The sequence below is a fragment of the Protopterus annectens genome, chromosome 1.part0, assembly GCF_019279795.1.
Source record: "Protopterus annectens isolate FY-2018-M chromosome 1.part0, PAN1.0, whole genome shotgun sequence".
Taxonomy (NCBI): Eukaryota; Metazoa; Chordata; order Ceratodontiformes; family Protopteridae; genus Protopterus; species Protopterus annectens.
The window spans coordinates 52,464,172-52,608,350 of NC_056725.1; the positions used below are offsets into that span (position 1 = coordinate 52,464,172).

The 144,179-nt window shown below is 37.5% G+C and overlaps 1 pseudogene; it reads right to left on the reverse strand.

Moving 5' to 3' along the window:
• Positions 1–31,403: 31,403 nt before the first annotated feature.
• Positions 31,404–75,666, reverse strand: LOC122801176 (annotated as a pseudogene).
• Positions 75,667–144,179: the final 68,513 nt, after the last annotated feature.

Here is a 144,179-nt window from a genome sequence, read left to right on the forward strand (position 1 = left end):
ACTACCTACTGGAGCCAGACTTATAAGTCATGCATGTATTAAAAAAGAAGATAGTACATTTAATATCAAATTGTCAAAAGGGCACAGAATGTCAAGATTTCTGTGCTCCCTCAAAAATGTCAACAAAAGGATAGCAGTTTGGTCTGTTGTGGCTAAAATACATGGTACTTCTTTATATTAAGAAATACCTGGATGCACAGTAGCAAGCCCTGCCCCCTGCTGTGGCATGCACCCATTTTTGTGTGTCAGACCTATTTTTCAGTTACTTTTCTTAAGAAAATTAGATGTAAAAAAAAGTAATGCCTCCCCCTATACCCACAAATGGATAGCAAGACACTTAAAACATTGTATAGCAGGGGTGTAGGTGGGTGGCAGGGCCCTTGCTGGATGTGCATGTCCGTCTTTAACTGAAATTACATTTGTAATGCCCAGCATTAGAGCTTACATTTTTTATACTGTAACCTTATGCTGTTTAATGTTGAAAAAATTACATAATTAGAATAATAATTTAGAAATGTGCAAAACACTTAACTGACAACCCCATCAGGATGTGAAACAGTAGGCTCCACACACACACTTTTGAGAACTAAAATGGAGTGTTCTTATAAAAATAATCACCAAATACACAGTGCTAAAGATGTTTTGTGTACTACCTTTCTTAACCTATTTCCTGTGATAAAAAATGAATCCTCTATGGATGTGGCAGATTGTCTGCTTGCACATTGAATAGAAAATATTTTGACCACCACGAAAACTTTCTTAGTAAAAATTTACAAATTTTAATGGAGAAGTAAACAATAAATAAAACAGGTAAGCACTTTTGCAGTGCTACACCGCTTCATCAGACTTTGTATAATGAAACATAAAATCTATAATATAATTTATAAAAACAGTTTAAGTACAAAAGAATCAATAAAAACATAAAACAATTATGATTTGACCAGTAGGCACAAACATATAAACACATGCACATTCGATCGTGATGATCCAGTAATTAGGTAGTAAATGTAGACTGATTGCTAAAGAACCAATGAATGCTAAGGCAAAAAATACGTCCTACTGTGTATAATCAATCAAATCACAAATTGACATCAAATGGTCAGCATATAACCAATGAAAGTACAAGAATAAATATTTCATAGTCTTCTGTTGTCCAATAAAATTCACGTCCTTACAAGTATAACACTACAAACATGTCATGGAACAACATCACTTGGTTAATATATAGCCAATGGGCCAAGAGACTAAACACTGAAATGAATATTCAACAGCGTATGCTGACATAATCATTGGTGATGAAATAGCCAGTAAACAGAGAAAGTTATAAACACACCCTTTAGACCTAGCAGATATATTGATAGATCTTAGGCATTTTGCCAGGAATGCATCATTGTCATTGTTGTATTATGATAAAAATCTTCAAGAAACCAAATGTTTTTCTCCTGTTATATATCCTTTCTTAGAAGCATGTGTTAGCTTATGTGAGACTGAGATTTGAAAGTCCTTGAACAGTAGACACAAACAGTCTTTCTTTAACTTGACTAGAGAACAACAAACAGCTCTCAGGGAACTACGCTCAGCCCCACACTTACAGATAAGGGTGGGGCATCGTAGTTATGGATAAACAGCTTTATTTAGATCGTATGACTGAATTACTCAACGATGATGATACATATATGAACTTCACTATACAACAACCGTTGGGACATTAGAAAGCATACATTTTTGATTCATGATTTTTAATGACTGGTTTAATTAACCATTAAATGTTTAAGTATTTCTCAGTTGAATTTCCTATTATTCCAGTCATCTATGTTTTATTAAACGTACATAAGAATGTTCATCAATCACCTATGCGTCCAATTGTATCTAGTAGAGGGTGGGTCACAGAACCATTATCTATACACGTTGAGAAAACATTAAGACAGTTCTCAGAGACACAAAGGATTCTTTGAATAGCCTTTTTCAGTGATCTGAGACATGCTATGTTCTGAATCATATATTTTGTTACTCTAGATGTTATGTCTTTATTTACAGTAATACCGAACACTGTTGGTATAGACAATGTTAAGATGTGCTTATGTAGGAATACAGATTTTACCAATAGTAAGATTGAATTAATTTGTACTTTATTTGACTCATTTTTAGAAAATAATGTTTTTGTAATTGGCAATCAGTTCTTCATACAAAAAGCAGGCATAGCAATGGACACTGCTTGTGCCAACAGCTACACCAATCTAGTTTTAGCCTTTTGGGAATCAGAACAGGTTTTAAATAACCCTTACTGTAAATATATCAGCTTTTACAGGTACATTGTAGATGATGTGTTCCTTGTATGGACAGGAACACTTGAAGTCTTCAATGATTTTGTGGATTTCCCATAGTACACTACAAGTTTCTTGAGGTTTAGTTTTAATGTCTCGGATACCTCTATAGAGTTTTTGGATGTGACTGTTAGTAGAAACATGTTTGGATGGTTTAATATGAAGATATATAAAAAGCCTTGTAGGAAGAATACTCTCCTACATAAAACTAGCATGCACCCAGGACACGTTGCCAAGAACCTGCTGAGAGGGCAGTTTCTCAGAGCTATGAGACTACATAACGAGCAAGGTTACTCTGGTGGAGATATTGAATAGAGCCTCAGGGAGGTTCCTAAATTAAGGGCTACGGAAGGTAGACTGTATTTTTCTAAGAGAGTTGAACATACCATTAATAACAGTTGTCCCAGTAAAAGAGAGAGAATAGGATAGTTTTGACCTATTCGAGTGATATCAATATCTGTTGTGATATAATCAAGAAGAAATGGCCACTTTTAATGGCCGACCCTGAGTTGAAGAAAGTCCTTGGGGAGACACCTAAGTTTAGTTTTAGAAATAATGCAACCCTGCAGAGACAGTTATGTTATAAGAATTATACGAATTTGACTCTATTAAATCAAAAATGGTCAAGACATTTTGCTGTTGTTCTTGTGAAGCATGCTGTTACATCTGGGCACACATCCAAATACAGGTTATAAAGTAGATATTAATTTTTATGCAGACTGCAGAAGTAGAGATTTGATCTACTATGCAAGCTGCAATTCTTTTGTTTATTATATTAAAAAGGCTAACTGTTGTTTGAAAGAAAGGATTTTAGAACAGTGTGAATGACATTAGGAGGAATAAAAGTACAAGTCTGTTTGCTGAACATGTACGTTTGTTGAGCACACAACATTTTTTAAAACGTTTGGTACTTGAATTGCTGTCAAGAGAATTTGAGAGGTGGTAACTTTAGGAACATAACTGAGAAAGTTGAACTGAAATGGATCCTATTGCAAGCGCATGTCACTCCAGGACTTAATGAGCATGTCTCTTTAAAACTTGTCCTCAAGTCTCGTAGCCTTAAAGATTAATATGTAAGAAATCTTATGTTTTATTCAATATATGTTTATTGTTTGGGTGCATAGTAATTGTTCAGTATTGATTTATGAGACATACACAGTATTATGCATCGTTGAGTTGTATGTAAGTTTTGGGAGTTCAAGATGGCCGCCAAGCACTGAACACACACTTTCTGCTGCTCCTGTATCGACCAAATCTATCCGCTCAAAAAACACCTGCATCTGGCACTGAATTGAACAGGAAAGGAATATTTCTTCTAAACCACACTCCATGGGAAAGACCTATAGCAATATTTTGGTGTAAAAAGTAAAATGCTGTCATTTTTCTGCAAGGGCTTACCTCTAGTGACTGACTGAAGGCCGCAACCACATGGTGGCATCATTTTCTCTGAAGGACTGAGTTCTGAGTTCTAAACAAGAAAAGTTAAAGGAGAATTTTTTAAGTCACTCCCTTGTGGCCTGAGCCTACACTTTAATTCAACCAGTGATGGCTAACCAACAAGAATCCATGGATGCTATAACTTCTAAAACCAAACAATCTTTTCTAATGTCACCTGAAAAGGATGTAACAGCTAAGAGGTAGAGAATAAATAAATCAACACAGGATTCAAATAAAGGAGCTGCTAAATCTAAAGGTGAGTCTGTTCTCTCACTAGATGACCTTAAAACAGCATTACAGCCCTTGCATGAAGATTTCAAATTATTCTCAGACAAATTAAATTAATTTGGTTCTAATCTAGGCCAAACTGCATCCAGAATTAATCTTATTGACAAGAAAACTGAGGAGAATTCAAAGCAAATACAAGATTTACAAACCAAGGTAAATACAAATGACAAAATTATTAATGACTTACAGCAAAAAATAATAGACTTAGAAGCACGCAGTAGGAGAAACAACTTTCTAATACGTGGCATTCCAGAAAAGTTTGACCAAGTACAACTACCAGTCATACTAACTGAGATTTTTGAACACATCACTGAAAATAAAATCTTAGCTAAAGAAATCATTATTGAAAGAGCTCATAGAGCATTACGAAGATCACAAGATGAGGGTGTCCCTAGGCAGATTTATGCAAAGCTATTAAATGCTGCACATGTTATCACACTCCTCATGGCTGCAAAAAAGAAAAGTAACATTTCATGGAGAGGTCACAGGATTACAATAGCACAGGATTTACCCCAGCCCATTAAGGCTCAAAGACAACCTCTAGCTCCTTTTTGTGCTTTGCTAATCAAAAAAAAATTACGCTTCCAGATGAAATACCCAGCCATCCTCTCCTTCAGCTATGGGGATCCAAAGTTCCTAATACACTCTGCAGATGAAGCAAAAAAAGTATTTATGCAAGCTTTCAAGGAACTACCTGCTTAAATAGCTATACTGTTAAAGCTAGTAAAATAATATAATCAAGATAATACAGTATATGCTTAAAAGCTATGAATTACTGTTAAGACTAACAAATAGTATAACCAAGATGATTACACCTACAAAAACCTATCTCTGCTGGCTTTATAACACTGCTAACTGATTCTAACTTACCCTGGCATCTTCCCAGCTTATTTTTACCATCATCTGGATGTCCTGGGTTTTTTTGTTTTTATTTTTCTTTCTAGCTCTTCAGCAATATGTTGGCCCATTTGTATCAGTGCACAAGGCTCCCTGTGGCCTGTTGAGGCCTTATTTAGAGCTCCACAAGGGTTCCCTAAGCTCCCAGGGCCGTTTCAACATTACATTACCCAGAATGCAACAGGAACATCAGCCGATGACATCACGAGGTTGGAGGTCGCAACAGAAGAAGAAGAAGCAGTGCATTTCAGGGAATGCTAATATCATGAATTAGAGCTTAGGGTAGAAGAAATGGATCTAAAACACTTTCTGGACACTTCAGGATGGGGGTAATTTAAATGGACTATAAAGGACTCTGGTCAGGGTAATTCAGCAGCCTAATCTTATGTTTAAGTAATGAATTTATTACAATATAGGTTTTTTCTAGCAATACAAATACATCACTTTGTCAGAAGTCTTTCATATCAAAATGTATAGTAGCTGCCATCTGCTGGTCATGTTGCAAAACTACAATGCCATACTTCAGACATGCTTTTCTGTGCCTTTCAGTTTTTCAAAAACAATATTTTATGTGTTCACATTTAGTTTTCTATTTAGTATTTAGGTGTGTGTTTAAGTGTTCATTGTGAAAGTGTTTGTGATACAAACTCAGACTCTGTGAGTAAAATAAAAAGCCTATGCAATTGTCAAAAGTTATTTAAAGACAGCTAAAGACAATTTATTGTTTAGTAATCTATTAGTCTGCTTCACAACTGTGCTACCTTTACTGAAAATATGTCTTCAAGTTTGAAATTTATCTGTTGTTGCATGGTAACACAAATTAGCATTTTGACTACATTCACCATGATTCAATCACGATTCATGAATCATGATGTTTTAATTCTATACTGAAAGTGCAGGATATGGATGGCTTGTTCTTTCTCTCAATGAAGGTGGATCTACAGAGCTAGTGAGCTTGATATGCTGTATGCTTGTGCTTGGTTTAATTAGCCAGCTTGCTAAAACTTGCTTTTTTGCTAAAAAGGCTGGTTAAACTCTGTTTTTTATCAGTTAGTGATGATATGTGAGTTATGTAGTTTATTGTGAACTGCATTTAGTGAAAATCCAATTAACTGCTTAGGTTGTCAATTAATGCTCTTGTTTCTGTCTTTCCTTCTTTAATCCAATTGTTGTGTAAATTTGTGTGTATTGCATATTTAGTAAACCCAGCTAGATATCTAGATAGGTAAAAATGTATTTACATTACTCAGAGCTATTCTGTTTGTTGACATATATATTTAACCTGTAATTTTTTCTTGTTATAATTACTCCCTTCATTAACCTCCCTTTAGAGCAGTATGCTCAGTTAGAGCTTATCTAAGCTGACTGTCCCTTCTCCAGACAGGAGACCAAAACATAGTATTAGGTTATGATGGTACTTACTGCTATACCAGTTATAAATAGAACCTGCGTTACTATCTGCTGTAATGGTTATTAATAGCTCTGGTTATAAATTGTGTTGGTTTCAATTGCTTAGTAACTTTTGTTGTCTGTATTACTCCAACCTCACTTGCCTACTTGCATGGAAATTTTCGAGGTCAATAATCTAAAAAAAAATGCTGTATGTATTATGTTGTTATGGTGGTATTGTTTTATCTCCTTTAACTCCTAACTCGAACGTCACTTTGACTTTAACTGTCCATTCTATGTACATATGTTTTTCAATATTCCTTAACATTTTTGGGAGTGGCATGATGGTGCAGTTGTCCAATGTTTGTTGGCACTTGGACTATTGATGTTAGTTTATATGTCTCCCTGCTCTATTCTTGTATTATTCTTCATAAGGGAAAATATTTAAAAACAGATCACTTGTATCTATCTAAAACTTTTTCAAAAATGACTTAGGGAGACAGGTGGTTAGGCACAGGGTTTATGGTAAGGAGCATGGATGCCAGAATACGATTTACTACCACATTATACTTTCTGTCATATATAAAAAATGTGTTTATTAATTGCATCGTCCCTGGTAGGGCTTTTTTCTTAGTTTATCCTAGCATATATCTACATTTTGAATCTAATTATGATGATTAGTGTGAATTCCTGGAATGTAAATGGGCTTCAAGAAATCAATAAAAAGAATCTAGTTATGCACCTGATTTTTCAGGATAAATCCAACATTGTCTTTTTACAGGAGACCCATATGACAAATGTTCAATGGGATAATATTAAAAAAAGAAGTTGGATTAAACTTGTGATATCAGCAGGGAATAGTCTTGCATCAAAAGGCACTGTAATAATAATTAAAAAATTCTTTCCTGGCGAAGTGCTAAATACTAAATTTGACCCGAATGGTAGATGGTGTTTATTTTCCTGCTCATACCCTCAGGTAAAATACCCTATACTTTTCTTAAACCTATATAGCCCTTGTACAAACCAGCACTTATTCTTCTATGAAATACATAATCTACTACTTCAATTTCCTAATCATCTTTTCATTATTGGTGGTGACTGGAATGCACTCATGGACCCCTTGAATGATAGTTCAAATAAAAACAGGAAACAGCCCTCGCAAGTAACTGCAAATATTCAGGATTTGATAAATAGCTTCAACTTAGTTGACCCTTTTTTAATATTTGACCATGACAGAGAGCTAAATAAGTTTATTCGGCTTTGCATAAAGTCTGGTCCAGAATTGATTATTTTTTGGTCTCTGATATCTTTTCAAACAAAATTACAAACTTTGCCCTTGAGGCTAGATGTATATCCGACCACTCAAATGTCTCACTTTGTATTAATCCCACTCACCACCTGAATCGCAATGGTAGTAGTCCCATTTGGTCATTAAACAGTAACATTCTTAAAAAAGAAGATGTTCTGCAGGAAATTAATGATTATCTGAAACAATTTGATGCAGAATCTTGTTTATCCACCATCCCCTTAGATATCCAATGGGCTATGGCCAAAGCGTCATTAGAGGAATACTCATACAAAAATCATCTTATTATAAAAAAAAGAGAAATTGTACATCATTAACCTCAACAATGAGCAAAAGATGACTGATGCACAACTACAAAAGGATTTTTCTCCTGAACCGGAAAAGAAATTACATGTGATACAAAAAAAATGTACTCATTTCACTTACAAAATCAATCCTTGGTAGAACTCAAACTCCTTCACAGATATTTGGAATGGGCCCAAACCCCCTCCAGAACACTAGCTGGACTCATAAACATCAAAGAGGGACCAAACTATATTAATGAAATAAAATACAAAGGGAAAAACTTATACAGTAATGAAGATATTGTTAACTCTTTTGTAAACATCTTCACTGAACTCTATAATCCCCAAAACCAGACCCCAAATGAAATGCACAAAAAATTCCTAAATGAACTATCTGTTCCAAAATTATCCTTTGCACAAAACACCCTTCTAAACAGCCCCATAACACTGAATTTCATAATGCTAGCTATTAAAAAGCTTAAAACAAATAAGGCGCCAGGTCCTGATGGCTTTACAGGAGAATTTTATAAAACTTTTAGTCGTCACCTTTCTAAAACTCTCCTTGCTATGTATAATTATATCATCTCAAAAAGGATTACTGATAAGTATATGAACAATTCGAAAACAATATTCATCCCAAAACCAAATTCTGACAAGTCCAAACCTCTCTTCTATAGGCCCATCACCCTTATTAACATTGACAACAAAATCTTATCTACCATTTTTGCTAATAGAATTCAGAAAGTTATAGCTACAGTCATTTCTCCTGAACAGTTGGGATTTATGAAACAGAGACAGCTGTGTGACAATACTCTTACCTTAAACACATTAATGTTGTTTCTAAAAAGTGATAACCACCCATGTTATGCACTCACCCTAGATGCTACCAAAGCCTTTGATAACGTTGATCTAAACTTCCTTTACCTAACCATGAAATTCTTTAACTTTCCTGATCTGATTATCAACACTATTAAGATGCTTTATAACAATGCCTCTACTTCCCTGTATATAAATAAAACTTTATTACGCCCTATTAAAATTATCAGTGGCACTAGGCAGGGTTCCCCACTCTCACCTTATCTTTTTAATTTATATCTGGAACCTTTCCTTCTCTGGGTTAAACAAAAGACTTATCACCATATCCCAAAAGTCTTCAACATTGATATAAATTATTCGGCATTTGCAGATGACCTAAACATCTATTTTGAGCTTCCCAACACCGATCTTCATAAAATTCGAAATTCTATTAATCTTTTTGCTGAGGCTGCTAATTATAAATTAAACCCTGCTAAATCATCTATTTTTCCATTAAACCCTGCAAACCATTTAGAATATTACTTCCTCCTGTCTGACATTCCTCTCAAATATACAATTAAATACCTAGGAATAAAGTTCACACACCCTCACCAAGAACTAATAAAAGCAAACCTATATAGAGTCTGGGATCAGATAAATAACGTCTAACTAGATGGAAAAACATCAATCTTTCTTTGCTATCAAAATCTTCTATCATTAAAATGAATATTTTGCCTAGAGTCCTTTTTCATCTTAACTCCATCTTCTTAAACGTTCCAAAAATTTTTTCAGAAAAATGGAAACCACAATCTCAATGTTTTTATGGTTCCCTAAATCAACCAGAATATCATACAGGAATCTAATTACCCCAAAGAACAAAGGCGGTTTAAGTCTCCCAGATTTTAATTTATATTACAACATCATTAATGTTAGCCGTCTAATTCAAATAGCCTGCTATGACCCCTCTGCTGAAATTTGGTACCCAACCTGGATCAAAATGTGGTGCAACTATATATATTCATTAAAACTCAATCCATATGCTGTCCCTTTTCTTGCACCTGATGGTGACTACAAGTTCAAGATCTTGCCTACACTAAAGAACAAAGTTTGCATCTTTCAAACTCTGATGATCTCCTTAAAATTGCACAATGCTATTCCCATTTTCCAACCTATTCACCTAAACCCTAACTTAAAAATCAATAATAAAATGATCGATCTAACAAACTTCCCTATTGTTAAGAAAGCCATAGTTTGGCACTTCTATAACTCTAAAAATGTTGCCGAGGACAAAGCTTTATTTGGTGCTCCTAACAAATATGATCCTATCTTAAGGCAAATTAGCTCACTTATAAAACAAAAATTCTCTAACTATAGAGTGAAGCAAGACATTACAGTACCACAATCCATCATTAAATCACTCTCCCTATGGAACAAAATGATTTCAGACACCTATAAGCTTGTGTCAAGCATTAAGTATAATCATTCACTTCTATTTTCCAAATATTGGGACGGTATACAAGGAGAAATTTCTATGGAGTCTAAGTGCGAAGCAATCAATAATACCCTGAATTTAACCCCCTTCAAAAACCTAATTTACACTCAGCTTATGATAAACAACAATTCCTACTATACCCCAGCAGTCTTACTGAAATTCGGATACAATAAAAACCTAACCTGTCCGTTCTGTTCCCTCCCACATGTAGATATACATCTTTTGGAGCTGTAAGAATATTTGCAAACTTTGGTGTTCTCTCAGAACTCAGTTGGAAAAAATGGGATACGAAAAAAACACATTCTCTTGGCAAACTATGATTTTAAATATTATTCCTAAAATTCTTAAGGGTATCCATCGCCACAGTTGTGTTACAGCCTGTGCCCTTCTCAAATATTTTATAGCCAAGAACTGGGTCAATCCCTCAACAATAGCTTGGGAAAACTTTACATCAATGGCAATCAAATATATATCTGCACATAAGTTATGCAATAATAAAAAGAAAAAAAAATATTTTCAGAATTACTGGTGTAGACTTTTTGACTTAATCCAAACTAAATAATCTTAAAAAAATGTGGGTCTCTAACACTACATTCCAGGAAAACCTCCATCAGTATAATTTCTGGCCCTATAACCATTAGACATTGTTACCATCACACGGTAACTTTTGATTTTACAAAATATTTTGTTATATCATTTTGTTATCCTCTGGCATCCATGGTGTAAATATGTTGTAAATATGGTATAAATAGAAGTACATGGTGTAAATAGTTGTTTTTTATGGTTATACCCTCCTTACCGCTTTTCTTTCTTCTTAAGACAGTCATATATTCTTCCTTCCAAGCCACTTTCCATTTGTATCCCAAGACTTTGACTGTAATAGGTTATTGGGGGTCTTTACTGCTTATATTGGTCTCTAAGATGTAAGCTTCCCTGTAAGATAACTGCTGTGTTCTAAATGCATAGTTTTTGCACTAACTGTTACATATATACCTATATACCTATACTTTACTGCTTCCCACAATGACTTACAGTTTTTCCTTTGTATGTTTGAAAAGTTTGAAAAATTCAATAAAAATATATTTGAAAAAAAAAAGTTTTGGTGTGCCTGACTATAAATTAGCGAGTTAAGCTTGACTATTTCATGTGGTGTCTTTTTTAGTTTTTTCATTTATTGATCATTATCAAGTATATTTGTGTTTCCAACATTTGAGTTCTATTGTGCATTTGCAAAATGTTTTAATATTTTTTTTCTGAGAAGGCATATTTTTTAGTTCTCTCTGTTCACTGGCTGTGTGTTGTACAATGACCGTATCAGTGTGCATTATTTAATACTCATCGTAGGTTTTGTTTTTTGTGCCCATTAGTTATATATTTATCAACCAATGTTGCCGCATGCTCTGGTTTTCGCATTATGATTGACAGGGTGTGCAGTCTGTTTTATTGACTATTTGATAACTGAAGATGATCTATTATTTGATAAGATACACAAATTATAATGTAGTGTTGTTTTTTTATGAGAAATATATATTTTTGCGGTGGGTGATAATGTTAGTTTGTTGAGTTAGCAAATATTGATTCTTATTATTCTTTGGCCATCGCCACGTTTCTGTGTTAGCGGTCTCATTGGGATTACAATATTTTAAATACATTTCTTTCAAGAAGGTGTGTTTTCAACTTTCTCCATCTATGGGTTATTTCACGATCAATGATTGTGTCAATATACACTGTTTAGTTTCTGTGCTCATTGGCTATCTACTAGCCAATTGATATTGTTTTATGACATGATTGTAGCATTATACTTGTAAGGGAGTTCATTTTGTCCTATTGTCCATTGCACACTTGTAGACTATGGAATACTTATTCTTGTATGTTGTCTGGCTATATGTTAATCATTTGCTGGCTACTTGTGTTAAGATTGCAAGACAATACTCGGTAGGGCATATATTTAGCCTTTGTATCTATTGGTTCTTTAACTGAGAGGGTGTGTTTCTAACTTTCTCTGCTTATTGGCTATTTCATCACTAATGATTACGCCAGCATACACTGTTGAATATGCATTTTAGTTTTGAGTCTGTTGGTCCATTGGCTATGTATTAACCAATAGATGTTGTTCCATGACATGTTTGTATTGTTATATTTGTGTGGATGTGAATTTTAATGGACAGGAGAAGACTATGAAATATTTATTTTTGTACGTTCATTGGCTATATTGACCTTTTGATGACTGTTTGTGATTTGACTGTAAGAGTATACTCAGTAGGGCTTAATTTTTGCCTTTGCATTCATTGGTTCTTTAACAATGTCTACATTTACCACCTAATTATTAGATTATCATGATCGAATATGCATGGTTAGAACATTGCATATTTTCTATTAATTGTACTATGGTTGAATGCTCTGATCTATACTCAGCTACTTGGGTATTATATTCCTGCTTGAACATTGGTCAGTTTAATTTCCACTTCTCATCTCTGTCTTTTATTCTGTCAATAACTTCAAGCAACTAGCGTTAGTGTTTGCTTTCTTTAGGATTTGTATATTTCTATACCTGGCAGACATTTATACATATAGATATTTATATATCTATAGCTATATATATATATATATATATATATATATATATATATATATATATATATATATATATATATATATATATATATATATATATATATATATATATATATATAGGTATGTATCTATATGGAGAAAATGAATATGGATAAATCCCCCTTTAGTTGTCATCTGTTTAGTCAACAAAATTTAGTCGACTACACAGATGGTCGGTAAGCATGCGAGATCACATAATTCATGGGGTAGGGAAATATGCCGTTTCCCTGAGATTGTGCAATCTTTGAATTAGTTTATATAATTAGCAGGTTGTGTAGTGGGTGCAAGGAGAGCTAGCCCTCTGCAAAAAATGTTTTTCTCTGTTTTGTTAAACTTTGTTTTGCATACTAGCTGTCAACATTTGCAAAGTTGACATATGTAGTTAGATAGATATCTGTATGTATTTAAAATCACTGCAGTGAAATATCAGCTCATTGTGGTATTGTCATAAACAGCATGAGTTTTGTCATGGGCATAACCTTTCAGCCTGCCTTCAGGAATGCTCTTCTTGTCTCCAGTACCATCAGAGAGTCTAAATATTTATACTTTGGACTAATGCTGGGAAACTCATGTCATGTTATGTTTGTAAGGAATAAATGCATCCAGTGATTAAAGTAGTGCTGCTTACCCATAAACAACAATATCAAAGAAATGGCAGCAGTAATTCTGGGTTTGATAAACCTACATCATAAATGAATAGGTATGCACATGTTTAACTCCTTTGTAGGGAAGTACTGAGCAATTGGGAAATAACACTGGATTATAACTTAGCTCTACATATAGTTTGCCTGCCAGGCAAGTACACCCTACTGACAAGCACACTGAGCAGGTTAGTGACACAGATTCATGAATAGCAAATGTATTGAATAGATTTTCCACATATAAAATCTGTCTGGGAATGGATGGGTCTGTTTATTTGGAAGACAATACTAGACCCCTAAAGTTGAAGTCCCCTTGCAATCACCATTAAGATTATAAGATGATGCTTCTCTTAGATTCAGAACATGCCCTGCGACCTAGAGAGTATGACTCAAGACTAAAGGAGATTAGTAAGCTCTTGATTGCAAAGTGACTGAGATGGCCAAGGTCTACATGACTTAAATCATTACTATTATATAATTTCTACAACTGTGAGAAATGAGAATGAGAAAAGCAACCAGGTTCTCTCACCACGAAACTGTGTAGAATAGCGATGTGTCCAGTATGATCGAAGCTCACAAAAGTAGCAGCGCAAGAAAAACAGGAGCGGCAGAGTTCTGGGCTGATTCAATTGATTCAATATGCAATAAGCTTCACCATATAGTCATTAGTTCAGGCAGGAAAATTCAATTCATAAAATAACAGAAATAAAAATCCAGTATATAAAGACCAAACGCTTATTTTAAAGCGCTTTTCAAAGTGGTCACCACCACGCTCATCAGACAATGCAATTAAAATTCAAACTATTTATACTAATAAATCTGGAAAGGCACCAAATTAAAAACAGACAACTCAGGCAATCTTCCAATTAAAAGTTAGTATTACAAACTTAAAAGAAATTTTCAAAATGCTGCATTTTATAAAACCTAGATACATCAACAATACTGAAATGTTCGACACCATACTGTGACTACTTGTCAGTACATTTTAGACCCTTTAGATTAATGTTAGTAGAGGTGTTTCCTGACGAGTAAAGCCATAAGGACTAGATTAGAAAAGTACCCTGATATAAAAGGATTAGCACATTTTAAAACATTTAAAATGTTTAGATAGTATTTAAAACACATGTAAATACAGAACATAACCTGTTACAGTAACATAGATAAAAACTGGTGTTTGTACTGTATACAGATACTTCTATTACAATGTGATATAATGATAAACGATGAAGATAGATACAAACATATAACATAAAAGATCAAAAAAATAAAAAATAATAAATAAATAAAATAAATGAATAGGTAAGGTAAACAGGAGATGAATATCTATTCGCTGGAAAGCGAACTCTCTATTTATAGGTCAAATAATTTATTTATATTTATTTTAAAATGTTTGAATATGATACTATTTTATTCATTAGATGCAATTGTTGATCAGGATCAATGGTCGAAATTTAAATTATTGATCAAGATCATAAGTGAAGAAATATTAAAAATCAATTAACCTGTAATGTTAAAATCTAGATGAAATAAATATTAAATATTAAATATTAAAAATTGAATCTGTAAATATGTGTATGAAATATAAAAATGTGTTTTGAAGGATATATACATAATTACGCTGTATGTTTATGAAATATAAAATATAATTTAAAAAATATATATGAAAAATATATGTATATATAAATATATAAATAAATGGAAACCTGCTGGCATGGATAAAATGAATAAATGTTGGTTAAAAATGTTGATTAAAAATGGATATCGTGTATGTAGTACTGAAAAGTAACAAGAAAAATAGATATAATCCAACTTATGTTGTTGGATAAAAACATACATGAATGAATACAACCAGTTGGATACACTGTAAAAAAGCCTTTGTATATAAGAAATATTAAACATTTTACATTAAGGACAATAAATATACAAATACATAAATGAATGTATAACAATATTGTATACTATAGAGGAGACCACATGAGGAACTCATGTTGATTTATAAATTGATTTTTAAAAATAGAACCAAGAACAGGTTAATTACATTATGATGTCCAGGGTTTATCTGGATTCCAAAACTGGTTTAATAGAAACTTCCAAAACTGTTTAATAGAATTGGTGAGGTATGTGTGCATATTTAATATCCATCCCTTAACTCCTTATTTTAGAGAAGTAAAGAACTATCCCCACCTCTTTATTGGGAGTAACTATCTCCAATACCTTAAATTCAAAGCTATGGTGGGCTGTTCCAAGATGTGCTTAGCTAAAGCGTTTAGTTCATTTTTCTTCTGAATGTCATAAAGATGACCATAAATTCTGTCTTTCAGACATCTTGGTAAGGCCAATGTAAAACCATGTACAATTTTTACATGTGGCCAAATAAATAAGAGCTAGAACCTAGGAATAAGCATAGAAGCATAGTAGGATGATTGAGAATGTAGGATTTAGGAAATGTGTTTGATCCCTCCTACCATGATTGTACTGCAGGAAGGTACCTTAGCAAGTAGCCTTTCTTACTAGTAAATGGTGATCTTAATTCATCACTACTAACTACATGTTTTATTTTAGCATGTTAGGTGTACTAGGGCTACTGATGTGGTTTGTTAATGTTGTTCCTACTAACACTAACAAATCTATCATAAGTAATTTCCAGTTATTATGAAATTGAAAAACCTGTTTTTGATGATGAAAGAAAATAGAAAATTCAAGATTATAGGTACATAATCTTGTGGATATCTGGAATATCTATTGGTGGTTATCCTGGTTACTTGATATTTAGTGTGTAGTCCTAATTACTATTTCTTGTTTTTTTGTAACTAGATCTGAATCAGCCTCTCTCCCTGAATAATGATTCTAGGTGATCCGCTCAAAATTGTAGCAAGTGTGGATCTTTACAAGTCTTTTAATCTGAAATGATGAATTGGCTCTATGCCAAAAAAAAAAATACCTAGGTGTGCATACTGTCAAAAGATAAGTGTGTTCCTCCATGGTTGGTTTTTGATATGATGGTCGAGGGATTACCCATCATCATTATATTTTAGTGTGACATCCCAAAAATAATGGGATTTATTAGAGCATTCCATAGTAAACCGTAAAAGTGGAGGTGCTCTCAAGATAGTTCAAAATTGTACAAAGTCAGACTCTGTGCCTTCCATACAAAAAAAATCATCATCCACAAACGCTTATAAATTATTATCGGTGGGTAAATAAGTAAAAACAACCAGGTTGGAATAGGTATTTCTGTAGATAATACTCATTTAAAAACATAAATACATTGTTGTTTAATATAATAACACAGTTGGCATGTAAGTAAAACTGTGTGTCATAGAAAAGGATTTATCAAACATTAATATATCTCTTATGGCCTCAATACCCAAATCGTTGAGGTTCTTCACATCCAAGGTAATCAAAATGTAATCATGATGTTGAATATCTAGTTGTATCTCTGACAGGCAAGCTAATAGGTGATAGGTATCTTTTAAAATAGTATCAAAATAATCAACCACTGGTCTACAAAGCAGGAAGCATTGGCAGTGACCTGATACTATAGAGTGGGATGGGGTAGGTGTTCTTGTGAATTTTCGGGAGTCCTTTAATAATAGGTATGGTGGGGTTTTCCATCAAAAGATAACTGTACATATCTTCATTAAGCTGTCTGCAAGATCATACAACATATCATGTACATTCTAATAATAGTCTTCACTCTACACAATTCTAATTTAATATATGTCGTTTCATCAGTAAGCATTAGCATGTTAGTGTTATATTCAGCTCTGTTCAGTACCACAACTCCTCCCTTATCGGCAGGTTTAACAGAGATTTTATCATATTGTTTTAAGTGTTTCAAATTAAATTCATCTAGATTTAAATTAAAGCCAGGTTTTTTTAGTGGAAAATAATTCATAAAAATCTTGCTCACAGATATGTAAAAGCATTCTATACAATGGGGTAACGGGGGCATAAAAGTGCTTCTCCTTTTTAAAACAGTAGGTGTAGCATTTTGTTTAACTTTGAAGAAAACTTTTAAGGCTACTCTGCAAAACAGTCTTAAATTAATTAAAGTAAAAGTAAGTGTGTCAGACACAGAATGATGAAAAAAACCACGATTTAACGATTTAAAGAGAGGAATGTCAGAAGAAGAAAGTCAGAATAAACCAGTCACTTTTTAGTCACTTTTTGTTTGTTATGTGGATTGGATAATTTCTGGCTTTTCCTTTTCCTGGCCTCACCAGGACCGGGGCCCTTGTTTGAAACCTTTGTTTCACGCAGCATGGTAGGAAGTTTTGACGAGGGAGGCTGAGATGTTAGGATCTTTTGGATCTTTGGTCTAGCTCCTGGACAGGTTTGTAACAGCTAATGCTTAGTTGGTTCGGGTTGGTTAGATAGTCAGTCATATTAGGAACCAAAACTATTGGTTAGCCCCCTGATCCAGAACAGACAGACATCATATATCGGCAATATAAATATAGTATTTCACGCAACAGAACAGAAACAGAAGCGCAGAACGTTGTGTGTGTGTTGTGTTCTTTATATTAACATTTGAGCCATCATTCTCATTGTGTATTATTTTTTGCCAAACAAATACCTGTCTTAATTTAAAAATTTAAAGTCCCTTCTAGTTTTTTTCAGTTTTGTTTTTTTGTTGCCTTCGATTTACTTGTAGACATATATTACGTAATTACAATAGGCTAAGATCTTTAAAATTAGCATCAACCTTATCTCTCAGTTCAGTTTCTAAAAAAAAATAATCAAGAAGAAGCCTGATGTACCTGTGTCCGAGGTCAATGTTCAAATCCTGCCATTTTGAGGAGTTCTGGACCCGCATCCCTCGGTACAATGGAGTAATGGAGACAAGCCTCTAGATGTTGCCTTTGCCAGGCATATCTTTGCAATTTGTACATATCATCCTCTAATGCTTTAGATAAAAGGTTGAAGTCAGAGATGTTAAAACCTTCTGTGTTCACGGGAGTAACATGCTCAGTTTGCGAGAAATCCAAGGTCAATAAAGGGTTAGCCTGTACATGTAACAAATCTTCTAGGTGCACTACTGCTTCCCTCGTCCCTGGAGTATAGTCAAGTTCAATGTCAGCGATATCCATCGTGTGCTGGCGGTGAAAATAAAGTGTAGAGAAGGTAATATTCAAAAAAACTCTTCACCGGCAGCTTTTTTTGAATAATTTCTACAACTGATAATTCTTTGGCTATCCTCTGTTCCTCGTGATCAAGGCAATAAAGCCCTTCAAACTCTATACCTACACGATTTAATTCAACATCCTCTTCAGAACTGATTCATATCTGTAAGGAAGAAAGCTCTTCATCTAGAAAGTCGTATTTGCTTAAGTGGAAAAGAATTCTTTGATCGGACAGGGTTGACACTCAAATCCTGCTCAGTTTGAAGATTATTAGATTACAGAAGTCAGTAATGAAACCTGAAAGTGTATTTGTACAGTAAAAACCAAAGCAAGAAAAAAATGCATGAAGAACCCTTTGTGAAAAACATAAATTTTTGTTTAGTGCTTTCATCTTTTAAAATGAACAAAAATTTATTCAGAACAATTATAATAGTCTAAACAGACTTGACTTAGACTTTTCTCAGATTGCTTCTTTCTGCAGTTTCTTCCATCTTTTCTTTCACAAATAAAATCTCCCTATATATTATGGCAAACTTTTCTGAAAATAAATTGTTTTCAAACTGCCTGAATTTGCCTTTACCCAAGTTTCAAATGTAAACTTCCAGAATGAAAAACTGGCGTTTCCATCTTCTTTACATCAGTAAAGTTTCTCTATTGTAAAACATTATTGCTAGTAGCAATAATCTCAGGTAGAATGACTTCTGAACTACAGACCTTAATGGATAACAAGCCCTTGACAGTTTTTCATAGTGGTATGACTCCTGTGAGATCCAACTGTTCTTTCATGCTAAATGTAATTTCTGTTCTTTCTCTGACTGTATCTACACAACTGCCTTATTTTACAAAAAGGAGCTCTACAGAGACAAACTGTTGTAACTTAGCTGTGCAATGGCAATTCAAATAGTAAGTAACAAAAAAGAAACATCAGGGAAAACAAGCTTTACCCGAGAACTAATGACATTACTAAGGTAAATTGTTATTCCCTTATGTTTTGAGAGCTACAGAAATCATAAACAGACATTACTAAGGCCGCAATTCTAAGACATGTTGTCAGTGTAAATGACCACTTAGAATGAGAGCAAGCTGGAAGCAGGTGTTTTGGAATCTGCTCTCCATAGTAAGCCTGTTTATGGCTAGGCCGAAGTAAGCCACTTACACTGAGAGATGGTCTTTCGGAATCTGGCCCCAGATCATATTCTCTTGTAGCTGCTTAATTAAGAATGTCTCTGTTCTGGACGGATGTGATGCTGTGGCTTTGTTGTCCATCTACAGACTGGCTAAACATTATAAATCATATACCTAAATGAGAAGCAAGGTAGCCTTTGCTGCAGGTGATTCTTTCTTATCTGGCTACCATCCTAGATTAGTTTTACTTGTGTGGCTTGGGAATCTGCTTAGATTTTTGTCAAGCTGGTAAAAGAGTTCCCTCTGAAGGAATGTAGCACAGTGTGCAAGCTGCTCAGCATAATAGGAGATCTTACAGAATTTTGCAGTGGTGCTGATATTCCTCCAACATCCCTATTTTATGTGTATCACAATTAAGTTCTATGCTTTTTTCAGGGCCAGATGTCAGTAATTTGGGTACAGTTATTGGTGTGCCTACAGTGTTACAAATAAAGTCATTGTACTGAAATATGACTGTATGTTGCAAATTTCTTACTAGAATAATTTGCATATAGCTATTGCTGTGATTACACTACAGTTGCTATGCTAGGTCTAACTGTCGGTTACAAGGTATAGCTATTGCTGTGACTACACTACAGTTGTTATGCTAGGTCTAACTGTCAGTTACAAGGTATACCTATTGCTGTGATTACACTACAGTTGCTATGCTAGGTCTAACTGTCAGTTACAAGGTATAGCTATTGCTGTGATTACACTACAGTTGCTATGCTAGGTCTAACTGTCAGTTACAAGGTATAGCTATTGCTGTGATTACACTACAGTTGCTATGCTAGGTCTAACTGTCAGTTGCAAGGTATAGCTATTGCTGTGATTACACTACAGTTGCTATGCTAGGTCTAACTGTCAGTTACAAGGTATAGAGATTGCTGTGATTACACTACAGTTGCTATGCTAGGTCTAACTGTCAGTTACAAGGTATAGCTATTGCTGTGATTACACTACAGTTGCTATGCTAGATCTAACTGTCAGTTACAAGGTATAGCTATTGCTGTGATTACACTACAGTTGCTATGCTAGATCTAACTGTCAGTTACAAGGTATAGCTATTGCTGTGATTACACTATAGTTGCTATGTTAGGTCTAACTGTCAGTTACAAGGTATAACTATTGCTGTGATTACACTACAGTTGCTATGCTAGGTCTAACTGTCAGTTACAAGGTATAGCTATTGCTGTGATTACACTACAGTTGCTATGCTAGGTCTAACTGTCAGTTACAATGTATAGCTATTGCTGTGATTACACTACAGTTGCTATGCTAGGTCTGTCAGTTACAAGGTATAGCTATTGCTGTTGCTACACTAAAGTTGTTATGCTAGGTCTAACTGTCAGTTACAAGGTATAGCTATTGCTGTGATTACACTACAGTTGCTATGCTAGGTCTAACTGTCAGTTACAAGGTATAGCTATTGCTGTGATTACACTACAGTTGCTATGCTAGGTCTAACTGTCAGTTACAAGGTATAGCTATTGCTGTGATTACACTACAGTTGCTATGCTAGGTCTAACTGTCAGTTACAAGGTATAGCTATTGCTGTGATTACACTACAGTTGCTATGCTAGGTCTAACTGTCAGTTACAAGGTATAGCTATTGCTGTGATTACACTACAGTTGCTATGCTAGGTCTAACTGTCAGTTACAAGGAATAGCTATTGCTGTGATTACACTACAGTTGCTATGCTAGGTCTAACTGTCAGTTACAAGGTATAGCTATTGCTGTGATTACACTACAGTTGCTATGCTAGGTCTAACTGTCAGTTACAAGGTATAGCTTTTGCTGTGATTACACTACAGTTGCTATGCTAGGTCTAACTGTCAGTTACAAGGTATAGCTATTGCTGTGATTACACTACAGTTGCTATGCTAGGTCTAACTGTCAGTTACAAGGTATAGCTATTGCTGTGATTACACTACAGTTGCTATGCTAGGTCTAACTGTCAGTTACAAGGTATAGCTATTGCTGTGATTACACTACAGTTGCTATGCTAGGTCTAACTGTCAGTTACAAGGTATAGCTATTGCTGTGATTACACTACAGTTGCTATGCTAGGTCTAACTGTCAGTTACAAGGTATACCTATTGCTGTGATTACACTACAGTTGCTATGCTAGGTCTAACTGTCAGTTACAAGGTATAGCTATTGCTGTGATTACACTACAGTTGCTATGCTAGGTCTATCTGTCAGTTACAAGGGCTCCCTTACTTATGCTTGAGGTGAAACTGCTCAGTGTCAGTAGTTCACAGAAAAAAAAAATCAAATTGAATAATGTTGAATGTTTTTTTCCCCTTAGGAAATCATTGCTGGTGCAATTTCTGATTGTGCACCAGCAATGATTCACCTCTTTAGTGAGATTTTTTTCCTTCTTCAAGTTAGTGTGATGACAGAGTTGGTGGTCTATATACATTGGGGGGGGGGGGTGAGGGTAGAAAAAGAAGTTTTTCACCCTTTTAGATTTTGGGCATTTTTTCATTCTTTTGAAACATCGTCTTTCAGGAAGTTGGCAGTTAATAGTAGAACAGTTACAAGTTTCTCACTATAATAAGTCATATATGTTTATTGATGTGCACACAACATTACAGATACAGTTAATATGCTGAAACCAGTTTATAAGTCACACGCTTCTTACTAGAATAATTTGAAAATAGTTATTGGTGTGCCTGTAGTCTTACAGATACAGGAAGTGCACTGAAGTCTGACTGTATGTTACATACTTCTCTGTAGAATAATTTGTACATAGTTACTGGTGTGCCTATATGTTACAGAATTACAGATAAATTGACTATACTAAAGTCTGTAAGTTACACGTTTCACCCTAGAATAATTTGTATATGTTTATTGGTGTGTCTTCAATATTACAAATGTTACAGATACAGTTAATATGCTGAAGCTTGTTTATAAGTCACAAGTTTCTCAATAGAATCATTTGAAAATATTATTGGTGTGCCTATAGTCTTATAGATACAGGCACTGTATAAATGTCTGACTATAAGTTACAAATTTCTCACTAGAAGAATTTGTGAACAGTGTGTCCACAGTGTTAGAGATTCAGGTATTGTGCCTGAAAGTTCATATTTGCCTCATTGAGGGGTATTTTTTCTTGAAAAATGGGTTAAATGATGAAGAACAGCAGTAAATCCAAACTGTTGTATTACTGTAGTGAGAGTGATGTCACCATAGCAAGCTTGTGCTCTAACATGACATGCCCTCCACACTGAGTTTTAAATTAGTTTTATCCTTTATCCTTCATTGTTTCCTCTTAGTTTGGCATTTATTTTCCACATATCCGCTTGCATGGGGGCATAATGTGACCTGTACATCTCATCAGAAGAATTCATGTCATTGCATATAGTTTGATGAATGTTTTTAATATTTGCGTCTATGTTGTGTGATAGAGGTTGTTATTTCATTAACATCTGCTAGTGAATTATATGTATTTTAGACATAGCACTTTAATTTTGTATCATCAATTAAGAGATTAATGAGTTGCAGGTGAATGAATACGTTATTTAAAGATTCAGTTTTACTGGCATATTATTGAAGTCTGAGGAAGCGTTACTACAACGTGAAAGCGCTTACTGTCCTATGCATTGTTTTTAATAAAGAGACTGCTTTTTGGAGCTTGTTGGATTATTTGATTGCTTGGCTATTGGTGTACCCTTGGATTTGTTTATCACTCATCAGAAGAATGCTGTAATCTCATCACTTCTTTGCTGCTTCTTGCATTGTTTATATGTTGATCCCAAGGTGATCTGAGGAGACTTTCTAACATTTGATGCCTAAAGCATAGATACTGCTAAGTTAGTCATATGTCATATGTCATGTCACTCATTTGTCTGACAAATTGTGAGCCAGTATCTGCAGTAGCACTGCCTCTACTACCTGGAATTGGAGCAGAAGGTGAAGCTCTGCTCTAAGTGCCAGTGAGTCAACCCACCCATCCGTATATACACAGAAGTGAACAGCCACTGGCCTGTCTGGCTACTTGGACAATGTTGGCAGCTGAATCTGGTCAGTATCGGGATCAGGAGATGGCCCATCTCACAATGCTAGGCCTTAGTCAGACTACCATGAAACGATTAAAGAAATGGAGAACATAAAATTGTCACACCCTCCTGTTAAGATGTTACTCAGAAATGTCCTGAGGAATTCTGTTTTTACCACTTCTTCACTTTGCTGGAAGTAAAGATAGCTGGGAGAAGTATATACCTTGGCAACCACCTTAGTGGATATGTTTTCTGGAGCAAGTGTAGTCCAACCCAGAGTTACTCAAACTAAGCATGCCAAAACTAAGACAGATCCAGGAGAACAACTGTAGGAGTTACCTATCTGCAGCCTGCAAGCAACACTCAGGGCTAATCTCTCCAGATCCCCACGCTGGGTCTGGCATGTCTAAATGTCCCAGGATGAGGAGAGTTTCCTAGGCTGTCCTATGTTGGGTTCCCATTTCCATTATATGCCCAAGACACAATACAGTGACTCCTGAGACAGAGAGAAGTTAAGTGTGACTTGGAGAAAAATAAATAGATATCCTAAATCCTAACTTAAGATTAAAAATCCTATAATTACTTGAATGTCTTCTACTCAATCTCTATTTAAAGCTGATTCCGTTTGAAAGAAACTAGACTCTTATCAGTCTGATATTAGCTAATATTTTACTGTATTTCTGTTTTAACTGTTATGTTTTCATTAATTGTCATAGCATTGCTATTCCATGTTCGTTTAATTAGTACTATGTGTATGCACATTTACTACTCTATGCATGTACATATATTATTTTTTTAACTGTCATATAATTACTAGTCTATGTATGTATATATGCATTTATAATGTAAATCCTGTATAACTGCCTTCTACTCATTCTGCAGAATGAAGCATTTCTCCCTGGCCTCTGCTGAAAATGGGACTTGTGCCCAGTTGGACTTTCCCAGTAAACAAAAGCAATAAATAAATAAATAAATACAATACTAAGTCCAAAATTGTTGTAGCTCAGAAAACTCTGCCTTTCTGGAATACACAAATCTTAGAGTTAGTATGTGCAAGTAATCGGGGCTATTGGGGATACAGGAGGGATTAGACAACTGCAAAAATGTGTTGGATGTGAGTTTCACATTTTGCTGTTACATAGGTTCATAGGTTCATGGGTAAGTACTAGGCTATCTGCCCATGGGCATTTATAAGCCTAGCCACAGAGTGATGTCTTTTGCCTCCCCATTAGATTAGTAACCTGGGCCTCTGTCAACAGGGCTCCTGAAGTGATCCCAGGGTAGAACTTACGATTATCCATCCACTCATCAAGATTTCTCTTGAAGAGGGTGAGAGAGGAGCTCTGTCGAATATGGATTGGGATTCTATTCCAGAGTGAGGGGAGTCACTGGGACAGGAATCTATCCCTCCAGCATGTCCTGTTTATTGTTGTACATAGGTTCAAGTCGCTAGAACGAGTGGTTCTGAGGGATCTCGTTTTTTTGAGGTGAAGCATGTCCATTAGTTCAGGGTTTGACATGGCCCTATAGGTCAGGCATAGGTCACCTCTGAGCAGACGGTAAGTGACTGAAAAGAGCTGGAGCTTTTTTAGTCGTGCTTCATAGGGTAATTGTTTAAGGCCCTTAATCCTCTTAGTGAGGTACTTCTGTGGTCTTTCTAGTTGTTGCAGGTGTCTAGTGAGGTACATCCCAAATATAGAATCACTCATATTTATTTATTTATTTATTTATTTTTGAGTTTCAGGACCTGCTTGTGTAACCTTGAAATTCAGATAGCATAGACTTCCATTCCTAATTTCATCATCCAGCACACAGACTTCCGACAAATTATCTGAGTTCTGAAGTGACCTGTCCCCATGGTTGCAGGAATGCACACTTAGGGTACATGGTCTGATGCAGCAGTCAGCCCACTGCAGTCCTCTTAATATACTCTCACCACTATGAACAGATGTCCCTCAGTACCAGAGCCCTATTGGCTCAGTTTTCACTCATCACATGCTTGATTTTGTGCATTCTATCAGTACAAGTCTACCTCATCTGGAAATGGGTAGGTATGAGGAATATGTTTAGCCTTGTACTCTATTTGAGAACAAGGAGACCATTACTTTAGAGACAGAAAAGGATATGACACCTTGTCACCTTACAGCTCCTAATAATTTGACCTTTTTGAAGATACCTTAAAGCTGTTGATGTCCAGGAAGCCTGGCCTTTGACCCTGATTCCTTTTCCCCCGGATGTACCATAATGAGCATGTGTGGAAGAAGAGTGAGAACATTTTGGTCATCTGACTGTGGAGCCTGTTAACAAAGATGCTGTATATGCATCTTACAAACACCTGGCTTCTACTCGAGCACCTATTGGGAAACCAGATCGCCTTTAAATGTCCCAATATGAATGAAATGGGGTCCTAACCAGACATGTTTCAGCAGAGTGCTATGTGATCTCTTCAGTCTGTCACAAAACCCAGAGAAGATAACATTTTGCTGCCCATCTGTGTGATGATTCTAAAGCAAAAGATAGCATGGGCAAGGCAAACTTCTCCAGTGCCATTTTGGGGTTAACAGTTGTCTCACCAATATATTGTTCATTGGATTTTGTAATTAGTGATTAGTGCAATTAGTTGTTCAGGTTATAGTCTTCCCTAATGGATAATCCGCTGTGAGTCTAGGAGGAGTGAATCAAGACTCTGAACACAGTTTCAGCATTATGCTACATATAGCCTTGCTGAAGCTTTGGCAAGGCAGGAAGCATCTGATTACACAGAATGGTCTGACTATGACTCTCCCATCTAACATAGGAGTTCAGCAATCAATTCTGGATGATTCATTCTGGAGATGATTTTAGTCACCCTGCCTTAACAGGGGTTTGCGGATGACCGCCAGAAAGGAAGTGAAATCTCATGGGATGAAGACTGTGTCCACTCTTATTTTCTGAGCTTAGCTCTCATCATGGTGGAGGGCCTTTATGAATTCAACAGACCCTCCTTCTTTTACGCTAAGCCACCTACCAAAAAGTAAAAGGCCCCCTCACAGGGCAAATAGTGTACTGAAATATCAGACTTGCTTGTCTCCCATTGATGCCAGTGAGGTTGCCCAAGAAGATAGGTGAACTAACAGATTGGCAGTCCTATTCTTATTATCTAGAATTATCTGTGAACATCAGTCCTCTACATTATTTTCAACTTGGAGATTTGTTGGTTATTCAACATAGAAAACTCTGTTCCTGGGACCCCAAAGTCTGTCCAGACCAGTTGGACAGGATCATACTGTACTTCTCAAAGAGATCTTAGAACCCATCGCTCCTTTTGAACAACACCAAATGTTAACTCCCATTATTTCTTGGTTCTAAAGGAGGTGGAGGGACCTTACCCATCCTAGACCCTAGCAATTTTAATGAACAAATCTGGTGTATCAAAATTTAGATGCTGGTTTACAGACCTTTGTGCTTTTGCTGCTTCAGTATACATTGACATGGATATTTTTTGACATGTCAGAGTCTAGCACCCAACCAAGAAAGTCCTATGGTTTAGTCTGGAGGGGCACAGCTTTCATTATAAAATGTGGCACTTTTTTTTTTTTTCCCTTTTGCACTTAGAGTGCTCGCCAAGGTGTTACCTGTGTTAATAAAGGCATGCCCTCTGCTCAGAGAAGTAATGCAGGTCTGGGAGTGAACCATAGATACAGGCATCATCTCTTAGCACTTCATGTCCCATCTAAAATGTACAGTAATGGGCTTCTTGAAAAAAGTCTTCAGTTTTGTCCAGGAACTGAGAATTCAAGAGTTCTGGCTAGTCTGTGAGTTCCTGTTTTAAGGCACACCAGAAAGCCACCTTTCTGCCACTCATTAGAAATAGAGTCATCTCTTTTTCTGCTCAGTGTATCATGTATCATTGCATGGTGGAAAATAGAGTTCCCTATTAAACCGTCGCAGACGCAGGTTGTCGAATGCGTCTTTGTCGAACAGAAAGAATTAGTTTGGCTACTTTGCCTTTTCGGCACTGTAGTGTGATCTCGGAGTTGATATATTTAAGTAGGGGGGTGTGGGGAGCACAGCTCCCCATGTTGGGGGGGGGTCTGTGGGGGACGAAGCAAGTTAAGTAATGTTTTACTGTTTTTTTTTTTGTTTGTTTGATTTTTTTTTGTTTCAGAACAGTGATTGTTTTCCATTGGAAAATAATCACTTTTCTGAAGTTTTGATGTTGTAAGCTTTCACTTACATGGGGTTGATTATTTGTTGTTCGCTCTCCTGAGCATGCGATATGATAATATAGACCCGAAAATAGCAGTAGATATGCGCTCCATTCTGTAACCCAATAGTGTCATTCATGCACTCCCACCATTCCCCCAGTGATGTGACTAATTACAAAATCCAAGGAACAATATATTGATGGCTGAAAATGGTACAGTTGCAGGCTTTTGGCTCCCTAATAGTTCAGAAATCTCTTCCAGTATACGCTGAACAATCAATATTTCGTCTTGGCTGTCAGAAGTCACTGAAGCTGCCAGGAAACCTTCCACCCAACTTATCTACTCTGCTAGGTAGAAGTGGTTATCTACTTTGGGTGAAATGTATCCTATAACCCCCAGTAAGTCAGTATTGAGGTGCTCTTGACATAATTAAGGCCTCATGTGGTTAAGGCCATAACTGTTCTGAAGCCAAGCAGCTTGTGCAAGAGTTCTGTATCTCTGTTAAAGTTTGAAGAATACCTTGCCGCCTTGGGATTTCAGTTTCAGGAATGACATTGTTTAGCAGCACTGAGATTTGCCTCAAAGAAAGTGCTTTTCTTGCTGGCTATCACCTCAGTCTGCAGGATATCAGACCTTCAGGCTCTTACCTATAGGAAGCCATATATCATCTTTCACAAAAATTGTATTTCCCTTAGGACTAACCCACATTTCCTCCTGAAAGCAGTGTCAAAATTGTCCTGAAACCAATATACCAATTTTCTTTGCAAGAAAACAATCCCAAGGAGAAAGTAACCCTTCTCACCCTGGACACCCATTTTTAGAGTCTACATGAAACAAGTGCATAAGTTTTGGAAATCAGAATAGATGCTCATGTTCTGATATCCTACAGGCTGAGGTGATAGACAACAGGAAAATCATTTGCTGTGAGGCAAACTTCAGTCCTACTGAACAATGTCATTCCTGAAATTCAGGAATATAATATCACAGGGCATTACGCATCACCTTACCCATGCACCTGTTTCATGTAGAACTAAAGCCCTTTCCAAGTGGATTCCACATTGCATTATTTGTTTCCATTATGTAGTGAACCACTCAACCAAGACTGTGAATGTTTTCATTGTTAGGTTCAGAGATGACCCCTTTGCAGGCATTTGTGGTGTGGCCACATGATTATCATGTCACCAAACATCATTATTTAGACCCTGCTTCCTGCAGTCAGGTCCTTATGATAGCTCAGCACTTGATGACTCTGCCTTCTAAGCACTTTCATTTTGCTGTTTATTTTGTTCTACTACTCTGGCATCCTTAAGGCTTCCCCATTGTCAGATATAACAGGATATGTTCTTACCATATCAGTTGCTCTACAGTGGCTATTTCTGGGTGAGGGATAACATTCTCCTGCTTGCTGTGATTGGATGGTCCGCTCCTTCCAGCATTCCCTACATTTTATTTATATGTCCTTGTTAACACTGCTGTTGACAAACATTCATCTTTTTAATAAACTTGCTGAAAGTGGCTGACTGCAGTGTTTGGAAAATGTTTTATGGGCTAGATTTACTCTCATGGGATGTGGCATGTGACATTAAAACATACAGTTGGTATAGAGTATGCACAATTTTATTATAGGACTACCCAGCTGAACAGGGAGGACCCATTAAAACTGTAATGTGAGAAACAACATAAGAATTGAAGAGCAATTAGAAACTCAATAAGGAAAATGCCTATTTTGTATCCAAATGTAATGCCATTTCAGATCACATTGCTTCTATAATTAATGACAACAGAAAATATTTACTATAGGATGAACATTTAATCCAGTGACTGATTTTCATCTCTCTAATTTCTTTTATGAAAGGAAAGAATGTAAGTTAGTTGTTTAATACATTTCATCAGACCGACTGAGAATCCCAATGTAAGTATGGGAACACAAGGTGGCTGGAGTCACTATTATATTTGTCAGTTTATTTGTCCTGTGTTTTCCAAAATTACTTGCATTGCACTGTCAGTGCTGGGATTTTTTTCTTGTAAAACAGTATCAGTAGTTTATGCCCTGACATGTCCCTGTGACTTGTGTTACATTAGCGAAACAATAATGAAGTTTTAGCTTATAATACAGGGACATGTCAAGGAGATTACAAAAACATATGTCTGACAGCCCATTAGTTTCTCATTCTAGTTAAATTCATTATGGCAAAGTAGGTTGTTTAAGTTGCAATACTTTAACAAGTTGTCACTTCTAAAAGGGATGGTATGTCTATAAAAGGTAGATTACCCTGTAAAGAATGTATTTATATTGTGAAATATGGCACATTGAGACCTAAAGGTCTAAATATTGAATGCAGTAGAAAAGCACTGATTGAAGATATTTAATTAATCATTTAATTGCAATATTCAGTTGACTGGCTTCTGCTGTTTTAAACTTCCATTTATAGTTGGTGTTACCTGTTCTATTCTATTTAACTCTTTTGAAGGCTTGTGTGAGGTGCTTACAGAGTATTTTAGAATGGCCTTGGGATATTTTTTTTTTAGTTTTTGTCACTGACCTTAATATTTTTTGAGTTTTTCCTCTTTATTTTTCTTAAGGTCCCTTAAGGTCGTATTACTTGGCATTCAGCTGAGAACTAAAAACAAAAACCTCCAAATGAAAACAATAATGAAGCAGGTAACCAGGCTCCACACAAATATTGAATAAATTAATTTAGTAATGCTTTGCATTTAATTAAAGGTTTGCAGAGCTGACATGTTACATTTGTGACATTAAATGTTCTTAAGTGTAAACATTCAAATAATACATTTTCATACAATATTTAAATTGTGTACATTTCAAAAATAGCATATTAACACCCCTAGTATTGCTGCCAAAATGTATAAATGTGTTTTAATAAAATATTCTGACAGCTTTTACACATTTTACAATATAACATGTCAGATCTGTACCAGCATGGTAAGATCATTACAGTGTACTACTGTATGTGCTACAACGTTGTTTTTAAATTAGATATTTTACATTGGAGACACTATAAAATAAAACAAGACATACATCAAAGCTATAGACTGTCAGGAAAATTGGAATGTTACATGCATTTCAGATGCAGATTTTTAATGCCAAGAAAGATAAGCACCACCTTTAAGGTTGCTGTCGTAGCTTGCTACAGTGTATTCTAGTGTCAGATATGCTGGAACAAGTCAGGTACCACAAAACGTAAGGAATGGTCAGGCAGCCAAAGTAGCGTGAAAGAGCTACACGTTGAAGCAGCAGTGCCTTGTGTGGAAATCCATACCTCACATATTCAGTAATTATAACCCAAGGCCATAATGCAACAAGAAGTCAAAAGAGCGCAAGCACGGTAATGGAGATGATACCTTTTTCACCATTAATGCCATTTACAAACATACACAAGTTCCGGCAAGTAGAAAACGGGAACAGGTTCTCTGTGCTATGGCTGTCACTGGGGTTATCTGGCACTGACATTACCGTGCGTAGTTTTATGATGGGACTGAGAAGAGGAGGAATGGGAACTTTCACTGGAGCTACTGCATGACTCTGTTCTTGTGCTGTTTTTTTCATCTTTCTCCTCTTTGCTAAAGGAGCTTTATCCACATCCTGAAGGTAAAATCCCTCTCTCTTGTGTTTGTTAAATGAGTGAAATGTTGCTTTGATGTATGACTGTACAGAAGCTCCTGAAGTACCCAGTACATCTCGAGTCATCAAAGGATTAGAAGAAAGTTTGCTGCTGCCCTGCAGTCATTCACTGTATCTCAGGCTTGACATTTTAATTCTTTTATTTGGATCCACAGTAGGAAGTCCTTGATTTAATTCCTTAGCTTCTTGCGAAACACTCTTCCAGGCCTCTCCATTAAAAGAAAAATCCCCTTCTATTTTCTTCATTATCTGTTTAGCACTCACTTGTGTAAATACTCTTCTGCGTATATGTTGGAAGGGCACCTGCCCCGAAAGCATTGTATACAGAATGACTCCTAGGCTACACACGTCACAGGACTCATCATAGCCATCATGTTTCAACAGCTCAGGGGCAGCACAATGAAGGGTGAAACAAGGAGTTTTTAGAGGCTGATTATCAGGAGATTTTAATCGAAAACCAAAACCAAAATCAATAACTTTCATTTCTGAATTATCTCCTTCATCTGTGAATAGTAAATTCTCAGATTTAAGGTCTCTGTGAACTACCCCAACATCATGCATATGGCTTACAGCAAAGACAAGTTTCCTCATGATATGCCTGGCCTCTCTCTCTCTGAAATGTTTCTTCTTTCGAATGTGCTCCAGTAACTCCCCACCTTTCAGTACTCCATCACCAGAAATGTATGCAGCTTATGATCCTCAGTATGAATCAGTGTTTATAGAAACAACATTATTTTCAGGTTCTGATAGCAGTATAATTTCAGATTTAAATGACCTGATCGTGATAAACATCATGGAGCTTCACGATATTAGGATGTCCTTCACAGAGTTTTAGTGCTGCAATTTCCCTTTGTGTATTAGCTTCCATTCTTCTGTTGATGATTTTAACTGCAAATTCCTTCTCCAAAGGGAAACTCTTTCATATCCAGCTTGTAATGATGATAACATGGAGAATCCTTCAGCACTACACTCCTGGCAACAGCAATAACTCCTGGTCGATCTACTCCTTCATTTAGCTGAACAGGGTCAGTCATAACTGCATTATGCTTGAATAGAATGGAAGGTGCAATAAGAGTACCCCTGAAATATTATCTCAGAATTCTGAGGCAAGGTGGCAGGAGAATAGGATGGATCCATTTCAGTAAACTCCTCTGCAAAATTACTAACATCCAATTCATCTTGGATTATTGCTTTAAAAGGAGCTTTCAACTTTTTGGCAGCCAAGGCATCCCAGTTTACTTTCTGGAAAAAGGGATAGCTCTTGACTTCTTCACTGTCACTTGGACCACAACCAAGCCTCTTTCTTGGGTCTTTTATCAAAAGGCGCTGAATTATGTCTTTAGCTATGGGTCCTACCTCTGGAGGATAAGGAGGTTCATTTTTAAATATTCGTTTGGAGATCTCAGTCTGAGAATTTTCCTCTCCCTCTACAGTAAAAGGTGATGCCCCTGTTAAAAGTTCATACATTAAAACACCAAGGCTCCATCAGTCACCTGCCCAATCATGTCTGCATCTCCTCCTCTGACACAGCTTCAGCTGTTACAGTAAAATTCACATATTCTTGCATGTTTGCATTATGGATGGTAATCCCAATAATATCTAATCCAAACCATTTATTTACTGCCAAATACTTCCTTTCAAAATTTCTTCTGTCATACATGGGATCACCTTCAAGTGGAAGTCAAGTTTATCTTTTCTCTGTGCTTAAACAATATCTCTTCATTTTCATGTGTCTACAAGTCATTCATGCAATTTCTTACATGTTACTGTTTTTGTAATAATTTTACTTAACACTGGATAAAATCTCTGATGTCTGAATTATATGACATGCTTCTATTTTTTTTCTTACTTATTTGCTTAAACTGGATGTAATATATTAATTCTGTATTGTATACTTGATTTTGTTGGACTTTTTCTCCTCAGGTCTCTGTTGAAATTGACAAATAACCCCAATAACGCAGTCATATTTTCCCAATAAATGAATACAAATCAATAAAAAATTTGCATGGCATACCACTAAACTGTACAGATTTTTGCCTCATATTTTTGATCTATTCCTTATAAAGATTGTGCTTTTTTGACTAATCACTGGGACAATCTAAGGATTAAAGTCACTAAATAATGACATGCATTTGAGTTTCAGACTTCATATCCTTCAGAAAATGCATGCTAATGCAAACCTGTTATTCTAGCAACTTTCTATGTTTATAAAAGGAATATTTTAAATGTGTCCCTATGATTGGGACTTTGTCCCCCCACTTTGTCAGGCTTTGTGCAGATTTCTTGCACTAAGAGGTTGAGAGGTATGTTGCAGGGAGCTGCGTATCCAGTAGTTTGGGATAAACTGGTAAGCTGCAAGGCTACGCTTTCTCTCCTACTGTGACACGTTGCACTACAACATAACAGTTGGTGCAGGGTATGCACATCTTAAACACAGAGGCTTACGATACAAATGCCAGACTGGAGAGGACTACATAATAAATCTAGATGAAAAGCCACAAAGGATGATCCTATCACAGAACAATTGATACTGTAGGAATTTATGTAATATTTTTGGTGAACGTCTCTACTTTACCAGTGCTGTGTATTTTAAATGGCCATATTCAAATATGGTCAGAAAATTGGAGACGCATTATATGACATCACAGGCTCAGTCAGTGCAAGACCAGGATGTGAGATGGAGTATCATGAGAACAGTGCCTCCTCCCACCTAATAAATCAAGAAGGTTGGGCTGTACCTTCATGGACAGCAGCATATAATAGTTCCACATACATACAAATATATATATATATATATATATATATATATATATATATATATATATATATATATATATTATAATCAAAACTTGGAAACTGCATCAGTCAACTGGCATGTGGTCGACCTGCAGTTTTCAAGTCAGCAGAATGTCAAGCCAAAATTGGTTAACTGCATTCCAGCGAATGGGTAGTGTAGTTATAGCATTTGGGTTTGACATTGTGCAGGGAGGTCATGGTTCAGTCAGGAACAGGGAATTAGCCCATTTCCTCACTGTAGTGCAATCTCGGAATTGGTATATTTAATGTGCAGGGGGTGTGGGGGTGCAGGGGCTTAGCCTCCCTGCAAAATAGTACAATTAAGGTACTGTTCACTGTAGAGAGTAATGGCACATTAATGTGCTTAGCATGGGTGAAAGACGGCACCTACTGCTATGTCGAACTCATCAAACCAGGGATTTTGGTTATGTCATTTCCGACATTCTGCCTTTTAGACATTTCAGAATTCAAGATTTCACATTGCCGTTGTGAGCATTCGACTGGCCTATTTTCCAGATTATGATAGTAAACGTATATATAATATGTGTGTGTGTGTGTGTGTGTGTGTGTGTGTGTGTGTGTGTGTGTGTATATATATACATACATATATATATATATATATATATATATATATATATATATATATATATGACATAAAGCTGGCAGAAAAATGGTCTGACATAATACATGTATATAATGTCACAGGGCATCACCTTACATACTCTGGTATTCAACTACAAGTAATGAACCTCTAACACAATAAACAAACAGCTTGTACAAATGGAATGAAAAAAAAAATCAGTCACTGAACTGGAGGGCTAACAGTACAATACCTGGCATACACAGCTACTACTGGAGTTCCATACATTCTGTATATGTCAGTAATGTTGGAAACTACAAAGGTCATCTGTCATACAAGATTACAAAAGTAACCCAAGCAAGCCCCTGCCACTGACCCCAAATTCTACAGGAAATACAGGAAACCAAATCATAATGCCACAATAGCCATGACACAATCAAGGCATGCTGCTGCAGGGTGCTTTACATACCTGTGGCAGGCTCATTATAATGTCATGTTTCATATATGAGAGACAGAACACCTAAGATAGCAGATAGCAGACTGCACACCAGCCATGGATTTGATGCATATACCGCAGTAAAACACAGTTGTGCATCAGGGTGGGTTTACTCCAAGTATAATCGCATGACCAATCCTACTACTGAAGCACATGTAGAGCCTAGCACTAGCACCCAAACATAAACTTCTAACAGATGTAATAAAAAATATTTACAGGGATATTATAGCAATTAAGTGTAACACCTTCAGTAGTGTTGTACAAAAATAAGTACAGTTATTAAATAAAATAGAACACCTGCATCAATTTGGAAACATAGGGCTATTCACTCCCTTTAAAACTGCAAAACCCTAGTATGCATTCCCCAGAACTGTTGTATAGAGATACAAACAGAAACAGCAAATACTTGCAGTGACATGCAGTTCATAACAGACTGCTTTAACCATTCAGCACTATCAGTTACACTACTGTGGTCTAAAAAAAGACAGCACATCAAAAAGGTCATGACAGGGCATGAGTTCAGCAGAGATATTTTGGTACAGTACTACCTTCCACATTCATATTATGCTGGGTAGCTTTTTACCATTGTTTTGCATTGGCTAATTGAATACTGTCTTTGCACCCATGTACACTGTGTAACCCTCAGGCACAGTGCTGTACAGATTAGGACAGCAGCAGTGCGATATTTCACACTATTCACATTTCCATATTTTGTAACCAACTCGGTTAACAATGACCTGACTGACACTTCATTAACTATGAATAACAAGGCTGCATAATGAGGAAGTTCCTGGATCTGAGGCTTAGTTAATAGAAGAAAGCTTTTCAAGCAGCACTCCAGAGGGGATTTATTCAGAATCAGACTTTTCTATACAAGAGTTCCTTTGTTATGTTATGAATGACACATTATGCTCTGTACACTACAAAATGAAGGACATGTTAATAGTAGTATGATGTAAGACAAAATAAGCATTGAAGAGATGCTGAAATATAGTACTAATGTGGGCATGTCTTTTATCTATTTAATGTTTTCCTTTTACTTCTTATTTCTAATCCTTGTCAGTATGCAAACTACACTCTTTCTGATCCCCAATTATATTTGGCCCTCTGTCCCTCCTTATCGGCATCCCTACAGGGCTCTTTCTGATGGTGTCTGGCAATTAATTTGATATTAGGACCAATGCTCCCATTAGCTTTCCACCTCTGCCTGTTTCTATCAGTATTCCTGCCACCCATTTCCTGATCTCCCATTAGCCTTTCCCCCTCAATCCTTACCTACCAGATTCTCTACAATACTCTTTCTGATGGTGGATGACATTTATTTTGATATTAAGATCAGTGACCCCATTAGCTTTCCACCTCTGCCCCTCCCTGTAACTATCCTTACCAAATTATTTCTGCTAGTGGCTGGTCCTTATTTGACATTAGGACCAGTGCCCTATTACCTTTCCTCTTCTGCCTCTCTCTACCAGTATCCCTACAAGACTATTTCTTGTCTTGTGTGGCTCACATGACTTTCTTCCATTTCTCTTTATATAAAAATAATTTTTTGTACTCCTTGCTTTCTGTTGATCAGCAGCCTCCACCACGGCCAGTCAGCCCATTCGTACCTCATCAGTGGAACAAGGACCGCCCTCAGGTTTGGTTTGTGGTTTTCTTCATTAGTGTTCCCATCTGTAACACATGCACTGATTAAGAGGAGATGAGAAGTCTACATTAGAATTAGAGTGGAGGACATAACCTCACTTCCGCAAGGGTTGTTCCCTATAGGCATTCCTGTATCACCCCCAGAGGTACGATCTTTGTTAGCCCTATCTATGAGGGATATGGATGCTAAACTGGGAATGAATTTGTGCTTACCAATCCAGTCATCCAAATTACATTTGAATAAAGGTATTCTCTGTGATACATACCTGTCCCTCCAACACATTCTATTTATGTTTCAGAAGGGATTGAGATCCCCTGAGGGATGTTCCTGCTACCATTAGACTTGCTAATGTGTAATATGTTTGACAGGATTGGGTCTGCAGAGCCCCTGTGCACAAGACAGAGGTTGCCTTTTTGTAGTCTGTATGATATTGAGAAAAAGGAAAAGACTTTGAGATGGTATGCATAGTTTTTATGATGCAGGTTCTTGATTTTGTTAGTGAGACAGCATTGTGGTCACTCTAGCTGTGGCAAGTGTTTGGACACGTATATGCCAAATGTGGCATTATATTCAATGATTGGCCTGAGTACAGTGTGATCAGTACATGGACCTGGATGCCATACCTTTAGGTATAAACTGTGGGATAAAGAAGGACTTCCTTAAAATAGTGGACACATGGTGATCAAAGTACAGTTCATTGTCGACACAGATTACCAGATCTTTGATTACCAAATCAACTTTAAGAGGAGCATTGTCAATGTATTAGTTACAAGGAAGCTATGCTTACCAATGGATAAAACTATATGTTTCTTGGCATTTATTTATTTGTTTATTGCATTTGTTGACCAAGAAAATCCAAATGGATACAGAGACCCTTTTTCAGTGGCAGCCCAGGGAGAAAAGCTCCAGATGATACATATTAGATAAAGATTTATACATAGCGTAGAAAAAAATCAACATTTTGAAAGTGTATACATAGTCTAGTTAATAAAGACATTTTATAAAAGTTTATGCATGGTATGGAAAAGTCAATCAATAGTATTTTGAAACGTCTTGCATAGTAATGGAGTCATTGCAGGTAGTACAATAAGGCACAGATACATATTATTGTTATGAGAACAGGATGAGCAGTGGGAAAGTGGTTGGCAGCTGTCAGTCATGGGTGGTGGGCAGAGTATAGTGAAGAAAGCTGTGAGAAAGGGATGAGAAGGAAGTGCTCGTAGGGTAGGAAGACGTGTGGAATTAGGGTTGCTCTAGGGGTACTTATCTGGTTTTAGTGCAGAGGCAGGGGCAGAGATTCTGTAGGTGTGACATTAGCTTCTGTTTGAAATGTTTGAGATGTTCTATTTTCAGAGTGAGAGGTATGGTGTTCCATGGTGTGGTGAGATAGTAGATTGAGACTAGACTGTCACCAGCTGAATAGTTAGATCTAATGATATGGAGAAGTATCATTTGGGGTGAGCGAATGGGGTCTACTTGGTTTGTATGGCTGGATTGCAGTTGACAGAGGTGGACAGTTTGTAGATTTATAGATAAGGTTATGAGTAGTTGCAAGCTGGGAGTAAGATAGTAAGTGGTGTAGTTCGAGTCAGTTTAGTTCTTTGAGTGCTTAGGTAGTGGTGGAATTTTTGTGGGTGATTTGCTGAAAATATTGCTACTTTGTGATAGCATCATTCAGGCGCTGAGAGCTGAGAGACCTATACGTTTGCGAAAATAAGGAGGGAGCAGAGATGTGTTGGGTGTAGTAGGGTAAAGGCTAAGTGTTTTCTGGTTTGGTCAGTGAGGACATTATTGACACTGTATAGGGAACCCAATTAATTTCTTTTGAGTTTCATTTACTGTATAATATGAAGAGAGGGTTTCTGGAATCAGAGACTCTTGGGGTAAAGAAAATACATTTTCTTTTTTTAGGGTTAGCAAAAGGTGTGAGTTTGTTAGCCAGGCTTCAATGGATGAGAAGAATTTTTGAGTGATTTGTTGCAGGTTGTTATGGTCTTGGGCACTACATATGAGGGTGGTATCAGCATAAAGAATTATCCTGGCTGATTTGAAGGCTTCTAGGAGGTTATTAATGTAGACATTGAAAAGAATGGAACTACAATTTAAATGGACCCTTGGGGAAACTGGGAGGAAAGGGCCTGTGATCTGTTAGCATGAGAGCTGTTAAACCATGTGGTGGAGGTTTCATCAAATCCTAGAGTTGAGAGATTTTATTGAGGATGGGGTGTAAAACTGTGTTGAAGGCTTTGGAAAGGTCTAGAAAGAAGGCAGATAATTGCCTTCCTTCATTCCTCTGGGTATTTACAGAATTAGTGAAATATAAGAGGGTTGTAGTAGTACTATGATGGGGGCACAAGCAGTGTTGGAGGGTAGAGGATGTTACTTTTGGTGAGATATTGATGGAGCTGGGATTTACTGCATTTTTCAAGCATTTTAGATAAGGGGGACAGGATAGCAATAAAGTGGTAGTTACTAAGTTCTGTATTATCTCCACCTTTATGTAGTGGCAGGATATACATTTTTTCCAAAGTGTTGGGACATATGCTTCTGTGATAGAGTGGTTTATGAACATGAAAATGGGATAGGCTATAGCCTTGGGAACCATTTTTAGACATTCAGAGAGGAGACTGTCAGGTGCTAGGATGCTGGGTTTTAGTTTAGAGAAGTATGGTTGAGGTAGGAATTGGATGTAATGAAACGAGGGCAGCATAGCAGGTGTTGCTGGGGATGGAGAGGCTGGTGGGAAGAGTGTGGTGTTACTGAGTTTATGAAGTGCATGGCAGTGTATTCTGTAGTGTTGGGCACCACAGTTTCAGGTTGGGTGGCATGCATGGTTTGAGGAATTTGTTAGTAGTTGACCAGAATATTTTAATTTTAGTCAATGGTTTTGACACCAGCTATTTGTTTGGGTAAGGCTCTCTTGGGGGATTTTTATGATTGCACCAAGTTTCCAGTCAGCTATGAACTTGGTTATCCAAAAAGTCTTTTAACATTGGCTTTGATATCCAAAAAGTAAACAGGAGTGGCCCAAGGAATGAACCTTGGGATATACCATTATGATAATTTCCATAATGTTACATATAAGGCTTGTCTGGCCTATGGGTCTATAATTACCCAGGTATGTTGATGCCCTACCTTTGTGCAAGGGGTTCACTGCTTCTGCTGTCCTCTATTCATCTATCATGAAACCTGTTTGGAGGCTGATATTCACTAACACCTGTAGGTGACCTAACTAGGCCTGTTTTAGACTGAAGAGTAGGCAGCCCACTATGTTATCCGGCCCCATAACACTAGTTCTTGGCCTTGGATAGCACCTTTATGATTTGCTCTTGGGAGATTTGAGGAGGGGCTGCAGATCCAGATATATGATCCTGGATTGTAGGATAGGAAAGGGGGTTGAAATTTGCACATTTGTCAGTGGGAAGATTGGCTATGTCCTCTTTGTCTGAGTATATTGTATCCTTTTCTATTTGCTCTGAGCTGTGCTGGGCATTATTTCTGACATTTCTAACATAGTAAAAGATGGCTTTATGGTTATCTTTTCCATGTATGGCTAATTTTACCTCATATCTGGCTTTGGTTGATTTGATCAGGGTCCAAAGTTCCAAGTTAAGTTTAGCAAAAGTTTTATTGGCATCCTGAGAGTTGAATTTACTTTTGCACACAATGAGTTTTTTCTTTAATTATAGAGCCTGTTTATGTTAGGGTTCAGTGATAGTAGTTTATTTTTAAATTTGGTGTTGTACTTACTTCTGAGGGGAAAGATGCATCATGTGCATAGAAACTGGCAGTAAAGGATTGTGCATAAGTAGTGTGGTCATCAAGATGGAAGGAGCTTTTTAATTTAGCCAGGTCATCACTCAGTGTTAGTAAATTAGGATTGGCATGATCTCCGATTAAAGAGGTATTGGATAATGCTTCTGGCTTCAGGTTTAAGGTGAATGTGACTAGTCTGGGGTTCAGTTTGGCCATGGAGGAAGCTATAATTGATTGGGAGCAAAGCTGCTCCATATTGGTATGGAACAAGTCAAGGATTTTTTCTCCCTATTTGAGGTGTGGCCTAACTGGTTCAGCGAATTTGCATATGAGATGAAATCCCAACATCTCTGGACATACTTGTTTGAGTATGTGGAAGTCTTCCAGTCAATGGTGGGATAGTTTAAGTCTAAGAGAATGGAGTTTGTCTTAATGCATACTAACTCCATACTGGTTTGATAGGAGGTATAGGCTAAGAGGGGACACAGAGGGTGTCCTATTGTAATCTAAGATATTATAATGGGTTTTGTTAATAATAAGTTGGAAATGAAGTTGTTCCAGGTCATTATCTTGTCTAAAGAATTGGGAGGTGAAATAGCTTTTTCAAACTATGGAGACACTGCCACCTTTAGTGCTTTTATCTAATGGTGTGGACCTGAATGTCTGGTAGGCATTGAAATTCTTCACTGATGGAGTATTGTCATTGGTACTGAGCCAGGTCTATGTGATATACATATATCAGTTATTTCCAGGATAAGGAGTGCTTGAGGGCAGTGGAGCATTTTGTTAAACAGCAATACCTTTATACTATAAAGAGTGTGTTTTGTTATGTTAGAAGTTTTAGAAAACTGACATTGCCTAAAAAGGGTATTATAGGGGTACACTTGGATTTAGCCAGTGTATGAAAGCCTTGATGGGAATAGGCATGGGCCATATCTGGCAAAGCAGTTTGGATGCCCAGCATCCCCTCCCAAGCTGACATATATTGTACCCTCTTAGAATGACACCAAAAGCTAAGCCGATTGCTAAAGTCAATAATCTTTGTTCGTATTGCTACATCATTCTTGATGATGGTAGAATAGTGCTCAAGGTTAGAGTCACACCTGCCTCAGACACATATTCCAGGAACTCCATCACGTCTCTCTTCATATCATCCTGCGAGGTACAACTCAAGTCATTTACACCCATGTGCACTATGTTGGTGTACTTTTGGTACAAAGAATTGACAGAAAGCATAATTTAGTGAATCTTGTCAACTGATTGTAACTGACAGTGACTATCCTCTTGCAGAGCATGGTGAGTGGCACATCTGTGTGTCTCACTTTGGAGTTGCCTATGACTGGGATCATCATCAACCCACTTTTCCCCATTTTCTACATGGGGTTGGGTTGTCATGTCAGCTATCACCATCTCTCTCTCTATTCAGTGCCACTCTCCTACCTTCTTTAAATATTCAGGCCTAACTGTCACACGTCTTCTCTCACACAATCCATCCACCTCTTTGCCATTGTTTACTCTTGCCTTCTTCTGGTCTGTCCCAAATTTTTTTCACCAGATTGTCTTCTGCTATTCTGCACATGTACCCAACACATTGTAATCTCTTCTCATTGACATTTTCTGCAGTTAGAGCTACTTTGGCTTTTGTTCTTATCTTCTGATTTCTTTGTCTGTCCCACAGTGTGTATCCTACTACATGTCTCAGGCACAACATCTGTATCACATCTAGTTTCCTGAACTGCACTGTCTTTACTGCCCAGGTTCCTGTGCCCTACAGTAGTACTGTGTGCACAACTGTTTTTTCAGCTTACTTTTCAGCTTCTTTGGCATCCTTCTGTTATATACTATACCTGACACTCTGTGCCAGATGGTTGCAGCCCCTCTGATTCTACCTTTGAACTCCTCATTCAGACTCCCCTTCTCCTCAACCACCACTCCTAGAAACCTGAAGCTGTTAGCCTGTTCAACTATTTTCCCTTCTCTCTCAATTCTTAGCTTTTTCTGATTTCCCCTATTTGTAGCCAATATAACTGTCTTGTCTGTACTTAATTTCATTCCACGTGCCTTTAGTTTTGCGTTTCATGATCCTATCCTTTGCTGAAGTTCTTGTTCAGAGCCTGCCTATAATGCCACATCATCTACATACAACAACAGCTGAAACCTGATGCACATCCAGTCCCAGTGGGAACCCCTCTGTGAGACTGAACACTGTTCGGATTTGAGTCATCAGGTCTGTGTACATAGCTTGCACTAATTCTACCAATGTTTCTGGGACATTAAACCACTGCAGGACTGCCCAATTCAGCTTTCTTGGGACATTGTCATAGGTTCATAGGTGTGTACTTTACAAGCCTAGCCCAAAAAATTGCCCGGGCACCATGCCACCCAATGTTAGTTCACAGTGCCCCTATCCAGTAGGGCAACTGGAGTGATCCCTGAGATGAACTTTCTGTTACCCAGCGACTTGTCAAGATTTCTCTTAAGAGGGCCAGCGAGGTGCTCTGCTTGACATAAATGGGAAGCTTATTCCAGAGTATGGGCAGTCTTTCCCTCCAGCACGTTCTGTTAATTGTGGTAATGAGGTTGTGATCTCTGGAGCATGTGGCGTAGGAGGATTGGGATTTCTTTAGGTGTAGCATTTCAAGTAGGGGGTGGGTCAGACATGGCTTTGTAGGTCAAGCAGAGATGACCTCTAAGTAGACAATAAGATACTAAGAACAGCTGAAGTTTCTTGAGTCTGTCCATGTAAGACATGTGTTTAAGGCCTAGGATCCTTTTTGTGAGGTACTTTTGTGGCCTCTCCAGCTGTTGTAGGTGTCTGATCAGGCACATGCCAAACAGGGCATTATATTCGATGATTGGTCTAATGAGGGATGAGTAGAAAAGAATGATGACATGTTTCTACCTGGATGCGAACCTTTGTTTATAAGATGTGCCATATTCAAAGACTTTCTGACCACAGTGGCAATATGGTGGTCGAAGGTGAGGTCGCTGTCAACCTGGGTGCCCAGATTTCTTATGGCCCCTTCAGTGTTCAGTGGGCTCCCATCAACATGGTAATTCATGGGAACTGAGTTTTTTCCAAAGGGGATAACGCATTTTTTGGCATTAAGCTTCATGCCATAGTTCCGACACCAATCATTGGTCTCAGAGAGGTGCTTTTGTAGGATGTCTGCATCACTTGTGGAGTTGATAATGACTCCTACCTTGCAGTCATCAGAGAACTTGGTTATCTAGAGTCCTTCTGTGTTGGCCTGGACTTCTGAGAAGTAAATGCCAAACAGGAGAGGACCCAGGACCGAGCCCTGTGGGACTTCACTCATGACTGGTCGACAGTCTGACTTGGAATCCACAACTTTCACTTGGTGGGTCCTGTCTGTGAGCCAATTTGCAACCCACGTAGTGATGTAAGGATTAATGCCTAGTTTGGTGAGTTTATCAATGATACCCGAGTGGGGAATGGTATCAAAGGCCTTGACCAGGTCGCGGTAGGCTGCATGCACTGCCTTACCCTCATCCACAGCCTTGGCGACTGCCTTGAAGAAGTCAACCAGGTTAAGCAAGCAGGATCTCCCCTTGACAAAGCCAAACTGTGTGGGGTCAAGAGTTTGGAGATTGCCTATATCTTTGCTAAGCAGGTCCATGATGATGCGCTCCATAGCTTTGCATACCAGACTCATCAGGTTAATGGGGTGTTAGTTCCCAGGGTCTGTAGTTGCTCCCCCTTTATAGAGCAGGATGACTGTATCAGTGCACCATTCATTAGGGACATAGCCTGAGGTAAGGCTGTGATTGAACAGGGCACACAGATGTGGTGCCAGTTCATTTTGTAGCTCATGTAGGATGCAGCCAGTGATATTATCAGGTTCCATGGATGCTGTATTCTTGGCTTTGGACAATGCAGCTTTTACCTGTGCTAAAGAAATGGTGGGTACCAGGCTTTCTTCTGGTATTGTGATAGGGCCCTTGGGGGGGGGGGGGGCTAAAGTTGGCACTGAATCTGTTGGCCAGTATGTTGGCTATATCTATTGGCTCAGTATAGGAGTTGCCATTCTGCAATAACTCAGAGCAAATCTGGGTATTGCCTTGGAGTTTTTGATATAGCCATAGAAGGCTTTGTGGTTGTTTTTGGTGTCAGCCGCAATTCTGCCTTCATAGCTGGCTTTAGAGGATTTGATAAGGGATCTCAGCTTTTTGTTGAGACTGATAAGGGAGAATTTCCTGAAGTGAAATCATTTTTTTCTGCAACAGTTTCTTCCTTCTGCTGTAGTTTATTGATGGCTGGGGACCACCAGCTTGGCTTCCTTTTTTTGGAGGAGAGCGTCTTAGTTCTATTTGGTATGTCAAGGTCCATGAATTTGTATACATGCTCATACAGTGCTTTGGTGTATGGTTCGGCAGTCATGCAGCTATTTTCCATTGGCATGTGTGCCAAGAAGTTAGCCACTTCTGTTTTTAGGAGCCCAAAGTCAGCTTTAGAGAAGTTTTTCAGGGTGGTCACCTTAGCAGGGGGGTGCAGGTGAGATGGAGGTTTTCATGGTAATCAGTTTGTGGTCAGATTTATCCAAGGAAGAATTGACTATAGGTGTGGAGCAATGGTCTCCCATGTTGGTGATAACTAGGTTGAGGATGTTGTTTCCTCTAGTGGGGGTCAGAATGAGCTGGTCCATGGCATTGGAAATGATAAATTCCAGAAAGCGATGGGCCTGTACATTGGTACTTATATAGTTTTCCCAGTTGATGGAAGGGTAGTTCAAGTCACCCAGTATGAGAGTATTGGGTTGGACCTTGATAGATTTCTGGGTGCTTAGGAACTTGGAGTGAGAGTCTAGGGACATGTTTGGGTTCTGTAGCAGGCTATGACATGTAACACCATCTCACCCAGTGTTAGTTGTACCTGAAGTATCTCGGATGCATTATGCTGGACTACCAGCCTAGAGGTGTGTATATCCTTTAAGAATATGGAGACACCACTGACTTTGGAGCTTCTGGCCATATTCTGGGACCGAAAGGTATGGAATGAGTTGTAGCCTGGGAGTGCAGTGGTGTTTTCTGCCTCTTTAAACCAGGTCTCTGTTACAGCACAGATGTTGACATTCTCCATTTTGAGGAGAGCTTCGAGTGAGTGCATCTTGAGATTTAGACTTATAGCATTGAGCAGCATGACCCTCAAATTGCATTTGTTTGTAGCTGTTACAGTGGAATTTTGGTCTTTGAATCACTACCTAAAAAAATCACTATAGGGTTGGCAAGAGCCTTAGCTGGTACCCGGAATCCCAGGGGTGACAGATGCAGGCTGTCTCTGGCAAAGCATTGAGGTCTGTTGATCATGTCATCCCAGGCAGACAGATACTGGATCCCCTTAGAATGACACCAGAAATTGTTGAAGTCAATCATTTTCTGCTTGTACTGTGGTATCATTCTGGGTGATGGTAGAATACTGCTCAGGACTAGGGTCATACCTGCCTGGACCACATAATCCGAGATTTCCATCACGTCTCTTTTCATGTAGTCCAGGGAGGTACATCTCAGGTCATTCACACCCACATGGACAATGACTGAGTCATATTTGTACTTGTTGTGGAGTGACCTGAGTGCATGTATTATGTGGTGGATCCTGGCACCTGGTAGACAACTGACTGTCACATTCTCCTTGTTCACCCTATTGAGTGGGACATCAGTGTGTCTCACAATTGAGTCTCCTATGATTAGTACATTGGGCAAAGTATTTTCCCTTCAGGGCTTAGGTTGAGGGGCAAATTGTGGTGATAAGCTATATGTTCAGGGGGTGGTGTTGTGTTGTGGTGATCGAGTGCATTTCTGTCTTGGGGGTCTCTGTTGTTTGGGTAAATTTTTATTGAGAGCCTCCATGAAGCTGGGTGTATAGTTTGTGTTTCTATGTGTGGGTTGTGATGGTTGGTGTTTTGGAGGGTTGTGTGTTCTATGCAGTGAGTTGCAGGTGTTGACCTTCTCCTCTTGACCAGCTAGTCCGGTCTTAGTTGCAGTGCTTCCACCGCTCTCAGCAGACCTTTCACTAGTGGTGTTCCCCAGGGATCTATCCTTGGGACCCCTACTGTTTGGCATATACTTCTCAGACATCCAGGCAAAGACAAAGGGCCTGTGGCTGACCAGGTTTGTAGATGACTGTAAGTTGGGTGCTGTCATTGACTCCCCAGTTGATGTTAACATACTGCAGGAGGGTCTCACAGCTACATATGACTGGTGCCAAAGTCATGACCTTAAGTTAAATGCAAAAAAATGTATTATACCATTCGGCAAATATATGGCCCCTACTGATTACCACATCAAAGGCAACCCCCTAAGCACACAGCCTGTGGTGAGAGACCTGTGTACTCAGGTTAACAACAATCTCACATTTGACCATCATGTGGCGGTTGTTGTCAGAAAAACCTTTTACTTGGTTCATCTCATAAGTAAAGGGATTGCATCTGGAAAAAGGTTATTATCTGTTCGTACTCCTCCCTCATTAGGCCGATAATTGAGTACAGCACCCCTTTTGGTATGTACTTTTCCAAAGACTTGCACCAGCTGGAAGGGGCACAGAAATACCTTACAAAGAGAATCCATGGCCTCCAACACATATCCTGTATGGACAGGCTTAAATCATTATCACTATACTCAGTATCATACAGATTGCTCAGAGGTGATCTGTGTCTTGCCTACAAGCAATGTCAGACCCTGCCCTACTGGAGATGCTCCATATCCGTAAGTCTAACTCTTCGTGCATTACCCACTTAATAGGCTGAAATCTAATATGCAACATCAACAAAACCTGCTGGAGAGACAGGTTTGTCTCACAGAGGCTGCCCCATCTCTAGAATAGACTTCCCATACATGTCAAACAGAGAGCCTCACTGACTCTCTTCAAATGCAGTCATGATGAATGGATGGGAATCCATAAAATTTGTCCCAGGGGGTCCACCTTTGTCCCTCATTGACAGGGGTGACAGGTGCTAACTAAGGTTTCTTTTTTTTTGGGATAAACTCTTGGCTAGGCTTGTAAGGGCCTGAGAGCCATTAACCTAGTAATCTCCTATGATATAAGCACATCTCTCACATGTATGAGTGTTGGGAGATAGGAGAGGAGAGGTTTGTCTGTGTACATTAGACAGTTACCACACTGTCTCAGAATGTCCAAGTGCACCAGGTTAGCAGGAGAAAGCACAGGAAATTGCCTTACAATCGTAGCAGAAGGGGTGGTCATAACTAATAAGTACTGGTGCTGTTTCTGCATAGGAACAGCTAGTGCTGATAGCACCTAAGTGTGTTACAATAAATGCTACAACAGCCTGTTAAAGTGCTAGCCAATTAAGCTACTTAAAGTGCAAGAAGTAAAAGAACAAGCACGTTCTAAGGGAAAAACTGAAGAGCTGACTTTCTGGCACTGGTAATAGTTTATCTCAGCTGAGCCCCACTCCATGGTGCGCAAACCCATGTAAACATGGGCTTTTAAACCAGAAAGTTGAAAGGGATGAAAAAACTGCCCAAACAGTCAATAAATTACAATTTCTAGGCCAGAAACTGCTCCTCTTGTGGTAGATAGGCTACCTAGTGCTTACCACTCCCACTAATAAGCTAGAAGGCTTCCCTCCAACACAGAAAGGCTTGGGGGGCTCAGAAGCGTACAAACAGTCCTGGATACAGCAAATCTGTATCTGGACCAGACTAATTACAGGCAGAAACGCAGTTAAAACAGCAGCAAAAACAGTTTAAATGCAGTAGAAGCTAGCACAATTGAGTGTGTAGTAATATTAAGGCAAATACAGTTTAAATTAAGGCAGATAAATTAAAAATGACAAAAAAGCAAGTGCGGAGAACAGTATCTCTTTCTCCTTCTTGTTGCTTTTGTAGTCTGCAGGACACCAAAAATGGATCCGCGGAGCTTAAATAACACTTAAAATTTAAACAGACTAAAAACAGCTCTCTCCAAGTCTTGGCATGCCCAGCTGGAGTCTTTCCTCATCTCTAGCCTCTTCTCAACTATCTGTCTCACTGCAAATATTGGGTCAGTTGTGTTGCATCCTGATCTGAATCTGAACTGTTTATCTCCCATATTACTTTCTACTCCTCTGTGTATTCATTTATCACTCACTCTCTCCAGGACTTTTACGCAGTGTGACAGGAGTTTGATACCTCTGTACTGGCTACAGCTGTGAATGTTCCCTTTGTTTTTGAACACTGGCACTAGCAGTCTTATTCTCCAGTCATCTGTGATACATCTTTCTCTCCACACTGCTACAAGTACCCTCAGGAGCCATTTCTCCTCTATTACACCCACCATCTTTATCATAGCTGCTGTGACCTCATCTGAGCCCACTGCTTTCCCTAACTGCATTTTCCTTAGTGCTGTTCTTACTTCCTCTATGGTGGGCTCCTTCTCTTCACTCGTATACTGTGTCTGTGGCAGTACAGCTTCTGTGAAGTTTTATTCATTCAGAAGCTGCTGGAAGTACTCCTTCCATCTGCCTTTGATGTCCTGTGGACTATTGGCATCCCTTTTGAAGGGAGTCTGACTTTCTTCTTTATCTTTCTTGTCTTTGCAACTGGATATAGTTTATTTGTACCATCTACTGTGTCACTTTCCAGAAACTGATAGAGTACCTCTGGTACCTTGTTCTTTGCTATTGCAATCCCCTTCTTAGCCTATTTGTTAGCCAACCAGTATTCCTTCTTAGCCTCATCAGTGTTTTCTATCTCCCACTTTTTCCTGCACTCCATTTTTCTTTTGATGACTTCCTGGACTTATATATTCCACCACCAGCTTTCCTGATGTACCTTATTTCCATACCTGGCTTGGCTGCATACCTGTTCTGTAGTCCTCACACATGCTATTTTGAGGCATTGCCAATCTTCTTCAACTCTACCTATTTCCTCTTTTAGAGGTGCTAGATCCCTGAGTAATTCCTTGAACTGTTGTGCTTTCTTTCCAGTCAATTTTGAGGTCTTCAGCTTTGTCTCTTTTGACCTTAGAAACTTTTCTGACCACTGCTCGCAGCTGATTGTGGCAACCTGTGGTTTATGCTGTGGGCCAACTGTTTCACTGGGGATGACTGCAGTCACGGATTCTACCACAGTGCTTTTCCTTACTAGGAGGAAGTCTACCTGAGATGCATGTTGGTGACTCTTGTATGTGATATTGTGACTGCCTCTGTTTCTGAACCATGTATTGGCTAATATCTATCCATTTACCAGACAGAAGTCTAGAATGGCTTCTTCTTCTTTATTCCTGTTGCTCCACCCATGTCGACCGAGGTAGCCCTCATATCTTGTTCTGTCTGTCCCAGTATTCAGGTCACCCATTATCAACATCAATGCTTGTTGACCTGTTTTATCTAGTTGGTCCTGCAATTGCTGTCTGAATGTACTCGTTTTTTCACTATCATAACTGTGCTGTGGGGCATAGGCTGAGATTATGAACACTACCCTATCATTACACTGGAGTCTGCCATGAGTCTGTCACTAATTCTGATGACATTCCTAATTGATTTCTGAAGCCTCTCCCTCACCATAATTCCCACACCTTTTCTAGCCTGTCTTCCTCCTGAGTAATAGACTCTGGATCCCAAGCCAAGTGGCTTTGCTGCACTGCCCTTCCATCTTGTCTCCTGGATACATAGCCTCCTCCCTACCATCATGCTAAGCCCTTTCAAGCTGCATCCTGTCAGTGAACCTACAATGAGAGCAGCAATATTAATTCATGTTTGGCAGGTTGATTGGTTTTACATCCAGGATTTGCTCAATAGAGCTATCCCAGTTAACCCAGGCTGGGCAACTAGAGCCTGTCCAGCCAGTTGCTTACTGACCCAGGGCTTCTGGGTTTTATGGTGAGCACACACTGGCCAATAGGAGCACATACACCCCTCTCACCATTAACATGGATCTTTGGCCTAAGTCGGAATAGGCAGTGTCCTCAATCCACTTATCACCAGCAAATACCCATGCCGATTTGACAACATTAGTCAACATAAACAAATCACCTAGAGCCATATTTTACACTATCGATTCACTAGCCCTGTCATGGTGCACAGTTCTGTACTCTCCTATCTTGAGATAGATAGACAGTAGATGCCCATAGTGGTTGGTATATACAACTCATCACGTCTGTATCACGTTATTGAAATCTTACTACATCAAATCACTAAAGGTTGACCTCTAGTGATCGATGTAGTAAAACATCAAATAATGCTTAAAAAACAAAAAGCAAACAAAAATAAAAACTAACTAGTGTAGGCAGGGGGGGCAAGCCCCCCTGCACACCCCACCTCCCCTACTTAAATATTCCAACTCTGAGACTGCACTACATTCAGGTAAATGGAAATCTCCCCCTACGGAGATTTCCATTTACCTGTACGATGTTCTGCGCTTTCGATGTTGTAGTGCTGACAATATCAGCTTCAATATTGTCGGCTTTTGACATCGTGAAGTAGACCCAACTCTTCCCCCTATATGGTACCATGTAGAGTCTGTGCTGCTGCCCACAGCTCCATTCTTGAGTGAGTTTGAGATGGAAATACTTAGTATGTTTTTAAAGGAGGGAAAAACCCCATAGAGACACAGGGACAACATGGAAACTCCAAGCAGGCACTGTCTGCAGGTCAAGATCAAACATTGTACTATGTGCATGGGAGGTAAAGACCTTAACCATTATACCCAGCTGCTCTAGTACCTATGGTCAGGATATTGGAATGTTTCGAGTTTTGCCTTATGGGCTTTCAAACTGAGTCAGTGTGACTCTTGCAAGTATGTTTCATTTACTGGTGTTGCCTGGGTTGTGTGTTTCTAAGGTTGCTGAGGGTGCTTGTTTCTTAGGTTAGGGATTTGTGGTTGAGGTAGGTTACTTTTAAGACCTTCAGCATATGTACGTCAATGCATTTGGTCTGTGCTGTGTGTGACTGGTTTGGTGTGGTGGTGTTCTGGTACTGACGAACTGCATGCTATTTGTCAATGATTCGCTTGAGAACTTTGTCTCCAATAACATAGAATAACTACATCTCTGACACAGTCTGTTAGTTTAATAAATGTAATAGATGGATGTAAGTAAACGTGAGACAATTGCTACTCTGACAAGGGAAGAGAATCTTTGCAGCAGATATATTGTAATATTTGACTAATATAATACAGGATTTTTGCCAGGTCAGAAATTTAACAGTTCACAGGTAGCAATATTTGATGTATCTCTGCTAATTGTTAGTGGTATCAGCATTAGTATTAAATAGTTTTTACTGGAAAATGCATTGCAGTCCCACAAGATTGATGTTGTTGTTTGTGAAACAAAAATTACTAGAAACCAGTTCTGTCAGGATATAAATATTTTTCCTGTAACAGGCATTCTAACAAAAAAATCAGGGTGGAGGTGTTATGATAGAGATTAACGCTAGTTATGAGACCTGTAATTATTACATGTACTGCTGAGTATGTAACTAACTGTGACAATAATGACAACTGGAACAGGTAACAATTGTTGAAATGTATAGAGCACCAAAGAAAAGTGCTGATGACCTAAAAGAAATGCATGTCTTGTGTGATACACAGGAGGAAAAATAATATTAGCTGGTGACTTAAATTTATAAGAAACAGACTGAATATTGATTCAACAACATTAGTAAGGAAGTTATTTACAGTTTATGTCCAGGGACAACAATTGCTTCAGATTGTAAAAAAAATCTACCAGGAACAGAACATACTAGATATTATGTTCCTAAGGAAATGACTGTTATTCATGTTGGCTTTTACTGTTGATGTGCAGTGATCATAAGGTTATAAAGGTTAATTTGTTGTTAGATAATTCTGGCAAAATGAAATCGAAACCAGTGCATAGAAGATTAATTACAGATTATATGTAAGCAAAATGGTCACTATGTAAAATTAATTGGAGTGATGCTTTCAGTGGAAAAACTGCAGAAATAGTGTGGCAAGTTTTGAAAGGGAAATCGTTTGCATGCAAAACATAACAACAGGATCTAGGCACACGTGGTCCAGAGGATATATTTCTATAAGAACAAGATAATTAAGATTAGAGTGAAAAATATAAGAAATGGACCTGAACTCCAACAATTTGGTAAACTCTGTGTAGATTCTAAAATTTATTCTTGAACACAACAGATTATAGCTATATTTACATACTCTTATGCAAAATAGTTTTGTAAACAAAGTGTTGAAAATTAATCTATTAATATCCAGGTAACTTCAGATACTGACATTAAATTAGATTATACTGAAAAAGAACTACACAAACTTGATCCAAACAAAGCACATGGAGGATATGGAATTAGTAATATTGACCTGACAGCATGTCAGCATGAACGTACAGTATCATTATATAAGTTATTCACTAGGTCATTTAAGTATGGGAGATTCCTCAAGATTGGAGACATGCACTTGTTCAACTTATCTTTATAGGAAAGGGGAATAGGACAAACTCAGAGTCATACAGACCCATAGGTTTTCTTTCTTGTTGTGATAAAATAATGGAAATAGTTATTTTGAATAAATTATTGTCAGTACTGGAAAGATTTGAACTTGAAACCATATATCAGCATGCATGTGTAAAAAACATATCTATAACCAACAGTAACATAATGTTCTATAACAATATATAATAACAGTTATGAATGAAAATTATGCTTTGATATAATTTATATAGACTTAACTTTAGCCTTTGATGGGATCATACACAAAACACTGATCAAAAAGTTAGACAAGTACATATTTATGTAATATTTATAAGCTGGGTAGCTGCATGGCTTGCAAATAGGAAAATGGCAAGTATCATACATCAACTAGACAGGTGAAATTCTTTCTATGTTACAGTGGGGGGTGTCCCAGGCTCTGTCCTAGGGCCATATTTCTTTAGGTTGAATCTTTCAGATCTATCTTTTTCATCTGAGGTGTTCTACAGTCTGAAATCACATGACCTTTACATGTGTTACAGATAGGGCAGTTTTGTAAATGAACTTGACTAAATTAATCATTTGGGCACAGGACAGTAATATGCTGATAAATACATCAAAAACTAAATTTATGAGATTAGAAAGACATAGATTGAAAGGTGAGTATTTAATACAGCATGCAGTGATTGAAACCGTAGATTAATTTAAGGACCCAAGTAGACAGGTAGATCAAGCTTTGAGTTTTTCTAATTATATCAACCAATTTGTAAATGATAGTTATAATACTATAGTTTGTATAAAAATATAAAGTCTGGGAAATCAGAAAGGATTAAATCTCTGTTTGTAAGTTACATTAGACCAAAACTAGAGTACTGAACAGCAATATGGAAACCTTAGATGAAAGCAATATGGAAACCTTAGATGAAAGCAATATGGAAACCTTAGATGAAAACAAACATGAGTAAATTGGAAAGAGTACAGTGGAAATATACCAAGAGCATTTGTGATTATGAAAATTTAAATTATTATGAAAGACTGAAATATCTTAATTTGTACAGTGTCACATATAGATATTTAAAAGAGGACAGTATTTGGATAAATAGGGCCATTTAGAGATAACTACGTGTGGGAATGTTTGGTGCTATCAAAGAGTAGTAGAGAATCATCAGACGTCCTATGGAGATTATTATATGGGAATGAGAGATGTACTAATTGGTTCCCTAAGAGAGTAGCTGATGCATGGAATAAACTATCAAATTATATTAAAGCAAGCAACAGTTTAGATATTTTTAAGAACAACATGTACATCTATTATGGGAATGGATGTTTTGGTATATTGACAGGGTGGTGTTTTGATTAAGGATGATGTTACACTTAAAAACAAACTGTTATATAAAGAAGCAGTCTGTATTTTAAAGTTTGGCACTTTGGTGCCTTAGGATTTAAACAAAGAACTGGAGTGGAAGGCTTTTCTGCATTGTGTTAATTATTAGTTTGTGTTTAATTGGTTTAGTTAATTGATTAATGATGTGATATTTGTTAGTTAAGTGTAGCTTGTGCTACTGTGATGTTAACTCTGTGAAAGGCTTGCTAGCTGAAACGTTGGAGTATTAAACAAATGTGCATTTTATGCTTTTGCAGTTGGTGTTCTTCACTTTCTCTGTGTTTTTTTATTTTTTATTTTGTTGTTTAGTGGAAGGGCATTATCGCCTGTGCCGGAAATATGAGTATGCGTTTATATGTACTACCACCCAGGAGGCAGCATGAGATTAATGATGCTCTTTTGATTTTTGTGAGAGAAGTAGTAAAGGATCATTGGTTCCCACCTGCACTCAGCTGTGTTGGGGACATCTCCACTGCCAGACAGACAGCACTCCCAGTAATCAACACCAAACCTTATAAGTGCTGCTTCCTCCTTAAGCCCACATAAGTAAGCACCTGGAACTATGGATTTGCACTTTCCAGCCATTTCTGTAGGCAGCTAGGTTCTAACTCAGTAATATCTGCTCTAGCAGTTGTTACAGAGGAATGATCTCCATCATCATTAGCCGTATTCATTTCATTGTTTGCATTGCTTATTTCATTTGAATGCATGCAGTTCTCATTCAATTGTCTTTATACTTCCACAGCTTGAGTCAACTTGGGTCTTTCTCATTCTTTTTCTTGCAGTAATGTTCTTGAATCCTTCTAAGTTCAGTTTTGATGTTTTTCCTTTTAGCCTGCCCCTTCTCTTTTTTCTGCCTTCTCTGTTGAAAAAAATGATGCAATTTTCTGTAGACTGAATGTTTTCTGATTGAACAATGTTGTCATTCCCTGTAATCTTTGTGTTAAATAACAAAGTAGTTGCCTTTTCATATACATTCTCTTTGCATTATAGACTTCAGTCAATTTATTTCTTCCTATTTATTTGTTGTGAATTATTTCCTTCCCTTCTTTTTATTTTCTTCTACATAATAAGAATCCTCAGATTCATTGGTAGTATCATGTTTAATAAGGGCTGAGCAATCTTTACTGACAATAAAATATAAATGTGTTTTGTTTGCACTTTTACCAATATTTATCTCATCAGCTCAGTCATCAATATATATAACAACAATGTTGCTAGCTGGGCCATTTGCACAACTACACTTCACGCATAATGTCTTTCTCCACCCCACCAACTGCACAGCCCTCAAATACCTGATTCACCCCTATAGCACCAAGAGATCCCTAAGAACAACCAACAAACTACTTCTTGAAGTAACTAAATCCAGCAATTACCATGGTAATTCCCTCGTATCAAACAAGATATCCAAATTCTGCTATTCCATGCCCCAACAATCATCAGCACTAACAATCCGTTAAAAAACACTTATGAAAGAACACCTTACAAATAAATGGTTAAGCTCTTGCACCAACTCTGGATGATCAGTCCCTTCTCTGCTACCTCCCTTTTTTCAACCTCTTTCTCAAACATTTTCTCTAAGTCCTTCTCCAAAATGTCTCCCTCTTGCTTTCTCCTTTTATCCCCTCACTGAAACCTATCTGACCCTCCCCTCTCATGTGCTCCACTTTCAAACTACCCCCCTCAGTTTTTGTTATATTTGTTCTTCAGTACTTCTGTCAGTCTATAACCAAACTGCTCTGACAATCTAGGCTCCCTATTTCCCAACAATGTTTCACGTGGGTATTACTTTCACCAACTTTTTTCATTGCTACTTCTGGCCTATTAATTCCACTTAACTGTTGTACGTCTCCAAGCTCACATGTCATTCATTTTGTCTCAGTCTTGCAGCCTTTCTTTTCCATCAGTACAATTTCCATGTCACATCTACTATCAGTGTTACTACTGCTGTAAACTAGCATTTACTTTATTCAGCACTTGCTAGACCCTAATTGGTTGGCTTATGTTTTTTCGCTCCCATTCTAGTTATAGTTAATCAAGATATTAACTCTTGCAATTATTTGCTATTTTCATATGTTTCAAATGCAATTATATACTTGTATTGTTTCACTGCTACCTTTTGTTTTTTTTTTTCTTTATTACTTACTGTGTATGAGCATGTCTTCAGATGTTTTGTATACATTATTTACTCTCCTTCTAGTAAGTTTCAGGCTACGGTTATGTGCACCTATTCTATATTGTTTTATTTTTGACATTTTGTATTGTTTGTCATGTTAATTGTGGAGCTTTTCTCCATGGGCCTCCACTGAAAAGGGTCTAGTTATTCTCAGCCCAGTGGATAATCTCGGTAAACAAATGCAAAATAAAATAAATAAATAAAGTGCAATCATCATTAGTAAGTCTAGAATTACTACTAATAATAGTAAGTAAATCATCCAACTTTGGGCATGAGGAACACGGGTCTCCAGCGTTATTGGGTATTACTTTTAAATATGCACAGCATTTAGTACACTGTGCAAGATACTTGTGCTATAACAAATCATTAACACACTTATTTAAATAATCCATTTACAGCTATAAACGAAACTTTAAAAAGCAAAGAATAATCAAAATCAGTTACCAGAAAATTGAAAGAAATTAAAACAATTAGCAATGTAAATCAAACTGTATGAGGAAAATGCACAAACATTATGCAACTAAATATTAAACTAAACTTTACCTATACACAAAAGAGGAGAATCCAGTGAAATTTCTAACTACAGACCTATAGCTATCTTATCCCTCCATCAAATATACTAGAAGAGTGCATTCATAGACAAGTCTTCAGCTTTATTACAGACAACCGGCTTCTCACCCCAACCCAGCATGGCATCCACCTGCACAGCACAGCAGCAACTGCGCTTCTAAACCTTATCACTACAGTCAACCAGAGTAGGAATAATGGCAACTCAGTCTTAACAATATTCTTGGATCTGTCCAAGGCATTTGACATTGTATCCTATCAAAAACTACTGCTTAAACTCTCATCATTAGGCCAAGTCTCATCATAATTATCCTGGTTTCATAGCTACTTCTCAAACAGGATGAAGACAGCCAGATGGGAAAACCTCTCCACCTTTGTCCCTGTAACAGTTGGAGTCCCCCAAGGCTCAATATAATGTCCTCTGCTCTTCAATATCTTAACCAGTGATCTGCACACTGCAACTAAACATGCATTCATCATACAATATGCAGATGACTCTATATTGATCTGTTCTGTAAATAATCTAGAAAAACTGGAACAATGAACTCAGGAATCCCTTACCTCTGTTGAGGCATGGCTAACAGACTCGAAATTACTATTAACCCCCCCCAAAAAAAAATTATCCTATTTATCCCAAAGCAGCTAACTCTCCACAAACAGCAATTAACCATTACCTCCTCCAATAATACTGTAATAGAACTAGCAACCAACATCAAACTATTAGGAGTTATCATAGATGACAGACTAAAATTCAGCCAGCACGTAAAACAGGCAATAAAGAGAACTTTCCCAAAACTAGGAACCCTCAACAAGCTCAAACTATACTTAGCAGACAAAGCCAGAACAGCCATAGCGTCTTCTTTCCTTCTTCCTACTTTATCCCTCCCCCCAAACTCATCAACCTGCATCCCACTTCACTGCCCTTACTAGACCAGTGTTTCAGCTAAATAGCCAAATTTGGCTAAAACCACTGCTAATGAACTCACCGCTGTATACCTCTAAAACAACTTTAGTAGCTCGAGCTACAACACTCCCTAACTTACAATTAGTGACCACCTACGAACTCCTATAATTCCCCCAAAAGTGTCCAAGACTAATCAACATGCTCTAGTAGTATAACCCCACCAGATTATTATGGTTTATCAACAAGCTGTTATTGACTGACAAGTCCAATAACTCTGCTGGAGACAGACTGTTCTTCTCATATGCCAAAAAAATTTGTAACTTTATACCACAAGCTCTTAGACAAATGAAAATACTAGATCATTCAAAAAAACAGCTTAAGCAATATTTATCTATGGATATGCTCATACTCCACTCCTACCTAAGTCCTTACCTTAACTCTGCCTATAATTTCCTACAACTTTAACTTTTTTAGTCAAATGCATTTATGTCCTTTTTTCTGCTCTATCACCCCCCCCCCCCAATCAGCTATAAGCTTCTACTTATCTCTCTTTGTCAGCTCTAATTGCCACAACTCCTAATATAGCTCAGAAAACTCCTCCGGGTACTCCGGTTTCCTCCCACATTCTAGAGACATGCTTCTGGAGCATTTCTCCCCGGGCCTCCACTGAAAACAGGATCTGTGGAACCTAGTTGACTTTTTCCGTCAACAAATTAAAAAAAAAAAATAAATAAATAAAAAATATACTGCATATTGTACAGCTAAACTTCAATATTGTAAATAAATTTTGGCTACTATATATACTTTACTAAATTTTCTATATGTTTAGATATTTCTGTAGCATGCTGGTTTAAATACCAATGTGGTATTCGTCTAACATGTAACTACTTTTCTCTGTGTGCTATACATCCCATGCAGAAGCTTCTGCTCACTATTGCTTGCAGATGCACCTCATTATAACAATAAAAATCAGAGGTAAAACATAAAATATAAATCAAAATAAATATTTCCTGTCAAGCAGTTGCACAATAAATCACAAACCAACACTGGATTGACTCAGATAAGCTTTGGATTGTCCTGTCTACAATCTGTGTGAATTTATGACTGGCTAGGCCCCTTGGGATGGCTTGAGTTTGCCTGTCTGGAGTCTATCCCTTTCTTCCTATAAACAGTGAAAATCAGATGTAAAAATAAAATATAAATCAAAATAAATTTCCTCTTACCAAACTGTCACAAACTATAACTCTGAATTGTTTCAGATAAGCTCTACATGATCCTGTCTACAGTTGTTGTGAATTTATAGCTGACTAGGCTCCTTGTTATGGCTAGAGTTTGCCTGTCTACAGTCTGTCTCTTTCTTCCTATAAACAGTGAAAATCAGAGGCAAAATAAAATATAAATCAAAATAAATTTTCTCTTACCAAACTATTGCACAACAAATCACAAACCAACACTAGATTGTTTCAGATAAGCTGTAGATTTTCCTGTCTACAGTTGTTCTGAATATATAGCTGATTAGGCCCCTTGAAATGGATAGAGTTCACCTGTTGAGACTCTGTCGCTTTCTTCCAAAAACAGTGTAAATCAGAGGTAAAAAATACAATATAAACCAAAATAAATCTTCTCTTACCAAGCAGCTGCACTGGATTGTTTCAGATAAGCTCTGGATTGTCCTGTCTCTACAACTGGCATGAATTTATAGTTGACTAGGCCCATTGTGATGGCTAGAGTTTGCCTGTCTACAATCTGTCTGTTTCTAAAAACAAATAATGAAAATCTTAAGTTAAAAAAACACTGAGAATCAGACGTAACAAAAGAAACAAACAACTAAATAAATAAATACATATTCTCTTACCAAGCAGTTGCACAGTAAATTACAAACCAACACTGGATTTTTTCAGATAAGCTTTGGAGTGCAGTATTAACCTAGATGATTATGGGATCTGTACACTTGCTTTTGTCTTCTCTTAGTAGCTACCTTGTATAGAACCAACAGCAGTTGGACATAATGGAAAGCCAAGCTGCACAAAGGCCCTGAAGGGGTTCTCACCAAAACTGCAATCAGATCACTCAGTGAAGTCCCATACACAGCTCCCTGTCAGATACCAGCAGAAACAACCTCTCCACCTTTGTCCCTGTAACAGTTGGAGTCCCCCAAGGCTCAATATAATGTCCTCTGCTCTTCAATATCTTCACCAGTGATCTGCACACTGCAACTAAACATGCATTCATCATACAATATGCAGATGACTCTATATTGATCTGTTCTGTAAATAATCTAGAAAAACTGGAACAATGAACTCAGGAATCCCTTACCTCTGTTGAGGCATGGCTAACAGACTCGAAATTACTATTAATCCCCCCCCCAAAAAAAAATTATCCTATTTATCCCAAAGCAGCTAATTCTCCACAAACAGCAATTAACCATTACCTCCTCCAATAATACTGTAATAGAACTAGTAACCAACATCAAACTATTAGGAGTTATCATAGATGACAGACTAAAATTCAGCCAGCACGTAAAACAGGCAATAAAGCGAACTTACCCAAAACTCATTTCCCTCTGCTACTTCTCCCACTAGGAGCACAGTAGTAGCATTAGTCCCAAACTGACTCCTAAAAAGCAATTTTCAGGCTTTCAAGTAACTGGTAATCTTTAGGAACAGTAGTAAATAATGTCAATCTGCTCCCTCTCTCACCAGGATCAAAACAGAAGCAATGATCGAAAGCTGATTTTTGAGAATCAGTTCCTAGGTCTTGTTAGAGATGTTACAGATTTTAAAAATAAAATGAGAAAAAAAACGATCTAATACTCTGAAATTTGCAGTGTGTACTTAATGAATGGGATGGCATGAAAATGAAGATAACTCAAGCTTTAAGAGTCTAAAGAGGGGGTGTTTCCAGTTGTCCTCTTGCTGCTCAATAGAATGAGCAGATGAGATTAGAGTGGGAGGAGCTTCCAAAGTTAAATTTACAGCAGGGGTGGAAAGCTGAATAGCCACCAAATCAGATAACAGCAGTAGTCACACAGTACATAAGCTAAATAACAAATCCTATTTCTTTGTTCCCCTCACTGATTAGATAGGTTGGATTACTTTTCAATAAGTGAATGGAAAAGGAAGTCTTTACTAAGTGACCCCAGCCAAAAACTTTTTTAGGCTCCTAGGCTATCAGCCCAAGAGTCCAGCTTACCCCAAATTTAGTACATCATTGCTGATGTGTCAATATCCCAAGGAATTTTACAGTTATGATATTGGCTTGTACACATGAAACACGTTCACAGGCTAACCATGTTTATTAGGAGCATAGATGCCAAGACAGGGATGAATTTGTGATTTCCCATCCACTGGTCCAAGTTACTTGGATGGGAAGCCTGTTCCAGAGAAGGGGTAGTCTTTGAGATGCACACGCTCTTCCAACACATCCATTTATCTCGCAGACAAGGTTTAGGCTCTTAGAACTGGTATTTCTGATGCTATTTATTTTGCATATGTTCAAGAAATCCATCAGTGTGTGATCAGAAGATAGCTTTTAGGTTAGACACAGATCACTGCACACCAGTCTGTAAGAGACTGAGTACAGGGATAGGGCTTTAAGATGGTCTGCATAGGACTTGTTGTTTACTCCCTGCATTTTCATGAGGAACCTCTGTGGTCTCTCAAGCTGTTTAAAGTGCCTAGTCGGGTACATGCCGAATTGCACATTGTATTTGATGATTAGTCTGATGACAGCCATATACAGAGGAACAATAACCTCTTTGGACATGGATTCTATGTTCTGACATAGAATTTGTGCAATATAAAATGAGTTTCTCACCACATTAGACACATGGTGGTCAAAGGTCAACTTACTGTTAACATGTGTTCCGAGATCCTAGACCACTGGTCTATTTGGTGTATTACTCAACGCGACAATTTTCAGGCATGGCTGTTGTTCAAATGGTTGCCATTGTGCATTTTTTGCATTTTGTTTTAATCCATGGCTCTTGCACCAATTATTTGTCTGCATCAGGCCATCTTGAAAAGTATCTGTGTCTTTAGGGGATTCAGTGACCGCACCTAGTTTGCAGTCATCTGCAGAATTGGTCAGCCAGAAGTCAATGACATTTGCCTTGACTTTGGAGAAGTAAATGCCAAAAACAGGAGGCCCAGTATTGATACCTGTGGAACTCTACTAGGGACTGGCTTCTTTGTGGAGGTGGATTCCTGTATTGTATCTTCTTGTGACCTATCAGTGAGGTGGGTCTATCCATTAGGTGACATATGGGTTTATGTCTAAATTTGTAAGTTCATCTAAGATGCCCGAGTGAGATATTGAGTTGAACACCTTGGCTAGGATGAGATAGGTGGTGTGCATTATTTTGCTGTCATCCATAGCTTCAGTTATCGTTTCAAAGAAATCTACCAGGTTAAGTCAACATGACCTGACTTTAACAAAAATCAAACTGGGTATGGCCCACTGTCTGTATGTTTCCTATGTCATTGTTAATCAGATCCATGATAATTCTTTCTATGGTCTTGCATATAAGACTAGTTAGACTATTGAGCTTGTATTTCCCTGTGTGAATGGAGGCCCTTCCCCTGTCTGTAGAGGAATACCCGTTGCAGTCCTCCACTCATTTGGCAAAAAGCCTGTCTGGAAGATATGATTAAACAGAGATTCTAGCATGCATGACAGGTCATATTTCATGCTATTCATTAGACATCCTGGGATATTAATGTGGGCTGGTGGTTGGTGTAATGGTTAAAGTGTTTACCTCACAGGGTTACAGGGTTTGATTCTCACTAAGGGAATTTGGATAGGGTTAAAATGGCCCACAAAGACAGCTAGCCTAGTACTTACCTATGAATCGATGAACTTATTATTAGAGCCCTTAGAAGTGTGTTCTAGGCATTAGAGAGCACAGTATGGACCTTCTCCCTAGAGATAGTTGGTGGAGAAATTGTGTGGGGGAGGGTGTTTCCTAGGGGAGTGACTGAGGGTGATAGGGAGTAAAATTGGAGCTAAATTTATCATCCAGCAAATTTGCTATATCCTCTGGCTCCATATAGGTTGTTCCATTTACAATTAGTTCATCACATTGTTGGGTGTTACCTTTAAGGTTGAGGACATAACTAAAGAAAGCCTAATAGTTGTCCTTAGCTTGGAAGGCTATTTTTATCCTATATTTGAATTTGGTGGACTTGATTAGTCTCCTGAGTTGCCTATTCAGAGTGATGCAGGAATTTTTAACTTGCTAGACAATGTCCTTCCAGTCTTTGGACATGATTTTCTTTCTTTTGTTATACAGCCTTTTTATACTGGGATTCCAACAGGGTGGCTTGTTTTTGTCTTTACTTTTGCTTTGTTTTTTAAAACACTAAGAAGAAAAGAACTTTATTTAAAAACAAATTTAAAATATAACAGATAGTAATGTAAAACTCCATGAAAAAAAAGAAAAACTTCAAGTAAAACAAAATTCAAAATAAGATATTAATAACAAATAACCATTGCTGGGATAACTAAACCTTTGGTGAAATAAACAATTTATAAAACAGTGAAATAAATGGAATAAAACATTGCCCAGGAGCTCATAAAAGTTCTTTAATAAACGGTAAGCATTTTCACTGCAGCTTCATCAGACCATAGACAAAATAAAGAACACGTTAAATGTATAAAAACATCAATTAACCCCCAACCAATCCAGCAGCAGCACAGAACCCTTCCTTAAAATGCAACTCAAGAAGAAAAGTATAAAAATGTGTTCATATAAAGTAAAAATACTGCCAAAGATGTAAGTGTACATAAAAAATAAAAATACATGCAAAGAATGTATAAAAAATATATACATATACAAATAAAAATTTAAACTATATCTCTTAGGTCCTGAGACCTCGTCCCTTCAGAATAGGTCTCAGGGAAACCTTTTCATTAAGTCCACTTCCCTGATCAGCTCTTGATCTAATGATCTACCTAAGTTCTCTAGTTTCAGTGAAATTCCTCACATCACCTTCCCAGATGCTAGGCTTTATTCTGTCAATAACTAAAAACTGGAAAGTGTGACATGAGTTAGTGTTCATAACATGTTTAGAAAGGGCATTATTAGCAGAACCACTTAGTGTGTTATATAAATGCTCCCTAATCCTATCCTTCAGGACCCTGTCCATTTTGCCAACATAGAATGCAAAGCAAACTGAACAGTGGGCCAGGTAAACTACATGGGATGTTAAACGACTAGCATTAACTTTAAAATGGAACCTACGTCCAAGATCAGGATGTTCAAAGTACCCATTGCTATCTATATGGCCACAATAATTGCAATTACCACAAGGTAGTGTTACCTCCGCTTGATTACTTTTTAGTGAGAAAGCATTGCTATTGCTTCAGTTTTGACAGTTGTTTGGACAGGTAGATACCCAAAAGGGCATTATGTTGGATGATTGACCTAATGAGTGCCAAGTACAGTGGAACAATTACATCCTTGGATCTGGATGCCACACCATTAGATATATGTCCTACAATAAAAAGGACCTCCATAGTATAGTGGATATGTGGTGATCAAGGAACACTTCATTGTTGACATAAATTCTCAGATCTTTAAGTATAGTATCAATTTTCAGGGGGGTATTGTCAATGTAATGTTTAGAAGGGAGTCATGCTCATAGTGTTAGTCCATGGTTTTGCCACTAACTGTTTGTTTGGGACAATGTCTGTCGTAGAATCTTGGTGTTCTCTAGGGTGGTTAGTCAGGCACTAACCAATAACATTTGCTTTGACTTCTGAGACATAAATGCCAAAGAGGAATGGCCCAAGGACTGAGCTCTAGGTTAATCCACTAGTAACAAGTCTTTTGGATGAGGGAGAGTAACTCACTCTTACTTCCTGAGATGAATTTATGAGACAATTTGATATACTTCAAGTTATTTAACAGTTAATATTTAGCTGGGTTTTATTTGTGATCCAATCTGCTATCTAGTGAATTACAAAGGGATTAACATTTAGCTGTGAGAGCTTATCTTTGATGCCCGAGTGTGTGATGGTGTTGAATGCTTTTACAAGATCCAGATATGTATTGTGCACTGATCTGCCCTCATTTATTGCTACAGTGGCTTTTTCAAAGAAGTTGACCAAATTAAGTAGGCAGGACCGGTACTTGACAAATCCAATGTGTTGGGTTGAGAGTGTGTAGGTTACTTATATCACTATGTATTAGCGCCATATTGATCATTTCCTTAGTGTTACAGATGAGGCTGGTCAGGCGTATGGGTCTACAATTACCCATGTCTGCTGAAGCCCCACCCTTCTGCAAGGAAATGACTACTGCTGTCTTCCATTCATTTAGCACAAAGCCTGTTTTGAGGATAATATTGAATAGTCTCTGAAGGGGGTCTGACAAGTCATGTTTCAGACTTATCATTAGCAAGCCTGGCATGTTATCCAGCTCCATAGATGTAGTGTTCTTGGCCTTATACTGTGCCTTGAAAACTTGTTTTTGGAAGATTTGAGGGGGGTGCAGATGCAGGCATTTATTCTAAGAATATTGGAGTGGGGAGGGGGCTGAAGTTAGAGTTGAATTCCTCTGCCAGTAAGTTGGTGATGTCCTCTGGGCCTGAGTATGGGACATCATTTACCATTAGCTCTGCTCAGTGCTGGATATTATTTCTGAAATTTCTAACATCATTAAAAACAGATTTTGGTTATTTTTCACCTATGTGGCTATTTTCACTTCATATGTGGTTCTGGTTGATTTGATCAGGATCTAGATTTCCTTGTTTAGTTTAGCAAGAGTGTTTTTGGCTTCCTGATAGAGTGTTGGGTTTATTTTTCAGAAAAATTAGTTTTTTTTTTTTATTTTTAGAGTCTGTTTATATTAAGGGCCTACCACAGAGGGATCATTGAGGTGGCTTTTGAATTTAGCCAGGTTAGAACTTAGTTTTAGTAGATCACCCTTTGTGTAATCTTTGAATTCCGAGCTTTTGTAGAATGCTTCAGACTTAAGGTTAATGTAACTGACTTGTAGTCAGATTTGGCCAGGGAGGAGGTTACAGTTGGTGGTGAGCAGAACAGCCCCATATGATAAGGACCAAGAGCAGGATGTTAATGCTCCTTGTTGGGGGCTGCAGACTAACTGGTCCAGAGAGTTTGTATTAATAAAGTCCAGAAATTGCTGTGTATACATCTTTGAGGATGTTTACATCTTCCAATTTATGGAAGGATAGTTATTCTCCTAGGAGATTGGTATTTGGCTTCATATATAAAGACTTCATACTGATCAAGCAGAAAGTATGGGATGTGGAGGACATAGAGGGGGGGCCTTTAGAAAGCTATGATGTGATAGGGAGTTTTGTATATATTAAATTGGATGTGGAGACGTTCCAGCTTGTTATCTTGTCTAATGAGTCTGGAGGTGAGATTTTTTTAAAGAATATAAGGCCTTCTTCACCTTTAGTGCCATTCTGTAATGGGGTGGGCCTGTAAGTGTGATAGGCATTGAAGTCCTGCACTGATGGAGTATATTCACTGGTCTTGAACCAGATCTCTGAGATGATGCACATATCAACTTTTTCCAAGGTAAGTAGTGCTTGTAGAATACACTTTTATGCTGCAAGGCTACATAGTTTAGGACACGTCTGCACCACTCATAAGGCTGAGCCTGTCAGGTAATAAAATCTGCAATTTCCCCAGGACACTGAAGTGCCTTCACCCAAAGAATGAATATGACATGGCCATTAATGATGTGGGCTTGAATGACTTGCAATGAACCTTTTAGACTATATAAAGAGGGATATTTCATTAAGACTTTCTCTTACTGTTCATATCAAATGTGAAACACTGCTTCAAATTGTTTTTTGGTGATTAACTTGGGGGAGAAGCCCATCTCCACTCAGCTATGCTATGTATGGCTTTGCTTCACTCACCATCTTACATTCATTCCTGCTCACCTCTATATCATCAATTTATACTATCCTAGTCCATTCCCTTTTTGTTCACTGTCCTGTCATAACTATTATCATAATTCACTCTAACCTTTTCCACCTTTTCTACAATTACTTCTTTTTTGCCCCACCCACTTTGCCATATTGTCATAACTGCACAACCCATGACATTCTGAACTATTCAACCAATCAGGTTAATTTCTTTACTGATCATATTCATTTTTCTTAGTCATGCCTAGAAGCTACTATGCATGGTAATTCATGATAACCTGAAATTTGACTTGCATGTGAAATAGATTATCAAAAAAATCACCAAAATTAAGAGACACTGTGTAGAACAAAAAACTACTTAACTGATTCATCTAGGAAACTCCTGGTCTCTACATTTCTACTCCCCACTTTCCTATATGGCTCCCCAGTGCTGCTTAACTTTCAAACTTCCATTCAAAATAGGCTAAACCAGTGCTACAGTAAAGCAAAATTTGCCACTAACTCATCAAACAGAACCTATCACTGTTTAGCCCTAAAACAGCTTCATTGGCTTGAAATACCCCGTCAGCTCATTTACAGCCAAGTACTCCTAGGCCACAAATTAATATTCAAACCAGAACACAACAAAGCCCTACTAGACTTATTGCACACATGCACCCCTGCTAGGCCACTTCAATTTGAAAACAAAATGCTCCTCACTACCTACAAACTACACCTGTCAGCAGGAACCTGTCACTAGTTCAGCCTCATAGCCCGTTTCTGGAACTCTATCCCCTTATCCCTAAAACATACTAGCAACCTTTCCAATTTCAAGATCAACCTGAAAAAATATCTGTCTGACACCTGAACTCCCAACCTTCAAAACAGATGCAGGGCAAACTACTCACTATATCTATGCCGTTTTCACCGTAAATTCACTAATGTCTCTATATCTTAGCAGGTAGTAATGGCCTAACACCAAAAGAAACTCTCACTTAAATGATAACATACTACTAATATATGCTGTTCTACCTCTGCAGGCAACACTTACTACTATTTATTTTCCTGTCTCATGTCCTTCCATAATATTCTCATCTTTTTAATAATAATGAACTCTCTCTCCCATGTCGTTAATTTTCCCTCCTGCTTATTACTCCTCCTCATCACATTCTATTTCTCTGTCTATTTTGGCAGTAAACACTCTATTATTTTTAACCTCCACAAATAATTAGAAATATAGTCAATATTGTTAATAACTATGTTGTACTTTTATCTTTCTACTTGCAGTACATATTGTAGTCTTGGCCACAATTTATTCTAGTAATATTTCTATAAATGTATTTCAATCTGTGTTTTTTATCTGTCGTGGGGATTTTCTCCCCTTGTATATAATTACTTAGCTGACAGTATAAAATGTTTTTATTTGTGTTTTTATGGAGCCTTTCCCTTCATCTCATTGTAAGATATTTAATATGTTGTGAGGCTTTTCCCCCCTTGTATATAATTACTCATCAACTACTGTTTAAAGGTTTTTGAATCTGTTGTGGAGCTTTTCTCCTCAGGCCTCAACTAAAAATGAAACATTGGCTCTGTTACACTTTTCTGGTTATCAAAGGACAAGTAAATAAAAAATAGTCTCTCTCTACATATTATTCAGATAGTACTCCATACTTTCTGACATATGCCTAAACTTCCTTCTTCCTTTCCTTGTAATCTGTATATTCAATCAAAATTTCTCTATATTCATTTCAACACAATTATAACCCTAAAGTACATGATCTAAACACCCTTCAAGCAAGGTACCAACCATATAGGATGTTTCTGTTCTTCCCTCTTGGCCTAAGCGACAGATAGGCTGGGTCATTTTTCTCACTTTCTCGCTGTTGCTCTTGCAGTCTCTTTCAGACTACATAAAGGACAGGTTATTATTCCCTCCCAGCCTGGTAGTCACTTTCCCAGATTTTCCCTTACTACATTTTGACACAACTCCTCTTACTCATACATGTCTCTTCTGTACTTCAGATTCCTATTTAATACACAGTATTTATACATTTCTACACAGATTCCTATTTAATTCACAGTATTTATACATTTCTACATTTAGCCTAGGTGGTGGATAGGTTGTCTTTTCTACTGTATTGCCATTCTTTCCCTTGCAACCATCTACTTATCTTGTGGCAGTTAATTATATCTCGCTGTCAACCTAGGGGCAGACAGACTGGTCTTTCTTTCAGAATTTCTCACCTTCAACAGCAGAATACACAGGCTTATTTGCATTTCTTGCTTAACTGTCTTCATAACACGTTTATGTCTTGTCAGACACCAGGTAGACTTTTCTTTCCTTAAGTACAGCACTCCCACCCATCTCAGCTTTCCAACAGAATATTACTTAATGTTAATTCTCTGCTCAATTCTTTCCTCCCTCAGACTCTGGCTATCAGGTAACATCCCTAGACATATCCCGCTACACTTTAAGTTAAATACATATGTTTCCTACCAAATACACATAGGAACACCCCTTCTATAAATATATAAGACTTCTTTTCTGGCACATCTGATCAGAAGGCAACAACTTATTCAGACCTTGCTATTACAGCTTGCAGCAAACCCCTAACCATCCTCAAAAATTTCTATCTAAATTATTCTGTCTATATAAATTATTCTATACAGTGTAAGAGAGCAGTGTCCTATCATTTTCACATGGTTATTCATGACAATTAAGCACAGGTTGTTACTGGTAGGCCATTTCCTTATTCTGGACACTCTTGCTTGGTCTTGTCCATACACTATAGCTGACCCCACCACTGCTCATTCTGACTGTATTAGTGTGCACTCTCTTCAGTAAAGACACCTTCTACCCTCTTACACAAAGGAAGCTCAGAGGTCAGATTTGCCTTTGACTACAGATTATATTCAAATAAAATCAAACAGATACCAAGAAACACCTACAAGACACTTTCCTGAATTTTGCAGAATCAACTAGGATAGCCACTAATAGTGCTAATTTAACATGCCTAACACAAAAACTGGTTGCCTTTACCTCCAAAATTCACCTCACCTTTCTAGATAGAAATAAAACAACTTACTTCTTCCATTACTGATTCACCAATCACTCGCTATAGAAACCAGCCTAATGATAGCTTAGCATTGGTCTCCTCCATACACTATAGCTGACCCCACCACTGCAACATACTAGAAGTAAGACACTTAAATGAGGACCCACAGAACATAGAAATGGTAGTGAGCACTAAAAGTGTGATAGATAAGAAAATGCAAAGTTCTTACCAATTTCTGTCCAAGAGCAACAGAAAGTTAAAGAAAAAGTAAAGTATAAAGGGACTTGTTTCAGATAGTGGAAGAGTTAAAACAGAAGGACTTTTGCTTGGACTTACCCTTTTTGCTGGAAGCCATAGGTGAAGTCCTAGTGTCATATATATATATATATATATATATATATATATATATATATATATATATATATATCTGTATATCTATATCTATCTATCTATATATATATATATATATATATATATATATATATATATATATATATCTATATATAAATATATATATATATATATATTTATAGAGAGAGAGAGAGGGAGAGAGGAGAGATAAACATACATATACATATCTATCTATATATCTATACGCACACACACACACACACACACACACACACACACACACATATATATATATATATATATATATATATATATATATATATATATATATATATAAAATCTCACACACACTCTCATATATGTATATATCTCATACACACACATATTTATATATGGGGCAGCTTTACTTTCCATCTCTAGACAAGTTATTGAAGAATGTTCCCCTGAACTATTAGACAACTAGTAGAATTATAGGTAAGCCACATAACTTTAAAAAGCACAATGAGAATATAGCACTTTAAGCAGAGTAAGACAGATTGTGAGAAGAATATTTCTTTCCCCTACATGAGCTGAAAGAATTAAATCTTATACAGTGTAAGTAAAAATTGATACTGCCAAAACTTTATAAACCACTAGTAATGAATTAGTCCATAGTCATGCATTAGGAGGTCACCTGGCGATGGACAAGACTCAGGCAAGGATGTTAGCCAGATGTTATTCACCAGGTATAATGAAAGAAAGAACAATTATCTGCTTCTTGCCCAGAATGTCAAAAAACAACACCTCATACTAGATTTAAGTCCATTGATTCTAATATCCACAACAGAGGTGCCTGTTGAGTACATTGCTATGGAGATTGTAGGGCACTAGTAAAATCTGTCCATGGGCATCAGTGCACACTAGCAAAACTGATGGATGTCACAAACTTTCCAGATGCTGTACCAGTGCGCAAGGCTAATACTAAGGATATTGTCAGAGGACTGATACTGTTATTCTCCACAGGTTGTATCCATAAAGAGAGATACTTCCTGACCAAGGTACTCCTTTTATGCCCAGGGTATTACATCAATTGTGCCGGTTCTTTAAGGTTAAGCAATTAAAAATATCACTTCACCATCTCAACGCTGATGGTTTAATAGAGAGGCCTAACAAAACACTGAAATCCATATTAAGAAAGGCAACTGGTGCAAATGGTTAGACCTTTGAGCAGCTGTTATACTCCTTGCTAATGGCAATAAGCTGGTCTCCTGCATGTCAATTCCTGTGCAATACATATCATAGAGATCTGCTTGATATCATTAAAGTGACTGGGGAAGACAAGGCAGTACAATACCTAAGTGTTATAGAACATTACCTTAGTCTGTGTGATAGATTAATGCTGTCAGCCCCAACATGCATGCCTTAGCACTGCTGAGATTATTTGGGTACCGACATTCTTTCACATAAATCCACAACTCATGCTTGAGCCCCTTCCACTCAGACATTACTGGAATCTGCCACTGCAACTGAGTTTGCTGTTAGGGCTATGTATTTCTGTCTCTGCTTTCTGCAGCCATAGACACTTTGAGATGCTTCCATAAGTAGCACATAATACAACTGTAAATTAAACCCCTGTATCAATCTTAAAGCTTACTTGGGTTCCAAAAACTGGGAGTTGAACTGCTAGTCTGATTCAATGTTTAGCATGACAGCCACTGAACCCAGGAAAATACTTTCTGAACACTTTTATGAGTTTTATTTTAAAACATCTACTTCTTTCACTAACTTAATTTTATGAACAACAGCAGAATGTTCCATCTTGTCACTTGTGACACCTTCTGCCATATGTGGCGCAGAGCTCTGACTCTGCATGAAAATGGTTGCAACCCTTGCATTTACCAAGCTTTCATTTACTCTGCATCTTATACACACAAATACTGTGGCCAGTATAATACTTTTTATTGAATCTTTGCTTTTCATCTTACATACGTCATTTGCAATATTGATATTAACTTTTAGACTCTTTGCTAATTCAGCCTTCGTAACGATAATAGAATTAATTATATTTTTAAAAAACCTAGTAACTATGTATCTCAACAACACCCTACCACTGAATCATTTATAAAAATGTGTGAAAAAGATATATATGAGATGTTGAATAATGAATGAAGAAGGAAGGGTTTTGTTAATTTATCTAGACATGAAAACCAAGCAATGCACAGTTTGCAGAATGACAGTAATATAATTATCAGACCAGCTGACAAAGGTGGTCAAATAGTTGTGATGGACAGATGTTTCTATGTGGACAGTATGAACCAGATGTTTTCAGATATTAATACCTATAGGGTGATAGACAAAGATGAAAGTCTGAAAATTAGTGAGTATGTTATCAGCTCACTCAGGGATTGTTTTGAGAATTCACTTATAACGATGGAGCTTTTTAATTATTTTTTAGTCGAGTACCTAAAAATACCGATTCTGAACGGTTTGCCCAAAGTGCACAAAGATGCATTACACCCTCCCTTTAGACCGATTGTCGCAGGGAGTGGGTGGATCACTGAACCCATTTTCGTGTATTTAGATAAAAAATTTAAACCTGTTTTATCTGAGTGCAAGTCGGTGTTGATTGACACCAAACACTTTTTGCAGGAATTACGTACCTTTGTTGATGAGAATGCGAATATAGAAGTAGGTTTGTTTGTTACTATGGATATAACATTTCTTTTCACCAGTATACCTAATTACGAAGGTATTCTGATGGGCAAAAGAGCACCATTAAGTAAGAGCACATATGACCCTAGGCGCATTGATTTTTTATGTTTATTGATGGAAATGGTGTTAGAGAATAATGCATTCACATTCAATGAGATGTATTACTTACAGACCTCAGGCATAGCTATGGGCACCTCGTGTGCTAATAGCTATGCCAATTTGGTTATGTCCATATGGGAGGAGGATGTGATGTATGTGTCTGAACTCTATTGAGCTTATGTGCCCTTCTACAGACGTTTTATGGATGACCTTTTCATGTTTTGGAAAGGGGAGTTGACAGAATTATACCAGTTTATTCACATGTTAAACAAAAGCACAAATTTCTTGAAATTCACATTCAAACATTTGAATGTGAACACTGAATATCTGGATGTTTTGCTAGTAAAGGATGCAACTAATAATATTGAAACTAGACTTTTTAGAAAGGATTGCCATCGACCCACTTACGTGCACCACATGCATCCGGGTCACGTGTTTCATAATATTTTGGAAGGTCAGAACCTTAGGGTGAGTCGTCTACACAGTAATGATCAAAATTTTGAAAGAGGGTTGAATCAGACAGATGCTGATTTCAGATCTAGAGGCTATCATGAGGAGGAGATACATCATACACAAAATAAGGTCAGAATATGGAGGCACAATAGAGGCAAACCATATTTCTCACAACATAGAATGGAAACATCCGTAACTGACAGTGCTGATAATACGTCCCCTTTTTTTAGCCTAGCTTTTTCAAGTGATGAAAGGGATATCAGGGAGATCATATATAGGCAATGGCCTATTTTAGGAACCAATGCAGATATTGCTGGGGTAGTGGGTGACAGGCCAATATTTGGATATAAAAATAAGAAATCTTTACGCCAGAGAATATGTTTTTCTCAGAATATTCACAACATGAGCAATGAGTTAACAACTTCTTCATGTACTGTCAAATGCAATAATTGTTCATTTTGCAACTGTATATATGAGTCTAGGACTTTCACACATCCCACTTACAATAAAATATTCACACATTTTCCTGAAGCTGATTGTAACACTAAAAATCTTGTTTATCTAGCACAGTGCACAGCCTGTCCCAGTTTTTATGTTGGCAAGATGAACAGGCATCTAAGGGAGAGGATACGTGACCAATTTATTGTGCACGTAAAGGGATGAGCTACAGTGCAATAGCTAAACACATGAATACATCTGCTGAGGGACACAATTTTAAGTTTTTAGTACTGGAAGTTTTGAATCAAGATGTTAGAATGGGGGAATATAGTTAACAAGACATATCATGCCGAGATTAAATGAATTTTTAGATTAGGGGCACATTATTCCCCTGGCCTTAATTAACATGTTTCGATACAACCTGCACTAAGAGCAAGACCCCTAAAAAAGAGGTGGACTAAGAGGAGATAGGGTAGATGGAATGTTTTTAAACTAACATGCACTAGTTATGCAATTTTAATATGTACATTTTCTTATTTATTGTGTTTATGAAATAGATCAAATGTTCTTATGAATTATTAGGTAATAGGTGATTTGAGTATGTAATTTAATAGTCATTATAATATTTAGTTGTTTTTAGGAATATGAATGTAAGCAGATTTAATTGGTTTATTTAATTGGTATATTTAATGCAATTATGTTGCTTAGCAACTTTTAATGCTTTTTTAGTTGATTGGATGAAACTGTTACAAGGTGTTTAAAAGCTGGTTAGAGTTTTTACTTGATGATAGGTCTGAAGAAGCTACATGCGAAAGCGCTTATCTATTCTTTATTTGTACTATTTTATTAAGGTTTTGGAACCACCTTTACCGTGAACAGCTGGTGTGTTTTTGACTTTTCTACATTGTTGTGTTTTACATACCAGTTGATTTTTTCCCCTACATCATTTTGCTGTTTGGACTTATATCATAAATATGTTAAATTAATAAAATTTTCTTAAAAAAAAAAAAAAATTCAACTGGTGCCTTCCAGACGACAGCACTACTCCCTTTCTTAAAATATATTTCCTCACTTAAGAACAACAACAAAAAGTATATAATTCTATTTTGTATCAAACTGTTATTTTGTGGGAAATCTACTCAGTTCAATGCTATTATTTAATTATATACCAACTAACCCATTAATTTGTATCCCAGGAAAGCCATACACATGTTGTTTATTATAACTCGGCTTCCATGTACTGCCCTGCTTTGTAAGTATGGAAACCGGGTTCATATTAAAAACACGAATGTTTACTTACCCGAACACCTAAATGCCGACACGTCTTCATCGAACCGTGAAAACATCGATCGTTCAGAAGTGCGAAATATGAAACGTCGAATCGTCATGGTTGGCCCTTCTGCGGTATAGCTCCGTAAGGTAAGTGTATGATAGTTACGGACCTTAGGGTTAGGGTTCGGGTTAAGGTAAGTGCATAGATGGTAATGTATGTTAGATTTAGTGTAGGGTTAGAAGTAGGGTTTTATTAAGTGTATGTGTGTGGATTATTTAGTTTGTTTGGGTATAGCTTTTTAAGGTAAGTGTGCAATAGTTACAGACCTTAGGGTTAGGGTGTGGGTTACGTTAAGTGCATACATGTGGTATATGCAAGATTTAGTGTATGGTTAGAAGTAGGGTTTAGTTTAGGGTTAGAAGTAGGGTTTTGGTTAGTGTATGTATGTATGTGGTTTATTTAGTTTGTGTAGGTAGCATGTAGCGGGAGGTGGGATGGGACAAGTATGACATTTTGAGTTTTTGAATTTTGCGGTTTAGGGTTTTCAGTGTATTTGTAGTTCACGGAATATGTGTCTGCGTTTAGGTGTTCGGGTAAGGGAACATTCGTGTTTTTAATATGAACTCTGGAAACCTCATACCAGCCAGAATGTAATCACAATAATAAGTTAGACTAAGTGGATTAGCTAAGGTGCAGTGAAGATGGCAGCCATCCCAGATACCAGGTGTTAAGAAGTGTGATCAGCAGATGCAGATTGTCTGTTAGTCTAGTATCAGCAATCATTCCCATACCAGCATCTCTGAATGCCAGAATGCAAATGAATTCCAGTACTCCTTTTGTAGTCGGGAAGTATTTGTTTTAGTGCTTGTACAGTACAGTTGTAACAAGTCACTTGCTACAACTTTAAAAAAATAAGTGTTTCTTCTCTTGGCCCTAAAGTAGTGGACCTTTATCTATCTATCTATCTATCTATCTATCTATCTATCTATCTATCTATCTATCTATCTATGTATTGATTGATTTATTTTTGCTCCTAAGTTGGATTTGAGGGACATAGAAATAGATATGTGAAACATGAGTAATGGCAGACTGGAGAATGGACCTCTTTTTTTGTACAAAAATGAGCCTGATGCTCCTTAAGTGTGTGGGGAGAAGTACCAGACCAGGGAACTGACCTTTTTTCTCTTTAACTTAAAGTTGAGGGGTACCAGCTTGGGGTGTGGAACTGAGTGCTAGATGAGCCAGATACCTGTGGCTCTGCTATTATATTTAGCATCTAACCACCTAACCGTTATACATTTCTGAAAACAGTTGTACTCTCCTGTCTCTCACCACATCAACCATATTCAGCTACCAAAACCCATTAACTTTCACCAGCAGATTACTTGCATTGTCAGGCACTAAACCAGTTGCTTCTCATTCATACTTATGGGCTCTACGACAGCAAACTGAAAATATTCATTAAAATGTACTGTGCATAACAAGAATTATATCTTCACATATTTTCAAAACTGTAACAGAAATGCTAATTTATTGGGAGAATATTACATTCTGACACATGATAATATACAAATATCATAAACCTGCCCAATCATTTAAATACATTATTGAGCAAACCCTTTTCAAATATATTTGACAAATAATCTAGGACGTTACAGCTTTATACTTTTCTGTGTATGTACTATTTGTACAACTTATTCAAAATATTTAATAATATTTATAAACATTATTAAAATTAAGACCTGTACATTACTAATCAGAATGACCTAATATGGTGAACTGGTAGAAAATTGAAATATTCCAACAATATAGTAGAACGAATACAATAAATCAAGTAGCTAAAAATTATTTTCAGTGTTATGCAAACATAAACATGCATACTGTTTCTATGTATAGTGGCAGAACCATCAGATTTTCCAATGCACTTAATCAAGAAAATTTTAGGCAAAGTTACTTTTTCCTCTCTTCTTTCTCCTCTATCCTTGAAGCACAACGTTGCATTTTCTTCTTCAAATACAAAAGAGCATTGCTTAAGAGAAGTCTGAACAGAGGCCGGAGTACCCTGTGTTTCCATTGCATATCCGTTTCAGACTGAGAAATTGTAAGAGCTGCACCATCAGTTACAAATATTTTAACACTACTGGGAAGATAAGATTGCACTTTATATTCTTATGATGGCATTCTTTTATCATCTGTCTGTGACTGAAGTGTAAGTATAAATCAATCTTGGAAATAATGAGTAATTTATCCTACTGAAACTCCCATTTCAGGAGCCAAGCCTAACCTCAGCAACAACAAAGATTTAAGTGCAATCCGTATTCTTCACAGATGATGCAGACAATTTCTAGAAGAATCAGTGGTGGTTTCTTTGAGACTTTCTGGACTGTTTAGTTGATGTTTATAAGCTATCCAATTTTCACATGATTAAGGAGGGACATGGAAGACAATCAAACTGCATGTTTGGACGTTGTATTAACTCAGACATTAATCATTTAAACCAAATTGCTAAGACGCATAAAAAATGTATAATCTGCATACAAGAATAATATGCATGTTATGATTCATATTTGGTGAGATCTCATTACATTTTAGAATTACAGAAGATAAATTTGCCTTTCATGAAGGGTGAGAAGTCTTTCCTGAAATAATCTTGTACAAAGACAATAACTTAATTGTAGCTGTATACCAATGTCCTTTGTATGACTGTCATGAAATGTATAGATGATTTTAGTGTTGTTTGAATTCTGAGTTTTTAAAAACCAATTTAGAGCAGAGTTAGGGTCTGATGCATTCATAGGCCCAATTAATTATTGTTGCTGGGCATCTGGTAGTACAGAGAGAATTCTGAGAGGCCAGTGCATATACATATGCATGACATATATGAAATGGATAATGATAGATAATGAAATCTATAATTTCTGATACTGAGTCTTATAAATAACCTACATTTGATTTTTTAAGTAACAAGGCCATACATCTTCTTGAGGATTTGCTGTATATTTGGGAACCTTGCTTGGAGTGATAGTATGGTCTAAATTTATCCAGTGCTAGAAGAAAACTGAAATCTACATTAGCTTAGGTTACATCCTTAAGGGTTTGAATAAAGTTTTTAAATAATTTATTCTCCTTCTGTACTTTACAGTTAACTGTTTGTAAAGAATCTTGTAGCTGTATGGCTTACAAATAGGACATGGCAAGTATCATACAGCAATTGCACAGGTGAAATTCTTGTTTACATTCAGCGTGTCCCATAGGGCTCTATCCTAAGCCCTTACTTATTTAGATTCTATCTTTCTGACCTATCTTTTTCATCTGAGGTGTTCAACAGTCTGTATGCAGATGACTTGAAACTGGGTAAACTGATGGCATGTCTGCAAAAGATCTTGACTAAATTGACTGTTTGGGCACAGGAGAATAATACATCAAAATTAAGCATATGAGATTTAGGAGACATAAATTCAGAGGTGAATATTTAATGCAGCACACAGTGATTAAAGCTGTAGATTCATTTAAGACCTGGGTATGTGGCTAGATCCAGCTTTGAGTTTTTGTAATCATATCAACCAATTGGTCAATGATAGTTATAGAACTATAAGTTGTATAAAAAGATTTAAAGTCTAGAAAATCAGAAATGATGAAGTCATTGTTTATTAGTTACATTAGACCCAAACTTGAGAATGGAATAACAATATAAAAACCTTATATGAAAACAATCATGAGTAAAGTGGAAATAGTACATCAGAAATATAACAAGAGCATCCATGGATGTGAAAATTTAAGTTATTATGAAAGACTAAAATATCTGAACGTGTACAGTGTCTCTTATAGATATTTAAGAGGAGATGTTTCAGGTATATAGGGCACTTAGTGACAACTATCTCTGGGAATGTTTGGGATTATCAAATAAAATAGTAGAGCATCATCAGACAACCTATGTAGAAGATTTTATAAGAATGAGGAGTGTAGTAATTGGTTCTTTGAGAGAAGAGCTGATGCATGGAACAGACTACCAAACAGCAAGTACTAGTTTAGATATTTTTAAGAACAGCCTGGATACTTAGTATGGGAACAAGTGTTTTGGTATATTGGCAAGCTAGAAGGGCATCAATGGCCGTGCTTGAAATATTTGCATGTATGCATGTATGTAGATGCTGCTGATTCTTATTCCACTTCTGTTCTTCTGAGCATGACTAAGACAGTCTGTCATACAGGGGAGTGTTTAGTGCTTTCTGAGAAATGAACACAGTGCGCTAATGTATTGAGAACCTCTTCAGCATTTAACGGTACTGCTTAAGATCATCCAGAAGTTCTGTGATTTTTAGAAAATCTGTCAACAATTTCAACACTTAGGTAGCTCATCATGCTGGTGGAATAAAATATTTTATGGCACAATGGTTAGAAATTATACTGGACTTCAAAGTATAGTATGCTAACTTGAGTAAAACTATATATAAAACCTCTCTCCTCTTCTTGGATTTTATATAACATAATGAAATGAAGAAAAAACATCCATTAAGGTTGGGCATTCTTCCTACACAGTTTGGTCTTAATGTAGTTTCCTAGCAGAGTGAGCAAGTCAGGGCACTGTGATCTAGTCAAAGCTGATGTCCTCCTTGGAAAGTCAAGACCCTGATTAATATAGACTATATAACTTTTATCTCATTCCTGGCTGGAGATTATAGTTATTTAAGGTATCTATAGATATAGCTATTATATAGCATTTTCAAAAAACTCCAGGCATTGTTCCAGCGCTGTGTCACAATGCTTTGATAAAATGGATAGTTTCTTTTCATGACAGGGAAGTGAGAACACAATACCCTAACTTAAAGCCTCTTTGCTTAACTTTACATGCTTTGTGAACTAAATGAGAAAGGCAACATCTGACATTACCACTTTCAAGACTGCAAAAATAATAACTTCTCTTAAACTAGACGATGAATATTATTTAAACTGAATAAATAAATCTGTATACTAGCCATGTGTGCAGGGTATTAAAAGTACCATTTAATAATGTAAAAAGAAATGTTTTTTTTCCCTCTGAAAAGTAGGCCATCCAATTTGTAACAAACCTTTTACCGTCTTTCATCTTAAAACAACCCATCAAAGACTAAAAATACTTATCCCAGCATTTGCAATATGCTTAGTGTAAAGATGGTGAAAGAAGAATAAAAAGAAGTTAAGGTAAAGTTTTATACAAGAACATATCCAACAAAATAAACAGAATGCATATCTGTTTTCTAATTTCTGACATTTTGCATGCAAAATATTTGGACTAAAAACATCAACAGCAAGCCAATTTACAGCATCTTCCAACTGTACATGAAATCCTGTTCTAAAACAATGCCAGCCAGTATAATTCCATAAGGAAAGGAGCAACCTCCCTTTACCAAGAGATTGGCAAGAAAAGGTAATTTTAAACCCAACAGCAGTTGTATACATTTATGAATATTGTAATGAATAAAACATCATCATAAGCATCTTATACAGAACTTTTAATGTGTGCACTGTGTTATTTTGTAACTATTCTAGGATGTCACAGAAAAATAATTATCATTATCATCATCATCATCTGAAAGGGCTCATTTGGGATGTGACATTAAAATAGTATGTTACCACTGGAAGTGACTATTCTGGGATATAATATTAAAATAACATAAATTATCATTATTAATGCAGAGCCACTTATCTGCTCCTGATGCTCCTTTCACATAGAACATCATACCATACATCAGCTAGAACTCACATCCTAAATGAATACAGACAGCGGATACAGTATAAAACTATGTCCCATCTGGTCATTCACTTAAGGGACAATTGTTTGGATTTATTTATTAAAACTATATCTGTAAAATAAATGAACTCAGTGAAGTGACAAATGAGACACATTAACCCTCATGTTATAAGCGGTAGTCTTTCATATGTATTCATCCATATATTCATTCATTCTCTCTCTCCAGTTACCGGTTTAACTCATTTCAAGGTTGCAGATGAGCCAAAGCCTGTCCCTTCAATCCTTGTTACAATACAGAGAAAATACTCCTGAATAGGGTAGGCAGTCATCATGACATGGGTACCACTAATAATTAGACATTCAGATAACTACAAAATGTGGTCATCAGTAAGGAAGTTATTTTATTTATTGCTTCCTTGCACACTGAAACTTTTCCATCTATAACCAAGCTTATGATAATTCAGGTAATATGTAAGCTCTAGGTAGGTTATCAATGACTGTAGGCACAAAATGGCCCCCACTTTTAAACTATTTTATGGTTTGATACTTGAATAAAGGAGCTGACAAGAAACAACTCCTGTCATGGTCAAATCAATGTCTGCCTACCTCTTGTTATTAGAGATAATGACTTAACTGTCTGTGAGCTCAGTGCCCTCGCTCTTATATTGTGCTAGATTTTTCTAAAGGTGATGAGCTAGGGCCATGAAGAAACAGGCAGCTTGATGGGAAGTTTTAATTTTGATAAGGGTGCTTATTTCTTCTATTCAGAATTTCATAAATTTCTACATTTATAATAATCATACCAATATGTAATACAGATGGGGTTGCCCTTGACTGAGTACTAGAGTTCTAGGATTTATCAATAAGAGAATCCTGAAGCTTGCTAAAGTGACACTTATTCATAGAATGTATTGTAATCTGCTGGAATGGGAAAGAGAAAGCACAGTGGATGTTATCTTTCTGTGCAGATGGGACCTGCCATTCATTCTGTTTCTCCCAAATGTATTACAAACAATCATAACTGTTTAAATATGTAAAAATAATAAAATACAACTACAAAATGTTTACAAGATAACCAGATTAAACAGATCTTAACTAATTTATTGGACTTTTAAAAAAAGAATGCAATACTGGAAATCACAATATCATAACGCTGAGTTTGTTTGCATAACAAGATTGCTGTCATTTTAAGTCACTTAAATCCTTTATATACCAGGGAAAAATAATTTTCTTTAGTAAGAAAATGACTTTATGTCCAGAATTTATTTCTCACTATTCTTGTATGGAATCTTGCTTAGGTCAGCATTTAAGCCCCCCCCCCAACATTGCTAAAACAACGACTTTGCAATTTGTACCCAAGTGTGAAGAAATTAAACACTGACATTTGTGCTAGCATGTCTGACTGAAGTTTATGTACATAATTTCAGATTAACCTGTGTAATATATGCTAGCATGACCAGCTGTGACCTTGTAAATAAGCTCTTACATGTTGATTTATAATCTGTTTGTACAGAATGATTTAAAGAGTTGAACAGTGTCCCTTTACATTTCTAACTGCACATATTTGTTAAGAGGATGCTAAATGCAGACTGTCTCAGAATCAGCTGATCTGCAGATAATGTCATCAGAATGTTGACAGTTGCTATATGTTACTGTCAGATGCTGAAAGATAGGCAGGAACTTTTAGTAAACAGCTATTGGTTGATTTTCAAAATATGAATTGAACATTAGAACTGGAACAGTTGTGATGGTTAAGCTAGTGTATAAAAGAGCCTGCTGAAGACAGTTGAAGTCAGTAGATGTTGTCAGTTAACAGACATTTATAATTGCCAGTTGTTCACAGTTGCACTATGCAGTGGCTACCCAAAAGGACTCACCAAGAACTGTAATCCTGCCTTTGTTCCATTGTAATAATTTAGTTTAGATCAGGGATAGTGTTCTTTAGTTAGATAGGGAAATTATAACTAATCACAGTTTTTCTAAATGTTCGATTTCTGTCCTACGGTATTGATTTAATTTCCTAATGATTGAGTTCTGTTTGTTTATTGGAAATTACTGTTTTATATTTTTAATCATTTTGCTCATTATTAAATATTTGTATTAACTTACATTGTGGCTGGTCAATCAGTGTTTTCTTTAGTGATTTGAGAGTGCTTATACCTGCTTTGATAATTCCCAGCCCACTCCAAAAGCCTGGCTACTATAGGTCGTTTGATATCATTTGGTTTAATATCTAATTTTCATAATTGGACACCCTTTAAAAGGGCATATAGGCTGTCTGGTTAGTGGCATTGTGTTACCATATTATTTTGGGGAAGGGGCACAGCTGGAAATGTGTGTCATGCTTTCCCAGAAGTGTTTGGATGTGTGAGATTTAATTTTAGTGTGTGTATCAGAGGTTTTAAACTGGGACACATTGCTCTGAAGTGTGTAATAAAAAGTCACATTAGGGGTGGACAGAAGTATACAGTCCAGTCCCAGGTTATAGATCATGTGCCTGTTGTGCTCTTGGGGGATAATTGTGAACTTTTACTCCTGTTTAAGTGACATGTCTTATATTGGAGTCAGTAGTGAGGATTGAAGCTGCTTAGTTACTGATCAATATAGTAAGGAACTTCACATTATTGTTGGCAGTCCAGTGGGGTATTGTCACACCAAGTATAAGACTTTCCATTGGCCCTGTAACAAGACAACTGTTGCCAATCAGTGACGTACCTAATTAAGATTGTATATGTTACAGATGTAGTTACCCCTCTCAATTTATCCACCAGCTTGAACTTAAAGCTGAGTCTGACCATACATGGGACAGATAGCAGAAAGCCAGAATATCAGATGTCAGGGGAAAAAAGGCTACAGTGGTGTTTAGAGAAACTGTGGTGCTTTTGAGGTTGGTATAAAGGAAATGAAAAGCATTTTCTGAACTGAAAATGTGGCAGTGAGTGCATCTGCCCTTTTAATGAAACTTGTGTGATTGCATGCCCTTTATAGTATCATTCATTCTGATTTCTGAATTGTATGTGTTGTGATTTACAAAGTACTAGAAGAGTTGGCCTTTGGGAAATATCCTGCCATATGTTATTTTAGTGGCTTCAAACTGATTGTTTCTAGTTGCATGTCTATTGTCCGCTCTCCCTGCTGTCGAACATTTAGTAGCTCAATTCCTTAAAGAAAAATGTCTGGTTGCCTGCCTGCCCCTACAAAGTTCCACTTATCTCTTTGTTATTCATTGGCATTTTTATTAGTTTTTGAAGATATTTCCAAATGAAAAAATGCTCAGGTGTGGGGCCTGTCATTATTGCTTTCAGTGCCTGGCAACCACCTCGAAAGTCTTCCTTGTTAAGGAACACATATAATATTAAGACTTTGTATGATGCTTGCTTATTAAAGTAGATAACTTTTCCCTAATATGCAGTTTGTTTATTGTTTATTGAGCCATCTTCTCATAATGTCTGCCAGCCTGAATTCCCTCCTGATGCCAATTGAAAATTTCTGCACTATCCATACTGCGCAAACATTCTACTTACACTCTGCCTTTTGGATTGCTTCAGTGTGGCCATTTTATTACTAGTCAAATGCTTCCCACTAATCATTTCAGTCTCATTAACCAAGCCCTTATGTTGTTTAAGGATTCTTAATATTATAGCCAAATAGTTCATTGAACTGTAAATATTGTATCAAATGAGCCGTTTGTGAAAGAGTGTCGGTATTAAAATGGGATACATCAGGTCTTAGCAGCATACAGCACACTGTTGATGATTTTCAATGGCCTTTTTTGATGCAGAAATTAAATATGCTTTACTTATATTTAACTGAAGCCAGTAAGACTTTATTTGTGTGAGCACTGACTGGACACTATAAAACAATGTATGAGTGCTTTTAACAAAACATCCTTGTAGATTTGCTTTATAATTTGATTTGATTTGTTTCTGGTTAATTTTCATCTTTTTATGTATAATAATGTACTCCTAGCGGTAGAGATTATGAAAGAATAACAGCTAAAATGAGAAATGAAAAGAAAGGGTAGCAATGATGTTTGCAGAACAGTGGGAAGAAAATGGAAAAATTTGTGTTACAACAGAATTTGAATGTAACATTCTATAGACACAGATAAATGCAGATGTGTGCACAGACACGCATATTTGGAATTATTGTAATGTGCTACTGCTGGACTGTCTCTATTACAATATATAATTCATACTTACATACTCTTTCATAAAAGAGAACTAAACTAAGCTTGGCATCTGGATAAATACAGAAAAGCATAGCTATCAAAAATCCTTTATTTTGCAAAACACCCCGATTTTGTTTCATGTTTTGTATCTGCCTTGTAAAATTTGAGATTTTCTAGGAAATCATTGGATAGTTATTATATAATATCTGAAATAGAATTTCAGATTTCTTATTCTGTAGGAAATGCAAGTAAATGCAAAACCAGTTGTTCTATTTATTTTCTAAATGAATTAATGTGATTTGTATATATCTAATAACTGTCCCTGATTTGGGGCCTTTATCCCTCATTGTTTAGGTTTTCCTCTCTGATTCTTGTGTTAAGAGGCTGAGGTCTATACTGCTAAGTGGTACAGTTGAACTATTGTTTTGGAGGTGCTTTTGCAAAACAGTTGCACATATGCATATGGAAAGTCTCATGATCCTGACATGCTCACTTATCAGCTTTGAAGATCTGGCTGCAGTAAGGATATGGAAAGGGCTGTATAGCACTTCAGTGAGGTGATAGCTGAAGTGAACAGGGTGAGAAGACTACTGATTTTAAATTGTAGTTACTACCCTGAAGGAAATGTGCAATTTATGTATTCAACAGCAGGAATTAGAGATACTATTCTACCTTATAATTAAGCAGTAAAATGTATTAAAGTTTGTTTACCTTCCTGGTTTTACTGAAAAATTTAAAGTCATTATTATCAGCTAGAGTGAACGTGGTACAAATGGTTCCTGTTAATAAGTCATAGTCTCAATATGTGAGATTAGAACATCAAGTTCAGAACTTCAGAAGTATAAAGTGTGATGGAATGCTGAACTAACAGGGAATGTACTATGTTTTGATATTCTGAGTCTGATTTTGCTTATGCTTATAAGTTAGGAATAGGATTAGGCTTAGAATTAGGGCTAGGATTAGGGTTAAGTTTAGTTGTAATTTATGTTTAATGTTAGGGTTAGGGATAGCATTATGATTATGGCTGGGGTTAGGGTTAGTATGCATTACAGAGGCAGATGAAACAGACCCTGAAATGAAGGTGCATTCTTCTAGTTCTTTATTCATTTCCTTTCTGGCAGATGTGTAGCTGGCTCAACCAGTACCCTGAACCGTTATCATGAACCAGCATGCTACCACCTCACCTTTTCAAGTGAAGAGCAAAAAACAAAAGCATTTTACTGTATTAATGCAATGGAGGTATTGATGTGGTCAGCTTATGACAGATCCATGCCCCTTACAGCTCTTCCTTTGAAGAGTAAAATCAAAAACAAAATTAAAACAAAGAAAAAATAAATGCAGATGCACACTACCCCACCCCCACCTACCCAGCCACACTGGTCCCATTTCTATGCCCTACCCCTGACCCTCTTCCATGGCATTTAAACCTGAATGCTGTGCTGCTCTGTATTGGGGCCTAAACTATAGCAACAGCTTGCTACATTGTAGCAAACAGTTTGCTACAGTTTAAAAATGTGAAAACCTTTTATAGCAAACAGCCACTACAGTTTTTACCCTCCCTGTACCAAACACTACAGTGCTCATGTTTTAGTTAAAAAAAATCCTTCTTATAACTGTATAAAACTGTTTAAAAAATAATTTTAAAACTGTATAAATGTAGCAAACAGTTACTATAGTTTACACCCTGCCTGCATGGAGGACTACAGCACTCAGGTTTTAGTTTACAAAAAAAAAAGAGAGTTTTGTTTTTATCTTTTAAAATATAGGAAACTGCTTGCTAAAATGTAGCATGTAGTTGCTACTGTTTAGACCACAAAAAACGCAAATGCTATATCGGCTTTTAAAAGCTGGTATTACACCCAGAGCAGTTGTCCGCCTTGCCATGCCCTAGATACTGTACTGCTTTTGGTGTGACAAGCTGTACTGGCCATATCCATACCACTCAAATGCTGGCTAGTCGTATTATATAGGATTGCAAGACTAAATTGCATTTAAGAAGCTTTCCATTATAACTACATTGCCATATGTAACAACTTTAAGAGGTTGTAGTCTGTAAACAGTGTGAATTTTCTGACATACAGGTAAGTTTGTAGATTTTGCAGAGACTAGAGACTCTTTCTCTGTAGCTGCATAGGATTTCTCCCTGGGTTCAAGTCTATAACTCAAGTAGAAAATGTTGTACTCTCCATCCCCCTGAGGAAGCTTGGCTAAGTACAACACCCACCCCATAGTTGGAAGTGTCTGATGAAACAATAAATTCTTCACTGTAGTCAAGACTGGCCTTTAAAGCATCTTCTCAAAGCCTGAAGTCCAGACAGCCTCATCTGATCTATTCTCCTGATAAAGTTCCCAGTACCTCTTTTATATGTTGAACATGCTCTGACCATGACCACTTGTAAATGATAATACCATCTAGGGAAACAATGGCATAGTGTCCCTCTCCTGCTACTGTGCAGTTGACCAGTCTCTGGAAAGATGTGTAAGCATTATTTATCCCAAAAGACATTTTAGTAAACTTATATAACCTAAATTGAATCAGAAATGTTGAACTCTCCCTGGCTGCAGGTGCCAGAGGTATGTGTCTGTAACCCTTGATCAGGTCACTAGCAGTCAGATACTTGGCCTCACCTTACTACTCTAAGGCTTCATCTGCCCTGAGCATGGGGTAAGCATCTAACTCTAAGTGACTGTTTAGTTTGCTAAAGTCCAGACAAGACCTGGTACTTCCATCTTTTCATTCTCCTTTGACACTGGCACCACTGCTGAGGCCTAGGGACTATTACACCCTGGATTCTCACCAACAGCGCCACATCTTGTAGCTCCTCTCTTAGTGTTTGTCCAACTCTTTCAGGAACTCTTTAAGGATGCTTGTTTGATGGGCCAGTGGGATATTGTGTCCCATCATGTGAGTACACCCTGGCTTACTGATAAACACACAGCAAGACGTTTCTGACTGTGCAAAAGAGAAAACTACTGTGAAAGGGCTACTTCAGGTGTCAAATCAAGTCTCACAAAGGAGATTTACCACCAGATCCCCTCCCATGTCTGCCATCCACTACAGATACTAATTACCAGTACCCTTGTGTCATGATAGGGCTTTATAATGTAAACATTATATTATATTGTTTGTGATTTTACCTCCTACCTCTAATATTTAATTGACATTGTCCACCTTTTTCTTAATTGTGAAGGACCTTTCCAGGTAACCTAAAGCTTGTAGTGTCTAACAAGAATAAATACACCCAGCCTGTGTCCCACAGAATAGTCTGTGGCTTTCCTGTCATACTAAATGTTTGGAAGCTGTTATGGCTATGCCAGGTAATGCTGAGCCATCTACCTGCACTGCCTAAGCCCAGTCCTGAAGTTTAGGACATACTGCATAACAGATTCCTTGTAGGAATTGCAGTCATACTTACACTGATCAGGAATTACATCCAGGGGACCCCTTACCCTGTGAACTCCATTAGCTCAAATGGTAAAAAAAAATAAACAGGCAAAAAATGTGGATTCCTGAGACATTTTTGTGTATGCAAAGAGGAGTAGGGCCAGGTACTTTCCCCATTACCTGTTGAACTGGTATACAAATGCCATCAAACATGAATTTTGTGTGTTAAACATCTCAATCATACCATTATCCTGTGGGTGGTAATGGGTTAGTCTTTAAACAGTTTACCCCACAACACTCTGATAAACAGGACAACACATCTGACATGAAGTTAGCACCTCTAACTTTTCTCTCGAAAAACCTGCCCTAATAAAATTGTCTAACAGAGCACTTACCACATTCCCTGATTCAGTGAAAGACACAGTCAGCTCTTTGTATATTTTGGTGTACACCAGGGTATATTTCTTACCTATGGAGCTTGGGGTACTAAGAAGCATCACAATGTCTATAGCTACCATGTGAAACAGCTCCTCAGTTATGGGAAAAGGGGTCAAAGCAGCTTTGGATTTTTATCATGCCCTGCAATCCTTTTGGCACTACTCACAGGTCTTACAGCACCCTGTCACATCCTTTACAGCAGTTATTACAAACTGCTGTATTACTTCCCCCTCTAACTGTTTTTCATGGGGTCCATTCCCTCTACAACTACTCTTTGTCCATGTATATTATCTTCCCTTGGTTCTGTAAAGGAGGGTCTGAAAGTTGCATCTATCCCAACTCCTTTTTGGAGACCTTTCTCAGCTCCACTTCCAAAGGAAGTCTGCTGTCTTCTAACAGTGCTGACTCATTCAGCCTGACTACTACTACCAGCCTCATCTCTTGGAGTAAGCCCTTCCAGAGGAAGCCCAGTATGTTTCATCTGCTGTGGCTCTCTGGTGATGGATGAGCATCTCACACTTGTGTTGGCACTTTTTCTGTCTGTTTTATTTTGCTCCCACTTTCTTTCCATCTCCTAGTGTTGTCTTCTCTCAGCTGCTTCAAATCCCAGATGTTTCAGCTCTAGTTCCAGTCTCTGTAATTGCACTTGGGTTTTGAAGTCTACCAGGGAAGAATTTGACTGGATTGTCCTTTGTCTGCCTAATGTTTACTCACGGTACCTGCTAGGCTATCTCCAGAGGTAGAAGGCTGTGTTCTAGCTGCACACAAATTTATTTATTTATTTACATTTATTTACCGGGAAAGTCCGACTGAGCCAGAAGCCCCTTTTCAGTGGAGGGCTGGGGAGAAAAACTCCACAGAAATATAAGCAAAATACAATAATTAGATAGTACAACAGCATACATATAGTAAGATGCAGAATACACATCAGCCAGTTAGTCTATACAAAAGAAGTATTAAATACTGTTTCCTAGTGGATACAAGTTCAAAAAAAGAAAAATCACACAACCACTTCAGTAAAGATCACTGCAAGAATAATACAATTAGTACTGTGTACATATTAAATAATAGTTATGAACAAATGAGATTTCCTTTATATTTTTATGAGCAGTAATAACACCAAGGAGAGGGAGAAAATGAGGTAAGGAGTGGACAGTATCATACCTCTCAGCTGGTCCAGATTTTTGCAGAATGTCCAGATTTCTGCTTCATATTTTTGGTCTGTTCCTCATAACATTTGTGATTTTCTGGCAAATCACTGTGATGATCTGAGGACTGGAGTCACTAAATAATGATATACATTTGAGTTTCAGACTTCATATTCTTCAGAAAAATACATGCTAAGACAAATCCTGTTATTCTAGCAGTTTTCAAAGTTTATAAGAGTAATATTTAAAATCTGTCCCTGTTTTTAGACCTTTGTCCCCCGTTCTGTCAGGTTTTGTCCAGATTGTTTGCACTAAGAGGTTGAGAGGTATGGACAGTACGGTGAGAGAGTTATAGATATATTGTCAGGTTTGGTGCAGGAGCAATGCCAGTTTTTGGATAGATGTTCAAATAGTACTTGTTTGAAATTGGTAGATTCAGCCATGTTTTGGAGGGTGTAGGGTACAGAGTTCCATAATTTGGCTATTTGATTTGAGAATCGTGCTTCACCGTGAGTGTTGTTAACTTTGTTTATTGGAAGCAAGTTTCTGTTAGCAGATCTTAGAATTTGGGGGTATGAGTAGAGAACAACATATTCCTTGAGGGATTGGCAATTGCCACAATGGAAGATGATATTGTGTGTGAATTTAACTTGGTAGAGATAGAGGAGGTTACTTAGCTCGAGCCAATTTAATTTATGTAGAGCAATAGAATGGTGGGTTTGGTAGGGAAGGTTGACTGAAAAGGGCTATTTTATTGTAGCAAGTTTCCAATTTGCTTAAGTCTGATTTTTTTTTAAGTTGGTAACGAGGGGGAAAGCATAAAGGAGTATATAGAGAGGAATGATTCGGGATATGGCTAGTCTTGTATTGTCGGTGAGGAATGGAAGAATGGCTTGTGTCTGTACATTGAGCCAAGTTTAATGTGAACTTTCTTAATTGTGATGGTGATGTGTTGGTCATATTTGAGTTTTTTGTCAATAGTCATGCTGAGGAGTTTTGTATGCTCAACTGGTTGGATGACTGTGTTGTTTGCTGAGAGAATGGTGAAAGGAGGGGTGGTAGGTGAGTGTTTCCTACTAGTAAATAGCATTAACTGTATCTTTCTGGGTTTGAGGATTAGTTGTGATTTACTTAGTAATGTTTTGATATCATTAAACGCTTGTTTTAGCTACTATTTGGAGGTCTGTTATGGCATCTGCTGAGCAGATTAAAGTTTAATCTATAGTAGTAATGAGTATCATAAAGCTATTGAGGAGTTTGAGCTACTTATTGAAAAGGGTGTGAGACTGAAAGATTTTTCTTGTGCTGATATGGACAGAAAATTGAATCCACAGGACAGTGAGGTGGCTGTCTTCTACTCTCTGCCTAAAATTCACAAAAATAGTGCCAAACCTCTGGGTAGGCCTATAGTTTCTGCACAGAAATATTTTTTATCCAAAACTGGTTTATTTTTACATGAATATATGTTACCTTATGTGGTGACGTTGCCCTGCTATATTAGAGATAGTTCAGATTTTTTGACAAAATTGTCGGGACTTCAGTGGTCCAGTGAGATGTTTTTTATTAGTATTGATGTTGTTACAAGTATTCAAAGGCAATTTGGACTAGAAGCTGTCAAATATTTCATAGGTGAGCGCCCTGAATCATAGTATATTATACAGCTATTAGATTTTGCTTGAGTAATAATTTTTTTATATTTAATGACCAAATTTACAAGCAAATACAAGGCACTGCATCCTTTGCCCTCATGTATGCCAATCTGATGATGGAGCTATATGAATTAGAATATTTACATCACAATACCTTCTTTAAGGAAAATGTCGTGAAATATTTTAGATTTATTGATGACCTTATTTTTTATCTGTAAAGGAGGTTTGAGTGAAATTGACAAGTTTGTTGTGGAATTGCAAAACAATAGATTTCACCTTCTTTTTGATGGCCTGCAGGTAGGCAGGTACATTACATATTTGGATTTAAAATTAATTCTGGAGGAGAATAATGTCTTGCGAACAACAGTACACAGAAAATTTGAAGATGACAATCAGTATTTACAGGGGAGTAGCTGTCACCCTACGCATATTATAACATCTCCCTTATGGAGAATGTTTAAGGTTAAGAAGATTGTGCAATAATGACAGTGACTTCTGTAAATAAGTGGATGTAATGTGTGCCATGTTTACATCTAGAGGTTATAATAGTCACTCAGTACAAGCTGCAATAGAGAAGTTATAGCTGAGTCTTCTGACAGTAATCATGGCTGTGTCCGGACATTCAATTATGTGGCAGAGAAGAAAAACAGTGATAAAAGACAAATGATTTTGTGTCAACATATGGAGCCTTTAGCACCATTTTGACTAACTTGGTGAAATGCTATTGGAAAGATTGACTGAATGCAGTGCATTTAGCTATGCTAATTTCCCCCAATTTAGGTATTTCCTTTAGAAGAGGTCGAAATTGAAAGGACATCTTGGTGCATGATTCATTTGTACTCCCTATGTGCAGTGGAAACATGAGTAATGTAAATATGAGGGGTACATACTCTCGTGGCCATTGTAAGGTATGTAATTATGTGGTTAGAACGTTTACACATATAAATGGCCAAATCTATTACCCTAATGAAAGATATACTTGTGAGACTGAGGGCATTATATATGCCCTACGATGTCCTTGTAGTCTCGTATACATAGGGGAAAGTAAAAGGAAATTCAAAGTAAGGCTTCAGGAACATGTTAGGAATATTATAAAACCAAAAGAAGAGAGTCCTGTGGTTAAACATTTGATGTTATTTCATAATTTGAATCCTGAAGGCTTAAACGCCACTATTTTAGAGAAAGTTTCAGCATGTTTTTATTCTGAATATTTGCATAAAAAGAAGTTATTATATAAAGAGTATTTTTATCTTGAAATACAATATTTTGTTTCCTCTGGGCCTTAATCTGGAATGTAACTGGAGGATGTTAATTTAATATGTAAATTATGTAATTGCCTTCCTATCCTTCTCTTTCCCACTCTTCTTTTACCCCACCCCCTGACACACCCCTTAAGCTCCTCTCACTTTCTCTTTGTCTTCCTATCCACCTCTCTTTTCTAAACACTAACCTCCCTTCTTTCTCTACTCATTAAATATACCTCTTCTCTCTTTACTTCTCTATTCCCTTTTTTATACCCCTCTCTTATTCTCTATACCCCACCAACTATTTTAACAAGTACACTACCCCCTTTCTTATCTACCACACATACCTTTTCTTAACTACCACTCCTACCCTAACTCTCTTCAAATAATGGCTACTTACTTGCCAACTTTGCTTATACTCTCAGTCCTACTCTTAACCATCCTTATCTCAGCCTACCTTCTTTTCTTCTTTGAAAACCCACTGTACATCCAGCCTTTTTACCCAAAGAAACACACTACAACAATACACAATGATACTACTTCATACTCATACATTACCTCCACCCCAAGCTACCTACCCTCTAAATTCCACAGGCTCTCCCACCTCAACTATGTCTTACCCTCAGATAAAAAAACAAAACTACTACCCCTTCCCAAGAGTAACTTAATAACCAGACCTGATAATCCTACCTTACAAGATGGTGACATCCACCCCAACCCTGGCCCTATATTCCCCACTCCTCAAATGTCTAAACCTAAACTCAATAATTCCTTCCTAATAGGACATCTTAACATTCAAAGTATAAACAATAAAGTACCCTACCTGCATGCCCTCCTTCAAACACATTCATTTGACATTCTATGCCTCTCTGAAACCTGGCTAAAACCAGTCACTAAAGCTACTGAGATTATTCCCCAAGGCTATAATATAGTAAGGCTTGACCATTCAAAACGTAAATGTGGTGGAGTAGCAATTCTTTATAAGAATCAACTTAATATCTCTATCCTTCCTGCAAGTCCAACCCAGGATAGCAAAGTAGAAGCCATCATTACTAAAATCCATTTAAACACTAAAAAATCACTTCACATCATCTGCATATACCTGCCACCAGGTAACAATATACCTATCTTAGAAGACTTTCTGAGTTGGGTATCTACCACTTACCCCCAAGAAACCATAATACTAGGCGACTTTAACATAGACTGGAAGAGTATTAATGCTGAAAATCCTTCTTCTCATATGAACCTGTATGGTTTCACCCAACACATCACATCTATTACTAGATTCAATAAGTCCAGTAAGAGAGAAAGCATCTTAGACTGGATACTTACAAACAAAGTAAAAATACATATAAAGTAGGAACCATGCCTGATGACATCAGTGACCACTCCTTAACATTTATAACAAGAGAAGACTGATTGTCTAAACCTCCCTAATATATCGTATAATTCGTTCTACCAAACATTTTAATATTGACCTATTTCAAACTGAACTCAGTGTGTGTAACTGGAACAAAATGCAGCATTACACTTTAATACAACCTTCCTATCCATTCTGGACAAACATGCTCCTGAAAGAACCATCAGAATGAAATCAAACACAGCCAAAAACTAATTCTCTCTAGAAATAAAGTCTGGACCAAATGGAGATGTCATAGAAACAACCCAGACCTTCTTCACTTCCGCCAGCTTAGAAATCAGACTAAAAAAGCTATAATAACTGACAAAAAAAATTCTACTGTGAATTTCAACAAACTCATCTTAACAATCCTAAACTCTTCTGGTCTTCAGTCAATAGGCTCCATTCCCCAGGAACATCCAAAACTCCTTCTTCTCTCAGAAACTCCTTCTAACTGCTAATGCTTTTAACTCTTTCTTTACTGAAACTATTCAATCTCTAGCTAGGCAACTAAACACCAACAACTCAGACTCTTCCTATAATTTCTCTCCACAACCTATCTCTACATCTTTCATATACAGACTCATTCATAAACTAAAACCATGTACCCCTTCAAAAAGCTGCCAAAGTAGTCACTTACCCTATATCTATACTCATAAATAGGACAATCAAAGAAGGAACCATCCCAGATATCTGGAAAGTCTCACATATTATCCCACTTCATAAAGGTGGAAACGCTACTGACTACTCAAACTACAGACCAATTGCTCTACTCTCACCTTTGGCAAAAATTGGAGAAATGTATTCACCTTCAACTTGTTCAGTATCTCTCTCATCATAATATAATAGCAAACTGTCAACATGGCTTTAGACCACATCACAGTACAACCACTGCTTTGCTTTCCTTTGTAGATACTATCAACAGGAACCGCAATAATAGCCTTCTCTCCTCTGCCCTCTTTATTGATCTCTTGGTTAACCACTCTTTGTTAATTAATATTCTTGAATCCCTCTCTTTTAATAATCTAGCCATCAAATGGTTTACATCCTATCTAAGTAACAGAAAACAAGCAGTGCTTTGGGAAGACCACATCTCTTCATTATTGCCTGTCTCCATCGGAGTTCCTCAGGGCTCCATCCTCTCCTCTTCATTAACGATTTTCATGCAATAATCGCCTGCTCAGCATCATCCACAATAGAACTTAACTCACTTTTAAACTTCACCATCTCTTCAAACAATGCCACTGTCATCTCACCTGACTCAACAACAAAACTTATAGGAATTACCATAGACAATAATCTATCTTCGATCAACATATTAACAATACCATCAAATTAGTCAACAGAAAATTAGGGTCTCTATATACCTGCTAGAACCAAGATTGCTCTCTCTCATCTCATATCCACTCTCCTATATGCTTCACCTATTTTACGGCCAACCTTAACAAACTGGAAACCTGCTATAACAACATTCCTTCAGATCCCATCACTGTCTTAACCTGAAACAACTAGGAAACTATCTGGTAATCCCTCAATCAATAAAATCAATATATAAGCCGTGACTCTCTCTTCACTAATACTGTAGGTAGAAGATGGAATCTGTTACCTAGCAATTTAACTATGATCACATCATTGCCTCTTTTTAAACAAAATATCAAACTCTACTTCCAAAATCACTGGCTTTGTTCCTGTACTATACCTGACTAACTACTTGCCTTTACTCCTTTTTTCCCTTAACTTTACTTTCCTCCTACTTTTCTGCCTGCCTGCTCATATAATGTAAACTATAACACCACTTCTTGCTCTATATGGTTGCTTCTATTATCTGCTCTGCCTTAGTTTTAACTCTTTCCACTTTGCTACCTTGTTCCTTTTAACCTGTTCTTAATTATTGCATATCTCTCATTTATCCTCTTATCCTTGATTCACTTTCTTATAAAATCACTAGGTATATTTGTGTTCCTTTATTTTATTCTAAATTATGCTATTGTTTAACCATATTTTTTACATTTATGTTTTTTAGAAATTATGTTTTCAATATTTCTTTGTTAAATAAATAAAATAAAATAAATTTGATGGTTGTTTAATTGTGAAGTGTATTTAACTGAAGGTGCATTTTTGCTAGTTTGTACTCCTTGAAGGCTTTGCCAAAGTGCAAGTCTAGTTTTTGTGTTCCTTCTTGTCGTTGTTATTTTATATTTATTTTATTTGAGTAGTATTTTATTTAAAGTTTATTCGTCCACATACTGAACTACTTTAGTGTGTGTTGTGGATGAGGCTAGATCATTAGAGAAGATGGTGAAGAGAAGGGGCCCTAGTATGGATCCTTGGGGGACTCCAACTGAGACAGGCAGAAGTGGTGAGAGTTCTGATTTCCATCGTACTGCTTGTTGTCTGTCAGAAAAATAGGAAACAGGACAGGGACGTCTTTGATATGTGTAGTGAGGCAAGAGTATTAAGGAGTTTCTGAGGGGAGGCAGTGTCGAAAGCTTTTGACGTATCTAGGAAGATTGATGCTGCTTGCTGGTTTGAATTTCTGAGTTGGTCAATGGTGTTAGAGAAATTGATTAGCACTGTGGTGGTGCTGTGTTTCAGTCTGAAACCATGTTGGCAGGGAGGGATAAGGTTGTGAGATAGCAGGTATTGTAGTAATTGAGCATGTATACATTTTTCCAGAATTTTGACACCGAGGCAAAGGATGGCTATGGGTCTGTAATTGTTTAATTTTGTTGATGTTCCTGTTTTATATATAGGAGTGATACAGGAAATTTTCCATAATTTTGGGACATATTGTTCTGCTATAGACTTATTAACCAGAATGGAGATAGGCAGAGGTATGGCATCAGCTGAAAGTTTGAGGTGGTCATTGGGGAGTTGGTCAGCTGTTAAGGTAGAAGGTTTAGTTTTTTTCAGCATCATTCTTATGATGTTAGTTGGGACAGTTTGAGCTCAAAAGAGTTGTTGTTAGTTTCCATGTTAGGTGGAAGAGACAGTGTGGTATAATTTTTCCCTGTAACTAAGGAGGGGATGGTGTTTATAAAGTAGGTGTTGATTTGTGAGGCAATACTCACACTTTGACTATTGGTTGGCTATTGGTTGTTGGTTCTGGGGTTGTGGCTTTACCTGGGTGGAGGAACGAGTTAACTGCCTGCCAGAACTTTTTGGGATTGTTTTTATATTTGTCTTGAATGGATGTATGTTTTTTTTTGTCTAGTTTGAGTTGTTTTTTGTTTGATTGTGGAGCTGCTGGTATGCTAACAGAGTTTTATTGTCTTTTGTTTTTTGGTATTGAAACCAGGTTTTGTCCCTTAGTTTTTGAAGTCTAATGGTTTCTTTTGATATCCAGAGCAATCTCTTATTTTTAACACAACATGTATGAGTTGGTGCTAACCTATTTAGAATAGCTAAAAATGTGTCATTAAAGTATGTTACGGCTTGATCGAGTTGGAGATGATGGAGTGGTGTTCAGTTACATTTATTGAGCATGTCTAAGATTGCTTCACTGGACAAGTTTTTGTATTTTGTACAATCTTGTAAACTATGGTTCTGGGTGGGTTGAACTGATGACGGATTAAGTAGGTAGGTCTATGGTCACTTAAGTTATTTGGAAGGCATCCGGAGAGATAGTTGTGGGTGGTACTGTTAATAAGTGACCAGTCTATAACAGATTCCCTTTTGCTATGTTTATCTATTCTAGTTGGAAATTGGATAGTTTGGGAGAAACTATGTAGATTTATGAAGGTGGAGGGGTTATCACCAGTGCAAGTGTTCCAGTCTAAGTTGAAGTCTCCTGTGATAATGGTTTTGTAGGTGTAGGTTGAGGCTGTCCAGGCTATAAGCTCCTCAGTGCCAGTGGGAGTATTGTTGGGAGGTATGTAAATGGCAATTATGGTAATATTTTTCTTTGGGTTGATTCTGAGCCATGTTACAAGGACTTCAAAGTTGTTATCATAAAGGTATTTGATGGGTAGATAGTCTATGCTTAGGTTATCTTTGTAGAAGATTGCAACACCCACTTCAGTTCTTCTTGATCCTGTCTAACCCATGTACGCAATAACCTTGTGAGAGTATGTCTGGGTCTCTATGCAAAAACCTTGTGGGAGTATGTCTGGGTCTCTTATATGGTGTTTTAGCCAAGTTTCTGTTGCTATAAGAATGGCTTGTGAGTATTGAGCAATGACTGCAAGAAAGTCTGTGATTTTGTTAACTAGACTTCTAAAGTTTATGTTAAGAATGATAAGGTCTGAAGTTTTAATGTGATGAAGGAGTGGAATGGATGGTGTGTTGTGCAGTATGTGAACTGGAATTAGGGTTCCTATCAGTTTGTCGAAAATTCAGCAGTTCGAACATCATATGTTTGAACTGTGAAGTTCGAAAACTGATTATTGCGAAGCCGCGGACACCAAATTCTTTCCAAGGGAAAGAATTTGGTGGGCCGTTTCTGTGGCTTCTCGATTTTCAGCACTGTGGTGGAACGTTATGGGTCGGGTTCAGGTAAGTGTGCGATTGTATGGATGTTAGGGTTAGGATGCAGGTTAGGTGAGTTAGGGTTAGGGCGCAGGTGAGGTGGGTGTACGATAGTGACAGACTTTACGGTTAGGGCGGGATAGGTGATTTAGGGTTAGGGCGCGGGTCAGGTGAGTGTGAGATAGTGACATACCTTAGGGTTAGGGTTTGGGTTAAGGTAAGTGGCTAGATAGTAGTGTATGTACAGTTTAGTGTAGAGGTAGATGTAGGATTTTAAGTGTATGTGTGCTTGTGTTGTGTGTGTGTTTCAGGGAAAAAAAATCGCTGTCCTAAGCCTTCGATGGTTTTGCACTTCGAGGTTAGAAGTTCGAACATATGGTGTTGGAACTTCTGCCATTTCGACGAAGTGATATAGACCCCTGGAATTAGGGTGTATATCACCACTACGGAGAATCTGAGATAATGTACATGCAATTTTGTGTGACATTTTGGAAAGTATGTAAAGGTGTTTGCCGAAGTGGTTGGTGGTATTGCTGATGGGTCTATATTAGATAATCGAACTTTCAAATGTTCGACTGTCATATGCTCGACACCATATGATCAAACTTTTAAAAGTTTGAACATCTAATCTAAAAAAATAAACTACACCAATAACCTACCTGCATGTTTTAAGCAGGGGGGCAAGCCCCCCTGCACCCCCCACATGGGGGCTGCACACCTCACACCCCCCGCTCTTTAAATACACCAACTTTGAGATCGTACTACAGTGCAGAAAACCCATTCCACGCTCTAAGGAGATTTCCGTTAAAATGTTCAAACTTTCAAAAATTCGATCATATGATGTTGACACTCGAACTTTTGAAAGTTTAATTATCTAATATAGACCCATTGCTGACAATGACAAACAAAAATGTTTGAAGTGGAAGTATGCAACAGGTGTGTGATTGTAGAGCTGGCAGGAGATGGCAAGGTAGGAGACTGAGGACTGGAAGGTATCAGTATAATATAGTGTGGGGCTATGGACATGTTGTATTTGTAGGTGAGTGTAGGATGTTAGATAGTATGCAGATAGCAGTAGCGTATAGAGTGTGGGCAGGAGAAAGAGCATGGTGTGTATTCTTTATTTTGGAATGTTAGGTTAGCTTGATGGTGTGATAAAGAAGATGTAGGGACAAAGGGATGTTGGTGTAGTGTGGTGGGAGTAGAGTGGTTAAGGACAGTTGCAATGAGTTGTGTGAGGGGAGGGAGGAGTGTTACAAATAATGTATTGGTTAATTGAGGTTTGATTGGCAGACAGAGGTTGATTGCTGATTGGGAGAAGTTAGGGGGAGTGGTTAATGTTTGTATAAGTCTAGGTTATCCAGGGGTATGTGGGAATGTAGCGAGGTGAATAGAGAGTGCTGGTCCCCCTCAGAGACAAGTGCAAAGAAAAACAATCAGTATGGCAAGTGGAAACCTTGGAGCTGTAAGGTAAATGAAAGCACGAGAAGCAAGGAAGAGGTAGATGCAGAAAGGTAGGAGTGTAACCAGATAGTTGCAGAAACACTACTTTTATGGCCTTGGTGTGTAAGTAAATCAACAAAGGAAGGAAAAGGCAGATTTATTTGGGACAGAATACAGCAAGTATAATGTTAGTTGCACCACCTAGTGTTGTGAGACAAAGCTATAGTTGCCTGGGGTGGTGGAGAGCTCTTTCAGGTGTGCATACCAGCTGAAACAATGTTTAAAAAATAACTAGTAAAAGTACCAAATCTGCTATTAAAAAGAATTGTAAACATTCAGTCACAATGTTTAAAAAATAACTATTAAAGGACTGAATTTGCTAATAATAAGAATTGTAAACATCCAGTCACATATGCAAACTTTTCTGGTGGGTATCCTTATTAAAAGTGTTATTCTTGGCTTGAAATAACTATAGGAAGAAACCAGACCATAGTAGTGGTTTTATTTGGCAATGTTGCAGTTGCCTGGGGGGGGGGGGCCCGAGCTACAATGATAAAGGCAGACCAAATGTGTTGCGAGTGTGAACACTGAGGATGGGCTGTGATACCTTCCTCACCATGAGCAGGCCAAAATACCTATTTAAAAATCTAAGATAATGTCTTCCTTAGACTTACTAGCAGGTGGGATTCCATTAGCATTGCACATCTAAAGCTGTAACACTGATGTCTTACCATAGTTGTCAGAGGAGTGGAGGAAAAAGATAGAGAAAGAAAATTCAAACTAGGTTAAGAAGAAATATACTGGTTGTCCAACAAAGAGGCTAAGAGAGCACTTGCAATAGCAAAGAATAAGGCACCAAAGGTAATTGACCAGCTTCTGGAAAGTGACTCAGCAGATGGCACAAAGAAACTCTGTCAGAGTACAAGGCAAAAACAGAAAGATAATGAATACAGTTATCAGGAAGCCTTCATGAGGGATACCAGCAACAACCTGTTCACCAATCCAGAGGATATCAAAGGCAGATGGAAGGTGCACCCTAGAGAAGTTGTACTCCTCAGACACAGGCTAAGATAAAAGACGAAGAAAAAACCCACCCTAGAAGAAGTAAGAACAGCACTAGGGAAAACAAAGTCAAGGAAAGCAGCAGGCCCAGATGAGGTCACAGCATATATGATATAAATGTTAGGTGAATTAGGGGAGAAATGGCTCCTGAGGATACTCATAGCAGTATGGAGGGAAAAGGTGTATTCCAGATGACTGGGGAATAAGCATTCTAGTGCCAGTGCTAAAGAACAAAGGGGACACTCATAACTCTGGGAAGTATATAGGTATCATACTCCTGTCACACTGCGTGAAAGTACTGCAGAGCATGACTGATAAATGGATTAACAAAGTAGAAGAAAGTAAGATGAGAGTTCAGATTCAGATAAGGATGCAGCATAAATGACCCAATGTTTGTAGTGAGACATATAGTTAAGAAGAAGCTAGTGATGAGGAAAGTCTCCAACTGGTTGTTCCTAGATATGGGGAAAGCATTTGACAAGGTCCCAAAAAGCTGATTTGGGCAGTCCTGAGATGGTTTGAAGTCCCAGAAACATTGTCAGAATTAGTGCAGGCTATATAAAAGGACTCAGTGACATAAGTATGAACAGTGTTCAGACTCACAAAGAGGTTCTCAGTGGGAATGGATGTGCATCAGGGTTCAGCTTTGAGCCGACTGCTGTTAATACTGGTGATGGACTACATCACCCAATAGGTTGGAGAAGACATATCAGCAAAGCTGTTGCATGTAGACTATGTGGCATTACAAGCAAAATCTGATCAAAAACTTCAACAAATGATAGGGGAATGGAGTGCAAAACTTGAAAGTGAGTACAGAAAAGACAGTTGTTATGACAGCAAATGGAGGACATTAGAAAATCTGACAAGTGAGATAGCAGGAGTAATAGCAGAAGAGGTTAACAGCTTCAGGTATCTGGGAGGGGTGGTTGATGAGAAGGGAAGTCTGAATGAGGAGGTCACAGCTATAATCAGATGGGCTGCAGGCAACTGGCACAGTGTCAGAGGTAGTGTATTGCAGAAGAAGGCTAATGAACTGAAACATAAAGTGTACAAAATAGTGATGCAACCAGTACTGCTGTATGGTACAGAAACCTGAGCAGTTAAGGCAGAGCAGTTAAGGAAGCTAGAGATAATGCAAATGAGGTGCCTGAGATGGGTGGTAGGATGCACACTGTGGGACGGATGAAGGAATGGTGATATCTGTGAGGAGCCAAAGTAGGTCCAACTTCAGTGAAGGTCAAAGAGAACAAATTACAGTGGTTTGGGCACATGTGCAGGAAAGCAGAAAATGATTTCGTGAAAAATTTGGGGAGAGACAGGAAGAAGGCAAGAAACAAAAAAAGAAAGTCTAGCAAAGAGATGGTTGTTTGCATGAGAGAAGGCTTTTCACAGTAAGGCATAACCACTGAAGTAAGTATGACAGTGGCATTGAATTGAGAAATCAAGAAAGGGGTAGACAATTGACATGACACCCCGACCCCATATAACAAATCAGAAGAAAAGGGGGAGAGCTGCTGCTGCTGATGTGCAAACCAAACCTCTGTGTACTTACTTTGCAGTTGCAAATGTACTCACACCTTTAGTAACAAAGCATCCTTACCGACTAAATAACTTTAGTTCTAATATCCACAGCTCTGTATCTTTTGTGGTAGCCACACTGGAAATCTACTAAGTTAAAGGCTGATCTGAACGATTTGTCAATAATTCCTCTGGTATTTTAGTTAATAAATTATTTAGTGTAGCACAAGAATTCCCTGCCCTCCCTACGTGTAATGGCAATTTGACTTTGTGAACTCGAGAGCGGTGATACAATGAGGGACTACACTGTATACTGACTGAGGTCAGACTGCATGAAATAAATTGTAAGACAGGTAATAAATATGCCTTTAGGTTATACCTTAAACAGAAGCACATATACTTCCTTCCATATCCTTTGGAAGGTTTCCAACTTTAGAAACTTACAAATATATATGGATGAGAGGCTTAACATTATATTTGGCAGCTATTATAATGCATTCAAGAGGGAGTTTATCCATTGGTGTTAGACTTCTGCTTTTGCTGTTTTCAGACTTTTGCACTGTAATAATTTTAATTCGTTAAGCAATTAAAATCAGTATCATTGTGGAGTAGTTTAAAAACTTGTCATATATGTGGAGAGAACAAGATGGCCGCTGTCCTGTAGGGAGTGCTGAAACTCAGGAGAGCATCACTTAAAATTATATCTGCTTTTTTCACCAGTAAGACTTAACATTTTTCTCATCAAAACCACGGATTAATTACTACTACACTTCGTTTCAAATACCAGAAGAAAAAAAAAGACTGAAACCCTTACCGTCTAGGCTGGATTGTTGCTGATTATTTGGGAACCTGGATACCACATGTGAATCCTGCACAGTGAGGGACTAGGCCTAACATTCCTGAAAGTAAAGCAGAAAAACCTTGCTAAATTTCAGCTAGCTTCAACCATCAATCAATAATCAAAATGCCTCTAGCATCAGAAGATATGGAAAGTCAAACAACAAAAACTAAATTTACTGCTATTAATTCTCCAGAGAAAGACTCTTCTACCTCTTCTAAAAGGCCCAGAGTCCAGAGGGCCTTAGATACAAATAAAAATACCAATACAACCAAAGGTAAAGCAGAAAGCTTCAACTTGGATGACTTAAAGGCAGCACTGCAACCTTTACAGGATGCTATACTAAATCTTACAGCTCAGACAAAAGCTATTGGATCTTCTACAGACAAGATTCTAACAAGGTTAGACAAGATCGAATCCAAAATAATGGACCAGGACATTAAAATTGATTTCATGCAGGAGGAACTGAAAGTAAATAAAAAATCAATCCAGGATCTCCATACAAAAATTCTGGATCTCGAAGCTAGATCCAGAAGAAACAATCTAATTATAAGAGGTATCCATGAAAACATTGAACACTCCAAGTTAACAGAGGTGATAACATCCCTATTCAGTCTCTTACTCGATAATGACCAAGAGGCCAAACAAATTACAATAGAAAGGGCACATAGAGCGTTAAGAGCCCCCTCGGAAGCAACAAACCCCAGAATTGTTTATGCTAAAATTCTCAATTTCTACCATGTGAACAAGCTCTTAGCTGCAGCCAAGCTCAAAAAAACAATAACGTGGCAAGGAATGAAAGTATCCATTTCGCAAGATCTTCCCCAACAAATCAAGGTGGCTAGACAACAATTAGCCCCATTCTGTGCATATCTTATTAACAGTAACATAAGATTTCAAATGAAGTACCCCAACTCTTTATCATTTACTGCCCAAGAACAAAAACACACAGTCTCCAACAAAGAAGATGCTGCTACTGTTTTTAATAAACTGTTCGGAACCAACCCAGATAAAGAATCAAAATAGAGGGAAGAACCAAATTATTCTATTTATTGTAGCGACTTACTTCTACAAAGATGAAGAACTAATATTCAAACCTCTTTTTTTCCCTTGATCTCGCTTGGTCCAGAAATGATTCCTTATCGTAGCATCTTACCTTGTCCCGGAGCTGCCAAAATGGTGATGGCGATGGGCCTGCCTGTATTGGAAGCGCCTGCAGTGACTGGGAAGCGATCCTTGCCTCTCGTAGCCCCCTGAAGCCATAGTTTTCCAAGCGCTGCCTCGTGGTTGTAAATCCCCAGCAGGGCCTTAGGTGACTGCATTTCCCAGCAATCACCCGTCCTAGCGTGACCTCGACGTATCAGCTAACCTCCCAGGATGCTTTGTTCCCTTAAAGCAACAGGTTGGATTAAAGAAGTGTAACCTGCATCGGCTGATGTCCGCCTTCTCATATAACAGCGCTTGCATTGCAGTGCTGTTAAGAGATCCCGCGCGGGGTCTCTGACGTGTATACAGCTCACCGACACTGAGAAGAACATTATCTCGGAGAGTATGGACAAGCGCGTGTCTTCAGCGGACTACACTTCAGAAGAAAAGCTCGCAGTATACTCCGCTTCATCTAATTCATTTTTGGAGTGATGCTACCTAGAGGTCAACGATCTCCAGACCAACAATGTTTGCAGTAATTATGTCTGGTATGAACTACAATTACTCTCTGTATCTTTTGTTCATTTATCCAAGTGATAAATCCAGGCAAACTAGATGCAAGCAGTACCCCTACTCAAGGCTCCACAGCTGTGTGGATCGTTGTACAGTTTATGCAGACTTTATAAGGGTAGAAGACTCCTAAGATCTAGCCATATTTTAAATACATGCCTTAGATCACTTAACTAAGTACATTCTGTTTTGGTCTGCCTATGAAACTTGTTTGCATCTGTCTCAGTGGTAATACTAGATTTCTCTAGGTCAATGATTTTCCAATGACTGATCTCAGACCCCCTTTGTGTAGCTGAGATAACCTATCCTAACTAATACAGCAAGTTCCTGCATTTTCTTAAAGGAATATCTATTTGAATTAACAGTTCTATTTGCGAAAACTACCACATCACATTTTTGATCAATACTTAACAACATTGTCATTTACATGTCACCTGGCGAAAACCTCCACACTACACTGCAACATGCTATATTTATATATATATTAAAATGAGGTATGAATCTCTACTAAGCTGTATGTTTTTACCTTGGGGTACTACACCTGTGGTGCGCAGGTCCCAATGATTTCAGGAATTTTGAAAAAACAAATGCTGTATATTTAAGAACCTTCTGATCTCTACCTGCAAGAGGCAAAACTTTGATTTAAACATCTTGGTACCAATGTAGGATATGTAATTTAAAGTAAGGTCATTACATTACCCATATTAATCTGTAGGAATCTGTTTGGCTTGTTTGTTAAACTAGCCCCCATATGAAGTACTAATGCTTCTTTGTTCTGATAAAATGCCTCACTTACCAAATTGCTCAAATTCACAAATTAGCATGAAATTACCTACGGAAGTAAACACATATCTCATTACACTATACTACCAATTACGCAATGACGCTTGTGTCCCTGATGTGACCTAATATGCAAACATGTCATCTTGAAGCAGCAGCACTTCCGTAAGTACCACAAAGTGTTTTTGGTGACCCTCACTTGAATAAAACTGTTTTGTTGGATCTCGGACGGGTCACAAACGCCAGGTATTTATTATTGTTATTATTTACACCTTAAAAATTCTAATCTGCAGTCAGTTGCAATACCCCTGTAAATCAAGCTCTTGTCTTGGTCACATGGGATAATACAAGCTTTTTTGCTAGTAAAATAGTTCTTAATAGTGCAATAATTTTGTTTCTAGGAAGCGTTATATTTTAGTAAGCTGAAATTGCAACTAAGTGATAAGTCAAGGGTCCTTCTTGATTAACAGCCCTTTACTGCTTGACTAGCCTCTAAGTATGTATGTCTATTACAACAGTCCGCTATTCTTCCTAGTGTGTCACGCAAAAAACAGAAAGGTAAAGCTGGTGTTGACAGTTGAATTTTGATAATTTAAATGACCTAATTGTCGTTTTAGGATAAAATCTATTGTACTTTCAAGATAGGGACAATGCAACATATAACAGGATACGTGGCCCGGATCATTGCAGATAAAGGATTCTTGATTACCTTGAATGTATACTGTACTTAATACTGCATTCTTAAAAGGAAAGATGTTACATGTAAACTCTGGGATCATATAACTTATTGTGTTACATTGAATATTCTGTTGGATTTAGACGGGTTCTAGTCATTATAATACCTAAGTGATATAGAAGGTGAGCAATTTTACAATATCACCTTATAATTACTATCGTTCTGTTACTGTAAGTGAACATGGTTTATAAAGTGGGTTCATTTTTTGGAAGCTCTAGGATACACACTATCTAAATATCTCTTGTGGTGTAATCCTGGATCAATGTTTATTGGTTATTATGTGAGATTTTTTATGTTAAATAGCAAAACTGAACATAACCTAATAGAGGTAACCCATTGTATCTTAAATGAAATGTTAATGAAGTTGACTAGGAGTATGTTCGTAAAGCTCATTATACTTATAAATGCTGGAAAACGTATGTTCCCATTGATAACATATTGACACAGATTGGAACGCCTGATGTGTTCAAGATTCACAGTACATATATCATATCTGAAATGGAATGGAATGTTATGAATTTCATATGTATAATACACACTAAAAGGAATGAGGACTTAATCTAGTATAGTGGTCTTCAGTGTAATACGCCTTACATAGACCGATGTTGTCTGGATTGGTGTGTTCGGAAACACCTCCCCCCTGGGGAAATAGAATTTAAACTATCACTAACAGATCTTGAGACATGTTAAATATGACTACGAAGTCTTACTATTCACTATAAATATGTTACTGTATTGGGTTTTTTACACTTAAGACATGCTCTGAATGAGTTAGGCAGTGTTTTAATTCGAGTCAGCGTAGCTTTCTAGCTCTTGTAGAATTGAAGATTATATTCTGGGATACATTATTTCTTAATTTGCACTGGTATCGTAGCTTAGCACATAGAAAAGAGAGTGTTTCCATTGTTTGCAACGTGTTTAAAAAATTTATGTATCCCAGCCTCTTCCAGGCTAAAGGAGTAAGTGGTTATGCACGGGAGATACGCTGGAAGAGTCGCCCATCTATGGTTTTGTAATGTATTATACTTTTTTTCACCCTCTGTGTTAAACTTTTGCACCCTAGAAAAGATTAACCTTTTTTTTTACCCACATATGATAAGATTGTTATGTGGAGGTTAGCCTCATGGAATGTCAAAGGCATACAAGCTGAAACCAAAAGAAAACTTATCCTTCATCTGCTGTTCAAAACCAATCTAGATTGCATCTTGTTACAAGAAACACACCTATTAAGAGAACAATGGAGCTCCATAAAAAATAAAAGATGGATTAAGGAAGTTATAGCAGCGGGGTTTAGAACTAATAAAGTAGGAGTAGCTATCATTATTAAAAACTCCTTTAAACACACTATTGTAAAACAGGACTTTGACTCTGAGGGCAGATGGTGTTACTTTGTAACTAAAATAGACTACTTGGATAAACCTATTATGATCCTAAACATATATGCCCCCTGTACGCTTCAACACAACTTCATAATGAACTTGTATAACATCCTTCATAAGTTCCCGGAACACTACTATATAATAGGGGGAGATTGGAACTCTATCCAGGACCCAGTTCTAGACAGATCTAATAAGATGTCCGTAAATAATCCACAAGCCTCCTCCGCTATTGCAGACCTTAAAAGTGACTTTAATCTATTCGACCCCTATTGTAATAATCCCGACAACCTTAAGAACAGAGGTTATACCTTTTTCTCTCAGTGTCATAAGTCCTGGTCCAGGCTGGACTTTTTTTTAATTTCAGACATTTTTCATAAATTTGCAACCACTATCTGCATTGAACCGAGATCAATCTCTGATCACTCAAAGATTACTTTATCTGTAGAATGGTCCCGCTCTACCCCTCCAAATATTCCGGTGAGAAGCTGGAAACTAAACCCTAATTTACTAGGAAAGTCGGATATTAAGAAAGAAATTAATAACCTATTAGATCAATGTATACTTGCCATTAAGGACTCCAACACCTCGTTCGATATTTCTTGGGCTACCACTAAGGTTTTGATCAGAGGATTATTAATCAATAAAGCCTCCCATTATAAAAACGAGTATATCACTAAAGAGAGGAGTATACAGGAGGAATTAAGATCCCTGGAAACACGTATTCAACAAAACTACACATCAGACTTAGAAAAGGAGATTACCCAACTACAGTTAAAATTAACATCATTACAGGCTGATAACCTATCATTCTATGAGATAAAAACCTTAGCTAATTATTCACATTGGGCTCAACTTCCCTCTAGGTTTCTGGCAAGATTGATTAATCAACATAGCAATACTCCCCCTATCTCAAGAATTAAGGTCCATCAAAATTATGTATGTAACACACAAGACATAATAAAGATATTTGAAGATATATATGAAGAAGTATACAATCCTAGCCCTAATTCTATAGACAAGCAGGAGCTAAACTTATTCCTTGACAATCTAGCTACACCAAAGATAGATGAACGTCATCGATCCTTATTAGCGGACGATATCACTCAAAGAGATACTATGTTTGCGATCAATAATCTTAAAAACAATAAAGCGCCAGGACCGGATGGATTCACGGCAGAATTTTATAAAGCTTTTAGCCAGAAACTAACAATCATTCTATGTCACCTATTTAACTTTATTATTCAGGAAGATGTCTGCGACCCCCACCTAAATGCATCCCGAACTATTCTAATCCCCAAACCAAATAAAGACAGTACCAACCCTAATAATTATAGACCTATTTCTATCATTAATATGGACATTAAAATGTTGGCAGCAATTTTAGCTTGTAGATTGAAATCTGTGATTAATAAAATCATCTCTCCTGAACAATCAGGGTTTATAAACCAGAGACAAACCTTTGACCAGACTCTTACACTTAATGCTATGTCCTCTTTATCATTGATTAAGCGTACCCCTATCTACGCCCTTGCAATCGATGCATCCAAAGCATTTGACAGAATAAGCAAAGAATTCTTGATCTCGGTTCTACAAAAATTTAATTTCCCTGCACAGTTTATACACACTCTTAATACCCTTTATAAAATGCATATACTACTTTACAAATAAACAAATATAGCTCCAAAAGGATAATGATTAATAATGGTATCAGACAGGGATGCCCTCTATCACCGCTTTTATTTAATCTATATATTGAACCTTTACTTTTATTAATTAAACAGAGAACATTCCACCATATTCCAAGATTATTTAATACTGAAATACCCCTATCAGCTTATGCTGATGATTTGAATATTTACTACTCCCTTCCCAACTCTGATATTAACAAAATCAATAGTGCTTTGCAAACTTTCTCCAAATTCTCAAATTATAAGGTGAATTTAGATAAGACAACGATCCTTCCAATTAACATCTACTCGCAATTACCCAGTGAAAGATCTCTACCTAGTATAAAAGTCAATGACCATTTTCAATACCTAGGAGTATCCTTCCAAACAGATGGAAATATACAACATCAAGGGGACTTCTCTAGATGTTGGGGCTTGATACAAAAAGATATGGAAAGATGGACTCAACTAAAACTCCCGGTTCTCTCGAAAGTAGCCATTATCAAAATGAACATTCTACCTAGGCTACTGTATGTTCTAAATGCTACCAACACCCTGATTCATAATAAGGTCTTTAATAAGATTCAATCATTTCTCTCAAAGTTTATATGGTACCCAAGACCCATCAGGATAAGCTATAAAAAACTTATATACCCTAAAGAGAAGGGTGGTTTAAGCCTTCCAGATTTTAGACTATTGTATGAAATAAATAGAAGCAGTAGAATAATTAATGTTGCAACTTTCAGAGAGGAACTAAATGCTTGGTGTCCATCTTGGGTCAAACTTTATTACAATTATATTAAGTCTCTTTCCATTAATCCCATGGCCCTACCTTTCTTAGACATATCTGCCAAAAGAAAATACAAAATTCAAAATGACCTCTGGTCTCAAATCAAATGTACTCAAAACTTGTTTAAATCCCTAGATCTACAGTCTGCTTTTCATCTTCTCCAACCTTTACACCTTAATCCTAACATTAAATTAAACGAGAAGTTGGTTAATCTGAATTCGTTCCCACTGATCAAAAGTAAAACTGTTCTGGACTTCTTCTCATACGGGATGGAACATACTTCTTCCATCAGAATCAAGTTGAAACTTTCGATCAAGTACACCACTATGGTTAGACAACTAATGGACATTTGCAACAAATTCTGGAGAGATACAGATATTCCCGATCCTCAAATAGAGTTGTGTAAGGTACTATGGAATCTACTAACTCGTAAAAAGAAAATGGTCTCTCACTCCTACAAATTAATCTCAGCAATTAGATGCACGAAAGAGGCTATCCACTCTGATTTCTGGATAAAACAAGACCCTTCGATTTCCTCCAAATCCATTGCCCAAGCCACTCAAAAATTTTCCAAAGCTATTCCTCTGTTAAAGTTCAGATATACCCAACTTATGATTGTAAATAACGCATATTACACCCCTGCTTTACTAAACAAGATGTACAAGGATGTCCCACCCTTTTGCCAATTCTGCCCTAGGACGGAAGCAGATATTATCCACATCTTTTGGAGTTGCAAATGCACTTACAGACTTTGGTGCGCCCTCAGAGTCAAATTAGAAAAAATGGGTTATGAAAAATCTACCCTTTCATGGCAATTTGCCCTTCTTCACATACCCCCGGTAGGCATGGACATTAAGAACACTTATTTCCTTATAACAGCCTTTATGATGATAAAATACTATATCACCCTAAATTGGAAAGATAGATCAACCCTATCATGGGAAGGACTCAAACAGATAGTTGGGAAGCATTTTTCTTCTCATAAATACTTGTGGTATTCCATGAGGCTAAATCCATCACAGAGGGAAGCTTGGAAACTGGTATATGAAGGTATATTAACATAATCACACTGCACTCGAACCTCCGGCCTGGAGGTTCTACATAGATGGGCTTTGTATATAGTTATTGTATGTAGAGGAATTTTTGTCTGTATATATCTTTTAGTCATGTTGTAGGATATGATTTGTTATGTTATGACTAAAAATCAATAAAAAGAATTTAAAAAAAAAAAAAAACTTCTCATATAGAATCTAATGCTGTCTTGATTACTTTTGCCAGAGAATACTTATGCCTACAGATGTCTTCTGACCTGTCAGCATTACTTGACTCAATGTTGTAGAATATATTTACATCCTTTAAACAATATGTTTAAAAATAAAGATTTAGCTGTTATTAAAATGTTTCAGAGTTAGAAATAAAAGTGCTGTCAGATTTGTAGCTCAAGATACCTTACATTTGCATATTACTTTTTTATTTACATTTTGTATTTATCCATTATGACTCTGTGTATATTAGTCAACATCAGACTTTATACCTTTAAAAAACTTATGTTTGAAGTTGTCCTCTTCCCTTGAATGTTTTTGTTGTGCAAGGTATATCCAGCACGTTATCAAAGGTGGATATAACATATGTATATATAACAGAAAAAAGATCCATTTTGCATTGCCTTCCTGGATTATAGAATAAGCTCCACTTCATAGGTAAAACAGGTAAATAAATCATTCATTAATTGCCTTAAAACAAATAATCTTAATACATATTTTCCAAGAAGAAAATCCTTAAGGCCAGTAGTTTATAAGCCCTGCATGTGAACCTTTGAATTTATAAGCGTATGAATTCATCTTACCTATCTATTCTAACTGTCTAGTCAGGCAGACACAAACTAGTTGCCTTTGCCTTCTGTCTTAGGGAGTTAACTTTAAAACACTGCAGCACACAATGAACTGGGTATGTAATCTCAAGTGCTTCTCTACATAAGAGCTGGATAAGGTGATTTGGACACCTTGTGAGACTCCCCCTGGGAGACTGCATGGGAGCCTTACTAGACACAGTACACTCTGAGGACCCCCCATGACAGACCCAGAAAATGTTGGAGGGCTTACATCTCTCAGATTAGTTGGGAACACCTGGGTCCCACAGAATGAGATAGTGTTTATTGCTGATGATAGGGAAGTCTGGTCTTCCCAGCTCATCTGACAACCCCTGTGACCCTTATCATAAGGTCTAGAAAAAGGATAGCTAGATGATTTATGGTTATTAAAAATAAAATTCCATTTTCCTAAGCTGAATTCCAGGATCATTAAATGTAATTTATGGTCAAGAGCCCACTTATCTATGATATTAAAATGTAATTCTGTGTAATGAATACTCAACAAGCAATATGACAGTTCTACAAACAGTAAATAAAAGAGAAAATGCAAGTTAAGATAAATATGGCTTGAGCCTTCACACAATTTGCTATTTTAAGCTACTTGTTTTATCGTTACTAATACAGTTCAAATCGTAGACCTTTTCAGTAGAAAATCACTATCCTGGCATATTTATTTATTTTATGTATTTATTTATTGACATTTGATTACTGGGAAAATCTGACTGGGTAGGAGCCCATTTTCAGTGGAGGCCTGCAGAGAAAAGCTCCAAATTATTATGAAACATTTTAAGAATAATAATTGTATACTCTTTACAAATAATACAAAATGCAAATATAGTTTAAATAATTAGACCAAATTAGACATAATATGTAAACATTGGTTAAGAATAGATAAAAGTTATATAACAATGATTTAATAATTGGTGAAATTGTAACCAATTTATAGAGAAATTAAAGGTAAGTTAGTATAATGCAAACAGGAATTGCAGTATAAAGCATGAGAAAAGCAGGCTTATAGTATATTTAAAAAGAAAGCCGGGGAGAGAGATTGATAGACGTAAGGAAGTGAGTAAAGAAGGAAGATTAAAGAGATGTAAGGCATGAAAAGATATTTGTTTACATTTAGGGACATAGTTTATCCTGGTGTTGAATAAGAACTGAACCAGATTTTGGCTAGGAAATCTTTCAGAATGGTTTTGAAGGATGGGAGGGAGGGAGAGTGCTGACCTGATGGATACAAGTAAAGAGTTCCAGGCCTGAACAATTGGGTGCAAGTACAGACAATGGCCAAGAGATTTGATAGGTTTGTAGACAGACAGGAGTTTTTGGTCATTGGATCATAATGAACAACTAGGAACATAGTCAGGCATGATGTTGTTTACTGCTGATTGAGCAGATGGATTCTGGTTAATGTTATAGGTGGTAAGAAGTTGTGTATATGTTAGTTGATGGGGTAGTTCTAACCAATTTAAATTTTTAGTGTTAAACAGTGGCAGGTTTTGAAAGGGTTATTTGCTGCAAATTTAGAAACTTTGTTATAAAATTGTTTAAGTTTTGATTTTTGTGATGCCTTTAGGTTAATATGGAAGGGAGTGCCATAAAGAAGTGTGGGGAAGAGACAAGTAGTGGCAATTGTAGCTTTTGTTCTGTTGGTGAGACATTTCTGGCTCTATAAAGCATCCCTAGTTTTTTATGAGTTTTTATTGTGCAATTTTGTATATACAGGTCAAATTTAATATTATCATCCAGGATCATCTCTAATAATTTGCTGTGAGAAGTAACTTCGGTGACCGTTTTATTGAGAGAGGACTTTAAATTTTGTTTTTTTCATGGGAGAGGGATTTGGAGTAAAAAGAAGTAGTTTGTTTTTTTAGGGATGAGCATTAGTTGTGATTTACAAACCCACATTTCAGTTGCTGTTAAAGCTTCCTGAGTAATTTTTGTGGAGGTGTGCTACATTGTCAGATCTACAAATGAATGTGCAAACATCTGTGTACTGTATTAGGGAGGCCTGTTGTCTGGATGTATGGAGGGGGTTGGTGAGAATGTTAAAGAGGAGGGGACCAAGGATAGAACCTAGTGGTACACCAGAGAGAGGGTGGAGAGCCATTTTACTGACTGATACTTATTGGATGGATAGCTTTTGAACCATAGAAGGGTGGGCTGACAGAGACCTAGTGAGGACATTTGAGAAGTTTGCTGTGGTAAACTGTGTTGAAGGCTTTAGACAAGTCTAGAAATAATAAGGAGACTAATTTGCATTATCTCTAACTTTATTGACACTGCCTGTATAAGTTATAAATGCAGTGTTAGTATTATAGGAAGGACAGAAGCCATGTTATGTGGGGTATAAGAGTTCTTCCTGCAGGAGGTAGTTTAGCAATTGTTTGTGAACACCTTTTTCAAATATTTTGGAGTGGGAGGATAAGACTGCTATAGATCTAAAGTTAGTAATGTCTGTTAAATTTTTTCTTTTGTGGAGAGGGATAATGTGTAACTTTTTCCAGAGAGAGAGGAAGTGTGGGTTTCCTGGATTGACCTATTTATTAAGACTGAGACAAAGTAGGCAATGCTATTGGCTGCTATTTTAAGGTATTCGTTTGAAAGATCATCAGCTGAAGTAGAGCATAGTTTGAGTTTGTTTAAGAATAATTTTATGTGGGCACAGATTTGAAGGCAAAAGTGGATGTGGTGATATGTGGCTGCTGGGCAGGGTTAGGATTAGATGTTGAGGAATCCTTGGTTAGAGATGCTATACTATTTATAAAATAAGGGGGCAATTCAATAAACCCTACATGCAGCGATTCTCCGTGTAGGAATAGTGTTGTGACCTGAACATGGAATATGGCCGCTAAGTGATCCAGAAAACAGGGCTGGGGCATGCATGAGTGTGCAGACACAGAGCGGACATGGAAGTGTTCGAGGAATGCAAATCACCTGATATGCTGGTGAAATCCATGCAAATGAGGTGATTTTGTAATCCAGAAGCAGAAAGGCATCCGTGAAGGTGCCGTGTCTGCATGAAGAATGTACACTGTTACTAACCATGTGCCAAATTATAAAATTAAAACAGGGGCTGTAACAGCCCCCAAAAAAAGCTTCTGTATGTGACAGTAGCCATGCATATGGCCAAATCTATGGTTGTTGAGACTAAAAGTAATGTAACATATCAAAAATTAATCTTTTTTTAAATTTTTTTTAATACATATGACAAATTTAAGTGGTGTGCAGCGATGCACAAGTATGCTATTTTTGCAAAATAAATAAATAAATAAATAAAAATGGGTAAAATATGAAATTTAATGTAGGCAAAGTAATTGCATTATAGTGCCCAGCATACAGAGTCATACAATGGCAGGTTATAGTGGTAGCTAAGGAGATAGGCACTGGTGTAGTGCTGTATCCAGGGTATATGCAATTAGGGGTATGCAAATGAGCAAGGGTTACTGAATCTTAAAAAGGACCACCATATCCATAGTTACTAACAGTGGTGGGGCTAGAACTGTGTTGTAGTAAGTAGAACAGATAGCTAATATTAAAAGGGGGTGTGTCACGGCATGTTTAAGTGGATTGGAGATTAGTGGCACCTGTTTGGGCTCAGCTAAGCACAGCTAAGCAGGGGTGTGTGTCTGAGGCTACTAAGCTATACTTAGCCCTGCAGCATGTGTTTTAGCTGGTTAAAGAAATGCTGTGTGCCCATGTACAGTGGAGGTTTCAAATCTGCTGAGCAATGTTTACACTAGTTTTGCAGGTTTGCGCTGAGCACCGCGGGGCTTAGAATGGGAAAAAATCCAAAACACACACACACACACACACACACACACACACACACACACACACACACACACACACACACACACACAAAGGAAATAGCCTGGGAAAGCTAATCAAGCATAAATGACTGATAAGCCCTGTTCCACTGACACTGGCCCATTCAAACTCCTCAATAATATAGCTAGCAGGTGGAATGTATCATAGTCAGCCATTCATACAGGCTGCATCTGAAGTACACCACTATAGAGTATGCATAAACCCTTCAATTTGATTTTTCCCACATGCTCTGCACCATTGGAGTCCACACTTGGGAATTTTAACAGATAAAATGATAGGAGCTACTGATGTTTTGCTACATCTGTATGTGCTACAGGCTGAGGTCAGTGATGATGATGATGCTGACAAGAGGCTCAGACTGAGGAGGGGAAGACTGTTTAGGCCCAGGGTAACCTTTCAGGGACTATATGAGCTGCAGATAATAGAGTACCTCAGGGTGGGCAGGAACAGGAACTCACCGAGCTCTGCTGCCCTCACCTCAGACACAGAGCCAACAGAGGGGAACCCATCCCAGTGGAAACAAAGGTATGTGTAATCTTAAGAATACTAGCTACAGGTACTTTCCAAAGTCCTACTGGGGACATCATGGGGGTCTCACAGGCATCCACATTTAGAGTATTCCACCAGTTCCTAGATGTCATGCTAACACATGCCAGTGAGCACATTTATTTTGCCAACATCCCTGAGGAGAGGACCAACAATATGCGTCTCCTCCACCACGTATCACACTACCCAGAGGTACAGGGTGCCATAGAATGCACTCGTGTACATCAAAGCACCACCTAGTGAGGAGGGTAGAGTCTATGTCAACCACAAGGGGTATCACTCCATCAACTGCCAGATCATGTGTAATGCCCAGGGCATTATTATGAATGAGTGTGTGCTGGCAGCCCTGGCAGTTATTATGACTCCCACATCTGGCACACATCACAGCTCTAACTGGCATTTGTCAGGGGGGAACATCCTGTATGGCCATCTGGTGGAGGATGCTGGTTACGCACTGGAACCATGGATGATGATACCCATCAGAAATGCATACACACCAACTGAAGAACACCATAATGAGGCACACACACAAACTAGGGACATCATAGAGTATATGTCTGGGCTGCTCATGTCATGGTTCAGATGCCTTGACATATCTGGTGGAGCCCTGCAGTACTCTCCAGCTACATGTGCACACATGTTCATAGTATCTGCCATGCTACACAATATGATCCTGTAGAAACAGCTGCGGCAGGAACATCACAGGGAAGGGGCACACAACCCCCACCATTGCCAAGGTCCCCACAGGCACAGGGGGACCTGGAGGAGGAACCCCCTGTAGGCAGACATAGGTGTGCCCAGTACGCCATGGCCTTGGCAAAGAAGCAAGACATAGCACATACACTGACAACCTAAGGACCCATGGACTGACACCTCACTCTGACTCACATACACACAATAAAAATGATGCCAGCCACATCACACTACATGTACCTTACCATGCATGGGCTGTGTACTGTATCCATCTGAAGCACTGTCCTCTCAACTGCTGCAGGTACAAGGTTAGTCACTCTTCTTAACAACAAATGAATGAGGTAGTAGGCTGTGGTAGCATATATATGGTATTGCTGCATGTATGCAAGGGAATGGAGTTGGCTACGGGGATAGCAGCAGACAACGGATAGCTAAGTGGGACAACAGAAACTCTCTGCCAAATACTGCCTGCCCAAGAATATGCAGTAGGCCCCAAGCCAGTAAAATCCACTGCATTAGTGAGGTCATAGGACAGCTGCATGGATGTCAATGTTGGAGTCCTATAAGCCATAAAGAAATGTGGGGCAAAGGCCCCAAAACAGGGACAATTGTTAAATATTGCTCTTTCAAACATAGAAAGTTGATAGAATAACAGGTTTTGCAGTAGCATGAATTATCTGAAGGGTAAGAAGTCTGAAATTCAAATGTCTGTCATTACTTACTAACCTCAGTCTTTAATGATTTGCCAGTAATTTTTCAGACAACCACAATTTTATGAAAAATGGACCCAAAAGGTGAGGCAAACATCTGGACATTCAGCAAAAATATGTACAGTTGAGAGGTATGGTCCCTTACCCCTGACACACCCGTGTTCCCATAGAACTGCAGCAACAGTTATGTTTGTAAGGTAATAGCAGCAGACCACACATTCCCAGGGCTGTCCCAATCAACTTGCAAACATGTTCCATTTCCACAATATGCAGGGGTCAATGTGCTATGCATGTGTGTGGTTAATAGTGTCAGGAAGTAGATAGCACTGACTGGTGGCTGTTATGACTAACTGGGCTAAGTACATTACTGTGGGTGACAGGGTCCATAGTTCGAGACTGGCTGTGCCTACTATTTTGCATGTCAGCTACACCCATGGTAGGAGTTCTACAGGCTGTCCAGACATCAATATTTGTTAATGCAGAAAAGCTGGAAAATGGAGGGACAGTGGGCCACAGATATGGACAGTACACAGCTCTGAATAACCTAGATGGTGCCTGCTAGAACAGCCGGCTGTGAAAAGTCAGTGTAGCACCAGGATACAAAGGCTGCCACATAACTGTGTCAGTACTCAACTAGTCAGTGGGCACCATCCATACCCCACAAATGTCAAGGTTTCTCAGAATGTCCACATGTAGGCCTTGTATATCTGTTCTGTTTGTCATAACATTGCATTTGTCTGGAAAACTATTGGCTAAACAATACACATTGATGTCAAAGCATCAGTGACAGATGGTTGAGATGCAAACTTCATACCTATAAGACAATGCAAGCTAATACAAAACCAGTCTACCAACTGTCTACATTTGGAAGAGCAATATTAAGCTGCTGTCCCCATGTCTGGGCCTGTGTCTGACTGTGATATATGGCTCTGTCAAGATGTCTGCCTGTAAGAGTTAGAGAGGTATGGCCAACATGTAGCCTTAGAAAAACAGTGTAACACAAACTGTCTGAGCACCTGAGCAGATGTATGGGGCACAGTGCTGGCCAACCTGCTATACAGGTACAGTCAGAGATGTGTAGTCCATAATCCTGTGTGTGTGATGTTATGACCCCAGTCACACCATAACTGCAACTACATAAGAGCAGCAACTGTGGACAAAGCCTGTGGCTGGAGCAAGACAAAGGGCCACATATAAGGGGAAGGAGGAACAACTGGCCACACAAATGTAGAATGTGCAGGCTACAACACATTGTGCAGTAGCATGGATTCCCTGCAGTGTATGGAGTCAGTAGACAAATGTCTGTCAGGGGTTCTTCACATTAATCTCTACTGATTTGCCACTGACATACCAAGACATCACAGTGTTGTGCAAAATGTACATAACATATTATGCAAAACTCTGTTCAGTCCAATACAGTCTGTACCCACCCTAGATATGACTCAGTTAATAAGTATAGCACACAGCCAGGAGATCCCTCATCCAGTCTAACAGTGAGGTGCTGGACTGTTTACAGAGGCTCATCAACTAATCAGCTGTAGGTCTGGACTGGAATCCCACTCTTACTATTGATGGTCATACTGGGCATGCTCCTACATGTTGCTACTGTCAGCCTATGTCTAAACCCACATCTGACTACAGAACTGGGATGTACATATATCCCTTCTGCATACAGACAGCTATGTACACCTTAACTGTCTATCCCCACCCCCATCAGACATGTTTACCCCCCATATATCCATATGTGGTACATATAAGATTTATCTGGATCTGCTGACTGTGATATACATACATATATATAGGTAACATATACAAATATAATTTACAGAGAGGCAGAGAAAGGAGAGGACAGAGAGAGAGACAGGCAGACAGACAGAGACCCTGAAAGGCATAGAATGATGTACTGCAACAGCCACATGTACACCAATTTTAACCAGTGACATGTGCAAATACTATGGTGAGGCCCATTGTGTAATAGTAGGTAGGAAGGGCTTGTAATCTCACATCAGTCGCTGTGTGTGTGTGTTTCTGTATGTATTACATATACAGAAGAATACACACACCCAACAGGCCTATGTCTGTGTAATGGCCACCCGTATTTTGGCTCTGTCACTACTGTCCTCCATCTCCCTGTCAGCAGCTACTGATGTCATCTACCCCAAAAGCACTGACAGACACTCTCTACATTTGTAATTCCTGTTGCAAATGTGATAAGTGCATAGTGTTATAGTGTAGACAGTTAGATAGGTAGTTGGTTCAATTCCCAACAATGCCTACTGAGTGTGTGCGCATGTGTGTGTGTGTGTGTGTGTGTGTGTGTGTGTGTGTGTGTGTGTGTGTGTGTGTGTGTGTGTGTGTGTGTTTATATAAGTATATTCCCTTGTGGCTTTGTGTGTGCAATGCCAATACATTCTGAGGCCTGTTCCACCTTGTTAAACCTCCATTGCCCTACTTTACAGGGCCTGCTGATGTCATCCACCTTAGATACAGTATTGGACACTCTGCAGGCATTTAAGCTCCATGGCACACACAATAAGTACAATAGTACATCCAACTAGATAGGTAGGGTTTCTACTCTCAAGGCTGCCAACTGTGTGTGTGTGTGTGTGTGTGTGTGTGTGTGTGTGTGTGTGTGTGTGTGTGTGTGTGTGTGTGTGTGTGTGTGTGAGTGTCTGTTGGTTATATAATTTTGAGGCCTGTTCCACTCTGCTGACTCTCCCATTGTGCTAATTTATAGGGCCTCTTGATGTCACTGTTTGACACTCTGCAGGTCATACCTCTCAACTGTATATAGTTTGCAGACTGTCCAGATGATTGCCTCATATATTTCATCTGTGTGTCATAAAATTATGGTTTCCTGGCAAATCATTTGCAAATCATTAAGAGATGAGGTCAGAAAATAATGACAGACATCTGAGTGTCAAACTTCATACCCTTCACAAAAGTAATGGTAATATGAAACCTGTTACTCAAACAGTTATTTAAGTTTGTAAGAGCAATATGTAAAAAGTGTATCTTTTTTGGGCCTGTATCCCCCCATCAATGAAGGCTTTGTCCACATGTATTGTTCTAACAGGTTGAGAGGTATACTCCAGGCATATAAGCTCTGTGGTATATGCAATATGGACATAGCACTATACTGCATACAACTAGATAGGTAGGGGTTCTAATCTCAATACTGGCAACTGTGTGAGTGTATATGCCTGCATATGCATATTCTCTGTAGAAGTGTGGCTGTCTTGCCTGTGTGTGTGCAATAGTTATACCATTTTGTGTGCCTGTTAACTCCATCATCACCACCCAATTCATGGCCTACTGAGGTCATACACCTTTGATGCAGAGTTACACATTTTCAAATACAATAGCACTGTGGCACATGCAATATGTATGGTGGGCTATACAGTACATAACTAGATAAATTGGTATTGTAATTTCAAAACTGGCCACTGCATGACTGTTGGAATGAATGTCTCCCTGCAGCAGTGTGTGTCTGTGTGTGTGTGTGTGTGTGTGTGTGTGTGTGTGTGTGTGTGTGTGTGTGTGTGTGTGTGTGTGTGTAGCATGTGTATACCTCTCTAGCTGTTGACATGGCATGGTATGGGCCAAGCTTTAAGAAGTGTACGTACATAACTACATGGGACTCGTACATATCAGGGTAACATATATGACTAACGCACTTCCTGTTATCCTGTTTCCTCCTCCTAGACCTGTCCCATGCTTGTGCTTCACCTATCACTTCTTACTACACTCATACTACTATCTCACCTCACTACTTATCACCACAACACATTCCAGAGACCCACTTTTCATCACACCACAAACCCACCTTACCATACTACTCCATGTACATATCTCACCATCAGTCCTATACTTGTCAATATTACTAGCCTCCAATATTTTCCATTTGAATTAATACCTACTAACGATAGTCACTATAATCCTCAGTTATTCAACAATGAATTTATCAAATGATTGAAACTACTTACCAACATTGCCTGTAGGCTACTGCTTAGTGGTGACATCCACCCAAATCCTGGACCACTCTCAGATAACACCAATCCATCTTATCATGCTAGTCTCAACACCCACACAGATCCAATCCTAAACAGAAAAAAAATCAGACCTATTGCTAATGAACATTAATATTAGAAGCATGGCAAACAAATTGGACATCCTCCATGCCAATCTAGCTACATACTCCTGAGACATAGTCATAATCACTGAAACATGGTTAAAACCAAGTACAAAAGATAATGAAATACTACCCCCAGTTTACTCCATACGACGGGTGGATAGACTCAACAAAAGAGGAGGAGGAGTTGCTCTCCTCTTTAAAGACCATCTCACCTTTTAACTTTCCTTGAATACAAAACCCCACAACAGGACAGTGCAGAAATCATCTATACCACACTAACCATAAATTAAAAAAAAAAAATTAATATAATTGGCTGCTATATCCCACCTGGAAATAATGTCCCAGTTATAGAATGTCTGTTGCACTGGGAAAGTAGTACCCTTAGTCAGGAGACATTCATACTGGGTGATTTTAATTTAGACTTGTTTGCATGTGATACAGATCACCCCATCCATCACATAAACTTGCATGGTTTTACATAAACTATTCAAGAACCTACCCAGATAGATAAAGCTAGTAGAAAACAATCCACCTTGGATTGGATATTATTAAATAACTCATGTCACTCATTCCAATCAGGTTGCCTTCCTGAGGTCTGAGCAACCACCTACCCACATTTTTTATATGGCAACACATATTCCCACCAAAACCTACTATGTTTAAACAACTCAGAAAAAAACATAACTTTAATTGTAACAACTTCCTTGCTGACCTACAAAGGTGCAATTGGACTCCACTCAAATACCTTGACCTAGATGATGCAGTGAACCACTTTAATAAATATTTTTTAGATATATTAAATGCACTTGCCCCTGTTAGAACCATCAGTGTAAAATCAAACTATGCCCCCTAGCTAAGCAAAGACACTAGGGCCCCTCTGAAAACTAGAGATAAAGCCTGGGAACTATGGCGTAAGTCTAACACAGTAGTTTCTAAACAACAGTATCAGGAACTTAGAAATAAGGCAAAAAAAAAAAAAAACAGGATAAAATAAATTTCTATCATAAAATTCAAAACACACACATCAAAAAACATCCTCAAAAATTCTGGCCAGCTATAAACTCAATCCTTCACTTAGGAAAATCTACTACACCAACGCCAAACATCCACAACAATTCCGATAGCATAGCTACTATTTTTAACAAACATTTTACTGAATCTATAATTGCCCTTTTCAAACAGCAAACTCCTACTCCTGATACCTAACCAGCCAAGTCTACAACTAGCAATGCCTCATTCTCTTTCTCCCCAGTTCCTACAGCCACTATAAAAAACTGCTGCAGAAACTAAAACCTACTACACTTGCCATAGGTAACTTACCCAGTGAATACCTTAAAATTGCAGCTGAATCTATAGCCTTCCCAGTATCAATCCTTATAAATAGATCCATTCTTAAAAACAAGGTCCCTCAACTGTGGAAAATTTCCCATGTAATCCCACTTCAAAAAGGGGGACCTTCCACAGAACTGACAAACTATCAGACCATTGCTATTCTTTCACCTCTTTCTAAGCTACTCAAAAGGTGTATTCATCTCCAGGTCATGAAATTCTTACTAACAAATAACCTTCTCGCAAACAATCAGCATGGGTTTCGCCCATCACATAGTACCACTGTAGCTCTGTTATCCTTCACTAATACCATAAACCATCACAAGAATAACAACAATTTTGTATCTGCCATCTTTCTAGACTTATCAAAAACTTTTGATATGGTCTCCCATTCCAAACTAATAGATATACTAACCGAACTATCCTTCTCACCATCTGCCACAGCATGGTTTCATAACTATTTATCTGGCCATCAACAACCTGTTCTATGGCAGGGCGACTTATCTCCATAACTTCCTTTATCCAGTGGTGTCCCCCAAGGATCTATCTTGGGCCCTCTCCTTTTCTCCCTCTTTACCAATAATCTACACACAGCTACTCCACATGGTTCTATAATACAGTATCCAGATGATTCAACACTTATCTGTGCTGCCACTTCTCTATCAATTCTTCATTCTCAAACACAGGAATCATTCACTTCTGTTGAAACATGGTTAGCCAATGCCCATCTAATCCCGAACCCAAACAAAACTAAATTATTACTTTTCCAACCTAACAAGGCATCTATCTCATGCCCAACATTTAACATAATAGCCAAAGACAATATTGTGATCTCCCCAACAACCTATACAAAGCTTCTTGGAGAGAAAATAGACAATACCATAAAATTTGACTTACATGTCTCCTTAACTATAAAAAAGTTCATAAGAAACTTGGAAGTCTATATAGGCACAAAAGGTTCCTGACCACAATGACCAAAATTAAATTAGCACAAACCCATCTGCTCTCCACTTTACTATATGCTTCTCTAGTTTTAACTAATCTGAGGAAAACTGACTTATCTAAGCTAGAAGCATGTTATAATAAAATTGCTAAGTTTGCATCTGACTGCCCATATACATTACAGCTTTAAGGATACTATACTGGCTTGAGCTTCCCAACATTATTCTTTACAACCAATTCTCTCTAACTCACAAAATTGTAACACAACCAACTAGAACCCCTGCACTACAAAATCTCATCCTTCCTTACAGTTCCAGATGACCACTTCTCTCTAACAACACGAACTTACTCACTGTCTCCAAGACCAACAACACTGCAGGAGAATCTTTATTTTCCAACTATATATCTCGTATATGGAACTCCCTTCCTAACTCCATTCTGTCAATCTCATCCACTAACCACTTTACGCCATCACTTAAAACTTATCTTAAATAAGTGGCTATGTTGCTGTACTAACCCCTCATGAGTGTTCTGATACATCACAGTATACCCAAAACATATCCAACTTCTCCCCCAGTGTTTGATCCTTTGTTCCTACTGACCTCTCAACCTTATAGCTTGACATAAGTCATACCTACAAATAGTACTAGTTATGTTCAAAGCCTAGGTTTTGTTGTCAAGATGTAACAAATTTGTATACTACATTTTGTTTATTTATACTTTTTGATTATTGTAATGTGTGCCTGCAAATTTACTGCTACTCATGGAGCTTTTCTCCCCTGGCATCTGCTGAAAAAGGACCTGTGTCCAGTTGGACTTTCCCAGTAAACAACTGTTAAATAAATAAATAAATAAAATAAACAAGTTGTACCCTGCACTGATGTTGTGTAAGTGTGCTTCTGGCATACTTCAACTGGATTTATATCTGTGTCCAAGGTTATTGGCAACAGTGATCACTAGCCATGACAGCATGACACTTGAGGGACATGTATCGTGCACAGTGCATGGACTGTATACTTATTCTGCTGTCATTCATAGCATTAGTCCTGTGTGGAAATATCTGTTAACAGTAGTGAGTGTTTCTATTAATAGTCAGTACTACTTGTCTGTTACTATAAATACATGTTACTACCAGTCCCTGGATTCAAACCCTGATCTGTGTGTGGAAAAATAACAACATATGTATTGTTTATCACACTGGGCCACTGCTATGTGTTAGTTGACTGATATGTGCCTAGAGTTCACCTGCTGACCTGGTAATATCGGTAAATTGTCACAGGAGACTGTAGTGAGAGTTGAACATACATGCATGAGATTCATGCATGACAGAGATAGTAGGTAAAGTGTGTTTCAATACTTGGAATGCAGGTGTAGACACCCGCTAGTGGATGGGAATATGTGTGATCTGTACAGACCATATCAGGGTGTTGGGATGCCTACCTGACCCATATACATTTGCAGATGCTATATTTGCAGTCTAGAGCTACTGCCGTGCCATACTTGCCTGCATCAGCATACCTATGTTCAGTAATGCATATAGCCGAAATGCAAAGGTTAACACCAGACAATCCTGATGGAAAAACACTATAATACCTTACACATTCCTATACATGGTTCACATGTTAGTGCATAACTTATATCAAATTGCATTCTATCTTTTAGTATGCATCTATACTTTAGCATAACAGTTGTTTTACAACCAAACTTCAGTTACTTCATGGTGTTATATCCATATTTGCTTTGCAACACTTATACAATTAGATTTCTTCAACAACAGAACAGAATACCCACAGCAATTGGCAGAATACAGCTTTGAGAGTGACATGACACAGTCACTGGTATACATTTGACAAACTTTCTTGTACTCCAGTTTAAGTAATGCATGCATTGAATGTGTGCTATTATTACAGAACCTATGCAATGCTGACACTTTTACCTTCACAAGTCTGACTGGAGTTGTACTGCATTTCCTGTAGATCATGAATGGATGCCATGTATTCCCCTGACATTTGAATGCCAGTGTACTTTATTACCGGATGATTAGTATTAATACTGTAGACACATGACATTCCTACAGATTATTAATATGTTATTGCAGTACAGTCAGAACAGAATATATCTACTGGCAGTTACTACCGTACTCCTTCTTATTTATATTACTATATATTGCAAGATATATCTGTACTCACCACACTCTCGGTGCATCCTTGCTAGGTGCCCTTCGTGGGCCTCCAAGTTGCGAGCCCTCTCCTCTGCAGCTGTGGGAAGGAAAACACACCATTATGCATACCTGTCAATCAGATATTCATACTACAATTTGATAAATCACCAGTTGCTATACTTGCAAACTTGTGGGGCATTCTGGACCCAAGTATCTTGGATCCACTGGGCCAAGAGCCCCCCCTTCTTTCACTTTAGGTTGTCATAATGATGATGCACCTGCTTACCAGTGCGGGGGATTTCCACTAGCATTGATGATGTCATGTGCCATATGGTCCCAGGCCTTGGACTTGTATTCAGAGCCCTGGTACTGACCTTGAAGCAGTAAGTCACCATGGTCTTTGACAAGGTGCCCTACCATGACCCTGGACTCCAACATGCCCCAACTCTGTGCCAGAAAGTGCGCTCCTTCTCTGGCTCCAGACATAGCTCCTACAGTGATAAAACTCCAACAGGTTCTGGCTGTATTCCCACCTGTGCAGCTTAAATAAGGCTATTTTCCTGCCCTTTGCCATAAGTGGACCATTTTTAAAAATGTGCAAACCCACTAAGCTTAGTTGAGCAGTGTTTAAAGTGGCAACTGCTTAGCAATGCTTAGTGGTGTGCAAAGCTGCTTAGCTGAGGACTGCTTAAACTGGGAGTGCTAAACACTGCCCAAACCAGTTAAGCTGAGCTGCACATTGCTAAGTACTGCTAAAACAGGTCCTGTTTGAGCATTGCTTAGCTTGGCTTAGCATTGCTTAGCATAATGTAACTAAGTGCAAACAAAATTTTTACATAAAAAAAATGTATTGACATTAATTACTCATTATTGATACTTTATTATTATGTGTATGCATTTTACTTTACATGACCTCACCCTATGTACTTTAATTACTTTACCTTGGGGTGTGACTGTACTGTATTGGGCACTTGTGTTTAATTGGTGGTTTTCACCACATATCTGCACTGACACTGGGATTCTGGACCAGCTGCACTAACCTGGTTAATAAATAATAACTAATAATAATAACACAGCAGCACAAAGGTATAAACGAACCAGAAGAAATTAATGATAGTTCACAGATAGTAACTGATAAATATGATGTGGACACTACATATATTATTAATTTATGTGGCATTAGTTTGGATGATGCATAACAGTTGTTTTACAACCGAACTTCAGTTACTTCATGGTGTTATATCCATATTTGCTTTCAGTTCTTAATCGGGGTTTGAAATACATTCCAACTGTTTTGCCTCGTTTACATGTTTTGAAAAGCGATGTTTATCGCTTTATACGTAAATTACATTTGACTGTATTTTTTCATGACAACAGTAATTGTATTATTAGCAATGAAGATAGTAATGTAATGTTATCATCGTCCACTGATGATTCTGACGATAGTTTTCATTCTTGTTTATCTGAAAATTATGCTACAGTTGATAATAATGCATATAGTAAATTGGATACATCTAGAGTAAAGACTAAAAGTGATTTTGTTCCACCATTTACACATGAGGGCATTAGAAATTTTGCAGCAATGATTGATTTTGCTATAGAATCAATATATAATACTTTTGAAGTTAACAAACATAATATTGTATATAATTTGAGTAAACTGGAATGGCAGGCCTTACAAACTTTAGTTAATAATCAGGAATTAATAATAAAACCAGCGGATAAGGGTAATAAAGTGGTATTAATGCATTATACCCAGTATGTTCGAATGTGTTTAGAACATCTTAATGATAGTGAAACCTATAGTAAATGAGATATCAAAATGTATGAAAAGGCATTAAAACAGTTCGATGATATACTACAAAAGGGACTTCGGCTAGGATATTTTACAAAGGATGATATAATGAAGAAGTTTAAGACACAGAACTGTGAGATAGCTTTATTTTACTGCTTACCAAAAGTGCATAAAAATGCCCTTTTTCCTTCAGGACGTCCCATTGTATCAGCGTGTAATTATTTTTTACACAATATGGGAATTTTTCTTCACAGTTTTCTGTATCCATATGTTATTAAACAAACATCTTACATTAAAGATAGTTTTGAATTTTTAGAGAAAATTTCTTCAATTGTATGGACACAAGATATGTATTGGTTAACAGCAGATGTAAAAAGCTTATACACAAGTATTAGACATGAATATGGGTTAAGAGCGTTAGAAAAAATATTAGGAGATAATCCACAGTCCTTTTATATTATAGAATTAATGGAATTTTGCCTTAAGAATAATTACTTTTATTTTGATGGTCAATTGTTTCATCAGCTAAAAGGCACAGCAATGGGGGCAGGTTTTGCCCCTATGTATGCGAATGTGTTAATGAATTCTTTTGAATTAGAATTCTTGTATCAGATGGAATTTTTTAAGAAATATGTTATCAAGTACTACCGTTACATTGATGACTTGATCTTCATATGTAAGGGAGGCAGACAGGAAGTATGTAATTTTAAGAAGCATTTGCAAGAAAATCAGTTTGGTTTAAAGTTCGATGGTTTTCTGTTAGGTAATAAAGTGAATTTCTTGGATTTAACTTTGGAAGGTAGGGACAATGGCAAAATTGCCACTAAAATATATAGGAAATTTGAAGATAGCTTACATTTTTTAGATGGGCATAGTTACCATCCTTTACATCTTATCAAATCTTTACCATATGGGGAGTTTACAAGAATAATGAGATTGTGCAATAATAGTTATGAGTTAGAAATAGAGTTAAAAAAAACTTTTCAGTTATTTATTAGAAGAGGCTATGATAAAAAAGAAGTGGAATTGTCTTTGAAAAGAGCAAGAGATGAAAGGACATGTACAGAGGGGGTTAAAAAGAGAAAAGGGAAAGAAGGAAATGAATATTTAGGTCAAAAAATGTATATGGTTCTGATGTATGATCTATAGCAGAACAAGTTAAAAAGGCAGTACAATTGTATTGGCCTTTTTTATCTAAATATAAAGACTTGTTAGAAATAATTCCGAAAAATGTTATATTTTCCTATAAGAGAGGCAGAAACCTCAAAGATATGTTAGTACATGCTAGATATTTTAGACCTAATGCTAATTTAAAATTGGAGCTAGGATTAATGGGCACATACCAGTGTGGTAAATGCATTTCTTGCCAGTATATAAGTAGAACATTTGAGTGTATAAATGGCAAATACTTTAAACCTTGTGGAAAGTTCACGTGTAATACAGAAGCAGTGGTGTATGCACTAAAATGTCCTTGTGGATTGTTTTACATAGGAGAAAGTAAATGAGCTTTTAAAGTTAGACTTCAGGAACACATAAGGGATATAAAGAATAAAAAAATGGAAAGTCCCTTAGCAATGCACTTTAAAGACTATCATAATAGTCAACCAGATGGTTTGTTAGCAATAATTTTAGAACATATAATAGTGGATAATAGCAGTGAAGTAATTAAGCAAAAACTTTTATATAAAGAGACTGTTTTTATATTGAAGTATGGAACAATGACACCTAGTGGTATAAATGTGGAATGTAATTGGAAAGTTTTTTTATAAATTAATGATTTATTGTTCAATTGTTTAATTGATTGTTTTAAGATGATATAAATATTCATAAAATGTGTTTTTTAGTTATTCTCCTTGAAGGCATGAGCCGAGGTGCTAGAGAGACTAATAAAACAGTGTTGGATCTTTCGTTTGGTCATTCTATCTGGCTGTATTCCCACCTGTGCAGCTTAAATAAGGCTATTTTCCTGCCCTTTGCCATCATTGGACCATTTTTAAAAATGTGCAAACCCACTAAGCTTAGTTGAGCAGTGTTTAAAGTGGCAACTGCTTAGCAATGCTTAGTGGTGTGCAAAGCTGCTTAGCTGAGGACTGCTTAAACTGGGAGTGCTAAACACTGCCCAAACCAGTTAAGCTGAGCTGCACATTGCTAAGTACTGCTAAAACAGGTCCTGTTTGAGCATTGCTTAGCTTGGCTTAGCATTGCTTAGCATAATGTAACTAAGTGCAAACAAAATTTTTACATAAAAAAACATGTATTGACATTAATTACTCATTATTGATACTTTATTATTATGTGTATGCATTTTACTTTACATGACCTCACCCTATGTACTTTAATTACTTTACCTTGGGGTGTGACTGTACTGTATTGGGCACTTGTGTTTAATTGGAGGTTTTCACCACATATCTGCACTGACACTGGGATTCTGGACCAGCTGCACTAACCTGGTTAATAAATAATAACTATGTCAGTAAAAAAAAATAAAAATGCATATAGAAATGCTTTCTGATGTAAAAACTAAATGGTCTGTCTGTGTATTCGAACAGTGCACCTACTGCACATGAAGCTGTCACTCTAACCATTCAGCTAACTTGGCTATGAGGATTTCAGCTACACATTTCTATATAGTTATTCGGTATGTTTAAGCACTGCTGAGTGACATGCCGGGCCTTGCGAACTCACTCAGCTATGCTTAAACTTGACTTTTTTTATAATAATTAAAAGCATCCAGTCTCTATTTTTAGATGCCTTGCACATGTTTATTGCTAAGTGCCGCACTGCACCACACAAACACACAAATAAAAAATAAATAAAAAAATAAATAAAATAAACAAAATAAATGTCAAAAATCACATTTTCTCAGTTAATTTCAGTGCCGTATGGCACTCTGACAGTACAGGGTGTGTGTTACAAACACTGTAACACACCCCCTGTGTGACATAAATGTTAATAATTATAAATTAGTGTTTGAGGACACATTTTTAATCTTTTAGTGCTGTACAGCACTTTGACAGTGCAGGGGGTGTGTTATGGACACTGTAACACATCCTAGTGTGACATCAATGTTAATAATTATAAATAAGTGTCCGAGGACACTTTCTTTAATCTTTTAGTGCCATACGGCACTTCAACAGTGCAGGGGGGGTGTTACACATCTCCGAGCACTGTAACCCACTCCCTAGCACTGATTCAATAACCATGTACAAAGCTCCCCCTCAGTAGAGCGCCTTCATTAATATGCAAGTCACGCTGCCATGGGGGAGCTGCAGACATGTACACCATTCACTCCGTGTAGGGCTCGCACTATTCCTACATAGAGTTTATTAAATCTGGAGGTAAAAGTTGAATTGTATTGAAGTTTCAAGTGATGAGTTATTGGGAGAGTGGTTATGGTTGAATTTTGGACAGGATTCAAGCTTTCTTTAATGGCTGTCCATAATTTTTAGGGTTGTGTTTACTATTATTCTGAAAGTTATTATTGTATAGTTTTTTGCCTTTATTAATTTGCTTTTTTGTACAATTGTGAGGCATTCTGAAGTTTTCAAGATATTGGTTCCATGCTTTTTCTCTGTCATGTCTGAGCATTCTACTCTTTTGGCTAGCCAGATTGCATTATTTGTTTTAGTCTCTTCCTTCTAGGAGGTGCAAGACTATTTAGGATATTCAGAAAAATTTTGCTGAAGTCATTTATAGCATGGGGAGGGGAGGATTTTCATGAAGTTCCAGTTAATAAATGATACGTTAGTAATGAACATTTCTGAGTTAAACTTGGAAAGGTTGTGTGTTGTTTTATAAACATGCTGTTTAAGCAGATGTGTGAAATGTCTGGTTGTTTTGGTTGGGAGATGATCATTGAGACAATCAGACACCGTACCCGAGATGGGTATTTGCTAGGGTCTGATACTAGGATCCAGTCTAATAGGGAATCTGATGTCTTGTTATAATGTGAGGGGCTATTACTTAGTTGTGTGAAACCAAATAAGCTTGCGTTATATATATATAGGAGAGTTAGAGTTTGTCGAACACATGACATCCACATCACCTAATAGTAGTATTTCTTGTGGAATTTTTATGGATACGCAATGTAGAATATCCATATCAAAGAAGAGGAGGTCTTCCATAAGGAGAACTTGACATCTATGACAATAAATCTAAGGAAGTGAAAAATTACAGTACTTATCTGAGTGTCTAATGTCAGAATCTAGCCATTAGCCAGTCTGGAATGTCTTATGAATCTCAGCTGTGAAATACAGTCAGATTTGGACTGGGCGCATTCTCAGTGTTACTTGCTATGGATCTGTAGTGCTCCTTCAGGATATTATGGCTGCAGTGATAGATGTGAATAATTTTATATTAAACGTGAGTGGACTTGTGGTGTGAACTGAATGTTTATTTGCATCTTGGCATGCGGCAGCTGATATAAAGGGACTGAAAATTTAAACACTGTATGTACAGAAAGTATTTGAATGAGACTGGGAAAGGTTTGATACTAAATAGAGAAATTCCTTAATTCCCTAGCACTTATCTTGTAGAACTGGGCAGATTGCAGTTGCTTTCATGCTTTCTGGCCAGTCCACAGTTTCTGCTTAGCTTAAGTGGACTCTTAACAGTCCTGGTGAGTTCCAAGCAGAGCTCAGCATTTTTCTCTTCTTCTAGTAATTCAGTTCAGCCAAACATGCTGTCATTTAAACAAAAGTCATCAGTGACAACTTCAGCTGAAATGCTTCTTTAGTTATGGTGTTGCAGAATGTAGTACTGGCAACAGTATCATAGTAACAAGTGATCATATTAATGAAGCACTTCAAAGAAAAATCTATGTGGTCATTTGGTATAGAACTTTGTGTACTATCACATTTCTGAGTCTGTAATCAGAAATTGCAGCATAAATGGATTGACTGACTTGATTGACTGATTGATTGATTGATTGATTGATTGATTCTTCAGTTCCCCACTTTACCCAATTGCAGGAGCGCTGAATCTAGTTCTAAACTTCAGTGGGCATAAGGCAGAGAAATCAGTCTTGGTTAGTATGCCAGTTTATTGTAGGATATACTCACATGGTGCACACCAATGTGGCAATTTGGAGCATTGCTAATTCAACCAGAGAAAGCATTTAGGATGTAAAAAGAAGTTGGAGCACCATGTAAATTCCTACAAGGACACAGAATGGACTTGCATACTCCATGCAGAAGGCATCCTAGCAGACAACAGAAATGGGAAACAAAGCACTGTGATGCAGCAATACACCCCAGCATATACTCAAATTTTGGAAATATTGCCCATATTACTGTCACGTTATTAACAATGTCCAAAATAATTCTTATGTTATACCTGAAATTTAATTTGAGCCCCAAACCCATCATTTTGTAAACAAAATAATTTAATAGATATATTATTTCCTTTGTTTATAACTGCACTGTTTATTTACCTACTTCCTAGTAAATATTCTGGCTGAAACCTTAAAATATTTATGTAAGAAACTGACTCCTAGCTATTATGACTATATGTTTTGATAGAAGCTTCATGGACATGGAGAGTGGTAGCATAACGAAGAACATCATGGCATGCTTTTTAAATGAATGCATAAGGGGATATTGTAATACACTTCCTATATAGGTTTTACACACACACACACACACACACACACACACACACACACACACACACACACACACACACACACACACACACACTGGCAAGTAAGTTCAAATGTGCGCAAAAGCAGATGTCTAAGATGGATAAAAGAAACAACTTAGGAGCATAAGTGCAAAAGACTGTAAATCTAGTGACATGACTGCAGCTTTTGTGCTCTTTTAGAGAATACTGGTTAACTACAGTGTCATAATTCACTAATAGCAGCACAGAATACAAATTATGTTTTATTTAAAGCATATTAAATCAAGCCATCCAGTTATTATTGGAATTGTTCCTTTTATTAGTGCTGCATGAACTAAAAACTATGAAATAAAGGCAGAAGATGAGTTCTACCCCAAATAAAAGCATACAAATGAAGTGGAGGCAGTTTAAAGTTAAGGAAACATTTAGAAATGGGACTCTTGCTATTTAATTGGCCATGTTTTCCATCAGGTTCGGAATTAGCTTCACGTTTTTCATCTCTTGTTCGGGCTTGGTGCTTCAACTATTTGCTGTCAAGAAAATATCCAGGCAAGAAAGTTAGTAGCCTCTGTCACAGTCCTGATGGTGACAGTGTACGTCCAAAAATAAAAAAAGGAAAGGAGCGAGGGAGGGAGACAGAGAAAGAGAGAGAGAGAGAGGAAAGCAACTTGGGAAATAGCTGAGTATAAGGCATACTAAACAAAGGAACTGAGAAAAAGAGCTGAGCAAAATTAATCTGCAGTCTGGCAAGAGCTGATTACTCAACTTGTGTCAACTGCTTGATTAGAAAAGGTGGATAATGACACTCTGGGGACAGGGTACTCTGAAAAGATTTATTATTATTTTTTGGAGTGATATTTAAAAAGGGTATGAAATGCAAGCTAATGGCTCCTAAGGCCAAATGCTTTACTGATGGTAAATTTGTCACCCGCCTTAGGTTTGACCAAACAGTCATTATTGTTATCCATCTTTTGGACATAGCCTTTTTTCACTGTAAAGAACTCCCTCCCCCACACACACCTCACTCATTGTGCTCTAAAATTCTGCTTCCACTGCAAAAATTGTTGTGGGAAACCATTAATATACAGATATATAAGAAACATACAGATTTGCCTTTTATTACATGAGACAGAACAGGATGAGCTTTGCTTACCTTAAGTTCTCTTGGTAATTTATTATGAATACAGCTTTTTCAAGCCGTAATGTACTTCTAGAAGCTGGTAAACAACACTAACATCTATGAGCAGCTGGAGAAAATGGATGTTCTACGTTTTATAACCAAGTGTTTTTTCTCTGTCCTGATGATTTCAGCGTACTCTTGTCATTCTTCATATATTGCGTTACATGAATTTACAGAAAGTGTGCTTTGCAATCTGGGAGATATATATTAAAAACGTTGGTGTGGTAGAGTTGGTAGCTGTATTTTTTCTACCCTGCACAGTTGGTCACTGTTATTATCACTGTCTGTCTACCCTAATAGTTTATCTTTTGTCTATCGTTCATATACAAATTGCTTTGATGGTAGAAATATTAATATTATTTGTATGTTACACTTATTGCAGAACTGTCGGTAAACTTTGTTGCTGTTGCTCACTTGTGATAAAAGCTGTACGATTTGGACTTTTGTATCCCATATTGACTGTACCTGTTAGTGTGAGCAAATAGTGGATCCTCATTTACAGGTACATTGTGTGGCATGTACTGTTCCCCAAATCAGTATTCAATCTGCAACTCACATGAGAGTGAAGTTCTGAAATAATGTACAGAATTAGCAATTTGATATCATGAAATTACAAATGACATCATTATGCACATGTATAGCTACTGTTACCTCTAAAGGCAAAGCAGGGAAGCAAAAGTTCCTGAAAGCCAACTTTTTATGTAGAACAGTATTATTACCAGAACAATCTTGTTTCTTAGGTAGTTTTTCATATACTTCAATATGGAACAGGAAATAGTTGGAAAACAAGGCTGATACTGCTGGTTTAGTTTTATCTAGGCAGCAACTTAACTTTACTGTACAGACTGAGAAGATGAAGGTTTGGAAATATTTAAATTATTTATTCACATTTTATATTCAGGAATGTCAGACTGGACAGTGGCTTTTCACATTGGAATTCTGAGACGAAAAACTCCTGGGAGAATTGTTAATAAATCTTAAATATATACATATTTAGATATACTTGGATATCAACGCTGTTAGTAAAAGAATACATTTGCTTACATATGTATGTATTTATTTATTTATGTTTTGTTGACCAGATTAGTCCTACCTGGCCTTTGACCAGATTAGTCCCACTAGGCCTTTGGCCTATTTTCAGGGGAAAGCCAAGGTGGTGTTCATAGTCATAGGATATTTGACAAGAACACCAAGGAAATTCCCTACACTTTTCATTAAGATCTATGAGATCTGCATTCATGTGAGCTACGACCAGAACTGGAAACAAAATACAAGCACCTGGTTGAAGAATAGAACCCTCGGTGTTCTGATCTTGCAACATCATAAGCAAAAACATGATTCAGTTGCAATGGAAAAATTAATTAAAGGATAATCAGAAGTCAAATGTAGGGATATTAGCATAGATAGCATGAGTTAATGTAATAACATTTGTCATGCACAGTACAATTAAAGATAATTACAGAGATAGAAAATAAACATTTAAAGCATATAATAAACATAAAAAAGAGTGAAATAAAACAAAATTGTTGGTTTCTCTATTATTATTAGATAAGAAGTAGAGAGCTCCATACTAAAATGCTGGCACTCGAAATCCAAAGTGCTGATATGCCAAAAAATAAAAAGACTGAAAAAGCAGAAGAACAGTAAATCTCAAACATCATTCTTCTCCTTTAAACGTCTTTTTCATAAGGGAAACAAGCCCCCCAACACCTCCTGACTTATATATACTAACTCCAAGATAGCCATACCTCAGAGAAAGGGGAATATTTCAAAAAATGGCAATCTTGGATTTAGTGTTTTAAGTCCATTTTTTGGCCCTTCAGTCTTTGTATTACACGTCTCACTATAGGAGGTCCTGACATTTCAAATATTTACAAAAACAGAGATATAAAGAAAAAAATTCTAATTACAAGATTTTTATGCAGTAAGACACCTTTCATGTAATTCTGCAGTGGCATGTCCACTTAGTGCTGAGATAGCCTTTCATTAAGTTTTTAATTGCATATACTTGGAGGAAAATTTGTCAAACTTTTCCACAGCTTGCCAGCATGATAAGCCTCAATAATGAAGTCTAGTCTTGGACTTGGGCACAGATATGAAAAACCTATTACTAGACCTACGGTTATGACATGGTTGGTGTATCTACAGGATTTGAGCAAGTTGAGGAGTGGATGTAATAATTTAGTAGTTTATGGGCAAATTCTAGTAAAATTAGGAAAAAGATCTGATTATTTCAAACCACTCTAAAATCTAAAGTGAGGAAAAGCAATGGATTCTAGCAAGTTAACCTGCTGCAAATCTAGTAGTTCTGTCATAGCCTTTCTATAGTTGTGAAAAAAAAACAAAAGATAAAGCTGCCGGTTAGAGAATATATGCACAAGCCAGAGAAAGGAAGGAAGGACATATATGGATACAACAGAGAGATGAAAACTGGTGGTAAGCAAAGTCCAGAGCCCTTTAAAGGCATCCAAGTTACTAGTTTGTCTGGTGTACCCAAATGCTTTTCATATGAGCTGATTACTATTGGTCTCTCCAGGCTGTATGTCTGCTTACATTACTCCAGCTGTGGAATGACCAGAAAAAAAAAATAACTGGATAGATTTTCTACTGTCCAGGTAATAGGATCATCCCTCTTCCTCATGGGACCCTAGCAGATTAAAAACTATGACTCTGGTTTTGTTAGTATAAAGTATGTGTCTTAGAAGACATTAGCCAAGGTGGAAACCAGGTGAATGTGCCCTATAGATTGTAGTTAGTGATAGGGACAGGACAACTTATGAGGAGGATAGCAGAGTCATCAGAATACAGAGACAGTACCACTTATGAGAAGGATAGCAGAGTCATCAGAATACAGAGACAGTGTCACTTATGAGAAGGATAGCGGAGTCATCAGAATACAGAGACAGTACCACTTATGAGAAGGATAGCAGAGTCATCAGAATACAGAGACAGTGTCACTTATGAGAAGGATAGCGGAGTCATCAGAATACAGAGACAGTGTCACTTATGAGAAGGATAGCAGAGTCATCAGAATACAGAGACAGTACCACTTATGAAAAGGATAGCAGAGTCATCAGAATACAGAGACAGTGTCACTTATGAGAAGGTTAGCGGAGTCATCAGAATACAGAGACAGTGTCACTTATGAGAAGGATAGCTGAGTCATCAAAATACAGAGACAGTACCACTTATGAGAAGGATAGCAGAGTCATTAGAATACAGAGACAGTGTCACTTATGAGAAGGATAGCAGAGTCATCAGAATACAGACACAGTGTCACTTATGAGAAGGATAGCGGAGTCATCAGAATCCAGAGACAGTACCACTTATGAGAAGGATAGCAGAGTCATCAGAATACAGAGACAGTGTCACTTATGAGAAGGATAGCGGAGTTATCAGAATACAGAGACAGTGTCACTTATGAGAAGGATAGCTGAGTCATCAGAATCCAGAGACAGTACCACTTATGAGAAGGATAGCAGAGTCATCAGAATACAGAGACTGTACTATTTATCAGAAGGATAGAATACTGACCCAGATTGGCTTCACCACGTCTTTGCCATCCCATTAATAAATTTAATGAAGGTTAAGAGGCCCTATGTGGCACTTACAGTGGCTGGCATCAAGAGAGAGGGAGAGAATACATCATGTGACTGATCATCATGATAGCTTAGGCAATTGCCTACAGGCACAGAGGTAGAGCCCACAGGAGGCTAGAATTTCCAGAAGGTATCACATCAAAACATTAGGTTAGAGAAGTCAAATGAAAATAATCTAACATCCTTTCTACAGGTAGACATCAGTGGCATAAAGCATAGCTGTGTGGGTTCCATGATTCTGCATATGAGAATGTTATTAACATGGTATCAGAGGAGTATGTATTTCTGTGGAATATATGGCGGGATTGGACGGCCTATAAATGACAACAGTTGAGTTACCTCATTCATAGAGATGTATCACAAGGGCCTATTTCCAGGCAGCATGTACACTTCCCTCCTTCCTTCTTTTATTAAGGGATTGATTAGTAATAACACAGGGAAGTTAATTTACCATAAACGAAGAACCACATACTCATAAAATAATATTCGTCAATTGTAAAAGCAAAATACATTTTACAAATAAACTCAAAAAGTGTTTTGTTATGAATCTAAAATAATGCACCAAGAAGTGCTTAAATAAACATTTTGAACTAAAACGCATGCCATAAACTGCTGCTAGAATGTTAACATCAGTTAGAAAAGCTACATATTCTTAAGTAAGAGACATTCTGCCTTATCACCTTCAAAAAAGCTTTTCCTCTTTTTCTTTTAATATTGCTGTAAGAAAAATCCTCTCTAAATCCTTAACTCTTTTTTATTTTGTAGTTTTTCCAAATGTCTTGATGTTTCTACACTTGAGTAGTGACAGAACTTCAGATATGCTTGGCCAATAGATTCTGTGCTTTACAGTTACTATGTACTGTGTGTACTCGTAAATACAAGCCTGCAATGTATGTATAGTTTTACCAGATTTATGGTAAGGTCGAACCGGACCCCATCATATGATGGGATTATTGACCCACGTCCGCAAAAACGACAATGCTGAATTCCGACATTGTCGAAATATGACTCGACTTCAACCTCAGAATGGGCTTTAACATGGGTTGAAATAGGTTCGACATTGTTGCTATTCGGCCTCCGGACTTTGACTGAAGTGGGTTCGACCAAACCCACTTCAACCTTACCATAGTAAACCGTTTTACCAGTATAAAAACATTACAGCAGCATATAGTCATACAGATTAAATGTGTAGTACTACCTGTAACAAAACCTTTGTTGCTGGATCATAAAAAGTCATACTTTCACATATGTGACAGGCTTGAAAGTGAGCACATTTTTTAAATATACAGCCTGACTGCATATTGTCATTAATTAATAAAACATTTCAGCACATTTCCAGTAGATTAATTTTATTTAAAAGTAATGTGGTTTTACGCTAACAACATTTGCTGCATCAGCACTGTTGAAAAGTACTGTCAAGAAACAAGCCAGGATTTTTTTTAACTTGTCTAGATGATGCAGTATATTTCATAAACATTTATTTTGTTGACTGGGTTAGTCCCGCTAGGCTAATAGTTTTAGTGGAGACCTGGTATTTATAGTACTAGGAGAAATTTGGCCAGGGCATCTCAGGGAACTTCCCTTTTTTCTTATCTGTAGGTGCTGTGAGAGCTTTTATATTCACTTGAGCTACCACCAACCCACACAGCATGGGACCTCAGTTTATTATCTCATCTGAAGGACAACACAGCCAGGAATGCATCATTCCCCTTATGATGCACTACAGTGTCAGTAATCAATCTACCTGCTCTAGGAATAGAACTCACATTTTCCTACACCAAAGGCAAATGTGCTACCTATTGTGCAACTGACATAGTAGTTGAGGTGCACTTCATAAAGATGATAACCTGGGGCACTGCTACATCACTGTTTTGAATGAATGATTAAATAATGCCTTTGTTTTGCAGCATTATTAAAAAGTATACTGTAATTTACCTAGTAAATATCCCTGTGGTGAAAATTTACATAGTACACATTCTGCAGAACTATAAATACCTTATACTTTGGAATATGAATATTCAAAGACAAGTATATGTTGAGGTAATTATATGGCTACCCTATCAATGATGACCAGTGGTGCTAAACTGGTGGTGAATATGTGGTTACCAATCCATTTGTCCAAGTTACTTTTGAATGGAGTAAGAGAAGTACTTTGCTTTATGTGGAGTGGAAGATGGTTCCATAGGAATGATATTCTCTGTGATACATACCTGCCCTTCTGGCATATTCTGTTAGTTTTGCAAAAAAGATTTAGGTCACTTGAGCAGGTGCTTATGACACCATTGGACTTGCAAAAATGTATAATAGGTTTGACAGACTAGGGTCTGCTGAGGCTTGATTCTCAAGGCAGAGGTCACCTCTCAATAGTCTCTATGATACTGAAAAGAGATACAAGACTCTGAGATGGTCTACATTTTTTATGAATGAGGCACTACTAACACAGCCTTAACACTTATACTGTATCTTAACACTGTATGAACAAAGGACTTTGAATGTTGCACCAACACACCCCACACAATGCACCTAGCCTTAACACATATATCACTGTAAGAAACATGGACTGTGAACATTGCCCCAACATACACCATACTACGCACCCAACCTTAGCACTTATACCATATGGTGACACTCTAGGAAACTTGGACTGTGAGCATTGCACCAACACACCCCACACTATGCACCTAACCTGAACTTGTATGCCATATGGTTACATTGTAAGAAACAGGACTGTGAGCATTGCACCAACACACACCACACTACACAATCAGCCTCAGTGACACTGTATGAAACACAGACTGTCAACACTGCACAAACACACCCCGCTGTACCCACCCAACCTAACACATATACCATATGTTGACACTGTAAGAAACATGGACTGTGAGCATTGCACTAACACACCCCACAGTATGCCCCCACCCTTAATACATATGCCATATGGTGACACTGTAAAAAACAAGGACTGTGAGCATTGCACCAACACTCTCTGCTTTACATTCTTAACCTTACCACAAATGCTATATGTTGACACTGTAAGAAACATGGGCCGAGAGCATTGCACCAACATACCCTACATTATGCATGAAACCTTAACACATATACCATATGGTTACACTGTAAGAAACAAGGATTGTGAGCATTGCACCATCACACCCCACACTAAGCACCCAACCTTACCACATATACCATATGATAGTACTGTAACAAATAGGGACTGTGAGTATTGCACAAACATACCCCACACTACGCACCCAAACCTAAGACATATTCCTTATGGTGATACTGTAAAAAAGATGGACTGCAACCATTGCACCAACACAACCCACACTACGCACCCAGTCTTAACACATATGCCATATGGTGACACTGGTAAAAAATATGGACCGTGAGCATTGCACCAACACACTCCACACTATGTCCTTAACCTTAGCACATAGACCATATGGTGACACTGTAAGAAACACAGACTGTGAGCATTGTATCAACACACCCCACATTATCCACCCAACCTTAACACATACACAATATGGTGACAGTATAAGAACACAGACTGTAAGCATTGTACCAACAGACTGCACATTACACACCCACCCTTAACACATATACCATTTGGTGACACTGTAAGAAACAAGGACTGTGAGTATTGCACCATCACACACCACACTATGCAGTAAGCCTTAACACATATACCATATGGTAACACTGTAAGAAACACAGACTTTGAGCATTACACCAACACTCTCCACCAAACATACGCATATGCCATACACTGACAGTGTAAGAAACACAGAGTGCAAGCATTGCATATATATGACTAAATCACCCCATACTATGCACCCTACCTAACATATATACCATATGATGACACTCTAAGAAAAGTAGACTGTAAACATTGCACACACACACCCCACACTATGGACCCAGCCTTAACACATATAGCATATGGTGCCACTGTAAGAAACACAGACTGTGAGCATTGCAACAACATACACCACATTATGGACCCAGCCTTAGCACATATACCATATGTTGACACTGTAAGAAACATGGACTGTGCACATTACATCAACAAACTCCACACTACACACCCAACGTAACACATATACCATATGTTGACACTGTAAGAAACATGGACTGTGAGCATTGCACCAACCACCACACTACACAACCCACACTACGCACACAACCTAACACATATACAATATGATAACATTGTAAGAAATATGTACTGTGAACATTACACAAACACAGCCCACACTATGCACTCAGCCTTAACAGATGTACCATATGTTGATACTGAAAGAAACTCTAACTGTGAGCACTACGTTAACACACCCCACACTACACACAGATTAGCATATATGCCATATGTTGACACTATTAGAGAATGTGAGCATTGCACCAACACACCTCACACTAGGAATCCAACCTAACACATATTGCATATGTTGACTCTGTAAGAAACATGGACTTTGAACATTGCACCAACACACCCCTTACTATGCACCCAACCTTAATACATATACCATAGAGTGAGACTGTAAGAAATATGGACTGTGAGCATTGCACCAACACACCCCACAGTATGCACCCACCCTTAACACATATGCCATATGATGACACTGTAAGAAATAAGGACTGTGAGCATTGCACCAAC